Source organism: Culex quinquefasciatus, chromosome 2 (genome assembly GCF_015732765.1).
Source record: "Culex quinquefasciatus strain JHB chromosome 2, VPISU_Cqui_1.0_pri_paternal, whole genome shotgun sequence".
Lineage (NCBI taxonomy): Eukaryota > Metazoa > Arthropoda > Insecta > Diptera > Culicidae > Culex > Culex quinquefasciatus.
In genome coordinates, this window is record NC_051862.1 from 201,189,014 (window position 1) to 201,327,735 (window position 138,722).

Here is a 138,722-nt window from a genome sequence, read left to right on the forward strand (position 1 = left end):
TCTTGTAGCACGCGTGTTGACGACTAACCTCAGACTGCGATCAAAGTAAGCGAAGGTTGCAAAGATGATCAAGTTGGCAAGGATCTGGCTAGCTTTGATCCCGTCCCAGTAAGAAATGTCATCATTATGATTCATAGAGGATGTTAGTGTTAGGTGTGCAATTTTTCTTACCACTAAAATACTTCCGTTAAATTTAGCAACTCGCTTTGCCCTTTTTAAATTATGCCAACAGTTAAACATCCATCGCACAATTACAGAACTATTACGGCATGTCTGATCCCTTTTCCCCCTCGCATTGTTTTGCTGTAACGAGCTGTGACAAACTTGCAACTGAGGAAAAAAAAAGTCTCGCGATTTGCGCGAAAGTGTGACCTGTCTCAGTATTACGTCAATTGTGCCGTAATGTTTGGTTTACGTTTTGCCTTCCTCACGTTACTGAGGAAAGGCTATAAAATCACTCGAAAAATGAACTTCTCAATTAGACCTCCTAGACCCACCTTCATGTGTACCTATCGACTCAGAATCAAATTCTGAGCAAATGTCTGTGTGTGTGGTGGGATGTTGATCAAAAAATTGTCACTCGATTATCTCGACATTGGCTGAACCGATTTTATCCGTTGTGGCGTCATTCGATCCGTCTTGGAGTCCCATAAGTCGCTATTAAAAATCATGCAGTTTAGTTAAGTGCTTCAAAAGTTATGCTAAAAAAACGATTTTAGCAAAAGTCCGGAAGATTGTAAAAAGGGTGGTTTTTGTAAGAAAACCCGTCATGCTATACATTTTTAGAAAGGTATTTAAAAGACCTTTCGTCCAAGACATTGAAGATCTGATAAATCTATCAAAAGTTATAAGCACTTAAGTGTTATTTATACGCTTTTTGGAGGCCGGATCTCAGATATGTTGATGAAAGCGTTGTCCGGATCTCTCATGCGACATATCGTTGGATAGGTATTCAAAAGAGCTTTCCAATGCGTCTAAAACATTGAAGATCTGACATTCCTATTAAAAGTTATAAGCACTTAAGTGTTATTTACGCCCTTTTTCGAGGCTGGATCTCAGATATTTTGATGAAAATGCTTTCCGGATCTCTTAAGCGACCTATAGTTGGATAGGTATTCAAAAGACCTTTCCAACGCGTCCAAAACATTGAAGATCTGACAACCCTATCAAAAGTTATAAGCACTTAAGTGTTATTTACGCACTTTTTACATTTTGGATAGCATCCTTTAAATGTGAGGAAGGCACCAACCACCTAAGGGTGGATTAAGTAACGTTTTTTTAAATAAAGGCCTGATGGCATCACAAAGTCACTCGGATTATATCGCATGCCATGCCAATCATGAGGAAGAAGTCGTAACTGAAAAGTAACTGTTTCCAACGGCGATCGAAATATATTTCCAAATGTGTGGCTTGTTCACAACAAATGAATATCGCAAATGATGCGTAAAAGCATGGGAAGCCTTAATTTCTTGGCGTGAGACTGTAAGGTCATAGACAAACGAATAAAACATTTTCATTTTGAAAAAAAAAATGAAAAAATCCTTTGAAAAACATCTATTTGAAAGTTAAAATAAACTATTTAGCCAATTAATTGGCTGTGTTTTGTCTATGAGTAAATAAGTGTCATTATCGATCTCACTCGACTATTATGCCACAAGTCGGGCAGAAATAGAACCTGTTCATAACAGAGTGACGGACAGGCCGGCACGGAACAAACCACAAAGAAAACCCGTGGGCTGGCAACGGCCGGCACTAATTCTTGACACATTATCTCATTTTCCACGCGAGTTTTAGTGGCATTAGCATACTTTATGACACTGTGAGTATTTTTGTAATGCTCCAGGGGAGATCATGGTTAAAATAGTAAAAGGGATATGTTTCTCCAGGAAGTGATTTTTTATGTAATGTTACACAGTGTCTTTTAAATTATATTTCTTAAATCATACAAATTTAAAAAAATAAAAATAACTGTAATCGAATGTCAAAGTGCTGATATGGCAACATCAGAGGCACGCTGGAAAAAGATGCAGTTCCCCTATTTATTTGTGTTGATTTGTGAGAATTTGTATTTGGTTATTTGAGTAAATTTTCTATTAAATTTTCGTTGATGTTTCTGGAATATAAAAAAAGTAAAAGAAATCACAGCTGGGAAAATGTTAAACTTTTGCTTTTAATTCCTATTATTTTTTGATAGGCATAGGGGAAATTCTCGTATGTTTGGCAGGTTAAGCACTCGCTCCTAACTCCAATTTGCTGATTTTCACTACGCTTTTAATGAGCTGTAATTGAATGTCAAAGTGCTGATATGGCAACATTAGAGGCCCGCTGGAATTAGATGCTGTTCCCTTACAAATTCAACTGATTTTTAGAAATTAAAGAATATTGAAATGATTATTGTACATTTTGTTTGTCCCTTCGTCCCTTCCCCTTGGCTTGATATGAGCAATTCTCTACGAAATCGGTCTTTTTTTTTTAATTTTAATTTTTGTATTTTTTAAAACGACTGAAACTTTTTTGGTGCCTTCGGTATGCCCAAAGAAGCCATTTTGCATCATTAGTTTGTTCATATAATTTTCAATGTTAAAATATGAAACATTCTTGAAATTTTCTGAAAAAAATATTTTTCAAATTTTTAAATAAAGGCTGACATTTCAAGTTGGCCACACATTTAATATTACGCCCTTTTAAAATGTTGAACTTGGTTTAAATTTTTTTCAAATATTTTTTTCGAAGAGATCGGAAAATTTCACGTATGTTTCATATTTTAACATTGAAAATCGGATCATTAGTTGCTGAGATGGGGTGGGTTGTTTGGGTGAGACTAGGAAAACATCAATTTTCATGTTTTTAAACCTTTGCATGGCAATATCTCAGCAACTAAGTGTCGTATCAACAAAGTTCAAAAATGCCAAATATAGATAATTTTCTCATATTTTCAAAAATATTTTTGTCAAAGGTGGGCAAACATGTGCACTGATTTTAAAAAATGAAAAAACTGCGACTATTTTTAGTAAAGTCCCCTGAAGATAGATTTAACTTGAAAACGGGGCACTTTATAAAAATTTCACTAAAGTACACAGCCTTTGACAGCTTTTTAATTTGACTAATTTGAATATAGCCGGAACCCGTGGTGTAGGGGTAAGCGTGATTGCCTCTCACCCAGTCGGCCTGGGTTCGATCCCAGACGGTCACGGTGGCATTTTTCGAGACGAGATTTGTCTGATCATGCCTTCCGTCGGACGGGAAATAAATGTCAGCCCCGGACTAACCTAAAAAGGTTAGGTCGTTAGACTTTTATGTAAAATTGTCTGGGAAATCGATTCCCACTATCGGGGTTTGAAAATTTTGACGTTTTGACCACTTTTCAAAAAACAGTTTTAGTAAATGATGTTTGTAGTTTTTTAGGAGAGACATTTTTAATGCATTTTTAATGAGTCTTTTTGTCACATTTTAGGCTATTTTCACAAAAATTTTGAAAATCGTGATATCACCTTAAAATTTAACTTTTTAACTTAAAAATTGAAAAATCTCATAGAATTGGCGTACATTTTTCTTTCAATGTATTTTTTCAAAAATCTCGTTTAATTTCCTACAAGTTTGTCTTTGACCACTTTTTGATACGATGCAACGGTTTCGAGATACAGCAATATTTAAATTACAAAATACAAAAATATTGAAAACTCTTACGCCCTTCTCAAATGTCGTTATCGAGTGCAACTGGATCCATATAGACAAAAATGGCTTTTATAGGCCTAAGATAACATGTCTAAAAAGTTTCATTGAAATCGGAGAGGGTACCAGAAAAATTCCTGATTTAAGCTGGAATTGCTCGATTATTTTAGATGGAAAAAAATGTTTAAGCAGATTCCAAAATCATAGCATACGAATTGGAATTAATTGTTATTTTCATTTCTCGGGTTAGTTTGCAATACGTAGTAACATCCATTACGACCTCTGACACTTGTTTGATTTAAGAGCAACTTAAACATATTCAAATTCCCTCGTTTTTCACCACAAAATTAGAGAACGTGCAAAAAAAATTTTTTTCAGATAAACGATTTGAAGCATTTTTGAAGTTGGTAATTAATTGCTGCCAAAAAAATAAAAAAAAAAATTTTGTTCGTTTTTTAGAACTCGCTATGTTATGTGCATTCTTCCGTTTAAAACAGAAGCGTTTTCCAATGCTACTGCTATATAGACAAAAGTTCGATAACCATAAACAAAAGTTACTTAACTAGAATGCATTCCACACAGCCACTCTGTGTCAATAGTACTACATACCTACCTCCAATTAGTGGCCAGTTCTCTTTCATTGACTGGACGGGAAATTCAACAGGTGTGTGTCCTTACAATTTACCATCCCCGTATAAATACCCCCGTCCAGTCCGGGAAGACCTTCAGTAACTCACCACACACCTTCTCGAACTTAACTATGTTAGGACCAACTCCTAGCCGCGTGATAAAGATAGCCAAGGAAAAGAGCCAGAAGCTCTTCACCGCCGAGTCGGAAAGATTTTCCTTCAAAATCGATCGGTTTCTCACGGTTTACCACGGATACAACCAGATCAAGCCGAAGGTCTTCCCCAAGCGCCTCTCCACGATGTTTTCCGCGGATGTGGTGGTCCCCTCGGAGGACGACACGCGCCGGCCGGACTTTTTCCAGTCGTCCCCGCTGATGGCCACTTCTTCGCTGCGGCGGCACCAACGGGAGCGGGGACTCCGCGAGGGACAACTGGACACCAGCAGCAAGATCCGGATCGTCCTTCCGGCCAACGCCGCAGCAGCAGCAGCAGCACAAAATGCCGCGGTTCAGCCGCGGTCACTTGTCGGGACACCGCGGCGTACAAAGAAGGTCGTAGGAGGGCCTAAAACTCCAACCAAGGTGGTGTTGACCACGCCGAAGAGGATTCGGGCAGGAAACGAGGGAATCCTCTGCTCGAGTGTTATGCTGACCTACAAGGAGGGTTGTTCTTTCACGAGAAGGATATGGTGCGAAACGATAGTGATGTGAAGAGAATTTAATTTATTTGTGTTTTTAAGTGACGCGTTCTAGGATTAAGTGAAAAGGAGTGCTAATTTAGGAACATGTTCTTTGTATAACATGTGTTAGTATTACTAGTTCTGATAAAATAAAGTATTGAAAAAAAAATCATATTTTTTTGTTATCATATGCGGTCAATCAATTTAAATATTGCAATTCAAAAATTACAGACAGTGCGATTCTATTCATCAACTACGCACCGCTATGGTTTTTTCGCTAAATAACTTTCCATCCGATATAACTGTATCATTCATCATACCAGATTGAGGTTAATAAAGGTAAACTTGATCATACCATGCATCCATATTATACTTTAGTCTAAGTTTTCTGCTTTAATAAATGTTCACAAGAATACCTTCAAATTTTGTACAACTTCGAACCACCTTTTTGTGCTATTTCAGAAAAGCCAAAGCCCAGTACTTAGTCCTAGTAATCAGGAGAAAATACAGTTTTTTTCGCGAAAACCTAACACGTGCCTTATTTGTGGGAAAACTTCAAATGCGTTTTTCTCAGCTTGCTGTTTTTTGCATATGAGCAATTCTCCACGAAATCGGTCTTATTTTTAGAATTTTAATTTTTGTATTTTTTAATCCGATTGAAACCTTTTTGGTGCCTTCGGTATGCCCAGAAAAGCCATTTTGCATCATTAGTTTGTCCATATAATTTTCCATACAAATTTGACAGCTGGCCATACAAAAATGATGTATGAAAATTCAAAAATCTGTATCTTTTGACGGAATTTTTTGATCGATTTGGTGTCTTCGGCAAAGTTGCAGGTATGGATATGGACTACACTGGAAAAAAATGATACAAGGTACAAAAATTTTTGGTGATTTTTTATTTAACTTTTTGTCACTAAAACTTGATTTGCAAAAAAAACACTATTTTTATTTTTTGATATGTTTTAGAGGACATCAAATGCCAACTTTTCAGAAATTTCCAGGTTGTGCAAAAAATCTTTGAGCGAGTTATGAATTTTTGAATCAATACTGATTTTTTTTTTAAATTGAAAAATTGGTCGCAAAAATTTTTCAACTTCATTTTTCGCTGTAAAATCAAATTTGCAATCAAAAAGTACTTCAGTGAAATTATGATAAAGTGCACCGTTTGTGCAATGTTTCATAGTTTAACATTGAAAATCGGACCATTAGTTGCTGAGATATCTACATTGGAAATGATGTGTTGTTTGGGTGGAACTTAGAAAACATCAATTTTCCTGTTTTTAAACCTTTGCATGGCAATATCTCAGCAACTAAGGGTCGTATAAGTTCAAAAATGCAAAATATAGAGAATTTTCTCAGCTTTTCAAAAATATTTTTTTCAGATGTGGGCAAACATGTGCACTAATTTAAAAAAATTAAAAACTACGACTATTTTCAAAAAAGCCACTTAAAAATTGATTTAACTTGAAAACGGTGCACTTTATCAAAATTTCACTAAAGTACTTTTTGATTGCAAATTTGATTTTACATCGAAATATGAAGTTGAAAAAATTTGCGACTAATTTTTCGATTTTTTGAAAAAATCAGTATTTATTCAAAAATGCATAGCTCGCTTAAAGATTTTTTGCACAACCAGGATTTTCTGAAAAGTTGGCATTTGATGTCCTCTAAAACATATCAAAAAATAAAAAAAAAATAAAATATTTGTTTTTTTGGAAATCAAGTTTTAGTGACAAAACGTTAAATAAAAAATTACCAAAAAAATTTTTACCGTGTATCATTTTTTTCAGTATAGTCCATATTCATACCTACAACTTTGCCGAAGACACCAAATCGATCAAAAAATTCCTTCAAAAGATACAGATTTTTGAATTTTCATACATCATTTTTGTATGGCCAGCTGCCAAATTTGTATGGAAAATTATATGGACAAACTAATGATGCAAAATGGCTTTTTTGGGCATACCGAAGGCACCAAAAAAGTTTCAGTTTGATGAAAAAATACAAAAAATATAATTTAAGAAGAAAGACCGATTTCGTAGAGAACTGCTCATTTAAAAAAATGCAATTGTAAAATTTTCAAACGTTTAGATTTGTTTTAACTATATGACAGTTTGTTAAATGTTGGCTTTTTTCAATATTGTGATTTTAAAGGGAAACTTTTGATAAAACTTTTCAAGTACATTATTTTGGCTAAAATTGTTATTTCAAATCAAAATCTATCTGAAAAATGTTAAAATCTCAAAGTTGCCTTTTTTAAATTATTGATATTTCGCTGGATAAAAAAACAAACTATAAATAGATTTTTTTTTCATTATTTTTGCATTACTTGTTCCAAAATCAAATTTAACAACAAAATGCTATGATTTTCCTTTTTGCCTTTCTTACTAAAGAAAGGTATAGGATTAGCTTTTGACTCTGACTATAGATCAATCTTCGTAATCTGAGCATTTCTCGAGAAATATTGATTGGAAAAATCTGCTCAAAATCATGGACGATCTTAAATTAGTATTGATATGAATGGCTTCACGGAATCAAATTTATTCAACGAAAAGTATATGCAAAATGTTATTTAATAAGTGACCTAGGTACTGTACAACCAAAATGTTTCAGGATCAAAATGGTAAATTTGAAAATACGTCGCTTTTTGCTCAATAAAATGCTAATATCTCGGCTCGGAGACATAAATTGAACGTTAAAAAAGTAAAATGTTCTTCGAAAAATTTCCAACAATTTCTGGCTCATTTTGCGGAGTGATTTTTGATGTTTTTTTTTTTTTCACTCAAAAATATGTTTCATTTTATTACATTTTCCTTGAAACGCTCTGCCATGTGCAGAGCTATTACAGTACTTGTTCGGTAACTGAGCTACCGATGCATTATATTTTCTTGATGAAGTATAAAAATTACTCAAATTTAATAACAATGATTACCTTTCATATTCCTTTAATTGTGACTTGAAATTACATAAAAATTTGAAAAAGTTTTTTTTTATTAATTGAACATGATTTTTGCATCCATTTACCCCTCAGTTTGTTATGGTTTTTTGACGTTTGTCTACTTTTTAACTGGGCTATGGCCCAGCTATCGAGCGCCCAGTTAAAAAACATCACTGTTAAACAACGCCCAGTAACCCAACAACTACTGTATTTAAAAATAAAATATTTTACTTTCAAGACCAGCGCGCGAGTAGGAACCCCTGTTTTTGAATTTTTTGTTCCATGGAAACATTGTATATTTTTCTAGGGGGAGCACTGATGACTCTTATTTATTTATTTTTTTTTTGGACTATTACAGTTCTTGAGCTTTTTTTTAAGGTCCAATAAACTAAATGTCCAGTTTTTGTTTTTAAAACCGCCTTGAGTCAGGGGTATTAAAATACCCAAAAAGCAAAAACAAAAAGTTTGGTTTAATGGACCTTTTCAAAAAAAAAAAACTCCAGAGTTATCCAAACTCGCTCTCTCAACTATCCCAGATTACGGTAGGTTAGGAACAACTTTTTCAAAGCCAGCATTTCTCTTCATATTTATTTTTTTTAACTATGACTAAAATAGATTTTTTTGCATTCTAAAAATAGTTTGCAATCCGCTAGATAAAACTGAACCTTTAATCGAATCTCTAGACTTTCCCGGGCAAATTGCGTTGCACTGTTCAATTTTCACGAAAATCCATCTCCCGCCATCCCACACAGTTTAACCACAATTCCAACCACGTTTTCAACAACGGCCGCCGACACCCTACTTGTTGCGGGTGAAAAAAATAACCCGTCAAAATGTTGCAGAGCCTTAGCCTGACACTGATTCAATTTGTTCGTTCGCCTGAACAAACAAAATGTGCGACTGCTTCAAAAGGAGTGCATTTTTCCACGCATCTCGCGTTCGATTGATAAAATTATGATAATTCGATTCGCGGCATCTTTCGCAATTTTCTTATAAAAGGAAGCTGAAGTTGGGTTTCATCAACCAGTTTGAGCTTAGTGCTCCCGACGAAGCGAGAGGAGTTTTTCAGTTTAGTAAAGATGGCCCGACTGAGTGTGACAATTTTGGCCACCCTAATTCTTTACCTCGCCTACCAGACGCTGGCCAGTGAGGCCGTTCCGACCGGAAGTGGAAACTCGAAGCTCCTGAGCAGCAGTGTGGACACATCGGAAAATCTGCTAAGTGATGAAAACTTGAACAAACTTCAAACGGCGTGGTTCAAGAGCGCTTACAATCGAAGATCGTCCCCGGTGGGTGGGAGTGATGCACGCGCAGCAGTGGCCACGTATCCGGTGCTGAGGAGAACCGCACCGGCGGTTGCGGCGCCAAATCCTATGGGATACTTTGCCGACATTAGCCTGCTCGACGACGAAGACATCCTGAAGAGGTTCGACGATTACGGCCACATGCGGTTCGGCAAGCGGGGCGGCGAGGGTGACCAGTTTGACGATTACGGCCACATGCGCTTTGGGCGGCGGTAAGTTGGTGCAATTATTCGTGGCAGCGGCGGCGGCAGCTGGTGACTTCTCTTCGTTTGGTCCGCGGTAAAGTTTGTATTTGTAACATATTTGTGAATAAATTAGAGACAATGTGCTGAACCAGAATCACCTCAAAGTGTTGAATCGAAAGAAATGTCCTGCAAGGGAGCGTTCGGATCATAGAATTACTCGTGCTTTTGGATACAAATTGCTTTTCATTCGAAAAAATAGACCACGGTCTACACGGTTGTACACAATTCTCCACAAAATATTTGTTTCGATATGAAGAATCACTCTTGTTAAAAATTCGATTTACTCTAAACAACGACGTTGTGTGATGCAGATCAAGTTGATTCAAGTGGAGATATAAATATGATTCTTTGTTTTTCTCGCGATTCTTACGACAATGACTCCCTAACGGCTAACGCGTATCGACTAGAGTAATAACGAGACGATTTGTATTGGTGTGTGTGTGTTACTTTCTTCGAAATTTTGTTAACTACTTGGAAGGCGCGCGCGCTCAATCAAATGCGATTCAACGATTTTTGTTTTGTTATATTATATTCCATTCTAATTAATAAAGTTCATACAATTCCAAAGAGACAAAAATCGGTGCCGAAAGGAAAATTCGGCAACGCCTAACTTCGTGCCTTGCTTGCAATAAATAGTTTACTCTTACAAAGTAATATCACCTTTAGCGAAAAAGAAGAAAATTAAAGAAAAACAAGTAAATAACATATACAAAACCTCCCGCTCCTTAATCGTTCTTCTTGCGCGACTTGGAGCTCGTACTCATCGAGTCGCTCTCGTCGTCGCCGTCCTCGTTCTTCGGCCGCGTCCACTTGATCATCGTCTCCGGCGACCGGTACAGGAAAATCAACTTCGCAAACAGGTCCTCCTCGAGCGTAAACTCCAGCGACTCCCGCACCAGATAAATGTCCAAGCACAGCTGCAGCACCCGGTCCACGTACGGCAGATCCTCGAACATGATCTTCGAGCTCGCCCCCGAGAAGATGCTCGTCCGGAGCATGCGCGAAAACACGAGGATCAACGTGGAGTAGATCCCGATGATGCCCCCCGCGGCGATCGAGCTGATCGTGCTAGGGAAGATCTTGTCGTTGAACATGTACATCACCAGGTGGGACAGACAGTCCGCGTACGGCATGTTGACGAAGCTGTTGTCGGTGCAGTTCTCCTTGACCTCCCACCAGAACAGCGGGACCGAGTTGTTTTGGTGGGTTTGGAACAGGCGCAGCGTGATGTTCCGATAGTTGCGGAAGCTGTCGTCGGCTGGGGAGGGGAGACGAATGCATTTAGATATTAGAACGTTGGTTGAGCGTTGCAAAAGATCGAAAATATTGTTATGCTCATATTTTAAGACAACTTATCAGATTTTTTTCAATAATTTTTGGTGATAAATTTGATTTTGACGATTTTCCATTACATTATTTTCAAAATATCACTTTCTTTTTATTATATCTTTGATACCAGGTTTTGCACCATCATAAACTCTCCCTGTCATGACGTTCAAGCAGGATTCTAGCAGAACCAGCTCTGCTAGAATATTTCGTGACAAAAAATGCCCTTTTTAGTCCTCTGGAACATTTAAAAAAAATATAAAATTTTACAACAGATTTTACAACGTTGCTAAAATTTGTCGTCTGGCCCCTGAAAATCGGGCCAAAAAATCAAACAGATGAAATTAAAATGTAATGTGAATAGAAGTCTTATCAACTGAAGACAGTCAGAAGTGCGTTGATTATTATATTTAGCATATTTGGTTTCAATAAAACATATAATTTTTGGATAAAATTCCAATGTAAAACACAATTTTTCTTCAAAAATAAATTAATTTCTCCTCTTTTTACTGCAGATTTGAGGTGGCCAAAACCGCTCTTTATAAGGAGCCGCTCATTAAAATAAGCGACGTTTTTGAACGGCGCTCTTTTTTCAAAATTTGGTTGAAAAGCCTGTTTTAAAGAATTTTTTAAAGAATTGTTTTATTTTTATGTTTATTTTTATCAAGCTTTTATAAATTATTTGAAAAAAGCTAAAAACGAGAAGATTCGCTTGACTGTATGACAAAATTTTTACTCGAACCAAAACATTCGAATAATTAGATGGAGAAAGCACTCAAACTTAAATTATTTTCAGGGTTTGATCAGGGTCGATAAAATTATCGTCTGACGATAACGGTTAAGGTTATCGTCGGGACTATTACGATAATCTATCGTTATCGTTATTTAATCTTATCGCCGATAATGGACGATAACTCATTTTTGAAATTTTTCTGTAATCGAATAATTTAACCATATCATGTTACTTTTCCAATGCTTTTACCAAGTCTATATTTTTTGAAAATGTAGTAAGTTTCCAAGTATAAATATGTGCTTAAAATTGATCGCAAAATACCGTATTTTTTTCTCAAATACTTAAATTTGCATAATTTGCAATATGGGTATCAAACGAAGCGAAATTTTTTTGTTTTTTTCACTTTATTAAAGTATGTTTATAAAATACGAAATTCCGCATTAATTTTCAAAAATACTCGAATTTTCACAAAATACTGTATTTTTCAAAAATACTCAACTTTTCAAAATTTGCAAAATACTCTAAAATTTTCAATTTGCAATACGGGTATCAAAGGAAGAGAAATTTTGTTTCGGAAAATACAAATACTTTAAAAAAAAGTACCAGCCTAATACCAAACAAATAATTAAGGATAATTTTTTCTGAAAATATATTTTAAATAATAAATTTTTTGAATTCAAATAGAGTTTTTTTTTTCAGATAAATAGTTTATATGTTCTCTCAAATTTGAAAATAAAAAAGGAGGCAAAAGATATTTATACACAGGGTGGCAAGATAAATTTGAGAATGCCATATTTGCTTTAAATGTCAGCCATAATAAAAATAATTCATTCCCTGTGCCAAATTTTGACAGATTTGTCATTTTCTACAATTTTCGAGCAACTTTTTGATTAAGCCAGAAAAAAATAACAATAAATAATGCAATGCATTTATCTTGTTCAGATCATGTTTGTTTTACCACCTTCCAGCATTACCTTTTAGCTAACTAGTTTTTTCATGTTTTTACTATCACTTTATAAATTTTTGCTTGTTTTTCACATTTTTTTTAGTGAAGAGCAATTCCATGTCAAATAGGGAATCTGTTGTACCCGAACCTTTCCGATTTCAATGAAACTTAGTAGACATGTTGTCCTACGCTTATATAAGCCATTTTTGTGTATATGGAGCCAGTTTCGCTCGATAATGACATTTCAAAACGGCGTAAGTGTTTTAAATATGTTTCTATTTCATAATTCAAATATTGCTGTATCTCGAAGCCGTTGTATCGTATCAAAAAGTGGTCAAAGACAAACTTGTAGAAAATTAGACGGGCTTACTAAAAAAATACACTGAAAGAAAAAAACACGCCACTCCTATGAGATTTTTTGATTTTTAAGCCCATTTTTTTGTTCAATTTTTTTGTGAAAATTGATTTTTAAGTTCATTTTTTTGTGAAAATTGCCTTAGATGTAACAAAAAAAACTGATGAAAAATGCAGGATGGAGCAACTCATTTAAAAAATACAAAACTAATTTACTGAAACTGTTTTTTAAGACGTCAAAATGTTCAAAAACCGAATGCGGTAATCTATTCTACAGACAATTTTACAAAAGTCTCGATATTGACCACTGTCCTAGGTCTAATTCTTGTGAAGTTACAGCGGGTTGAAAAATAAAAATGTTGAAAAAATAGGTTTTTGGTGGTTTTTTGCCATTTCTATATGACAGACTTGATTTTTCTGCCTTTAAAATATTTTTACCGGAAAGCTCGTCCAATTTCCCAAAACAAATAATCAGTTAAACCGTAAAAATATGTGAATAAGCATAGTCTAACACATTAAAAAAATACTACATAAAAATTTTCCTATAAAATATAGGAAATGTTTGTAAAAAAACACAAACACAAAAAAATCTTAAATTTTAAAAGTTTTTCCTTCCTTGATGTTATGTTAAATTGGTATTGCTTCTATTAGAAAGTTCGATACCGCAAGATAAGTACTGAAACTGAAAAAGAAGATCCGGCAACTGGCGGAGCGATGTCTTCGAGATTACGGGTCCCGGTCACTGGCGGGAAACCAAAAAAACGAAACCCGGCCACTGTGCTCACGAGTCAATGTGTTTCGTGGAATTAGATAAATAGGTAACTATTTTAGTACCGAGCAAACGTTACGTTTACTGACAATCCGGCTCTACCACACTTATAAAATGCCATTCCAAAAATACAATGAGTTCAACACAAATTAAATAAAATAATAAAAAAAAAATACTCACAGTCAACCTTGTCCATCAGTTGGTGAATCGGCTTCACGTTCCCGCTGTTCTTGACCTTCAGGAACTTTGGCATCAGGTAGGGCAACGTGACCGATATGTTGGAATCGGTGGCCAGCATCTGCACCAGCGCCGGCCGCACCGGATCGTCTCCCCGCAGCTCGTACGGCTGCTCTTCCGAGACCGTGCCGGGGTTCTCTTTGGAATGTGACTTCCGGTTGATGGTGTACCGGAAGCGGCACGTAAGCGTCACGGTGCCGTTCAGGTCATTTAGGAGGCGTTCCTTGTCTGGGGGTGAGATGTTCCAGATGGAGGTTGAGTTGGCACCCAGCTTGACGGCGGCCACGTCTACGGATTCGTAGTTTGAAAGGAATGTGAGGGCGGTTTTGCTTTTGGAGTAGTTGTTCAGGAGTTGCTCCCACTGGTCTTCGTTGAGGCCGTGGATGTTGCTATCCTGGGCGGACATTACGTAGACGGGTTCGTAGGGACCGATGCGGAGCGTTACGGACACGTCGTACGGGAGGTTTGGTTCGCCGACGGCGTTGCTGAACGCGAACAGGGCGAGGGGGAACCAGATGAGGAGGATTATGCCGAGCATCATTCCGCCACCCATCAGGTACTTGACTAGGGATCCCTTCTTTGGCCACGGGGTGCGGGCAGGTCTTCTTCTAGTTGTCGCATACACTTCAGTTGGTACACGTTGCTGAAGATGTCCTCCATTTTGAGCCAATCGAAGAGGGTCATTGAGGTGTCCGTCCAGATCCAGTCCATCAGGGTGCGAAGCTCAAACAGGAATGGGATCGTCATGAACAGCTTAAAGCCGGTAAAGTTGATCATGGTGAAGCCTTTGGTAACGAAATTTCCTAATATTCGGGCTGGGTAGCCGCACCGGATTTGGTACGCTGAGAACAGTAAGTAGAAACACTTGATAAGGTAGTAATAAACCGGTGGGTTGGTCGCGTTGAAGCTTCGCTCCGTCGTCGCTGGCAGCACGAAGAACATCCAGATGTGGATGCCGATGATCAGGAAGAACTGGAACAGAATCTTTCCGACCATGTACTTTCGCAGGTAGAGCGCTCGATCAACCACGATCAGGAAGAACTGGATAATCAACATCAGCAGGAACGTCATTGGCACTTTGTTCTCCTCGAAGTAGGACAAGACTCCGCCGTCACCTTCCTGGGTCTAGAAGATGTCAATCGTTAGTCAATCGCAACTAAAGAATTTGCATAACCTTACCCCAAACGCCGAAAACCCGAACAGAATCACGAAAAAGTTGATGAAATCGCACAAAAACAGATACCCGTACACGTCGGCCGTTTTGCGCGACTGCCGGTCGAGCAGCTGGTTGAAGAACGCCTTCACGGAGTCGGTGTACTTGATGCACGAGTGTTTCACAATCTGGGGGAAGTAATCGCCCGCTTCCTCGGCGTGGTGCGTCACGCAAACGAGCGCCGCCGCTCCGTTGCCGTTCGGTTCCTGCTGGTCGAGCTGCTGCTGCTCGGTGCCCTCCTCGACCTTGACCATGCTCAGCTCGGTCGTCTCCTGGCGGATCACGAGGGATTCGCGGCTGGAAGGATGGGAAGAGCAAAAATGAGTTCGTTTCTTCTGGGTGCGTTGAAGTCTCCAGCTTGTGAAAGATTTGAATGGGCGCAAAAGCGCGAAAAGAATTACACAAACAAAAAGAGAAACCAAAACCGAAAATTACCCCTCCAAATCCACCGTCTTCAAAACGTTGGCCGCCGCGTACCGATGATTGAGGGGCAGTTTGTACGCCAACGGAACGTGCAACGAGTCACTTCTGCTGCCGAGGAAGCGAATCATCCGCTCACGCCGCTGGCGACGAACGTCACCCGGGGAAGTCTGGGGGAATTCGTGCTCTGGAAGATTCCTTTGATTAGTGAGTGCTGTGGGAGGAGTTAGGGATTGTTAGGGGAAGGAATGTTAGTTGCTATACCGTCGGAATCGTTCATATCGATGAGTGAACTTTCGAGGACATCCCCGAGTCGGGTTAGAAAGTCGAACCTGAAAAGTCTATCGAAGAATGGTTGCGGGATGGTTAATGGGAGGATGATCGTGCAGCTGAGGTAGGTTAGCGAACTTACTCTTTCTCAACTTCTTGAGCCGCATTGATGAGCGCCTTGGTCTTCTCGTCCGTCGTGTCCAACTTGTAGAATCCTTCCGAGACTTCCGACTCGTCGACAAAGTCCGACTTCCACAGTCCGAGCGACTTCAGGATGAACCGATGGCAAAACAGCACGAGGAGCAGGGCCAGATCGTACGTGGCGTAACCTTCCTTATGCTCGATTCCGATGATCCGGGCCGGGGCGAAGGGTTGATTTGGAGCAATTTCGCGCTGGTTCCACCACAGCATGTCGAACTGGCAGACGCACTTGAGGATGACGATCGTTTGGGTGTACGCAATGAGGGTGACCCAGAAGTTCTTCGATGGTCGCGGGAATGTCAGCGTGCCCCACAGGGTTACCATTAGGGGCAGGGGTAGCGATAGCAAGCTGGCCGATTTGACCTTCAAAATAATCTAAATTTAGCAATCTTCAATTTTGAAAGTTAACTCGAAATTACCTGATTCAGGAACACCAGAAAGTAGCAGATGAAATCCGTGTGAGAAAGAATCGCATACCAGGCCGCTTGCAGGAACTCGACTATGACGGAGTGCTCCTGACTGGCAAAGTCCTCCTCGGACACGTCGTCCTTCGGAGATTTATCGCCTTCTATCAGTTCCGTGGATTTGCTACTTGGAAAAAGTTTATAAATTAGTTTTTCAAAATTGACAAGAATATCAAGTAAATATCAAGAGTTTAAAGTGCGCAAAACATGTACAGTGCAGTGCAAATTCCAATAGAGTCGTGTAAAATTTGGGTAGAAAAAGAAACGTGTAAATTGATGAGCAAAATGAAATCCGAAATGAACAAAATGGTCTAGGTACCTGTCCAGCGTTTCACTGGAGACAAACTTGTACGGAACGGCCTCGTCCAGGCCTCGCTCGAGCGAGGGAGCCAAAATAAGTATTTCGGGCACAAAGCTTCTACTGCTACTAACGGGGGTGGTGGTGGTGGTGACGATGGTAGTATGTTTGATGGATGTGAAGCACGGGGGTCAGAAATGAAAGAAACAAAAAGGAGGAGGAAAAACACTACATTTTCAAACGTTCTACCATGCCAACGAAATGCGTTTGCAACGCTCTAAAATCAATCAACATCCTCGCTAATGGTCCTGGTTGGAGGACGCGTCTATACTCAAGCGGAACTCACTCTTCCTTTCCCTGGTGCTCCTTGCGGGCCATCATCGCTAGCGCTGCTCCGAGACCGCTCACTTGGTGGAGCCGACTGTGGCAGCGGCGGGAGAGGTAAGGCATGCAAATAAGTGGGTGGAAATGTTATCCCGTTATTTCTAAAACATCAAACGCTTCAGAAACACGTTTATTCAGCACAAAAAATACATTCTTCTTATCAAATGACTTTTAACCTGTACAAATCAAGCTTATAATGTCCAAATAAGGCAAACAACTTTGTAATATAACAAAATAACCTGAAATTGTTCGTATTTAAAAATAAATATTTGATTATTTTTGTTGAGAGTAATCGAAACCTTTTTTCAAAACAAAATCAAATCATAACACAATTTGTCCAAGGTTATTAACGATAAAATTATCGAGGCTCGATAACGATAGTTCTATCGTTATCGTCGGGAATGTTAAATTTTCAGTGCTTTCACTAAAAACATATTTTTTGAAAAGCTAGTAATTTTCAAAGTGAAATATTAACTCAAAATTGTTCACAAAATACCGTATTTTTTCGAAAGTACTCAAATTTTCCTAATTTGCAATATGGGTATCAAACGAAGCGAATTTTTGCCTGCTTTTACACCTTATTCGTATTATTTTTAAAATAGTTAGAATTTCACAAATAACTCAATTTTTTAAAATATTACCGAATGTTTTCGAAAATACTCAAATTTTAAAAATATGCAACATGGGTATTGGGTATCAAATGAATTGAAATTTTGTATGCTTTTTCACTTTATTAGAGTACTTTTTGGAAAATACTAAAGTTTTCACAAAATACCTTTTTTTTTCAAAAGAAGTTTTGCATGCTTTTTTACCTTATTAGTGTTTTTAAAATTGTTAGATTTTCACAAATTACCGTATTTTTTCGAAAACACTATTTTTTTTAAATAAATATAATAAATGTACTTTTGCTGCAGCGGTCGAGCTCGAAGTCTTCGGAGGTTGGCGGGACGCTGGCGCTTTCTTCTTCTTGTCCTGCTCCTCGATGTACCTTTTCCGCGCGGCACAGCCACGGAAATTCGCCGTGTGGTTTCCACCACAGTTCGCGCACTTGACGCGCGCTTTGTGCTGCTGGGCGTTTTCCCCCAGCTGGTCTTTCCGCGGAAGATTGCACCTTTCGGTGAAGTGGGTCTCACCGCACTTTACGCACCGGGGCGGAAGATTGCAGTTTCTTGAGCCGTGTCCGACAGCGGTGGCATTGTGCTGCGTCGGCCGGATTCTTCGTGTAGAATCGCCACGTCACAAAGAATACGTCCAGTGCTTTGATCCGCCGTAGGTCGTGGATTTTGACGGTCCTGCGATCGTAGCACCTTTATCTCTCGAGGCTTTATCTTGACGCTCGTCATGTGTTCTTAAAGGTCGGAGATCGGGCGGTCCGGATATCCCTGAAGGACGATCTTCACTGGAACCTTCTCTGCAGGGTCAAATGTAAAGAATTTGAAGTTTCGCAACTTCATCTTCTTCACCACCAAGTCGAAATTCAGCTTCTCGTGTGTAATCACTTGCACAGAAGTTTTGCTAATTTTGAGACAATATTGGAGTCCCTCAAGCAACTGACGTCACCGGGCACGCTCCCGTGCGCGATGGCGGTCGATGCGGCGTTGGTGTGTTTACCTTTCTGCACTCTACCGGTAGATGAACATCGCGGGTTTTCGAGGCCGCACTCGAACTGCCTCGGCCACGGCCGGCTCTTGGCATGCTGGAGGAGCAAACTCGCGGGTTATCACGGTTAATTACGGCGAAAAAATCGAAAAGTTTGAAGAGCTCCGAACACTTGACTGTTGTTGGCTGGTGTTGCCAGTCCCGATGCAAAAATAAAATATTCTAATAAAGTGAAAAAGCATAAAAAATTTCAATTAATTTGATACCCATGTTGCAATTTTTTCAAATTTGAGTATTTTCGAAAACATTCGGTATTTCGTGAAAATTTCAGAATTTTCAAAAAAAACTCTAATAAGGTGAAAAAGCATACAAAAATTGGCTTCGTTTAATACTTATATTGCAAATTATGAAAATTTGAATATTTTCGAAAAAAAAAATTATTTTGTGGAATTTTAGTATTGTGAGTAATTTATTTTGAAACATTGAAGCATTGAAAATTCAACATGATATGGTTGAATTAATCGATTATTATCGATGATAATATTATCGATTAACAACCTTGATTATTTTGTCCATTTGATGTTGTATTTTTTTTAAATCTAAAACAAAATCTTGGGAAGGTGGTTGAATTAAAAAATCAACTGATAAATTTCTATTTGGAGCTCGAATTGCTCAATGTTTTTCATTCTAAAAAAATAAAAGTGGTAAAATTATTGTATAATCCAGACTCGATTATCCGGAACCTTTGTAAAAAAAATTACTTCGGCAATGCAAGTCATTCAAGATTCAATATGGCAGTTGCTGAATACTGGGAAGATTCATTTAGTAATGTAACTGATCCAAGAGAATTTGTCAAATTTAAGGCCTTGAAATTAAATTTGCTACTAAGAATAATAAAATGAAAAATTTCGATTACCATATTTTTCTTTGAAAACTTTTAGATATTAGAGTTTTGAAAGAATTATATTTGTGTCCACAAATGTTTCTAAAGAGAAAATGCAATCCCATGCAGCATTCCCCACATTCTGCAAAACTGGTAAAACAACATTAACACGTAACACAAAACGACACAAGGTGCACTACTATCATGAAACTGGGGCGCGCTCAATGGGGGGGTGCAAAACATTCAACATTTACCCTTCATCCGGAAGCTCCGGTTCACCACCGTGATGATGGGCGACAACCGACGTCGGGGTCTGTTCGTGGTCGCTTTGACTGACTTTGGGTGAGCTTGGTGATGGGGATGATGATGGCTGTTGTTCTTGTGGAGATTGTTGTTGTTGTTGTTGAGTGGGTGTTGTTGGTGGTGCTTGTGGTTGTATTGGCGATTGTTCTGGCTGTTGTTGTTGTTGTGTTTGGTCCGAAGCAGCCGCCAACCGGGGCAACGATGAGCTACTGTTATGTACGGAACTACGGGACAGGGCTAATCTACCGGGAATGGGAGTTCCAGCGCGGGACTTTACACTACTGCTACTGGCGCCGGAATGGGCACTACGGTGGGGAAAACCATAAGATATTCAGTATTCACATTTTATGGAGGTGGGAGGAACCATTTGAAAGGGGAACATTTGGTTACTACAAGATGTTGTTATATACATGATTTTTATAATTAAAATGTAATTCTGGATCAGTACAAACCTTCCAGATCGTAGCGATCCTTGAATTGGTGTCCAAATCATGCTGGTTCCGGTTCTCATACCCGCTCCGAATCCGGGAGTTTCCTAAAAAAAACAACAATGATATAATTTTAAGGTTCCATAACTTAAAACATCCAACCAACCTTCAAAATCTTCTTCTCCTTGGCCAATACCTTCATCACGTACCGATAACTACGCGATACTCGATGCAACCTCAACGTCAACGAACCCAACGCGCCCGCCAGGAACGCCGTAACTAGCGTCAACCCGCTGAACGAAAATTTGGATCTCTTCCCGGCCTTACCCTTGGTAGCTTCCTCAACGTCAATCTCCTCATCACCCTCCTCGTCGTCGTCGCTAATCAACCGAGCCTCCTCGTCCGTACTGGACTGATGCCGTGGCGTTCCCTTGCTCGTACTCGGCTTCTGGCCATCCGGTTCGTCGTCGTCGTCGCTTTTCCGTTTGCCACTTCCCACGTCCTAAATCAACACATAAAATATTAAAGAATTAATTTCATAAATAACCATAAAACATTTGCGCGCATTTTGTTCAAAATAAGCAAACATAGAGACAAAGCCAAATCGAAATAATTTCGAATGATCCGAATGGTGGTGTGGTGTGCCGGGCAATGGACCGTATCCGGTGTGCTTGGAAACGTAGTTTTATTGTGAGATGGAAGTAGCGGCAGGAGTTACTCACAACCTAGCTGAGGTCTCTAACCTGTATGTACCAATCCAAACCTGAGCGACGGAGAGAGTTCAGCATTACACGGATAGCGTGGATGAATGAGGTATTTGTGGGTGGGTGCAACACTATTTACAAAGCGTGAATCCAACTGTGAAGAAGGAGTTATCAGAAAGTCGTCACTGTGGTCACATTTGACAGGATGACCTATTGAGAGAGCGAACTACGAAAACCATTCTAAACGCACACGGAAATTATAATCAGCACCAATGCATACTATTTTGGCCTTTCCTACAAAATAAAGATTTGCTTTTGGAAAATGCTTTACTCTGAAATCTTTGAAAATTGTACATGGATTAGGAATCGTGGTAGAATGTCCTAGAGATTTTTCGACTAAACTTTGATTTGAAACCCTAAACTCAAAGCCAGATTTTTTAAGCCTTTTTTTGAAAATCTTGAGCAATGTCTGATCCGTTTTTAAATGTTTTTTCAATCTTAAAATTATTTTAAGCGCAGAGAAATGCATTTTAAATTGATTTAAGCTGATTGCACTTAAATTTCCATTGAAATTTTGAAGTTCTTAGAAAAAAAATTGTTTGCCCCTGATCTTTCGGACCAACATTGAAAAAATATTAAGCAAAAATTTTACCAGCCGAATTGAATTTGAGAAAAAAAATAAAGCTAATTGATTTTGTACTTTTTTTAACTCTCTGATGCCCGTGGCAGCAAGTTTTTTATTTTTATGATGTAAAATTTCCTGATGTTTTTTTCAAAATGTTTAAAGTTGAGGTTGCAATAAAAAATCAATCTCTTTAAACATAATTGCAAAAAACAAACGAAAATCCTTATTTAATATTTACTTTGCGTTGTTTTAGCGCTTTTTAAAAAGAAATAATTTATCCATTTTCGCTTGTTTGCGTGATCTCTTTTACATAATAAGTTCTCAAAAAGGGTTTTCTTTAAAACAAATCTGTAACTTTGAACAACAAGGTCACATCATTTTACTGTAAATTTACATGAATGTATATCAGAATCTGCATAAAAACTAATGTAGTTTTTGCGATATACAGGGATAACAGCTTTGCCCTTTAGGCCGTTGCAAATATTTTTTAAAGTTTATGTGTAAAAGGGGCCAAAGACAAACTGTAGGAAATTGGACGGGCTTTCTGAAATAATACACTGAGACAAAAATACACGCCACTTCTATGGGATGTTCCAATTTTGAAGTCTAAAAGTTAAATTTAAAGGTGATGTCACGATTTTTATAAGTTCAAAATGTTTGAGGAAATAACCTAATATGTTACAAAAAGACTCACGAAAAATGCAGGGTGGTATGTCTCTCCTCAGACAATTTTACATAAAAGTCTTCATATTGATCATTGTCCTATGTCTAATCCTTGTGATGATACAGCGGTTTTAATAATAAAACGTTACTTAATCCACCGATGGTGGTTGGTGCCTTCTTCACAATTATGTACATATTTATTTCTGTAGTAAGAATGTCAAACCTACAAATTTTATCTAAATTTTACTTCTTACAGCATATCTACATGGAGTATGGGGTCTAGAATCCCAAAAATCATTGGACGTAATATTAGAACAACACCTACGGGGCTGTTTCATGAAAATTGTTCACTTTCAATAGTTAGATTACTTTAAAGTTTTGTAAACCTTAAGGCAGTAAAAAAAATATATCTGTTCATTTTTCCCGGGAGTTTCAAATCAACAAAATCCCGGGAGCCAGATCTCCGGATAGATCCGAACAACTTTTTCGTCAAAATATTTGAGATCCGGCCTCTGAAATGTGTACAAAAAAAACTTAGGTGTTCATAACTTTTGATAGGGTTCTCAGATCTTCAATCTTTTGGGCTTGTTGGAAAGATCTTTTGATTACCTATCCAACGATGGGTCGCATGATAGATCCGGACAACTTTTTCATCAACTTATTTGTTATCCGGCCTCTAAAATGTGTACAAATGACACTAAAGTGCTCATAACTTTTGATAGGGTTATCAGATCTTCAATCTTTTGGGCTTGTTGGAAAGGACTTTTGATTACCTATCCAACGATGGGTCGCATGATAGATCCGGACAACTTTTTCATCAACATATTTGAGATCCGGCCTCTGAAATGTGTACAAAAAAAAACTTAGGTGTTCATAACTTTTGATAGGGTTCTCAGATCTTCAATCTTTTGGGCTTGTTGGAAAGATCTTTTGATTACCTATCCAACGATGGGTCGCATGATAGATCCGGACAACTTTTTCATCAACTTATTTGTTATCCGGCCTCTAAAATGTGTACAAATGACACTAAAGTGCTCATAACTTTTGATAGGGTTATCAGATCTTCAATGTCTTTCAAATACCTTTCTACAAATGTATGATCAGACGGGTTTTCTTACAAAAACCACCCTTTTTACAATCTTTTAAACTTTAGCCAGAATCGTTTTTTTAGCATAACTTTTGAAATACTTAACAAAACTTCATAATAGTTAATAAAGGTCTTGTGGGACCCTAAGACGGATCGAATGAGACCAGAACGGCCCAAATCGGTTCAGCCAGTCCGGAGATAATCGAGTGCATTTTTTTCGGTGCACGGACTTACAGACATACACACGCACAGACATTTGCTCAGAATTTGATTCCAAGCCGATAGGTATACGTGAAGGTGGGTCTACGAGGTCGAATTAAGAAGTTCATTTTTCGAGTGATTTTATAGCCTTTCCTCAGTAAGGTGAGGAAGGCAAAAATGTTGAAAAATAGTTTTTTTTGTGGATTTTGACAGTTTATATATTCTACAACCAAACGTCTTCAAATTTGTTTTGTTAATAGATGAAAATTTATATTTTAATGCCCTGCTCAAACCAACATCTGCCATTTTTGCCGGTTTACATGTATGTTACCCCTTAACAACATTTCAATTGGATGTATGGGCTTACAGATATAAGCTTAATTGCATTGTTCATAACTAAAAAAGTATTTTGTTTGCGGTGTGGTAGAAACCTGGATAGTAAATAAGCTTACGTAAATTTTTCCCACAGTTTTAGCCATGTTTATAGAAATTAAAATACATATATATCAAATTGAGTTATGAATGCTTAGAAAATGTTCGTCACTTAAACTTTGAATAAATTACATATTATTGGGTCGATTTTTTAACCCTTAGAAGAAGTGAATTGAGAAAGCAAACGAAAATTTGTGCAGAAAAGAGCGACAGCGGTGACCTTTCAAGCATTTCTACGACAGATCATCTAGAGAGCAAAAATAAGAAGACTTCAGTAAGAAAAAAAACCAATAACACCACAAAAAGACACAATCCAGAAGAATCCATTCCGATTATTGAAAAAGGGAAAATGTTAAAACTCTAGGAAATGATAATGAATGACTTGAGGTGACTTTGAACTTTTTTCTTGTTTCCAAGTGCTAGCCGAGAAAAACAGAACAAAAAAAAAACTACCGTGAAAATTAAAAGCAAAAAACAAAACTCACAAAATGAGTATGGCGTGGAATTGGTTCGGAAATGGTTCCGGTCCGGTGGTCCGGGGGTCCGGCGGTCGTTTGTTCCGAGTCACGTCGGCCGAGTGCCGGCGACGAGCTGTGGCGTACGGGCCCTGCCGCTGAGGTACCTTCGGCCGGGTCAGCAGCCGCCGTCAGGGAGCTTTCCCCTTCGGCCAGGTGCAGGGCGGCGGCCTCCTGCTCGCTGTGCTCTTTGATTTTGGCGTACAACTACAAATGCACGATCGGGTGGGTCGAAATGGGGTGGGGGGTTCGTGGAAGGGGACGATTTTTTTTTTGTTTTGACACGTGGGATCGATTTGTAAAAGAAGGCGAAAACGTGCAAATGTGAGCCAGGTGATATTGTTTGATCAAATGATCGTGTTGATACGGGAAATTTTGGCGAGAATTTTGAGTTGGGAAATAAAACGAGAATAAAATAAATCAAAATTCAAAATAAACCTTGTGAAGACGAAAAAATCCAGCGAGAAGAACGCGAAATTCAAAACCTTGAAACAAAAATCGTAACTCCAAACTTGGCAACACTGCCGTCACCACCGCCCCAAATACCTTACCTTGCCCAGCGTGAGATGTCTCCGGCTCAGACGACGTTCCGCCGAGCCCTTCTTCTCGAACTCCTCGTCCGAGTCACGGGGCTGCATCAGGTCCAGCTCGAACTCGTGCTCGGTGTCCTCAAACATGTAGTAATCGCCGGAACGGATCGCTGGTTGGTAGAAATAAAGGGAGATTTATTCGTAACAGTTTAAAAAAAATGTCGAAAATTATTCTCTGGAAGTACAACAAAAGACAATTGGTAGACATCATATGAAACTTCTTTTTTTCTATTGGATATTAGTTTATTTTTGGTGTATTGGACAATTTTGCTACTTGTGCAGACACGACATCGACGACAAGTGTGCTGGACAAAAAAAAATCGTGATTTGAAAAAGTGGTTACTAAAAATTTATTAGGTAAGAGAAAAATTATTAAGTACCTTCCTCCTGAATGCATCGGGTAGATTTGACCACAAACCAAAATTACAATAAAAGTTCAAAGTACAAACTGATGTTGGTCAGTCCAAAATCATCAAGAAACCCAAGCACCAGTGAAACCAAAAACCATGAAAACCATCAGTGAAACTAAACACTTTGAAGTGATCAGTGATAATTTGTGCTTTTCCCCAAAAGATCGTTCAACCAAATTCACCATGGTGATCCGCTTCAAGGAAGAGAATCTTCCAGCTTGTGAAAAAGTCGAGGGCCCCTATCCACCGGTGATAGCTCTGGGGGAGATTCTGAACTACTTGGGCAACAGTAAGTCAGTATTAATATTTCACCCCACCTAAAATTAACCACTTTTCTATATTTTCAGAACTCTCCCTTAAAAGGTCAGATCAAGTGGAGATCAAAATGAAAAACAGCGAACTTGGACTTAGTGCCACCTCGTGTCGGAAGCAGTGGCAGCAGATTACCGAGTCCTGGATGGCGTATCGCATTGAGAAGGGCATGGGCCACTACATTGAACGGTGCTGGCGAACACGGGAGATTTTCGGGTGCCACTTTGAGCTGGAGTTAACACACGAGGAAACGGAAGAAACGACGTAAAAGAAGTGTTAAATAAACTTGAAATGAATTTGCTAAAAACTTAATCCAACATTGTTTTAATTACATAATTTTTATAACAATAATAGAAGTTGTTAAGTCAAATTTCATTTCAAAATTGAAATATAAAATTCATAAAATTTTGCAAACCAACAAACAATTGGATTGAAATGACTAATCTCAAACGTTAATCCAAATTTTACAAAAAATACCTCCTAGTTTTCCAGCTGATCATTTTATTGCCTAAATATTTGGATAAAATTAACCAATTTTCATTCATACTTGTTCGGTAACTGGGTGTTGTTTAACTGGGAGCTCGATAACTGGGCTGTAGTTCAGTTAAAAAGCAGACAAACGTCAATAAACAATAACAAAGCAAAATGATCGAGTGGTCAGTGGATGCAAAAATGAATGTCGAGAGATAAAAAAATAATTTGAAGTTTTCATAAAATTTCATATCACAATTAAAGGATATTTAAAGGGTATCTTACATATTTGAGCTATTTTTATTTTTATTTTTTATTAAGAAAATGTAATACATTAATGTTCCCCTCGTCATTTTTCGACCAGCCCAGTTACCGAATATATATTTTAATTTACATTAAACATTGTCTATCGATTTCTTAACTGCCCAAAAAACATATTTTTCCCAATTTATCTTCCAGCAATAAATAACTCATTTAAAATATCTTACTAAAATTAGGGGATATTCTCGTATGTTTGGCAGGTTAAGCACTCGCTCCTAACTCCAAGCAATTTGCTGATTTTCACTATTTAAACAACTAATTTTGCAAAACTTTTGATAGAAACTTGCTTGCTCACTTCTTTTTGAGCTATTTATCACTCGATTTAAATTGAAAACGCGTTTAATTAGCTTTAATTGAATGTCAAAGTTTTGACCAGCCAACATTAGAGGCACGCTGGAAATAGGTGCTGTTCCCCTATATTTTTAAAACCAAATCCTGATAAACTTTAAAAGCTTTCACTAAGACGCTATTTTTTTGATAATGTAGTAAGTTTCAAAGTACAAGTATTCAAAAATTCCAGATGATACCGTATTTTGTAAATATACTAAATTAAAAAAAAATCGCTATGATGTGTGTTAAATAAGATAAGGTAAAATTTTTATAATTTCCACTATGAGTATAACAAGAAGCGAAATTTTTGTAAGCATTTTACTTTTATAGAGTTTTATGTAAACAAAATACTAAAATTTTCACAATATGCCGCGTTTTATGATAAAAAAACTATGTGAAATTGTGTATCCATTTTCACTGTTTTGAGTTTTTCTTTTTTTAAACCCTAAAATTTTCACAAAATACCGTATTTAACGAAAATACTCAGATTTTCCTAAATTTCTAAATGCGTCTTTTCACTTATTAAGAGTTTTTTTTTGTAAAATACTAAAATTTTCATAAAATACCATGTTGTACAAAAAAACTTAAATTTTCGTAATGTTCGTAATGGCTGCGAAACGAGCACATTAATAAGTTTTTTTTTTGTAAAATACCAAGATTCTCAAAATGTTGTTTCTGAATCCACTGAAAACATAAGCGATTTTGTTTGGCTTTCTCGACAAGTTATAAAAAAACGAAGTTTGTTGACCCCAAACTAAAGGACAAAAAACAATTAAAAATCCTTTTAAGAAACACAGTTAAAAATCTTGGTACACCCAGAACTGGACATCGGCATACGAGAGGATAAAGAGCACGATTCGGTAGTAAAATGGTACTGTGTGCGGACTGAGAGGATAAATCCCGAAATTACCGAGAGTACTTTACTCATGGGTTCATCTTCAAAAAAGTTCATCTATCAAAAAAGTACCGGTACCGAGACTCGAACCCAACACCTTCGGGATATTGAACCGTGCCTTTGCCGTATGGACCACCATGGTTCGGTGACTAAGTGGCGGTCATTTGTCCATATAAGCCACTCAATAGGATGAACTGTTCCAATGAACACGCGTTCTTTAACTTTGGGTGTAATATTACATCTGGGAAAGGGTATATTTTTTATATCAGAAAAAATACGTAATTTTAGCTCTAAAAATGTGTAATTTCACCAATTTTCTGGTGTAATGTCACTTTTTCAGTCTAAATTGAAATAAAATTATATCATAAAAGAGATAATACTCAACCGGCCAAAATTACACCATCCAAATTTACACATTTTTTTACTGAGTACATATTTTCGATTAGGGGAAATACACCTATGCTGGTTACCTATCTTGGGCCTTTGAAGCTCCAACAGAGTTGCACGAAAAATGTTTTTTTTTAACATTGGAAATAGATGTAGGGATTATTGTGATAGAAGTTCTAGATTGTAGTCAAAGTTTTTCTTCATAAAAAAAATCAAAACCGCTGTTAACACTAATCTAAACAGACAAAGTCAGTTTTTACACAAATTGCAAAAGCGCCACTATTTTTCGACGACAGGGAGAGTCGGTTAGTAACATTGTGCACAGGGGGGCGAGAAGAAGCAACAAACAGGGGTTTTAAAATAAATAAAACCAACAGAACGAATCGATAAATCGTAACGAGCAAAGTGATCCCAGTTCCATCCCCGGCCAGGTGCTTTTGGCACTAAAACAGGAGCGGCAGCAACAGGTTGTGGTTTTAGTCACAGATGAGTTCCAATGAGAAGAACAGTCAGAGCCTCCTCCTGTGCGAAGGGGGAAGAGAAAGAGAAGTTTTTTGGAAGAGTTTTGGACCTTGCGAAGAATTTGTTATTTTAAGGCGTTACGAGGACTGCGATCGCGTACAGATCAGCAACCTCACCTTGACGGAGAAAAAGAGTGAAAGTCAGTGGAAGTCAATGTAAGTCTTTGGCATGAGATGATCGGATGAAGTACAGAAAAAGGAAGGATTTCGCAGCGCACCAAGGAGAGGGAGAGAGAGAGAGCATAGAAGAAAAGTGTGTTCGTTACCAGCTGATCTGTTCTCGGAAATTCGCCGCCATAGGCTCGGTCTTCGACGGGGATCTAGGTGGGGGTAAAATAAGGCAAACAGAAATTTGAAGTTTTTGAGAAACAAATAGGCTTGAACGCAAGGTTTTAAATTGGGTGACTTTATAAGCGAAAGCATTTGTGGGATTGTTCTGCAAACTGTACCTGTGAGTGTGGATATTTTTTGAGTTTGCGTGCAGCAGAGATGTTTCAGGTGCAAGGATTTTCGGAAACGTAGTTTTGTTTAAATTTAGAAAACAAATGTGTATCACTAATACCAATAACCAAAATGTTTGTTACAAAAACGATAAGTTTTGTTTGAGCTCAGGAACTTTTATTTCACCTTTTCTTGTTATTTACAGTTCTTACGCTAGCATACGTACCACTCCGCAAGGCGCAGTTTATGGAGGTGAGCAAGGTTGAAGATGAGGAGTGGGAACACCGCAGGGAATATTTACAAGAATCGACCAATTGATCGCTGTGACCAGCAGGGTATTTACAGTGATGCTGAGAGTGTACGGATATCCGGATTAAAAAACATAAAAAATAAGGAAATAGTCATGCATTCAAATATTTTTATCACCCTTAATCCATTCGAACGTTTGTTTTCTTTCGATTTTTTGACAATTTGGCCTTTTGAAAATTTGAACTACTCGTATTTTTTTTTTAATTTTCGAAAAAAAATAGGCATTTATGCAAAAAATATCATTGAACCGAAAATATTACCAAAAACTAACTTAATCCACCTATGTGGTTGGTGCCTTCCTCACTCTTTTCCAACAATGAGTGATATGTGATATAATGGGTTTGGACAAAAATTTCGTCTAATTTCGTTTAGTTCCGGAATACAAAAAACACACATATCACTCAAGTGCTCATAAGTGGTCATAGCTTGAGACAGGGTTACCAGATCTTCAATGTTTTAGACTCGTAGGAAAGGTCTTTCGATTACCTAACCAACGATGGGTCGGATGATGGATCCGGACATTGTTTACATACATTTAAGTGAGATCCGGCTACAAAAAAGTACATATATATATCACTTAAGTGGTTATAACTCGAGACAGGGTTGCCAGATTATCAATGTTTTGAACTCGTTGGAAAGGTCTTTTAATTACCTAACTAACAATGTATAGCATGATGATGTTTGGTTCAGTTTACTGCCATTTATTCAACTTCTGAAAATATGCGAGAACACATTTTTATACATAACTTTTGAACTACTTATCGAAACTTGAAACAATTCAATAGCACCGTATGGGACCCTAAACCAAGTCGAATGCGACTGGTTTAGTCAAAATCGGTTCAGCCAGTGCTGAGCAAACTGCAAACACATACACACATACACACAGACATTTGTTCATTCTGTGTCATATACATGACAGCTTTAATCAAAGTTCATTTGAGGGATTATAATATAAAACAATTAAAATTAAACAATTTCCGAATTTCGTTAGGGTGGTCCATACATTTTTCCCTTGAAAATTAAACATTTTCAAATTAAGATATCTCGAGTTTAAAGAAAAATGTTGGTGTCTTCGACAAAGCCCAAAAACTTTTAAGAAGACAAAAAAATCCCAAAAATATTCTTTAAAAGTTGGATTTTCGCAATCACCCTAATCGAGAACCACCCTAATCTTTGACCAAATCACAATTTGCCTTAACAGTTTGCAACATTTCTTCTGAAGACTTCAAAGCTCAAAAATTTCATTTTTTTTTTTGGAAATTTTACGATTTTTACGATCTGGAGGTGAAGTTTGTATGGAATTTGCAAAAGCTAAAAAGCGAAAAAAAAACATAATTTTGTAACGGCTTTATCTTCAAAATCAACATTTTTATAAATATTATTCGGAAGAAAATATTTAAATTTGGTGTACTATTTAATATTTGTTTAATTTTCTATGATAAACTGTATATTTAGAAAAATAATCGACTATGCCAAGAAATCTGTCAAAATCAATAAAAATTGTTGAATATACGTAAACACATTGTTATGAATAAAACTGTTTGTTTCACGATAAACAAACTACTTTTCTGTTCCAAAAATAAAGAATCAATGCGAACACATTTTTTAAAATAAATGCTGAAAAGTTCTACCTTGGCGGTAGTTGCCTTTTGTCAAAGCAGTACGGATCAAAATAATTCTTCCTAAGATACAGATTTTCGAATATCTGCATACAATTTTTGTATGGCTAGCTTCCAAAACTGTATGCAGACTTTAGGCAAATAAGCCCCATGTAAAAAATAAATCAAATAAAAAATACTAAAATTTCCGGTTTTCGAAAAGAAATGTTAATCAATGTTTCTGACTAAAACGGTATACGCACTTCGGAAGGAACCGGCCAAAAAATTCAAATGGGCAGCAGCGGCAGCGAAAGCAAGCCAGAGAGGGTGAAGAAAAGTCCCAAGAAATCGGCCGTCTCCTTTGTACTGATGTTCGTAAAGCCATTTCTTGACCCATCTTCTTGGGAGGTGCGTATTGGCCCTAAAGGATTCGGACTACCGGACATCCGCACCTCAAAGCCATGTATTACGAGGGAATGAGCATTTTGGACAAAGCAAGGGGGGCGGCAACCGAATAGTTCTGATCATAGTTACATTCGTGATGCGAAACCGGCGATCGGGAAACGGCGGAACGGATCGAGTCCCGCAGGCCGGACTCGCCGACCGGACCCCAGAACGAGCCGGGTCGCCGGCCGGACCGCTTCCGGGACACGCCCGTGGTCGTGACGTCATCGTACCGAGTGGTCATGTCGTCATCCACGAACAGTGACACCAGAAAGCTGGACCGTCGGCGGCTGGGATCGGCGGTCAGCTCGTCCGGCGCGTACACCGAGGTGCCCATGCTGGACTGGCGGCGGTGCGAGTGGCGCGTGACCGATCGCGGCGATCGGGGTGACCGCGGGGATGGTGCTTGGTCGGTGGTGTCCTGAAAGAGGCAGGGGGATCGAGGCGGTTTGTTATTGGGGGGATTGTGGGGTTTGGTTTTGTGGTTTTATCTACTTCCGCCGGGGTCAAGTTGTTCGACAGTCGGCGCTGCCGGGGACTGACGGTCAACTCGTTGGGATTGGGCCAGGACACGGTGTTCAAGCTGGACTGGCGCCGGTGCTGACGAGTTTGTATCGCCGTTTTGCTAGGAGGCATCAGCGTGTGCGGTGTCTGGATCGTCGGAGCGGGTTGTTGTTCCTTCTGCGCAGGGGGAAGTGATTTATGAACAGTGTTCGATGACTTGACTACAACTACTAGAAACAAACCTCGCACGGTGGTGGCGAAAACACCGGGAACGTATCATCTGGACTGCACACCCTGCCGAGCATTTCGTTTGGAGATTCAAACGACATCCTCTGCGGGTCCAGGTACGCGTCCAGTGAAACCGTCATCAGCGCAGAACTCGGAGAAGGTGCCTGAAACGGTAGATTCCGTATGCAATCTCTCGCGATAGCCCGTAAAGATCCCCACGAATTACCTGCGTATGGTACGATCCCCTACCAACGGTCAGCGCTCCGTTGTCGGACGGAATGTCCGACACGCCTTCACCCTCGATTATCATCGAACCGGCGGCGATCTCGTCCTCTATGGGTGTGTGATATCCTGCATATGACGACATACTGTGAGTGCGTGCCGTTCGGAGGCTGGCCTGATCTTGTTCTGATCAACACACGCGCGCGCGGAAAAGAAAATAGAACACGCTCGCTTCATTAGTGAAGTGCACGAAGCTTTTGTTCTCTACTCTACCGTGATCTGACTCTGACTCTACTGTGAAGTTGCTAGTTCTACGAGAAAATGTTTACTCGAAATAAGCCAACTGAAAACTTGTAAAACCTCGTACTTACGTCCCCTTTGAAAAACACAAGAAATACTTACGCACTCGATCAACCAAAATCAAACAACAAAAAACATAAACCTTCCGATATGAACGCCACACTTCGACACGACTTCGCGAAAATCAACCGAAAACAAACAGTCGCGACGCCCCCCACAAAATTACCTTTCGCGTGCGTGGTCGGATCGTGCACCGGTTCCAGGATCTTCTGCTGCGTCGCCTTGATGCGGTCCATCTTCATCTTGATCTTCTGCAGGATCTGACTCTCGCGCTCCGCCTCCTTCTTCACGTCCTTGATGCGGAGATCCTCGATCAACTCGGCACCTCTGCGTATAAAAGTTTGATTCAGTCACGTTCTTTAGAACAATCTAGTTCGGAACACAAACCTCGACGCCAGGATCGTGCTGGCCTTCGTTTCGTTGATGATGTGGCAGAAGTAGTGGCTGGAGAAGATCCGCCGCTGAACCAGGAGAAATGCAAAACAGAACCCGTCCCAAAAGAGGCCGCTGTCACTGTACGGAACTTTGCAGGTGGGAGCGAGCACCAGCGGATCGGTCGAGGCTTCCTCCACCGGTGGGTTCGAAAGACACGAAACTCCCAGCAGCTGAACCAGCCAGCAGTTTTTCTCGGTCAACGTGGTCAGGTACAGACATCCGATCATCTGGAGCAGTGTTTTGGTCGTAATGACAAACACGTTGTACGCGATCAACATGTTCCACGTTTTCAAGATCGCCCGGATCGGTCGCAGGTAAAAGTCCGTTCCCTGCCACAGGAAGGTGAACGAACCGATGAGGTAGCCGATCGAGAAGAGCGTGACGCGACTTGATCCCGTCAGGAACACGATGGCCAGCGTACACCAGAAGAATACCAGGAAGATCCCGCGCTTGCTGATATCCAACCAGTTGCGAACCTTTGCGATAAAGTCCGGTGTTGGGTTGATGAACGGAACCGTTCCCAGCTTGTCGATATCATCCAACACCGATTTGTTACTCCCGCCGCCAAAGTCATCCGGGCAGGAGTTGTACCGTGCCTCGATCCGGAAGACCAACGTCTGCCGGCAGAGGAACATGAGCAGCAGAAAGTCCGAAACCATTTTCGGGGCCTTCGATCGGAACTGCTCCGTATTCTCCGGTAGCATCGCCCATATCCGGAAGTGATCCAGGAATGGAATGTCCCACGGGTAGTCCACGCACAGCGCCGGTGGTAACCCAATAAAGATCACGTACTGCAGCGGGATCAAACTGACCGTAAACCATGTCAGAAACCGCCACATCTTCCTCAAACTATCCCGCGTCATGTGGAACATCACACAGACCCAGACCGCGTACAGACACGAGAAAACGTCCATCCGATACGCGATCAACGAAATCAACGAAACCAGCGAGATTTCCACTCCAAATTTGTAGAACCCATAGTTGAACAGGTACTTGATCATCCGAGGTATGTCCTTGTCGGCGTCCGACCGAGTCACGTTCGGGAACATCAAATGCGGCGTCCTCGGACTCTGCCCCAGCCGAATACGCCGGATCGTCTGCCGAAGCACGACCACGGCATGGATCGTCACCACAATAATGTAGATCAAGTACGGCCTCAACAAGTCCGCCAAGCTACTCAACGCGTCCGTCTTCTGGAACCCAAACCACTTCGCGTTGTTCATGTCCATATCCGTGCTGTTCGCCGCGATGTTCGGGCACTCACTCACAAAGTTCTCCTCCTTAATGTACTCCACCTGGTACATCATCGTCGTGATCAACAAAATGGACGAAATCAACGACATGATCCGCGTGATCAACACCAGCGAATTCGTGTGCGACTTGACGGCAAACACCGTCATAAACACGTACAACAAATGCAAAAAGCTAACCGTCTCCACGCCCAGCGAAAACGCCACAATCAAAATGATCTTCAGCAGATGAATCTCCGCAAACAACCAAACCAACTCCGTCAGCTGCATCACCCTGTTGACCAGCTTCTGCGCCACTCCTTTGATTTCCTGCTTGGAAAGCTTCCGGAAGCGCAAGTCGTCCAGAATCTCCGACGTGTTATCATCGTCGTCTTTGTCGTCGTCTTTTGGCGGAAGCCGGACTTTGCTCGTTGCTCCATTTGTCGCGTCATCACCGTGGTCCGACTCCGGATCCTTCTCGATGGGCGGCGCCTCGGTCGTGTTGCTCATCTTTTTCCGCTTGGAGAACGTGCCGTACGCGGAGCTCGTCTCCGAGATGGCGGGGATCTCGTTGTCTTGGCTGTTGAGTTGTTCAAATTATGAATTTAATAAATTTGTTTACATTTTAATATTTTAATATTTTAATATTTTAATATTTTAATATTTTAATATTTTAATATTTTAATATTTTAATATTTTAATATTTTAATATTTTAATATTTTAATATTTTAATATTTTAATATTTTAATATTTTAATATTTTAATATTTTAATATTTTAATATTTTAATATTTTAATATTTTAATATTTTAATATTTTAATATTTTAATATTTTAATATTTTAATATTTTAATATTTTAATATTTTAATATTTTAATATTTTAATATTTTAATATGTTAATATTTTAATATTTTAATATTTTAATATTTTAATATTTTAATATTTTAATATTTTAATATTTTAATATTTTAATATTTTAATATTTTAATATTTTAATATTTTAATATTTTAATATTTTAATATTTTAATATTTTAATATTTTAATATTTTAATATTTTAATATTTTAATATTTTAATATTTTAATATTTTAATATTTTAATATTTTAATATTTTAATATTTTAATATTTTAATATTTTAATATTTTAATATTTTAATATTTTAATATTTTAATATTTTAATATTTTAATATTTTAATATTTAATATTTTAATATTTTAATATTTTAATATTTTAATATTTTAATATTTTAATATTTTAATATTTTAAAATTTTAATATTTTAATAATTTAATATTTTAATATTTTAATATTTTAATATTTTAATATTTTAATATTTTAATATTTAATATTTTAATATTTTAATATTATAATATTTTAATATATTTTAATATTTAATATTTTAATATTTTAATATTTTAATATTTTAATATTTTAATATTTTAATATTTTAATATTTTCATATTTTAATATTTTAATATTTTAATATTTTCATATTTTAATATTTTAGTATTTTAATATTTTCATATTTTATTATTTTTACAATTTAACATTTTTTGGATAGTATAATCAAGTTTCATTTACTTACATGACCGGAATTTCCGATATTTCCAAAAACTTCTTATGGCAATAGTGGAGCTGAATAACCGTTATGATTACGATCATCGTGGGATTAACTAGATGCAAGAACAGCTGCTTGGTTTCGTAGATTTGTAGTCCGATATCCTTTTGTCTGAAAAAATCGTTGAATTAGCATTATGATCGATCTTGATCAACGATCGTTACTTACAGCGTATCGGAAATCTTGAGATATTCCTTCCAGTATAGTGGAAACTTGTCAAACTGGTAGGTGTACACTAAAACTAGAATCGCCATGGAGTACACGATGACAGTCAACCAAAATGCGTACATCATCTTGCGCCAGACTTTGAATGAGAACTGAAATTGATAAAAACTTTGTTATTACCTTGTTCCGCTTACCATCTCCAGCGACCATACTTGGAATGTAAGTACAAATATCAAAAACAGCGCCATGTATACGATCCGGAACCCGGTCATGCGCGTGCCCGTCATCCCGGACAGAAACAGCGTGATCGCCACCACCCAGATCCAGAACTTGATCAGGAACGAGTTGATGAGCGTGCCGGCGCGCGTAATGAACGCCGACGACTTCTTCTCCAGCGGCCGACCGGCGGCGGTCCCCGTCGTAGCGGCCCCGACCGTAACCTGCAGCGGCGCCGCCAGATCCGCGATCGCGGACGTCCTCCGTTCCATTTGCTTCTCCTGGATCATCTGACGGAGCGAGATCCAGAACATGGTGGTGAACAGCGACTTGATCAGCAGCGGCGAGCTCGGGTAGTCGCGGTACTTGATGAAGCCGATCTGGGCGAGGTTGATGCCGGTAATCTAGGGTGGGTGGGAGGTGAGTCGTTAGACGTGCGTTATTGATGGACCTGTTTGGGGTGTAACTCACGTTAACGGTGGACGGCAGCTCGTCGTCGGTGAGCTTCATGCCGTACAGGTACTGAGCCAGCAGTAGCAATTCGGCGTAGATCACCAGGAACGGGCTAGAGTTTAGCATGTTTTTGCGCTGGTTGGGCATGATCCAGATTAGGTTGGCCCAGATTAGCAGGACGAAGGTGAGCCAGCTGTGGTACATGATGCTCCAGGTCTACCGGGAAAATTTTGATCATTATCAACGGAGGCAAATTTCACAGCCTTACAAATTGAATGTCAAGTATGTTATTCACTGGATCGTACCCTCCATTGATTCAGTGAATATGGTAGACTACATGTTTGATATGTTAGGATATTTTGAAGATCTGTTTGTCTATCGTCATAACAAGCAAGAGGTCTTCGAATTTTGACAGCAGATCATACCCGCATAGCTTCAGTGAGAATGGTAGACTGGTTTTCTACTATGTTGGGTTGCCCTGGGTCATACAAGGACTCTCTGGAGTTAAGATCTGTTGGTCTACCGCCGCAACAAGCAAGAGGTCAGCGGTTTTTAACCACGGATCATACCCGCAAAGTTTCAGTGAGAATGGTAAACTGATTGACATAGAATTTAAAAATCTGTAGAGCTGTAATTACGACAAAGAGGACTCACCATCATGATAACGTTGGTAAAGATGTAACTGTTCTTATAGATAAAGCTGGCCACGTTGCCGGTGGCGAGCATGATCTGCTCGAAGAAACTTGTCGAATCGTCCTCTTCTGAAATGGGTTTACGACCTTCGATTAGATGGGTTGGTCCGAGGTAGTTGTGGGATTCGAAAATTCAAATATAATACACACGTGCACGGCATTGGAGGGAGTGTGGCCAATTGTGGTTCAGAGTAAGAAAACGGAGTTCGTAGCACACAGAGATGCAAATATTTACAACAAAATGTAAGAAGAGAGCGAGTTTGGGGGGGTCAAATGAAGTGTGGTGGGTGGTGTTGGGCGGTTTGTTTGTATTTGCGCACCGAAAACCAAAATGGAAAGAAAAGAAAAAGTGGAAAATAAATTTTACAATGATTATATACACCTGTTGATCTCGAGAAGCGAATAGTAGTACAAAAACGGGGAAACCTACCTATCGTGTGCATAGCTATGGTGTCGTTCTGTATCGTGGGTTGCGCGTCAGACGAGGAGGCATCTCGGACTCTTCGCGTTCCGCCGCGCATCAGCTGTGAGGAAGAAGCAAAACAGAATCGCATTAGAACGTCTCGCGCGGAGTCAGCCCGCTTACGCAGACGGCACAGGTAATCTAAGACCTTTACCCACATCAAACACACATCAGCTGGTGACACTTAAAGGTAAAGAATCTCGTTAATTACAGTCGATGAGCTCGACGTCGCATAAACACAGACATAAAACAGCATTTTATGAAGAAAGACACACACAATTTCAAAGAAGAAGAAGAAGAAACAAAAAGGTATACGTACAGGTGTCCTTTCGTCCGCCGGGTCGGACCTTCCGGCGGAACTCGACGACGGCAAGACGCGAGATTTGGCCGTCGCTGGTTGGTGGTGGTGCTGAAACCGCGGTCGCGCAAAGTCGTGCTAAATGCATCATGCCAAACCATACAGTTCCGGCAAATTTTGTCGTTGGTCCACACACACAAACACAGCAAATAAAAGCGCGCAAATCGTATGAAGCGAGCGGTCGATGGATGGTGATGGTGAATTTAAAAGAAGCGTTCAAAATAAGTTTGTTGTTGGATTTTTTTGAACGGAATAGTACAGAAAAGGCCAAAACGCCAAACCCCAAGAGATCAGACGAAATCGTTTGGTTGGTGGGTAACACACATGTATAGAAATAAAAGAAACAGAAATAAATCGAAACGAATGAATAATTTTAATAGAAATTAATATGAACTGCCAAAAGGATAATGTAAAATAAGTTAGCTACAAAAAAAATTAGATAATTAGTTGGGAGAATTAACGTGCAAAGATAATGCAAATACTTCGGCATAAGCTTCGTTAGTTTGCTGTGATACAGTTGTTAGTTTTTTAATTAGTCTGTCCAATCTTTTTGGCTCAATTTTCAGATTTTTGATTGTCAAAATAACAATTGTTTATTTTTTCATGATTTATTTGATGGAATCGATTTTCAGATGACCAATGAACATAATTTTGACAAAAGTTTAGAAAAAAATATGTTTGCAAGTCTTTTTTATCTAAGTTCAAAAAACAACTTGCATAAATATTTTTTTCAAATTTTGGCAAAATTATGTTCACTGGTCATTTAAGATCCGATTCCATCAAATAAATCGATCAAAAAACTGAAAATTGAACAAAAAGGTTGGGCAGGGTTGTTTAGAGCAAGACATCACAATATAATTATGCAACGTGATGCGCTAGCATGGTGTCAAATTAACCGTCAAATTAAAAATAATACATTCTTTTTTTGCCCATTTGTTTTAAAATCAAAAATATGTTTACAAACAAACCTCGTACAAAATACAGTCCAGACTCGATTATCCGAAAATTTTTGGATTGAATTTTGATTTTTAGTCACTTCTTCGGCATCAGGAATAATTGTCGCAATTTTTAGATTAAGTCGGAAAAATATTATTATTATTTTTTTTTTTTTGAAAAAAGTTTTATTTTTAACCACAACCACCCATAATTCTCTCGGCTCGATGCCGCCATCATGCAACCGCATGCACCGTTTGTTTGTCATTAAAGCTGCTGCTGGATGGTGAGACGAAGTGAGGAGGAGAGGTTTTGACATTGTTATGGCCGCATCTTACCCGCCACCTATTTCGACGACTTCGACGATCGTTGAGCCGACGGTCGTTTCCAACGACCGAGTCCAGTAAGGAACTGATCATACAATATTATCAATGATAAACAACAAAACAAAAAAAAATGGAGTGTTATCCAAATATTTTTCAGTCGTAAAATTTCTTCAAATAAATTTAACAAGGGAGCGTTCTTTTATTACGTAACGCCAAAATTGGGAGGTATCAAAACTATCATACATTTTTTTGTGATGGCCTATCTGCAATAACTTAACCTTGAAAGGGTTAGGCCTGGATTTTCAAAAAAAAAAATGATGGAATAATGATTTTACGATTTTTGAGTCATATGACCCAGCAGGCCTGGAAGGCGTATGAATTTGAAACCATGAAAAGTAATCTGATCTCCTAAAATGGAGAAGTACGACCAAGTACGACCAACATTTTGCTTTTTTAAACTTTGATATGGCCTTTGGTTGTTGATATGGCTAGCGATTTTTCGCGATTTCACGGAAGCCGCGTAATCCTTGAAATTCGCCCCTTGCCGTGAAATTTGGGAAATACCGTGAAATGCCGCGAAATTTTAATATTCAATTGATAAATCGCATTTAAGGTGAAATTTACCACGGGTCGGGCCGCCCGACTGGTGCGAAAAAAAAATTTGATTTTCCAAAGGTTGCTGCGCTGCGCGCGCGCCACGTGGTACCATGCTTCTTGCTGGCGCGATGTTTTTACTGTTCTTGCACACTGCTTGCAGTGGAAAGTATTGTAATCGGCATGAAAATAATTGAATTTTTTTTTCATTTCTGAATTTATTTATTTTATACAAAACATCGATGCATAGGGGGTTGTTTTTTGTTAGCAAAGTGTTAGTGATAAAAAAATCAAATTGTACGCTCTACTGCATAACCTTGGCGTTTTCTGTTGCGAGATAATCTGATGTATTGATGTCGATATTTTGCAAGTGTTTGTCGTCGGTGACATCATTCGTGTTTCCTCTTTCTTCATTTTAAAGAAATTGATTTTTAGTAATCAGGGATGCGATCTGTTCGAGACCAAAATTTGGAACATGCTAGCTCCTAGTTGTTGTAAATTCGTTTTCTTTTTTGGTGATATTCAATGTATTTTTAGAGTAAAAGATATCCGCAGCGACTCATTGGGTTCAATTATTTTGGGTTTGGCAAGCAGTCTGATCTAAAAAATGAAATTCCTTTCCAATACAAAATTTAAGATGGCTCGCGAATCAAGACAAAAATCCCATCTACTTGTTTGCGCTTCTGATTGGTTAGTATTCGAAATATTCTTAGAATTTGTATATCGCAGATTTACGGACTGTTGTATTCAGGGCTGCGGAGTATATTGCGGGTACCATTGGAAGCGATTCCGTCTTGAGCTCTCCAATGGACTCGACTCTAACTCCACAATTTTGGTCTTATTTATGTTTTTTTTAATAATGCTTTTTGGTTAGTAAAAATCAAATGTTGTGTAGCATAGTTAGCTTCACAACTAGGTCAAAAGAAAAAAAAACAAAAGAAACTCAAAGTGTAGTAACGTAATGTAACAGCTAACTATTTTTAAAGTTCAAATTGTTCTCCCCTTTACATTGATAAGGGATACAATGGATGTTCCAAACAAGCCATAAACTAACGTCTGCCTTGGACACGTGGCTTTCATAATTTTAACAATCTTTTCTTCTCAAGATCTGGGATTTTTTTTCCTTGAGACAACAAACATGTTTTTGTTTCAAGTGCAGTTATGTTTAGATTTGGGGTTGGTTCTAATGAACCAGCTTTTAATCTTATTTATGATTTTTTTATCCAGTATATATTGAAAATTAAAAGTCCACAAATTTTATATTTTTTACACAGAAATGCTCTGAAGATTGGCGCAGGATGGAAATGTTTATCAAGATGTAGGCACTTTATTATGTTTTTAATATGATTTTTCTAACAAGAGCATTATCAATAATAATTAAAATAATACCACAAGCAAAAAAAAACAAACTATCTGTACATTCTAAATTTATGGGATAGCTCGGCTCTTAGAAGGTCCCAGAATTACACGCAAAAATGCACTTTCTAATTTATTTCTTTTTTTTGGCAAAATGATATTTCTCCTTGTTTAGGATAGCAGCCCAAGAAATTTCCATTTCTTTAATAGAAAATTCAAATTGCACGTGACCATGAATTGACAAAGACCTGTAAATATTTTGGTAATATTTATGATGATCTGTAAATAGATAAAAAAGAAAAGCAAAATAACCTTAAAAAAGCATTGAGGCAAAAACGATATTTCCAAAAATAAAAATTTGATATTATGTACGAAGCATGTTGTGATACATTTATTAAAAAAATTTTATTTTTACTTTATACATTTTAACTGGTTTAAACATGCTTAAAAATGGTTATCAAAATATGTTAATTAATTTAAGTTGTGTTTAGTAGTTCTCCCTCTGAACTTCTGGATCATCAATGAAGGGGTGGCAACATAACTCCTTGAAATTTTTTTTGCAACGGCCAAAGTGAACTTTTTGTGAAACTGTTTATCATAATTTCACTACAATTCAAATTGTTTTCGAGTAAATTGTTTTTTATGATTGTTAGTTAATTCATTTTTATTTTTTCTTCTTCAATATAAATATTTTAAAAAAATTTGCATCTACCAAATCAAGATTTTACGGAGTCACTGCAGGAAATCAATACGTTTTTGTAAATTAAACCACTTATATATGCTTGCAACGAACGGTTTACATAATTATCTTAAATTGAAAAACAAACAAACACAAAAATACAATTTAAAAATATGCATGATCATATTTTGTATTCTTCAACGAAAAGTTCTTTAAACTTTTTTGACAGAGATCATTTGCCTTTCATTGTGATATATATATTTTTGCAGATCGCTGTACATTTGGGTGCATTAAAAAAACGCGATGTCACTGTTAAAAACAGGCATTTTTTGTAAATCGCGATAACAAAACGATTTTTGGGATTTTTTTAATGTATGACATCATTGTTTCTGACACAAAAGAAACATTCAAAATTCAAGTGAGCCCGAATGTTTACACGACATCGCGTTGTTTTCTTGAACATGTTAAATTTTTTTTCATTTATGTTTTTAAAGTAATTTTTTGCATGCATTGTTATGTTATCATATCAGATTTTTTGTATTATGAACAATAGAACTAGCATGTTGAGAAAATTGCTTGTAATGTTTTTAATTGCATAAAATGCATCAAAGTTTGATTCCAATAAAAAATCTGATGACGTCCAATTTCTTTAAAAAAACAGTCGGGTTTACTCTATCATTTTTTGTTTCATTTTTTAACAATTAGGAAACCGGAGTGTTATTTTTTGGATAATTGACAAAAATCGCAAAACTCTGGGGCGGTGCCAAAAAAGAAGGGATGGTCCAATTTAACAGAAATTCAAGTTTCTGGCATGTTTTGATAGTATAAAAAGCTCGGCCAAATTTGATTTTAGTCAGAAAAAGTCGATTTCAAATTTGTACCTTTGTGTGTGGGGAAATGTATTCGATGTGGCGAAGAATATCACTGAGGACAAATTGGTATCATCATTTGTCTAGATTTTTCTGAGACATAAGAAACTAAGAGGTTTCATTTCTTTTGTTTTGATTTTTCACAGTCACAGAAATTAACTACTGGACAAAGAAAAACAGCATGAAAATAGAAAATATAGGTATTACTGAAGCAATGTTCCAAAATCCATCAACCCCAACCTGGTGCTGAAACGGTTTAATTTTTTTTGAATTCTTTTGCTGTTGGAATAGCATGGTTTGGTATTACTGTTGTCATCAAACAAGTTTTGGTATGATTTCATATTTGCCCAAGTAATACCAAAATTAAGTATTCCTGTTTGTTTTGTCATGGTCAGGAAATATGTATATTTAAAAATATACATTCACAAAACATAGAAAAATAATCAATTGAATGACATCTAAACTTTGATAACTATCACACAAATGAATTAGCATAGATCACTGAGTTTACTTTGCTCCAAAATGGAGTAAAAAAGTACCTAATAGAATAATATTTAACAATAATATCTCTAACATAGCTTCACCTGACTGCTAAAATTCACTCGAACGTCGTCAAAAACTTGATCGTGAATTGGTTTAAAACTAAGTGAAATTGTATTAAACTAAACTTATAGAAAAATCTCAGTTTGGATTGTAATTTTATTTAATGAAGTTGAAAAAAAAAACCTGCAAAGTTGAAGATTATGTCTACAATTATGAATATGGTCATAAAGTAAATGGAAAAGTTTTGATTATGATGGTATTTAGATTTTATATAAGTGTAGTAACCCATATAGTTTGATAAACAAAATAATTTCTAAGGTCTATAAAAACCAAAACTAATTTGACATTAGGATCACCTTATAAAAATGGACAAATATGTTTTTTCTTAAACTACTCCCAAACGTTGGTCACATAATTTTGCTGTAAATCTGCATGAAACTATATCAGAATCTACATGAAAACTGTTATGATGCTTTTTTGCGATATAGATGTATGACAATTCTGCTCGTTACCGACAATTACTGACATTACCGACAAAGATTATACTGCAGAAAAAAATCTTAACAAAACGAGGATTGAACCATCAATTTATTGGTTGTTGAACCGACATGCTCCTAAGTGCTATGGGCACAGAGATACAGTTTTATTCTGTGGGTGTATAGAAAAAAATTGAATATATTTTTTTAATGTATTACATAAAAAAACTAAACTGAAAAAGTACTATAATAAACTACCGTTAACCGGGGTTGCATTGACTCTAATATTTGGGACTCTGAAATTTTATGAAGCGTCAAGTGGTCGATTTAAATGATTTTCAATATAACCCCGACGCATTTCACCAAATTGTTTGTTCATACAAATTTAGGAGTTACGTAATATCAAACTAATAATAGTCATCTTGAATTTATAACACCATGAGTCAAAAGTTTTGAAAATTACTAAAAATGGAAGGTCCATATTAGCTCACATCTTATCATTATAAAAACACCCATGTGATTAAAATCAGTTTTAGTGTTTTTTTTTTAATAAGAACTCAAAATTATTTTTTTTATTTTTTTTAATAATTGACACAATTTTTACAAAAAAAATATCGCTTTATGCAAATACCAGCGTTTTTTTGCAATGTCTGAATTATAACAAATCTTAAGCTGATTCACATTCTATTCTCTTTTTTTTAGTTCAAAAAATTGATCATAAAAATTTTTTTTTTGTTTAAAATCACCTCAAGGTTGTTCAAATAGATATTCAAGATTGATAGAAACATGCATGTAAGATTTTGTGAACCAAATGTTTTGTCACAGCCAAACTATTTATCACATTACTTTTTGTGTTAAATAGAATTTAAAAAAAACTAGATTCACAGTAAAACAGAATAATTAGACTACATATAACAGGGGTGACCAAAGTATGGCCCGCAGACCCATTTTAAATGATCATGTATAATGGCCCTTTGATCATTTGCAAAGCGATTATTATATTGTATTTTCAGTAAATTCTATAATGCAATTCTCGTTTTCAGAAACATAAAATCTCTAGATTCGCCACAATGCTAATTTATTAATGTAAAATACAAACATCTGTTACTATGCGAAAAAATGCAAAAACCTACCGATTTTTTAAAAAAGTCAAATATTTTTTGCCATGCCTTTTGTTTGTAAGATAGCGTTTTCAAAACAATTACTTTTATTTTTTTTTGTCAAAAAAAAATGTTGCCTGCATATACATTATCACTTATTTTGAAACATTTTTTTTCTAAAATTTTCTAAACTACCAAGTTATTAAGGTTCTTACAATATTTCCAACAAACAGAGATTTATCGAATTAAAAATACCTAAAATAGACATGTTTGTTTTTAACAAAGGATAAAAAGAGGCTAGTGGCTCATTTACACATATCGATAAGATTTATGAAAGTTGCAAAAAAATCAGTGCGTGCTACATGTGCTAAACTAAATATATTTCGTAAGTTTATTTATAAAAGTTTTGTGGATGACCCTAAATTTATTTACAATAAATGCGGCTCATGTCTAAAACTATTTGTAACTTTTTTGATTTTAATTATTCTCTCCTCATTATCAACTAGGTCTGGAATTTATTTTTCAAATATCTTTTGCAATCAGGCCGATGCAAATATTTTTCAATATTTATGTCCCTCGGCTCTAGCCGGTGTCGAGGGGGGAGCAGAAAAAATAATATTGAGATTACAAGCCAGAGTCTCAACATATGGTTGATAAAAGTGTTTTAAAATACATTCTGCACTAGTGAGCAATTCTCTGAGATTTCGGTAATTCGACTTTTTTTATTCTGGCTGAAACTTTTTTTGGTTCCTTCGGTATGCCCAAAGAAGCCATTTTGCATCATTAGTTTGTCCATATAATTTTCCATAAAAAATTGACAGCTGTCATTAGTTTGTCAATACAATTTTCCATACAAATTTGACAGCTGTCCATACAAAAATGAAATATGAAAATTCGATAATCTGTATCTTTTGAAGGAATGCAAAAAAAAAACGATGCACTTTATCAAAATTGCACTAAAGTACTTTTTGATTGCAAATTCGATTTTTCATAATAAGTTTTTTTTATTGTAAATCAAGTTTTTGTGACATAAAGTGAAATTAAAAAACACCAAAAAAATGTATAATTTTTTTTATCAGTGTAGTCCCTAGCCACACCGACAACTTAGCCGAAGACACCAAATCTATCAAAAAAATCCTTCAAAAGACACAGATTTTTGAATTTTCATATATCATTTTTGTATAGACAGCCACCAAATTTGTATGAAAAATTGTATTGACAAACTATTGTTGCAAATGGCTTCTTTAGGCATACCGAAGGCACCAAATACAAAAATTATAAATTGTAAAAAAAAAACCGATTTCTTAGATAATTACTCAGTTCAGTTGTTTTGCCATCATTAGTTTTTGCCTTTCTTACTAAAGAAAGGTATAGGGTTTGCTTTTGGCTCCGACGCCAATTCAAGCTTCGTTCCCAAATCATTTCTCGAGAAATATTCATTCGAAAAATGTGCCAAAAATCATGGACGATCGATTTTCGTCGCCTCGTCGCCTCGTCGACAAGTTGTCAAGTTGAGCTTCACATGCAGACGCGAGCAATGCTGGCGCGTGATGCTGGCGCGTATAGAGTTTTGATACTAGATTACCCCCTTTTAGTGCAAGTTGCTTTATCGATTGCTCGTTCATCACACATCGCCTATCATTATTTTCTATGCTAAGCTTCAGTGAACGCAAACTTGACGCAAGCAGCTATCTGTTCTGAAGCCTCATGCTCATTCTTTTGCCTTTCTTTTTTGTTTTGCTCATTCTCTGATCGAACTCTGAGCGAACGAATTTCTGGGAAACGTCTAAGCTTCCCATGTGCCAGTGACAACGCACATCGCGGGTTTGGTTTTCTAGCTTCGGTACTAGCCTTTTTGTGTATTAGTATTTTTGTTCATCGTACCAGCGTACCAAGGTGGTTTATTCGGTACGTTTGCGTTTGTCGTAGTGAAGTCCCACCGAGCGCTCAGTCGTTGTATGCTTCCCATTAGCATTAGCATTAGCATTTGGAGGACGCCCCACCACCGGAAGGCTCCACAACGCTTATCCTCTGTTTAGTCTGGTTGTGTTAGACCCTCATCCGGAACAATAATCCAACACGGGAGATACCATGTCTTCATCTTTTGATGAGTGTGTAATACAGCCCAGGGCATAAGGGGGTCCAGGCCGGGTCCAAGCTATCCTCAGGGATATGAAGGATCGTTAGTAAACACCTATCTAAAGTGCGCAAGGACCCCTACGTCACCTTAGTGGTATAGATGTTTGTAGGGAGGTTTTGGACTCAATGTTAGTAGGAGGGGTAGAACCCTAGGATACACCTCGAAAGGCGTTCCGGGTTGGTTGTAACAGTATTCCTAATTCCAGTCTATGCTCACCAAGTCGCCATGGCCTAGTGGTTAGCATTTTTGCTTACCAATCCAAAGGACGGGGGTTCGAACCCCGCCTTCGGCGACTTTGATTTTTCGTTTATATTCAGCATTTCAAGTATTTCTATGTCCTTAACTTTCTCGATGGGAGCAGATGGGAATCGAACCCAGAACCATTCGCTTACAAAGCAAACACTGTAACCATTCAGCCACAGCTGCTCCCTCTCAGTCGTTGTATGCTTCCCAATCCCAAAAACGCCTAAATGCTTGCTTATTGAAAGCTCACAATTTTGCCTAACGCCTAAATGACAGTTTAGTGAATTACAGTAGGCGTTTCAAAGCTTTCAAGAACATTTATGCGGCTTTACCGTTACATCGTTGTTTACAACACGGCAAATTCTCGGGTGTTGAAACACTTTCTGCCAGTCATTTTGTAACCACTTTAACGCATTGGAGCAAGACGGAATTATTTTGTTTTCTCGTTAATTTTAAATATTTTGAAAAGTGCAAAAAACACTCAGAGAATACGAACAATTTAGCGATATGCAGAAAACATTACGAACATCGCAAATTGTGAGCTAATTCTCTGCCTCAAAAATAATTTGTTCTGATTTTAAAATCGAAAATGCTTGTGTGCGAGCACAGCTTACAACCGGCCATGGCAAATGGGGCAAAAACAGCGCTTTATAAGTTATGTGAAAAATAAGGTTGAGTTTAGAATTGTATTATGAATGGACCATTCATTCTTTATTTTGCTATTTCTTTGAAAAAAATCAACTGCCGTTAACTTCCTTTTGTAAGAAAGGCTCTATCTCACCCCAGGTGGGATTAAATCGGGTTTTTTATGTAAGATTAGACGTAATTAAAAATTTGACCAAAAAAGAAACGTATTGCTATACTGTATATCGAAAATTTCCAAAACAAATAAAATTTTGAATAAACCCAAATATTATAAAAATAAATCTAAACGCAGGGGAATGCATTTTAAATTGATTTCAGCTTATTGCATTTGAATTTTCATTAAAATTTTGAAGTTATTTTTCAATATGTTTGTTTTGCCCCCTGATTTTTCTGGCCAATTTTGAAGCCTAAAACTAAATTTTAAAATAAAAAAAAACTTCTATTTAATTTGACTATTGAGCTCTTTTACCGTTTGATAAAACTTTGAAGACTTCGTAAGTGTTCTAGAATGTTTGCTTCATGGTAAAATCATTGATTTATTTGATGAAAATGTTTCCAATGATCTAAATTATAAGTTTCAAAATCATTCTGAGTGTGTTTCTTCTTGAATATTACAAAATTTTACCAAAGCTACGTAAAATACAGAAAATGTTATACTTTTCATTAGAACTTTATTTGTTTCATGGTAAAATCATTGATTTATATGATGAATTTTTTTCAAATGATCTTAATTATAAGTGTCAAAATCATTCTGAGTGTGTATCTTTAAGTATTTAGTAAGAATGTTGTTTCTAACTTTTAGTATTTAGTAAGAAAACGCACTCAGAATAGTTTTGAAACCTATAAGTAAAATAATTTTAAACATTTTCATTATAATAACCAACGATTTCACTTTGAAGCATATGTTACTCTGAAAGAAAGTTTAAAATAGTTGGTATTCTACGTAGTTTATTTTTAATTTGTAGTATTTTGAAAAAAACACTCTCAGAAGGTTTTTGAAAACACACTATTTAGATGATGTGGAACATTTTTATTAGAAACCATTGATTTTACTATGAAGCAGATGAAGTTTAGGAAGATAACTAACTTAGATTGTCTTTGAAAATTATTTCTTTATTTTTGAAATATTTTCATAAAAGAAATTAATGATTTTACCATGAAGAAAAAAATAAATAAAGGAAAGTATATTATTTTCTGTATTCTACGAAGTTAAAAAACACACTCAGAATGATTCTGAAACTAATAATTTAGATCATTTGAAACATTTTCATTAAATAAATCAATGATTTTACCATGAAGCAAATAAAGTTCAAAAGGAAATTATAAAATTTTCCGTATTTTACGTAGTTTTTGTTTTTTTTCGTAGTATTGAGGAAGATACACACTCAGAATGGTTTTGACACTTATAATTTAGATCATTTGAAAAAAAAAACATGATATAAATAAATAATTTTACCACGAAACAAATAAAGTTCTAAAGAAAAGTTTAAAATTTTCTGTATTTTACGTAGTTTTTGATTTTTTTGTAGTATTGAGGAAGATACACACTCAGAATGATTTTGAAACTTATAATTTAGATCATTTGAAACATTTTCATAAAATAACTCAATAATTTTACAATGAAGCAAATAAAGTTCTAAAGGAAAGTATAAAATTTTCTGTATTTTACGTAGTTTTTGAATTTTTTTGTAGTATTGAGGAAGATACACACTCAGAATGATTTTGACACTTATTAATTAGATCATTTGAAACATCTTCATAAAAAAAAATCAATGAATTTAACATGAAGCAAATAAAGTTCTAAAGAAATGTATAAAATTTTCTGTATTTTACGCAGTTTAGGATTTTTTTTGTAGTATTCAGGAAGAAACACACTCAGAATGATTTTGAAACTCAAAATTTAGATCATTTGAAACATTTTCATAAAATAAATCAGTGATTTTACCATAAAGTTCTAGTCATAAAATTAGGCATTTTTTCTGTAGTTATACGTAGTTTTGTGAATTTTCTTGAGAAAATAATTGAAATTTGAGAAGCTTATCATAATCCTGAGATCATAACGAAAATTTTGATGTATAATTTTGTGGGTTTTGCTAACGTTTTACCAAAGTTATTGTATTTTTGCTGCGTAGCAAAAATATTCCCGCTTGAGTCGCTTTTCGGAAATACACGCGGATAAAAAGTTGCTCCGACTAATTTAGTCGTAGTTATTAGAGGATTGATCTAATCGAGATCTGCAAAGTTATAGGCTCATCTGGAGATCCGTACAAATCTCTGAAAAAAAGAATCATCCAGATTGGTTGAATTTTGGCTGAGAACCAGCGAGTTGAAGATAGCGTTCCAACTTTTTTTCCACCTTGGACGGAGGAGTGTTAAAAAAATATATAGCGTTCTGTACGAATTTATTATTTTTAAAGAAAACAACAAAAAAAAAGACAAAATTATTTTTTCTCCGAAAGTTCATTTATCGCACACAAACAGAAAAGTAAAGTGTGGAAGTGTGGATTGATCACCACTCACCAAGATGCGCGGCGGGCGGAGGTGCTCGGGACGCGCGGCGAGAGCAGGCCATGACATGCGCGCACCCAAAAATAAACAAAACCAAAATTGGTGGAAAATTTCAAAAGTTTGCATTTGTCTAAGATAATTACTCAAAAACTATACGACCTAGAGATTTGCACCCAAAGAACGAAATGTAGAGGATAAGTTTCTCGAATTTCTTACGGAGCCAAAAGTGTACCTTTTCTAACAATATTTATGAGATTTTTAGCATCAAAGTTGTCAAACATATTTTCTATATGTAAACAATTTTTTGAAAAAATATTTTTTAGTGAAGAATGTTCAGAAAAAGCAGCTTGAATTTTGTGCGAAGAGAGATTTCGGCTAAGTCTTATCGTTTTCGAGATATTCAAGAAATCCCCCGTGGTAAATTTCACCTTAAGCTTTATTTTTGTGATTCAAACATTTTCAAAGATTTTTAAAGCATTTTAAAAGCAGTTTACAAATAAAAAAGTATTTCGTATCAGATCTACCACATTTTTTTGAAGCTATTTCTCATTAGAATATTCAACAAAATGCAGATAATTTCTTTACTCCACAAAATTCATAAAAAAAATTAAAGGACATTAATCAATACAAGTTTTTAAAATTTTTGTTAAATTTATTTTTAATAATCAACTATGTTAAACAACGTTGAACAATTTGCATTTAAATATTTTGAATAGGGTATTTCTCCACCAACTCACACAGCAGTTGCCCCGACCCCTCTTCGATTTGCGTGAAACTTTGTCCTAAGGGGTAACTTTTGTCCCTGATCACGAATCCGAGGTCCGTTTTTTGATATCTCGTGACGGAGGGGCGATACGACCCCTTCCATTTTTGAACATGCGAAAAAAGAGGTGTTTTTCAATAATTTGTAGCCTGAAACGGTGATGAGATAGAAATTTGGTGTCAAAGGGACTTTTATGTAAAATTAGACGCCCGATTTGATGGCGTACTCAGAATTCCAAAAAAAACCTAGTTTTATCGAAAAAAAAACACTAAAAAAGTTATAAAAATTCTCCCATTTTCCGTTACTCGACTGTAATTTTTTTTGGAAAATGTCATTTTATGGGAAATTTAATGTACTTTTCGTATCTACATTGACCCAGAAGGGTAATTTCTTTATTTAGAACAAAATTTTTCATTTGAAAATTTCGTGTTTTTTCTAACTTTGCAGGGTTATTTTTTAGAGTGTAATAATGTTCTACAAAGTTGTAGAGCAGACAATTACAAAAAATTTGATATATAGACATAAGGGGTTTGCTTATAAACACTACGAGTTATCGCGATTTTACGAAAAAAAGTTTTGAAAAAGTTGGTCGTCATAGATCATGGCCGTTCATGGTCACCCACTACAGACACGGACGACGAAACAAATAGAAACGCAAAAAGTAACTTTTTCAAAACTTTTTTTCGTAATATCGCGATAACTCGTGATGTTTATTTGCAAACCCCTTATGTCTATATATTAAAATTTTTGTAGTTGTCTGCTCTACAACTTTTTAGAACATTGTTACACTCTCAAAAATAACCCTGCAAAGTTAGAAAAAACACGAAATTTTAAAATGAAAAATTTTGTTCTAAATGAAAAAATGACCCTTCTGGGTCAATGTAGAATCGAAAAGTACATTAAATTTCCCTTAAAATGACATGTTCCAAAAAATTTTACAGTCAAGTTACGGAAAATGGTAGAATTTTCAAAACTTTTTTAGTGTTTTTTTCGATGAACAATACGTTTTTTCGGAATTCTGAGTACGCCATCAAATCGGACGTCTAATTTTACATAAAAGTCCATTTGACACCAAATTTCTATCTCATCACCGTTTCAGGCTGCAAATTATTGAAAAACTCCTCTTTTATCGCATGTTCAAAAATGGAAGGGGTCGTACCGCCCGACCGTCACGAGATATCAAAAAACGGACCTCGAAATCGTGATCAGGAACAAAAGTTACCCCTTAGGACAAAGTTTCACGCAAATCGAAAAGGGGTCGGGGCAACTTTTGCCGGTTTCGTGTGAGTTGGTAGAGAATTACCCAATATAAATTATGAGTTTTTTTCAATTCATAAAAAATAATACCAATTGAAAGCACATTTGTTAACCATTTTTCAATGTATTATATTTTTTCTTTAATTATCAATAAATGTAAAAACTGTCAATGTTCGTTGGAGTAAACGGGAAATACTCAATTTTTACATTTGTTTGTAAGACCTTATAAAAAATCTAGAATTCAACTGGCGGAAATTCTTTAACATTTTCCAAGAGTACCGTGAAATTTCAATGTTTTGTAAATGGCATGCCGCGTAATTTCGATTTGTTTTGCCGTGAAAAAATCACTAGCCCTAAATATGGCCAATGCAAAGATTAAAACACATGAAAAATGAGATTGTCTCAGTGTTGCTCAATTAGTCCTCGTTTTACAATCTTCGATATCTCGGCAACATGTAGTCCGATTTTTAATGTTTAAAATTAACAAATGTGTAAAATTTTCTTATCTTTCCATTAATTTTTAGGACGAGCCATCTTTGCGGTTAACTTTACGTAATTGGCCTGGCCGATTAGAAAAGAAGGATGATGGAAGTAATCACCGTGATATTCTCCAGGATGCTTCCGAAAGGTTGGCTGCGCTAGGGTTAGAATAGATTAGATAAGATTAGAAATATTATTTTCTAACAAATTTCAGAGTTATCGCCGTTTGAAAAAAGAAGTTTTTCACAAATGGTGTCAAACAGACGGGGGTGATACGATTTGGATGAAAATCACCATTCTTGCTAGTTTTGATTGTTTAAACAGCTCCACAAAATTTAGGCTTGATCAAAACAAGTCGACTTTGAGTGCTGATACGTTTGAGGTGGAATAACCCAAAGAAGTTTCAATTAGATGTTAGTAATATTTTTTTAATATTCTTTAGTTGACACCATGCCGGCTCATCACAACCTGTCACCATTGAAAGTGCAGTTGCGCTGGATTCCCAAACTACATTTCTTGCCACCAGTGTCCTTTGAGTACCGTCAAGAGCAAATTTGTGCCTGCACCAGAACCAACTATAACAACCTAATACACAGTGCAGCAGAAGCGTCATTTTGTCTTTCGTGTCTCGTCAATCATATCACGGCGTCAGTGTCCCGTTCCGTCACGGTCACCTGCAAGCCTTTAGTTTTCAGTACAGCAAAGGGTTAGCTACAATCCTACCTTTACGTTACGTTCACTCTTCCTAGCGGTGGGTGTTCGGAGGATTACGAGGGAGGTGCAAATTTTCCGTGCGAGAATCAATAAAAATTTGAATAACTTTCGTGTGGACTTCGGCATGCTTATGTTCTAACACCACAAAATTTCAACGGAAACGGAAACTAACCGAAAAGGAAGCAAAAAAGGGACACTCGTTCTACTATTTCTACATAGTGCTTCAAAGTAGTCGGTATACAAAAGAGAGCGGAAGTGGTCTTCTACACGTGTAACTAGAGAGGGGATTAGAAGGTGAGGGGCGGGGCTTACTTTAACCTTGCGGGCGGCTCCACGCCACCGATCGCTGGTCAGCGTCTTGCGTAAGATATTCTTTCTATTCATGCGGAACGAGATCTGGCGGTGGAGGCGGACGCCACTTTCGAGCTGGTAGAACAGCTCCTGCCGTTTGAGCTCCTTCTCCGTCAACTTGAGCGGGTTAAGCGGGTTAGTAGCGCAGCGCAGGCAGCAGCGGCAGTCAGCCAGCAACGACATTTTAGCACGCGGGAAATGTTAGTGTGGCCAATTGGTTTCAGGACAGGGAGGCATGGTTTGAATTTGAATTTGAGGTTAGAATTTTGAAGAGGGGAGAAATCGTTAGTTCCGATTGTTAGCAGCGGCTTATTCACTCTTTCTCTAGGTTAAGAGGATGGTGGTTAGATACTTTCTTGGCTCTAAAAGGTTAGGCACCTTTCTAGATCTAGTGTTTCAGTGTTAGCATACTGGTGCTCGTGTTAGTTTCGTGCAAATCTCGAATATCTTAAACGCGCGATACTCACTCTTGGTCTCAAAAGAAGCGATGAGGTGATGGAGATACAATAGTAACACAGCAACAGTACGACCGGGTTGAGGTAGTAATCGGAGCCGAGATCGCTCTCAAAGTTGACGTTCCGGATGTCCGTCAGGTTGTCACAGCTGGAGGACAGTATCGGCGTGAGGGAGAATATCCGCGCCAGCGTGCCGTTTGCTGGCAGTAGCTCCTGCGGCCATGGGTTCTGGTACGCAAGGAAGCCGGTGATGTGCACGACCAGAAACACTAGCGTTATCCTTAAAACTACGCCGAAGGCTCTGCGAGATAGGACAAAACATTTATTTGTGACATTAATCATTTGTTTCATCCATTACTCACCTATCCAACTCCTTGTAGCACGCCCACCAGGTGGCCGAACCCAAAAATATTACAAAATAGATCCCACTGGGGACGGACGGCTGCAGAACGGCGGCCAAGCAGAGCATCGCCACGCTCAGCACGACGCCCAGCTTCGTGAGGAACGCCAGCTTTTCCCGACTCACCGGATTCGGACCACCGACGCCACACCCCAGCGAGAGCACTTCAGGCGCCTCCAGCGAGGTTGGGCTGGTGGCCGTTCCCGGCCCGACTTCGTCACCGATGGCCCCGTTGGCGAGCTTCTTCAGGACGCCGTACACGATGCCGGAAGTCAGCGTCATGATGATCTCCGGCGCGATCCAGTACACCACCATGGACGCGTTCAGATCTTCGAATTTGACGAGTCCGACGTGCCGCAGCAAGATCTCCGTGAACTGGCATTGCTCGATCAGCTCGTAACCGAGCACTACGAATACTATCTGGAAGGCGATTTGACCCAGGAGCAGCAGAATGCTCACGGCGATGTAAATCTTGAAGTAGATCCCCGTGGAACCTTTGATACTCCGCGGCGTGGCCACTGGCACGAACGGTAGAGCGAGTAGGAAGATCAGATATGGAAGTGATAGTCCTACCGGTCTCAACAGGCAACCTGAAAAGAGAGAAAAAAAAGAAGAAAATTAATTACTCCTCGTGGCCGATAAAATTAGCATAAATGTGTGTGTTTGCGTCCTCCCGGCGGGCAGATCTAACTCGGTGACATTTATGTTAATCGTTGTAAATTCATCCCACTATCACCCATCCCAAGTTGGAACGTAGCAGCACGCACGGATAGAAATCCTGTCCGGGAAATCGACAACATTGTTCTCGATTCGTTCTGAAATTCGTTTCAGAATGTTGTCGACCAGTCGTCCGGTAACATTTGCATCAAAATCGAGAACAATGTTGTCGATTTTGAGGCGTCACGGTTGGTGACGTCTGGCAAAACAGAAAGCACGCAGCCATCCCGAACGGTTTAATCGGTTTTTGAATTGACCGTTGGTTTTGGTTTTTGAATTGACCGTTGAATATTTCTTTTGGTTCAGTAAAACAGTTGATTCGTTTTTTTTATTTATTGAGGCATAAAATACATCATTAATAAAAAACTAACTCTCTCTCTGTGTGTGTGTGTGTGTGTGTGTGTGTGTGTGTGTGTGTGTGTTTGTTTGTTTGGAATATAAGAATACAAGAAATTAGTGTTTTGCCAATCAGGAAATATGGGAATATGGGTATTAAAGAATGAGGAGTTTTTGAGAATTTGGGATTTTCTGAATCTGAGAATCCCGAATCAAAATTAAGGAATTTGTGATTTTAGGAACTTGATATTATGTTATTTTAGAAATTTGGGAATATCGGAATTAGAAAATTTAGGAATTCAAGAACCTGATAATGTGGGATTTTGAGATTTAAGAATTAAGGAATCAAGGAATTAAGGAATTTAGGAATTTGGGAATTTGGGAATTTAGGAATTTAGGAATTTAGGAATTTAAGAATTTAGGAATTTAGGAATTTAGGAATTTAGAAATTTGTGAATTTGTGAATTTGGGAATTTGAGAATTTGGGAATTTGGGACTATGGGAATTTGGGATTTGGGGATTTTGGGAATTTGAGAATTTGGGAATTAAGGAATTTGGGAATTGGGGAATTTGGGAATTTGTTTATTTGGGAATTTGGGAATTTAAGAATTTGGAAAGGGACCATCCATAAACCACGTGGACACTTTTTTGGAAATCTCAACCCCCCCCCCCTTCGTGGACAATTGTCCATACAAAAAAAATCTTTTTTGTATGGACCGTGGACAATTTCCCAAATTCACAACTTTGGGAAATTGGGAATTTAAGAATTTGAGAATTTAAGAATTTGGGAATTTGTGAATTTGGGAATTTGGGAATTAAAGAATTTGTGAATTTGGGAATTTGGGAATTTAGGAATTTAGGAATTTAGGAATTTAGGAATTTAGGAATTAAGGAATTAAGGAATCATGAACTTTAGAACCCAGGAACTAAGGAACTTTGGGAACCTGAGAACCTGGAACCCAGAACCTTGGGAACCTGGGGAATCAAAGAATCCGTGAATCTGAGAACTGGGAACCTGGAAATCCTAGGAATTAGGAACCTAGGAACTCAGGAACCTGGGAACCTGAGAACTGGGAACCTGGGAACCCAAGAACCTGGGGAACCTGGAAACCCAGGAATTAGGAAATAGAATCAGGAACCTAGGAACCTGGGAATTTGATGATCTAAGTAACCTGGGGACCCAAGAACTGGGAACCTGGGGAATTTAGGAACCTGAGAACTTAGAACCCAGAACCTGGGAACCTGGGATCTTAGAACCTGGGAACTCAAGAACCTGGGGAATCTAAGAATTTGGGAAATGAAGAACCTGGGGAACTCTGTAACCTTAAAATGTAATTTAAGAATTTGGGAATCCGAACCGGGAATTGGGGAACCAGAACCTGGGAATTTGTTTATCTTGGGAATTTGGGAACCTAAGAACCTGGGAAAGTTGTGAATTTGGGAAATGGGAATTTAAGAATTGGAGAATTATTAACCTTAAATGTAAATCTGGGAACCTGAGAACCTGGGGAACCTGGGGAACCTAGGAATTAAGAACCCAGGAACTCCAAGAATTCAGGAACTCAAGAACCTAGAACCCAGGAATCCAGAATTTAGGAATTTAGAATTTAGGAACCTTTAGGAGGCCCAGGAATTAAGGAACCTTTAGAATTTAGCAAATAACGAACTTAGGAATTCCAGAACCAGGACTCAAGAACCCAGGAACCTGGGAACCCAGGAACTCAAATGATTTAGGAACTTAGGAATCCAGGAACCCAAGAACTAAGAACCTGAGAACCTAGGAACCTGGGAACCTGAGAAACCTGGGAATTTCATGTGAACTTGGGGATCTGGGGGACTTTGGGAATCTGAACCTGGGAACTTGGAACTTAGGAATTTAGGAACTTAGAATTTAGGAATCCAGGAACCAAGGAATTTAGAATTTAGGAATCTAGGAGTTTGGACTTCAGGAATAAGGAATCATGAATTTAGGAATCCCAGAACCTGGGGAATTTGGGAATTTAGGAACTAGGAATTAGAATTTAGGAATTTGGGAACTTGAGAACCCAATTTGGAATTTGGGAATCTTAGAATTTAATAATTAGAATTTAGGAATTTGGGATTTGGAATCCAGGAACCTGAGAATCCAGGAACTGGGAAACTGGAAATTGGGGAACCTGAGAACTGGAAGTTAAAGAAACTGGGAATTTGGGAACCTGGTGAATTTGGGAATCAAAAGAACCTGAGAACCCAGAATCAAAGAATTTAGGAACTCCAAGAACCTGGGAACCTGAAAGAACCCAAATGGAATTTTGAACCTGGGGCACTGAGAACCTGGGAATTTGAGAACCTGGGAACCCAAGATCTTGGAAATTGGGAATTTGGGAACTGAGGAATTTAGGAATCAAAAAATCAGGAATTTAGGAATTTAGGAACCTTGGGAATTTAGAACTTTAGAACAGGAATTCAAGAATTTAGGAATTTGGGAATTTAGGAATTTAGGAACTTAGGAATTAGAAATCATTGGAACTTTAGGATTAGGAATTTAGGAATCCTTAGGAATCAAGAATCCTAGAACCTGAGAATTTAGGAATCAAAGAACCTTGGGAAACTGCAAATTGTGGGAATTAGGAGAATTAAGGTAGTCCAAGAAATGGGAATCTTGGGAATTTGGGAACTTAAAGAACTTGGAGAACTTAGAACCTTGGGAACTTAAGAATTTGGGAATCCAAGAATTTGGGAACTGGGAACTTAGAATCTTGGGAAACTGGAGAATTTGTTAATTTGAGAACTGGGAATTTAAGATCTTGGGAACATGAACTTTGAGACTACGGAACTTATATTTAAGAACCTTTAGAACTCAAGAATTTGGGAATTTCAGAACCTTTTAACCTTAGAATCTTTAGAATTTTAGAATTTTAGAACCTTAGAATCTTAGAATTTTAGAAAATTTAGAATTTTAACCTTAGAATTTTAGAACTTAAAAATTTTAGAACCTTTGAACCTTTAGAATTTAGAATTTAGAACTTTAGAATCCTCAGAACTCAGAACTCCAGAATTTAGAACTTTCAACCTTTTGAATCTTTGAACTTAGAATCTTTAACTCCTTAGAACCTTGTGAATCCCAGAATCTTAGAACTCCAGAATTTTAGAATTTTGAACCTTTTGAATCCTTAGAACCTTAGAATCTTAACCTTGTGAACTCCAGAACCTTTAACTCCAGAATCCCAGAATCTTGTGAACCTTGTGAACCTTAACCTTAGAATCTTTGTGAACCTTAGAACCTTAGAACTCAGAACTTTAGAACTCCAGAACTTTAACTCCTAGAACTCCAGAACCTTTAGAACCTTTAGAACCTTAGAATCTAGAACTTCAGAACTCCAGAACTCCTAGAATCTTTAGAACCTTAGAACCTTTAGAACCTTTAGAACTCAGAACTCCAGAACCTTAGAACCTTGTAACTAGAATTCTAGTATCTTAGAATCCAGAACTCCAGAATCTTTAGAATTTTAGAATTTTAGAATTCCAGAATTTTAGAATTTTAGAACCTTTAGAATCCTAGAACTTAGAACCTTGTGAACTTTAGAATCCTTTGAATTCTAGAATTTTAGAACTCTAGAATTGTAAATTTTAGAATTTTAGAATCTTTAGAATCCTAAAAATTTAGAATTCCTTTTAGAACCTTAGAATTTTAGAATCTTAGAACCTTAGAACTTAAGAATCAAGAACCCAAGAATTCAAGAACTTCAAGAATTTAAGAATTTAAGAATTTAAGAACTCAAGAATTTAAGAATTTAAGAACTCAAATCAAGAACTTTAATAATTTAAGAACTTAAGAACTCAAGAACTCAAGAATTAAGAATTAAAATCAAGAACTCAAGAATTTAAGAACCTATTAACCTAAGAACCTAAGAATCCAAGAATTAAGAACCTTAAGAACTTAAGAATCCAAGAATTTAAGAATCCTAAGAATCCCAAGAACTCAAGAATCCTTAAGAATCCTTAAGAATTAAGAATCCCAAGAATCTCAAGAATCAAGAATCCTAAGAATTTAAGAATTTAAGAAAATAAAATAATAAGAATTTAAGAATTTAAGAATTCAAGAATTCAAGAATTTAAGAATTAAAAATTTTAGAATCTGAAAACTTTAGAATTCTAAAATTTTAGCAATTTAGATTTTTAAGTTATGAAAATGGTAGTATTAAAGAATTTTAGAAATTTGGAATTTTAGAATTTTCTAAGTTCACAATTTTATGATTCAAGAATCATAGACAATTTAGATTTTTAGAAATTAGGAATTGAAGAATTAGAAGAAAGTTAGAATAGAGTTTTGTGGTGGTAAGGTGTAACAAAGTGTGTGTGTGTGTGTGTGTGTGTGTGTGTGTGTGTGTGTGTGTGTGTGTGTGTGTCCCCGTTTGAGTGGATTTTCAGCGCCTTTCGCACGACCGATGGGCTTGACCGAGATCGCCTCCAGGATGCCGACGGAGCTCGAGTTCGATAGATGCGTCTCGTCATGGAACAACCCAGACTGGCACGTGGATGATGTTGACCTCTTTGCCGTGGTCCGGAATGAAGAAGTTGGCGTCGCTGCCTGTTGCGGAATGAAGGTCGATAAGATCAGTCTATTACGAATGTTGGGAGATTTTTTTCATTATAATTTTATCAAGCTTTCGAGGGACGCACCTGCACGGAGGAGGAGGAGGAGGAGGAGGAGGAGGAGGAGGAGGAGGAGGAGGAGGAGGAGGAGGAGGAGGAGGAGGAGGAGGAGGGAGGAGGAGGAGGAGGAGGAGGAGGAGGAGGAGGAGGAGGAGGAGGAGGAGGAGGGAGGAGGAGGAGGAGAGGAGGGAGGAGGAGGAGGAGGAGGAGGAGGAGGAGGAGGAGGAGGAGGAGGAGGAGGGAGGAGGAGGAGGAGGAGGAGGAGGAGGAGGAGGAGGAGGAGGAGGAGGAGGAGGAGGAGGAGGAGGAGGAGGAGGAGGAGGAGGAGGAGGAGAGGAGGAGGAGGAGGAGGAGGAGGAGGAGGAGGAGGAGGAGGAGGAGGAGGAGGAGGAGGAGGAGGAGGAGGAGGAGGAGGAGGAGGAGGAGGAGGAGGAGGAGGAGGAGGAGGAGGAGGAGGAGGAGAGGAGGAGGAGGAGAGGAGGAGGAGGAGAGGAGGAGGAGGAGGAGGAGGAGGAGGAGAGGAGGAGGAGGAGGAGGCTGCCCAAGTGTCCAGCTGCAAACACCACCAACAAAGTCGTTTCGGTACCTGGTTAAAAGTGCTTCCGGAACTGTCGAAATCACCTGTCCGGGAGAAGTGTCAAAGGCCGCATCGCCAGCGTCGGTTCTTGAAAGAAATGATCGAAAGGACCAGTACAGGTTCAGTTCTGAATGAAAGACGAAACCGTTGCCAACGGACACCCTCGACAAGGCAGACAGCGCAGTGATTGCATTACCAGAACCTACCCTCCTCTGTTAGAAGACATGAGGACAACGGAAGCACGGCAACGGCTCGTTGATGATTTCCTCCCGATGGACAACATTTTCTTTCTCGGCGGCCGTGGAGCAGGAGGATGAGGAGATTCCGGCGATGCAATCATTATCGCTCTCCGTCTCCGAGGGTGGTTGTTGGCAACTGCACTTTGGATCACTTTTGCCAGAATCGACGCGGGCGGAGCGGATCGACATTTGATTTTCCCGGTCAGGTGATTTCACCACTTCGGAGAGCACTTTACCCGAAACGCCTTACCGGAACGCCTTTGCTGGCGGTGTTTACAGCTGAACACTTGGGCAGCAACACTCCATTTGGCCAACACCCTCCAAACGGAACCTGTTGTCGGGACACCGGCAAGGATTTTCTTCGACCGAAAACAAAAAAACTTAGCACAAACGGCACAAACAAACTGTCATGTTTTGGTTGACGTTTTGTTTTAGGCTGCGTTTTGACAGATGTTACGCTCCCCAAAAAGGGTGACGGAAAAAGTTTAGCTTTCGAAAACAAAAGTTCCGCATTCGAAAACAAAAGTTTTCGAAATCGAAGAAAATGTTTTCATATTTGAAAACATTGTAAACGAAATCGAAAACAATCGATGTTGTCGATTTTAAAACAATTAGTTTACGGTTTTTCGGACAGGATTTCTATCCGTGCGTGCCCCCACGAACGTGTAGATTAATTACCTTGTCGTGGCCCGACAGCCGACATGCAACAACCAGAAACTGATTTGATTGATTATCGATTTCATGAACCGCCCAGTTAGCACACGAACCTGTGATTTAATTTTCATTCATAAAGTTGGTTGGGCGTGAGACATTCACCACAAGCCAAATAGTGTTGAGGTGTCGCACCTTAAAGAGGGGCAAAGGAGTGAACGAAAATAGAATAGAAGAAGGAATAGGAAGTCTCTCGGTAGTAGGTGTATATTTCGAACGTATAAAGAACCTAAACATTATTGGCGGCAGGTCACGCTCACACCGGAAACGGGGACGCGTTGCCTCGCCGGACGGACGTACTATGTTGGCAAATATTGAATTTTTCTATTCTTTGGGGTAGAGAAACAGAAGGTCAACCCGAGTCCAAGTCATCAAAACACAGCTTACTGGTTACAGTATTAAGCTCTGTATAAAAAAAAACTTGCAAAATAATGCAAATTAATAATTAAACATTTTCAAATGTTTCAAAGAAAAGAAAAATATTTTGCAGAGCAATTCCAACTCAAATCAAATTTTCTGATACTTTTGTTCCAGACCCATTGAAATCTGACAATGAAACTTAGTAGACATGTTATCCTAAGCTTATATAAGCCATGTTTGTGTAAATGATGTCGGTTTCACTCGAAAATGACATGTGAGAAGGGCGTAGGTAGACTATTTAAATATTTTTGTATTTCGTAATTTAAAAATAACTGTATCTCGAAGCCATTGCATCGTATAAAGAAGTGGTCAAAGACAAACTCGTAGGAAATTGGAGGGCTTTTTGAAAAAATACACTGAAAGAAAAATACATGCCACTTTTATGAGATTTTTCGATTTTAATGTTTAAAAACTAAATTTTAAGATGCTGCCACGATTTTTTTTGGTTCAAAATGTTTGAAGAAATAGCCTGTAACAAAAAGGCTCACGAAAAATAAAAGATGTTATGTCTCTCCTAAAAAATACACAGATTATTTACCAAAACTGTTTTTTTTATTGGTCTAAGCGTCAAAATTTTCAAAAACCGATAGTCTGAATCGATTCTCCAGAAAATTTTACATTATGCGTCCAATCCAATTGTGAAGATAAAGCGGTTTAAAAAAAACAACGACAGGGATTTTGACCATTTTTTTTGCCATTTCTAGACAAAAATTAAGAAAATGATAATAAACAGCATTATTTTCATATTCTAAAAGTGTCATAATTTTCTCAATTACCGTGATTTGGAATGCATTTTCGGATTCTTCGGGCAATTTTCCAGTGAGTTTTTAGATAATAAATATAAAAAAAAAATCTCCAAATTTATAGGCATTTTCAGTAGAACAAATTTCATATAAAACGTGAAAACTTATGATTCGTGCTTCGACTTCATTTTAAAATGCAATATGAACCAAAATTTGATAAACAGACTAGTTTTGACGAATTTTAAGCAAAATTCTGACTTTTCAAAATTTTACCTAAAATTAGTATGTATTTTATTAAAAAACTTATAAACTAAGTTAACTAAATATAAACATTGTTTTTTCCTTAAAAACTATATCAGCAACCTAAGTGATGGTATTGTCCGTTTCTCTCAAAGGTACACGCCGCGCGGCATTTCAGAATGTGCCGCAGACATTGTTGCCAGCGATTTTCTGACCTTTGGTGCAGTAAAAGACATATCCGGCAACAATGCCATGCGATTCGAAGAAGAAGATCAACAAAAACGCACAGTGTGGAATTTGACAAAAGTGCGGCGCGTCGTTTCAAGGCTGATTTGCCGCGTGTCTTTTTCGGGAATACGCGCAATATATTTGACGTATAAATTAAATTTGACGCTTCAAATCTGATTATAGCATTAAAAAATATATGACTTCGAAACCCCGAAATTCAAAACAGTAATTTTCAACGCAATTATTTTTTAAAACACTATTGAAAAAAATAAAAAAAATGTGTTTGGACCTTGTGTGGCCTACCCCAGTACAGGTTTAAAAAATATTAAGCTTGATACAAACCTTACCAAATCGAAAATGTTTCAAAAATAAATTGAAATTTACCACTTATTTTTTGAAGTCCTACCTAATTCGAAGAAATAGCCTACATACCAACACTAAAAATTACAGTGCTGAAAAGTTCAACTTGTCAGCACTTGTCAACGACACTGACTCTCAGACACTTAATTGAAGCGGAAAACCAAAAATTTCTCTTAAAAAAAAAAAACAATTAAAAAGTTTTTATGGGATTGCAAAAAATGTTGCATCTTATTTTTTTGCAAAACTTGATTTTTCAGCTCTCGTAGTATTTATAAAGCTTCGCAGAGCCGACTAGTGCTGAAAAAATCATCATTTTCCAACTTGTTGTGTAAACTACTATTAAGTATGGCGTAAGCTTTGTTAAATATTTGCATCAGTCTAATTTTTTTTTAAATCTACAATTTTGTACAAGTCAACTAATATGTTCCAACATTTTATCATCATTTCTTTTATCATTTTGGAAAATGTTCGTAATGTTTCAGATGATTGTCATTTGAATTAAAATATGTTTTTTTTTATGTTTAGTACCGTACAATTTTTGAGACATTTCTTACGAGGTGAGTTCCCTGGTTTTCTGAGAAAATAGCATGGTCATTTTAAATTACGAATTTTTCACAAAGTGTATTCTACAAAGTGGATCTAGAAAGCCAATTTTAGCAATATTTCCACAAATTCTACTTTAGTCTCGTTATCTTAAGCCAGTGTATCTAGACCAACCTTGATGACTTATTGGTCTTAACAAAATTTCGCTAAAGATTCAATTTTTAATATCGAAAATCGAACCAATAGTTTCCGCGATCCAACCGACAATGGAAATCACAGGTTTATTAGGCTGATGCAAATATTTATAAAAGTTTTTTCCACTCCTCATACTAATATTTTGTTTTTCAAAAGTTACAAAATTTCAACGAAATTGAAGTGCATCAATTTAAAATGCATTCCCTTGCGCTTAGAATCATGTTTAGCATGTTTGGGTTTATTCCAATTTCTGTAAACTTCAAATATAACATTGATTAAAAATTGCAAAAACTGCAAAACAACTGAACTGATCTAAAATGCTTTTTTTTCTCACTCAAATGTTGAAACTATGGCTTGTATTTTCAGTACACATATGTTTAACCCACACGATTTATTCAAAAATCCTTCTTTCCTAAACCAGATTTTGCACTATGGCTCAAAAGGTATCTTTTTTAAAACCAACTTTTATTGAAAACTTTAGTAAGAAAGGTAAACAAATAAATAAAAAAAAGTTTTTTTTGTGTACCTAGTTTTCCGAAAAGTCCTAATAATAACCTAAAACTTTGCTGAAGACACCGAATGGATCAGAAACCCCTTCTTAAGATACCGAATTTCATAATTTACAAATCCATTTGGTATGACCAGTCCCCAAATTGAATGGACATTTCTGCTGACATGGGAAATGCTAGAACAAAGTTTCATCCAGATAAAAAAAATTAAATTTTTTAAATTGCGAAACGGCATAACAAGTTAACAAATGATCAGCACCTTCAACCCCTCGGGAACCACTATTATGTTTTCCCTGCACTGATTCCCCCTCCCCCACGGTCAGGTGAAAGGACACCATGATCAGGAAGTGAAAATCACTGCACGACGAGCCACCAACATAGCCAGCTGAAGCAGAAAAAAGGACAACAAAGCAAACAAACAAACCACGTGGAAAAGCTCCTTATGTAAGGCAAAAGGATAGAAAGTCCGTGGTTTTGTCAGGTGATATAGCCCATAAAGACACTTCCCCCCAACGACCCGCTCCGGTTGGCGTTTGTGTTTATCCGTCCGTTTTACGATCTTTTCCTTTTGGTGCGTTGTTTTTCTTTTGTTTGTTGACGGTCAGAGCTAAAGGTGAAAATTGTTGTAACCAGCGCGCGGTTGACTGACGGCCCACAGCATAACGGCGCTCATAATTGGGCCGGGCAGCATAACACAGTTCTGGCGAAATTATGACAAAGGTGGCATTTTGAAACCATTTCCCAAATGAGTTTTTGATTGGTCGTAAGAATCCCAGTCCCAGGATGACCTAGTTTCGTTTTTTTGGACAGGACCATAAATCATCAAAATTCTATGACGAAACCCGTTTTTTTTTCGGGAGCAGGGAGTGGTACTTTGTTACATCATACGAATTTACTTACATATTGCCAGGATGAGCGGTAGTATCAATCGCTGAACCACCAAACAGATAAAGTAGTTGGCCATCGTTCCAGTGCCGTGTGCGTGATGCTGAAATTTGAACAAACAAAAAAAATTGCTTTAATTAATTTGTACATGAGCTTCGGAGACACAAAGAGAGCGGGAAACGCGATTTCAGAATATGAATTAGGGCTAATTACTCCCCAGGTGAATCCGTTCACACGGGGTTTGCTACTCGTGTAGGATAGGTCCTGTTGTCTGTGTAACCTCGGACACTGACCACGGATGTACGCAAACTCGTTGGAAAAACCACTCCGTCAAACACCTCTAATCCTAGACCTAGCCTCACTAGATTTTAATTAATTAATGCATATCAACTCTTGAGCATCACTATACGTTCGTGCTATTAGGCCGGCGCGGCTTTTGCGGGACAAGAAAGTATCCATCACATGTGGAGTTCGTCACCATCAGGTTCCTCGTTAGCAGGTTTGATGCATGCATCAGACATCAAAAGGGTATTAGCGTACACATTACCAAGTAATTACCACCGACGACACACACGTGGTGACAGGAGAAGAGTGGATTTCGTGGAAATGAAAGCAAAACGGTTGTGGCAACCTCAACATAAATCAGCTTAGGTAATGGATGGACGCGACATTCATATGAACACGTGTGTGACATTTATTAGCTTCTGGGTTGGAAAATGAAACCAACTACTTAATGGGTTGGGGAAAATGACCTGATTTTTGACAATTAAATGAAGAAAAGTGTGGGCTAAGCAATTTCCCAAAAAAAGTTAAGAAAAACCTTATACAGGCAGTATGCTAATGACAATCAAAAACGAGCACCTCAAAAAAAAATTAAAAAATAGAAATTTCCAATAAATTTGCTAAACTCTTTGAAGATTTAAGGTTTTTTTACCAATCTATGATACAAAATATCAAAATTTATAAAATTAAAGACTTTATTTTATAAAACAAAAAAAATGTGTAATTTTCCATCTAATTTACACTTTTTTAGATGGAAAATTATACATTTTTTTACCGATCCCAGAAGGTCCCGGTGGCAAACCTAAAAAGGTTAGGTCGTTAGCTCAGTCCAGGTGTAGGAGTCGTCTCCCTGGGTCCTGTCCTGGTGGAGTCGCTGGTAGGCAGTTGGACTCACAATCCAAAGGTCGTCAGTTCGAATCCCGGGGTGGATGGAAGCTTAGGTGTAAAAAGAGGTTTGCAATTGCCTCAACAATCAAGCATTCGGACACCTAGTTTCGAGTAGGAATCTCGCAATCGAGTACGCCAAGGCAATGCTGTGGAGCGAATAATTTCATTTGGTTTGATTTGATTTACATCATAAAAGAGGTCATATTTACACAATTTTTACTGTGAATATATTCTAAATATAATACAATCAATTTTACACGGGTTTTCAATGACAATTTCGGGTACACAGCAACCAAGGAAGTTGTTGTCTTCTTATTCCGAAAATGACAAATTGACAAACTTGCCCAATCCTGCAAAAGTCTGATTATCAAAATAGTCTAACCTTAAAATTATTATGTATGCACTACTTTAGAGCATGAATAAAAAATAATAGCGATAGTTCCCGTAGTTATGAAGATACTAAAAAGTGTGTAATATATTTCTTGGTGCAAAAGCTCTGGTTGTTTTTTTTATGCCAATGGAATTTAAAAAAAATGAAGGGGAAGGGGGAACAAAATCTTAAAGTAGAACTTGAAATGGCAATAAAAGCTTTTAGTAAAAAGTATTCCAAAACCTTAAAATTAATCAATTGGTTCATCAGACCTTTGAACAACAAAAAAACTCCAAGTATGTTTAAGGGGTTACATACATGTATATCAGCAGAGCACACACTTCAACTTTTTTTTAAATTCTTCTTTCAAGGCATTAAAAATACATTTTCACCTACTAACAAAAAGAATTTAAAGATATTTCGTTGCATCATTGCCGAGATATAGCAATTTCAAATTAGTAGTTTCAAAAAACGGGTGCCACGATATCTCAACACTGTCTTGACCAAATCGGCTCAAAATTTTGGTGAAGACTCGTTAAACCGATTCCGTGTGCATGACGAAGGCCGATTTTCAGTAAGTTTATTTTAAAAAGAGATTTTATTTATTTTATTTATTTGCGTTTAAGGACCACTTAACTCAAGAGTCATTCGGGTCTGAAATTAAAAAGAGATAAAAATATTTCTGTGTTTTTTATACAAAAAAAAAAAACCGGTAGTTTTCGAATTTTGTAAAGCAAATTTTTAAAATTGGGCTTCGTCATGCACACGCGATACATCTTGAGAGGCTTCACCTCAAATTTCAGCCAATTTGGTCCATACTATCTCGAGATATCGTGGCACCCGTAAATCAACTCGGGGTTTAGAGAAAAACGCCAACAAAGTTTGACAGCCCGCTTTGCGCATGGCAAAATTTAGAGCTTAAATCGTCTCTTACTCAGTTTAATCACGAAATATCTTCATGAAACTTCCAGGAGTGATTAATAAGTATCTTTTGAATAAATTTAACAAATATTCTGTAAATTGAAATTTTGTGATTTTCTACATGTATGTAACCCCTTAACAGCTGAAGAAAAAAAATTAATAAAGATTCACGTTCCAATGGTTAGCCCAATACATTTCCTAATCATTAATCAGTAATAATACATCTGAGACGGGTACATTTTTTTATGTCAGAAAAAAATTGTAATTTTACCACTGTTCTGGTGTAATGCCACTTTTTCTGTCTAAATTGAGGTAAAATTACAACATTAAAGAAGTAATATTCAACCTTCCAAAATTACACCTTCCAAATTTATACTATTTTTTACTGTGTATTTTTTTATTGTGGCTTTGTGGACTGTTAATTTCAATTTCTATATGCAACTAATAAAATTGTAAATGATCCATGATCGGAAACGATGGGAATCGGGCAAATGATTTACAAAAAAAAACTATATTTCTTTGCCTCTCCCTCAACGCCGACCAGATCCGAAGGATAAAATCTTTAATTATGATCTGTACCTTTATGATTATGCTTTATGATTTTTTTTTTTTGAAAAAATAGTGATTTACGAGAAATATCCAACATTTTATCAAGCAATCCTAAACGGATGTAAAATTTGAAAAAAATGTCAATTTGAGTTAAAAAGAACATTAGTGACATGTTTGATAAAATGCATGTTTGCGAGTTAAAGCCATTTTTGAGTTAAAACTAAAAAAAAACTCTGAAAATGTGTAATTATACAACTTTCTGGTGTAATGCCACTTTTTCAGTCTAAATTACGTCATAAAAAGGGTGATATTCAACCTTCCAAAATTACACCTTCCAATTTTACAAAAAAAAAATTACTGTGTACGAAAATCGACTAACCGTTTGAAATGTAAGTTCAAACGGTTGAGAAAATTTAACACGAGTTTATTTTTTTGGCATTAAAAATCAGATCAATAATTTTCGATATATCATCGCTTGAAAATTGAAGGCCGAATCAGCATTCAAAATCGGAACATTTAATCAAAAAATCACAAAAGTAAATCTCAAATTCAACTGAATTTCCAAAAATTATATTTGGATTTTTTTTCAGCAGATTTCCGAAACTTTCCGAAAATTACTTTTTTTGTTCAAATAATCATGATTTTGCGAAAGAGTGCATAATTAGCAAAGGGAGCGCGCGGTCTTAAAAAATCGGAATGAAAAGTGATTTTTTGTGTGATTTTTTTGCGTGAATTGTGTGTGTCGCTTGCGGGCGGTGGCACGCACTTGCTTCACAGGATCGATCGTGTTTTTATGTGTCCTATTTCTTGCTAGCAATGATAATATCAGTCCGTCCTTTATCATCGTTGATCGGAGGGCACGCCGCCGGTTGAGTTTGTCGTAGTAATTGTGTTCCAAAGTAACAAGGTGTTAATTGTGTTTCCTGCTTCAGTTGATTGCGGGCGGCGATGCCACGCGCTTGTCTTACTGAATAACTTTTGTCTTGAGCGTCATTTTTGTTGAGTGATTGGTGTTTTTTGTGCTTTTGTAATCGTAATTATTTGTTTTGTGATTTTCAAAACCCTTCGTATATCATCGTTGATCGGAAGGCACGGCGTCGGGTAGTAAATTGTGTATAAATTTTTCGAATAACAGGGTTGTTACGGAGGAGTCGAAAAAAAATCCGCGCCAGATCCGCGCCGACCTCAAAACCCAATCCGCGCGAAATCCGCGCCATATAAAAAAATCGCGACAAACATAAAAGAGAGTAACATAATGAATAAAATTTTAAACGAAAAAAGAATAATACTGAAAGCATTACTGATCCGTTGATCAGTTGTGGATTCATATCCCACCTGCGCCAAGTGGAACCTTTTCTGCCATTTCTGAAACAATATTAACATTTTTTGTAACACTTTAAATATCGTTGCTTTAAAAACAAATTCAGGAAAAAAAAATTAAATTCAAAACTAATTTAAAACCCTAAAATAAACAACCAAATAATAAAATCTAGGGATTTTGTACTTGATAATTCCCACCAAAATTTTACGCTGGAAAATCGAAACACGAAATTTATTTTATTTTCTTCTCTAAATTTTTCTAAACTAAAATACGACTCCAAAAATTTAATAATTTAATAATTTAATAATTTCATAATTTAATAATTTAATAATTTATTAATTTAATAATTTAATAATTTAATAATTAATTAATTCAATTATTTAATAATTTAATAATTTAATTATTGATTAATTTAAAAATTCAATAATTTAAAAATTTAATAACTTAATAAATAAATAATTGAATAACTAAAGAACTTTCATAAAACAATAAGAATTTAAGAATTAGAAAAAAATCCATGTTATTTTTTTTAAATTTTTCAATGTGAGAATTTAGGATCGTTTTTGAGTCTGCATGTTTTGGCAATTTAAATTTATGAATTCTATTTTTTTTGTTTAATTGAATATGTAAATTCTGAAATTTTCAATTTTAGACGGAGATTTTAGCAGATTGCTAAGTGGATTTCGTCATGTTTTGATAATTGAGAGTAGGACCAATTCCACCTAAATCAGAGTGGCAACAGAATCTTTAATTTTTTTTTAATAAACCGCAAATTTCAAAATTTAAATATAAGATTGAAAAAACTTAAAAAATCTAAAAAGAAGTAAAGCTTTTTGAAATTCTGAAATTTTTCGAATTTTGAAATTGTAATAAATATGATCGCTCAATATTTATTGTTTGCTATAAATGAATAAGAAATCTCAATACATTTTTAAAAATAAATGCTCCTTAAGATTATTTTTAAAGATTCGTATTGAGAAAAAAACAATGAATAGTTTTCAGAAAAAAAAATTCTTCATTAACAACTTTTTAGAAATTGATGTTTTTGCACTCAAAGAAAAAGATTGAATTTATTTAATTGCTTATAATATTTTCCTTTGTACCTAGAAAGAAATTCTAGCGTTCTCAATTATTTTATTTATGAAAATTGCTATCCGCGCGAAATCCGCGCATGAACAAATTTAGCCAGCAAATCCGCGCCAGATCCGCGCGATACGCGCCATCCGCGCCATCCGCGCGATCCGCGCCGTCCGTAACAACCCTGGAATAAAGATCTATTTTTTACGGTGAATAAGCCATTTCTATATAATGATCGAAAGACGCACTGACATTTTGGATCGTCAAGTTAATAGTGGAGCAGAATAACTGGGTGTGAGTGATTTTGTGTGTTAACCAGAAAGACCTTCCCATTTCGTCGTTGCTCGGAAGGCTCGCCATTTTATATGTTGCGTAAAACGTTCTGAGGAATTTTTTCAGGACTTGATTCCGAGACCTTCAACACCTAAGGAACTGGTGTGTAAATTTCCCCTTTTTCGCGAGTTTGGAGAATTAGGTTTTAAAACAGATTGAGTTTTTGTTATGACCGATTCGAGATAGCGTCTTTAAATAGATGGCAAGAAAAGGTTTATTTTTTTGAATGACAGTGAAAACAACAGAATTCAATAAACAAGCTCTTATAATGCTTGTTTATTGAATTCAAATAAAATCAGCAAAAAAATAATAATGAGGTACAATGATAAATTCAATCTTTTTTATAAATAAGTGTCATAGTATCACTGATATCTGATAACTATTTTCTACTACCACTCGACTGATAACTTAGTAATATGAAGTAGACAGTAGTTATCAGTGAAATGATCAAATCACAACTCTATTTTATTGCACGATGACGAAGCTTTGCCTCGTAATCCGCGCCAGCCAAGGGAATACAAAATGACAAACATTCACACGGACCACTCTTCGTGTATGCGTAAAGCGTCTGTGGATTTCCACTGACTGACTGCATATAAAACAAATTTAAAAATACTATTCTGATGACTATCGTCCAAAAGCCGTCGTGATGGTTGCCCGATTCGCAACAATTGGCGTCCATCAGGTAGTCGCCGGTCGCCGGCTTGGCGGTTATACAATAATTAAATAAATAAATATACCCTTCAATTACGGTGCAAACAGCCCAGAGTCTGGCCCGGGCGGCTTGTGCACTTTAATTGCTCAACGACAACAAAAAAAAAAGAGAGAAATTCCACCCACAACAAACACACTAACACGAGTACAACAATGTTGATAACACGATATGGACAAATAGTAGCACTAGGTATTGCATCGTTCGTGTGATTTACCCCCCCATGCCCAACTCTAAACTATAGAGGGCAAAGTAAATCGACAGACCGGCAATTTCACGGCCGAAAGAAAGCAACAAAGACAGCCAGCTTGGTGCAACAAATCCATGTCCATGTGTCCAAAGTGAAAAGTGACAGAACTTTTGCAATCGATAGTATTGATTGCCAAGGGTTGTGAATCTTGCAGCACGTGAAACCTTGCTTTACATTTGCGATGGGGAGGTCGGGCATCGATGGGTTAAGGACATGGGAATTTTAAACTACCATGGATAATGAAACGTTGTAAAGTTTTTAGTTTTTAGTTTTTAGTTTTTAGTTTTTAGTTTTTAGTTTTTAGTTTTTAGTTTTTAGTTTTTAGTTTTTAGTTTTTAGTTTTTAGTTTTTAGTTTTTAGTTTTTAGAGTTCGACTTGCGATGCCTTTTCGTCGGGTCGGTAAATTTTTCGCGTCCGTTGTCGATGTGCAACAACAACAAAACCCTATCATACCATTTCATCTCGATACATCGTAACTCGTCGTTCGCAAAGTTAATCAGTACCTCACTAAACATCAATCATTCAAAACTCGTGAAATCATCTCAAGTTAAAAATTACACTGTTTAACCCTTCAGTTTTAATTACAAATGATTTTGGTTCTATCTTTCCACAGCCGGCTGTCTAAGACTAGACCATTTCATTTAAAATTTAACAACAGATAAACGGAAATGTCTCATCCGCAGCCTCCGATTGCTTGCCTTGAGAATAATACAAAATACCGTTCAACAAACACTATGATTTTGGGTCGCATCATCATCTTCTATGATGAATCCTGACCAAACACCCTATCCTACTAACAAGTTTTCAGGTTCCTGGCGCTCGTGGGGTGTAAGCACAGAGTAAATCAGCTGCCCTAGTAGCAACCTGCGCTAACTAACATTCCCGTCCCTTAAAATCGAGGTCTACAAACTGACATGGCGGGCGCCGTTGGTGGCCAATGACTGTTACCTATTCGCAACTGATCTAGCTTTAGCAATCATGGTGTTTTATCTTTTCAGCGCATTCATACATGCTGTTGATAAGGGAAACACCACTAGATCATCGAAGCCTATAATCAGTAGTGCTGAAAGGATATTACGGTTCTGTTCAGCAACGGAGGGGCAACCATGGGTGATCTCTCATGCTCATGCTCATGCTCATGCTTTAGTTTTTAGTTTTTAGTTTTTAGTTTTTAGTTTTTAGTTTTTAGTTTTTAGTTTTTAGTTTTTAGTTTTTAGTTTTTAGTTTTTAGTTTTTAGTTTTTAGTTTTTAGTTTTTAGTTTTTAGTTTTTAGTTTTTAGTTTTTAGTTTTTAGTTTTTAGTTTTTAGTTTTTAGTTTTTAGTTTTTAGTTTTTAGTTTTTAGTTTTTAGTTTTTAGTTTTTAGTTTTTAGTTTTTAGTTTTTAGTTTTTAGTTTTTAGTTTTTAGTTTTTAGTTTTTAGTTTTTAGTTTTTAGTTTTTAGTTTTTAGTTTTTAGTTTTTAGTTTTTAGTTTTTAGTTTTTAGTTTTTAGTTTTAGTTTTTAGTTTTAGTTTTTAGTTTTTAGTTTTTAGTTTTAGTTTTAGTTTTTAGTTTTTAGTTTTAGTTTTTAGTTTTAGTTTTTAGTTTTTAGTTTTAGTTTTTAGTTTTTAGTTTTTAGTTTTTAGTTTTTAGTTTTTAGTTTTAGTTTTTAGTTTTTAGTTTTTAGTTTTTAGTTTTTAGTTTTAGTTTTTAGTTTTTAGTTTTTAGTTTTTAGTTTTTAGTTTTTAGTTTTTAGTTTTTAGTTTTTAGTTTTTAGTTTTAGTTTTTAGTTTTTAGTTTTTAGTTTTTAGTTTTTAGTTTTTAGTTTTTAGTTTTTAGTTTTTAGTTTTTAGTTTTTAGTTTTTAGTTTTTAGTTTTTAGTTTTTAGTTTTTAGTTTTTAGTTTTTAGTTTTATTTCTTATTTATTTCAACTTTCGCTGGTGGTCACACAGATTCTTGCCCGTTCACCACTACGAGGTGATGATGTCATGTTCTAACTAACAAAAAATACAAGACTATCACAAACTCGGGGAACGAACCGAAGCTGCCCGCGTACCGATTATGAAATTTGAATGAATGAAAAGCCCCTCTGTCACAACGCGTGTGTGTGTTCTGTTGTTGCGTGTCACACTAATAAAAGTAGGGGAGGAGGGAGCGGGATTCACACAAATACTGAAATTTTGATGAAACTTCAAAGCCGTGGGCTTGCTATAATAGGTGTGTCTCAAGCTGTACAAACACGCACGTTTCGATGATACTTTTTAGAGCAAACTTGAGCCGACGATGTGGGGCCCTTCGGAAAAGTTTAGGAACGTCGAGTGTGGCAGGTTCTGTAATCTATTTGGGGTGGTGGTTCTTTCCTACCTCAAGCGGGTAGCTGGAAGAGATCGACGAACTATAACTGGGTGATTGGACGAGCTAGACACTGAGGAGTAGAATCATTATCATGCCGGTTTGACCTCCTGACACTGACATAATCGTTTTCGCGCAAGAGTGATATTATAGAATGTTCTAAGAAGAACAGTCATGTGATTCAAACTTCAAATAGCGATGCAGTTTTCAAGGAATGCAAAGTATTCACCTGTGATTTATTGAACCAACAAGCTTCCTGTGTTGATGGATGATTCACACAAGATAATAGCGATAATCTTTTCAATTAACATTAAACAGACAATTGTGAGGACTGTTGACTGTCCAGAGTAACAAATGTAACTCATTACTCACTTGACCACTTCCAGTCAATTTCCCAGAATGAACACTTTTTCTTCTGGCATTCATCATCGGAGGTCGTTACGAATCTGACAAAACTCGAATGGTGTTAACGAAGTTGCGAAAATAATATTTATAGAACATGTACCCCCCCGTTGGACGACCGGACTCTACACTCTGTTGGAAGCTGATGTCATCCGCCACGCTGCGCCGGCGATGTCTGTTATTGTATACACAGTTCTGGGTCGCACATAGATTAACACCGCACTGGACTGGACTGTGCTGCAAGTGTTTGGAGATTCGCCGAGTTAAGAATGCACGCAGGTCGCACGCGGAATGATAATGACGAACGGACTCTCCGCCCTTTATGCAGGGAGGAATCGTAAACTTTGATACGAAATTGTTGAGTCTCATTTGCATGTACACGAGCCCGCGCTGGGAATGGGTTTCACAGCACTTGATAGTGTCAACACGAGACGGATTGATTGATTGTGCTTGAGTGAATGTTTGGTTTACATTTGGCGAAACAAACACACAAGAAGTGATTTGACAAAGTGGAATGTGTGAGCTTCTTACCGACCGGCTTTCCTGAACAATGTTGGACATTTCGAGAGCAAACATGTCAATTAACGTGGAGAAGGGAACTGTTCGAACATGGTTAACTATCAATTAACACATTTTATGCAGCAACACGATATAATATTTAGATTTGGCGAAAAATGACCCTTACAGATTGCATACTTTAAAGTGATTTATATTTTATCTGAATTTAAGTTTTTTTATGCAATGTTAATACAAATTAGTTTTTTGAAACGACTGTTGATTGCAAATAAATCAACAAATTAAAAAAAATCATCTATTGAAAATGAATGGTATTGATGTATTCACTAAAACTTATTGTCAAAGTTAGAATAAAAAAATGTGAAAAAGCCAAAATTCGCTAATATTTCGTTTCAAAAATCGCTCCTTCTAATCTAATCTAATCTAATCAGACCCTAGCGCAGCCAATCTTTCGAAGGGATCCTGGAGAGTGCCTTAGGTTAGATGACGCCTAGCACTCTTCTTGTCATTTATTAACATTTGTAGTGCGCCATTGCATTAGAATGCATTGAAATATCACAAGCGTTAAAGCGGCCAGGCCTACTGCGTAAAGCCGTATCGCAGAGATGACTCGTAATTGGGTTGAGTTTGAGCACTGATTGTTCGAACAACAACACAATTCTGAATCGACAGGGGAGGAAGAAGCGTGGGGACACACCACCATACGCTCCGTGATTTTGGTTGTATTCGTTGGGAGCACCATGCTAAGAAGGTTTGGTACTCCGGGACCCTCTGGGACGGGACATTGTATTTCCACGAATGCCCTGGACACTATTTGCCGTGGTTATAGCGCCACAACTCGCTCAATGATCGGGAAAGGCTTTTCGAAAAAAAACAGCTTCAAACATTGTATGGATACTTGATGACTGAACCAACGATGTCAAATGGCTGCCCTCACACAGTAAAAACCGGGTTTCGTGTAGAATTCTAGAGTTTTTTTTTCTTTAGCCTTTCTCAATAAAGAAAAGTATAGGTTTTACTTTAAGGCTGGACTTCATTTACATCTTCGTAAATAAGACGAAACAGCATGAATATTAACCGGAAAAATCGCCAAAAAATCACACTGCATCGATTTTCGACGCTCTATCGATTCACCTTGACAGAACTCGCCTATCTACAACCCTCGAATTTTGAGAAAATAAATTCCGTGGAGGTCGAGTGATGTTCGTATGTGGTAAAATTTTGCAAAATTTTGTGTCGCGCCGTTCCAGCTCCCATATATCCGATTTCGATTCTTCTGAATGCAGATGAAAGCTAGTGTGCTGAACCTGGGCGATTTGCCACGCAAATTTCAAAATATCCATCTGTTTTTGGATGCGGCCAGACTTTTCAACAAAATACACAGTTTTCAAATGAAAATATGGTCAAAAATTTTCATTTTCATATCTTTTATTAATCTCAAAAATTGCATTTTTCCAGCTCTACAATCTCCCAAATTTTCATCCAGATTCATAATATGGTTCTGGAGTTAGAGCCGTTTGATTAACCTACCATAAGAAAAAAAAATCCCTTAAAAAAGGTAAAAGCCTACATGGTAACCTTCGCCAGTTTTTTCATTTCTGATTTTATTCGAAATTTCTTACTACATTCATAGCACAGACCATGAGTGAGAATCTGAAACAAATTCGACATCTATCGGCAATCCCTATCAATTTTTAGAACGATTTACTTTTTGCCTTTCTTACTAAAGAAAGGTATAGGTTTTACTTTAAGGCTGGACGTCATTTTCATCTTCGTAAATAAGACGATACAGCATGAATATTAATCGGAAAAATCGCCAAAAAATCACACTGCATTGATTTTTGACGCTTCGTCGCCAAGTCGACAAGTTGTCAAGTTGAGCTTCGAATACTGGCGCGAGAATGCTGGCGCATTTATGTCTACCGATGTTTCCTTCAACATGTAATATATCGTAGCTTTTCGGTTTCTTTTGCTCTGTCCGTTTTTGCATAACTGTCCAATGTTTATGCAAAAACTTTTTTGACATAGGACATTCATCCGGGTACAAACAATTTGTCTTCCGTGTGCTCCTAAAATCGCCTTTTAGTAGGCTTCATTTTGTCGTGATTTCATAAGTTTATTTAACAGAGTTCATCGGATTCCAATAGGAGCTTTCGAAGCTTCTAAGCTTTATATCGTTTTCAATGCTCGCGACGCCAATGGCTATCTACCTAAGGTATTGCGATTGAGTGTGTAGTGGTGCGGTTGTAAAAATAGCTACACCCTTACCAAAAATCATGATTTTTTGAGTTCCAAATCCCACTTTTCATACGATTTTTTGAGTTCAGGTACTACAACCATAAAAATGGTTATATGGGTTGAACTGAAAAATTCGTATGAAAAGTGGGATTTGGAACTAAAAAAATCATGATTTTTGGTAAGGGTGTATCTCTGACTCTCTCACTTTCGTAGATGCTGAATGGCAAGCTTCCCACTGTGCGGTTAACTCGGGTTTGCTTTGCGCCTGCTTTGTTCGGTTTTTGGGCTCGTACCAAAACTAGAAAACCAAAACCGCGGTGTGCGTCGTCACTGGCGCATGGGAAGCTTGCCATGCTTGCGTTTGTCATAAACGCTTGTTTGATTAAGAATTTGTACAATTAAAATTAAAAAAAAATCAAAAAAATTATCAACTATTCAAAATTATTCGCTTGAGATTTGAAAAAAATCGCCTGGAATTATGCCGAAACAAATAATAATTTATGGAATGCATCCAGCCATAAAAAGAAGAATGAGCAAAAATTTTGACAGTAAGTTCAAACTATTTTTTTATTGAAATAAAAAAAATGACAATAGCTTTTTTGTTCATATGCTTAACCTTTCTATTTTTTTTTAACGTTATTTAGAACTTCCGAACCCTTGTCAAATGGACAAGGGCCCAGCGCGTATACACAGAAAAAATATGTAAATTTACACAGCACGTAATTACTGTTTCTTATGTAAACTCACTCAATGTAATGTTGAAATATGATGTAAAGAGTAAAAAGTCATGGAAATTACTCCAATGTAAATCTAAATCTAATGTAAATCATGAATCTAATGGAAACGTTGAGCATGGAAACTCAAATCTGATGAATTTCTACCCGTGTCCGGCTTCCTGTAAATTCCTATTTAATGTAAATCATATATCCAATGTATTTCTGCCAAACGTTGACTTCAAAACTACCCGAACTAAAAATAGTTATATTTGGTTCTCTTTCTATCGCTCTCATATTTCGCTTGCCCACTGCCTGAGCCTCGACCTGAACAAGTTGATGCTTTAGCCGCTCGTTTATAAAATGCGAAGATGGCTCAGTCGGCAGCGGGTAGCAGCAGTAACACCGAACATCCTACCCGTCGTCCGTTCGATTCCAGTCCAGCGTTATTCCACTTGGCCGTCGACGAGAAAGCGTCCCTACCTGTGAAACAACTTTTTAAAATCCGAATTTCCTTTTGCTGCCCGCTTCAATAATTTTAAAATAGAACATAGGCCACACCCTTTTCCTACTGCATTCCAAGTCGAGCTTCTCATTCCCATTGGCCAATCCGAATTAGTTGATTTGAACTAATGTAAATTCCAAAAGTAATGTAAATTCCAAAACTAATGTAAATTTTCAAAACTAATGTAAATTTCCAATGAATCTAATGTAAATTTCCAATGAACCTAATGTAAATATACATCATTTATCATGATACCTTTTGGTACATGATAAATAATGTAAATTTACAGGAATATTTTTTTCTGTGTATAGTTGATAGCAAAAGTGTTCCTAATTCCAGTCATAGCTCAACCAAGCCGTGATGGCCTAGTGGTTAGCATTTTTGCTTACTAATCCAAAGGACGGGGGATCGAACCCCACCTCGAACGATTTAAACTTTCTCGTTGGGAGCAGATGGGCATCGAACCCAGAACCATTCGCTTACAAAGCGAACACCGTAACCAGTCAGCCACGGCCGCTCCAGCTATAACCTTTTTCAACAAGTTATCACCCTGAAAAAAAGAGTGCAAGTTGTGAATTCTCATTTTTTTCTTTCCATTGACTTAATCTGCGACAATTTTCTTCGCTTCAGCAGCTACTTCTCTTACACTCAAAATAAAAACTAAAAAAAAACGCCTTTGATTTGTTATACTTCACAGTCTACCTTGCAATTTACCAGATTACCCGGTTCCAATTAGGGACGGCGGCGACGGTGGCTACCGGTGACGACTGTCGACCACCACCAATTTGTGACATTGTGACACACATTCACGAAAGTTGGGTGGATAAATATTTCGAAATAAGTTTGTACAAAGGAAATAATTTCCCGCAGTTATTTGAGCCGTCGTAGTCGTATCAAACGACACGTATGACGCAACGAGTTGCATTGTTCTGCGACGACGACCCTCGGACTTGGTTTGCTTCCTTCCTACGATTTAAGCACATCGACTTTGGCGACACACCTCGAATTTGCTTATGTACTTCTCGTCATGTGAGTTTGCTTAACCCTCTTTTGCCTTTTTTGTGTGTTTTCACGTGCAGATTTTCTACACTTTTGATTTTAATTTTTGTTTAAACTTATTTTCTATTCTACACCATTGCACATTTTTACCAGTCTTGATGACATAGTTTCGTTTCTTGTTTTACTCTGTACAGTTCTTCATTTTCGGCGATATTAAGCACTTCGTCGGAGGGACACTGCTAGGTCTTCCCCATTCAGGGTGTAGGACGATTGCCGCCAGTCAGGTCACTTTCGAAAACCAGTTGTTCAAGCTCATCAACTCCTCGCTGAACGAGGTGTGGATCACCGACAAAGTAGCTTCTCTTGATGGTGATTCGAGGATTACGGTAAGATATCTTCGTTGACCCACAGATTGTCAGAAGTTTTCGCATTTCGTGCCGCAACCCAATACCGCACACTGCTGTCGTCGTCCATAATTAAGATATCGACAATGCACTTTACCTAATGCGCCTTCAACTCGTACGAGGAATGCATTCTAGCCGAACCGTCTGGAGATCGAGTAATGTGATACCAAAGGGGGACGTCGTCGTCACGGCCAGGGTCTTCGAGACCTTGGTCAGGACAGTCGAACAGTGTGTCGTGTATGTTTAGTCGAGTTGTAATTGAATAGAATGCACACGATGACATGGGAGTGTGTTCTGCTACTCGAAATGATGCACCCATATCGTCATGACTTTGTAATTGTGGTAGTTGTTTTTAATTTGCACTTGTCGGTAGTGACAAAGTGGCAGGGAAATGGTAATTTTACAACTGCATGGTAATCTTCGTTGTCATTGGAGAAGTTTATCTCTTCTAATTGATTAAAACGACAGGTGTAGAACATCAGATACAACATACTACATGTATTTTTTACAGACATTCAACCTTGTCACTTAATATTACCAAAAGCATCTAACTGATTCTTCAGCCATCGAGAATAAACAACCAAATCAAAAACCACGGTGGCAAAGATCTGCACAAAAAGTGGTTCTTGTTTTCTCCTTTTGAAGCTCTTTCAATTAGTGAGCGGTTTCTGTGGCATATATCGTAAAGAGGCTTGTCCAGCTGCAGCCTTGTAACATACCTACCCTAATTGTGACACACGGATTCAGTGTAAATCTCGTCGAGAAACGATTTCGCACTTACTGTTTGCTGCTTCGTGATTTTTCAATTCAATTTAAAATTTTACATACAGTCCAGACTCGATTATCCGAAGGCCTTAGCAAAATCTCACTTCGGCTAATCGAATCACGAAAAAAATGTTTTTTGATTGTTTAGCTTTAGTATGAGTGTGAGTGTGTTTTTCGAAAATAAAAAAAAACATTCCGAAAAAAATATTTTCAAAAGCAAACGATTGAGTTTTATCATTACTTTTTCAAAAAACTTTTTTGTAAAATTCTGATAACTCGTGAAGAATACATGCAAACCCATTATGTTTTTTTTTTGTTTTTGCCTGCTTTACAACTTTGTAGAACATTGTTAAACTCTAAAATTTAACCCTGCAAAGTTAGAAAAAAACACGTTATTTTAAAATGAAAAATTTTGGTCTAAATGAAAAATGAGCCTTCTGGGTTATTTCAGATTCGAAAATTACATTAAATTTCCCATAAAATGACATGTTTCACGATTTTTGACAGTTGAGTAACGGGAAATGGCAGCGATTTTTAAACTATTTTTTATTTTGTTTTTATTGAGAATAGGTTTTTTTCGGAATTTTGAGTACGCCATCAAATCGGGCGTCTAATTTTACACAAAAGTCCCTTCGACACCAAATTTCTATCTCTTCACGGTTGTGAGCTACAAATCACTGAAAAACGTGTCTTAGTCAAAAAACCAGAAAAATGAAAGGGGTCGTACCGCCCCACCGTCACGAGATATCGAAAAATGGGCCTCGGATTCATGATCAGGGACCGAAATTACCCCTCAGAGCAAAGTTTAACGAAAATCGAAGAGGGATCGGGGCAACTTTTTCCGATTTCGTGTGAGTTGGTGGAGAATTACCCAAGTCCCATACAAACCTTCGGATAATCGAACTTCGGATAATCGAGTCTGGACTGTATCATAAAAAAATAATTTTGCACTTGACAGCATGGATCAGCATATTTTTAATGCAAAAGATATTTCTGGACAAAAAAAACTATGCGACATTGTTCAACATAGAATAACATCAAATAAATAAATAATGAACATTATTATACAATTATTATAAGTAGGGGAAGGTGGGGCAAGACGACCATATGGGGACCAATCGCTCGTAAGGCCGTAATTTTTACAATTTTGATTATTTCCAGTATGAGGAATTGTTGCTAGCAATGTAATTAGCTGATTGTACTACCACATAACCGCCAAAACGACGTAAACGCCACGGGGCATAAGATTTAGTGAAGTTTTTGTCAAAACCTTTGTTTCCTTATAATATTTGGAAAGTACAAAATAAGGCTTAGGGTTCGTTTCAAGGCTCATTTTATCAAAATTCTATTTTTCCTAGATCAGTAGTGTCCCTACCAATGACTTGCACGTATTATAAAATATGATTTATGTTTTGGTTATTTTTGTAGAGAGCTTTTAAAAAACTTTGTTTTGGTGAGGTAAGTGTACCATATGGATTTTTAGTATGGAAAAAATACGAATAGCTGCAGCAACATATTTTATTGTGAAAAAAATACATAAAAGTTCTTAAAAACTGATAAACAATTGTTTAAAAAATTGTCCATACACGATATAATATCATGAAAATTTACTATTTATCATCTAAGTAATATTTTTTTTCGTAAAAACGGTCAAATTTTTAGTAAGGTATTATTTTTTAATCTAAAAATGAAAGAAACGTTTTAAATACATCCTAATCTGATGTATCAAAGTGATAATAGTTCAATTGTTAGTAAATTAGCATGTTTTTTCATGCATTGTTCTTCTTGCCCCACTAGTTTAGTAGACCGTACGAAAAATCAAAAATTTTAAAATCATTTTTTATATAAAAAAAACAGAATTTTTTAAAAACTTGCTCTATCAAAGTCTCAGTCGAGACCTGGAATAAGATGACTCTAAAAAAATCGACAGATTTTTTAACGTTTTTAATGAGTTATAACGAGCAGTTCCTTAGCTTGTTACACTTGCCCCACTTTCCCCTACACCATAATGCCAACATCTGTCCATTCATTCCATCGACTTTCCAGTTGACATTAAAATTGCATTCTAGGTCTCTTTGGTGGCACACATTTCTAGGGCATGTCGCGTCGTTTTTCGCATAAAACTCGACGTGCAACCCATTTCTTCAAGAACGAGAGACAATATAAACATAATGCCATCCACATGTGCAGTGTGCCCTTCTTTTCGGTCTCCTTGTGCGAAACATGCCTTTTAGCATTTCACCCCGAGTGGAAAATTTCAATAAATATTTATTCGCGTGTGCGCGCCATTATTTTTAGTCAAACTTTTAGTCTGCACTCGGCAAACCCCCGATGTCAATAACATTCTTGCAATGCTCATCACCGACACACGTGTGAAACCAGCCAGCCGCCACCGGCATCATATCTGATTATTATTGCGCCAACAAAAAACGTCAAAAAAAATGGCTGCACACAAGTTCTATTTTTACAAAAGAGGCGCACAGCGGAGAAAGTCATCCCTACAAACTGTTGCAAACAAACGCATTGGCGGCAATGTTTTGACACTTTGGGGGTAGTTTGCCAATTGTTGATTTTAAAACGAGATATTTGGTATCCAACAGTTTGACCGAAATCGGTAAACTTTAACGAGTTTGGTAAACTGGAAATTACTAAATTTAGTAAAAACTCACTCGACATGTTTGCAGTTGATGTCAGTAAACGCTTCAGTTTTGTCAAGGTACGATAAATTTGGGCTCCCTGAACACGCACCAATCAACAGAATTGAATTTTAGTCAAGTCACTGCTAATAAATAAAATTTAAAATTTGGGTACAAATGCTATGGAATTATGCGCCACTCATATAAACAACCTAGGCAGCGAATGACAAATATTGTTAAAGCTGCCTGAAATAAATTAACCACCACCACCCATATAAACAACCAACGCGCACCCCCTTATTGTTGCTGACCCCATAGATAAACGTGGTTACGCATGGTAGCTTGTTGAAAACTGCCTATCGAGGTACTTTGAACACTTCTCTATCGAGCCAAGACCACACCATTCCTTTTTATTTTATATTGTTCATTTTTCAGGCAAAGGCTGTCTTGTTTTTGCATGCTCATTTTCATTTCTTTTGTGTCGCTGTGATTCGTATGGAGTGAGTGATTGTGGTAATCGAATAATAGCATCATTGGTGCGCTGGAAGTGGGGACGCGAAATCGTGATTATGCAGGTTAATTTTTTTGTGTGCCTTTGTGTCGCTGTTCGTTAGGGGTGAGTGATTGTGGTGATCGAATAATAGCATGACTTACTGAATTATTTGTGTCTTGAGCGTAATCTTCGTTGAGTAATTGGTGTTTTTTGTGATTTTTTTTTGTGATTTTTTTTGAGATCTTTGTTAATTGTTTTGTGATTTTCGAAGCCCTTCCTATATCATCGTTGATCGGAAGGCACGGCGTCGGGTAAATTGTGTATGTTTTGAATAAGGTTTTATTTTTATGGTGAAAAAGCCATTTCTATATAATGATCGAAAGACGCACTGACATTTTGGATTAATTAATAGTGGAGTGAAATAATTGTGTGTGAGTGACTTTGTGTGTTAACCAAAAAGACCTTCCCATAGCATCGTTGCTCGGAAGGCTCGCCGACGGGTCTGTTATGAAAGTCCTCCCCATAGCATCGTAGCTCGGGAGGCATCGAAAAGCCAATACCTTATCCTACTAACCCAAAAAAATAATAATCACGTGATGCTTGAAGGAGATGCTGTGGATTCAACGGTCTCAAGCGGTATCAACAAGTATATAGCGAAAAACTGTGTGCTTGATGAGTCTGCAACTTCAACTATCGGACTAACATTCCTCCCTTTCGTTGAACTGCAGGCTTCTTGGGAGGGCGCCGGTATTGACTAATAAAGTAGGGATCTTCAGAGGTTAAACAGTGAACGGATGGTTGGCTCCCACTGATCATTTTTGATTCATTGTTTAACTTCAGCTGATCTGTCAATAACGGAGTAGCAGCTCATTGGCAGTCAACCATGCTCATGCTATTGTTCATTTTTCAGGCAAAAAATCTTCATCCTGCCAATGTCACCTTAGTTTACGGAGATAATAAAAAACAATTCACAAACAAAATGACCTTATATTCTTACTAAACTCTCTAAAACTAAACAAATTTTATGCAAGATAAAATAAAATAAAATCACAAAAACCCATTTTCAACTAATGTTCCATCTTATCTTAATCTTCATCAAAAACAGCGGAAAAAATACGGGTCATTCCATCTGAAGCGGAACAGCATTTGAAAATTACCATCTCCGATTCTGCTCAAATTTGCCAGAGCTATTGAGACTATCAAAACATGCAAAAATCCCGAATGTCATCCAAATCGGATCACCCCTTCCATTTTTGTACCCACCCAAAAATCGACTTTTGGCGATTTTTGAGCGAAACTTCTATCTTCAAACGACGATAACTCAATTTTGAAGGAAATCGAACGTAGCATCCATTTCCGTTATCAAAATTTAGATTAAAATATGTTTTCTACCTGTATTGCGCTATTGAAAACTTTAAATGGCCGTATCTCAAAACAGCCCTATTTATTTTTTAAATTTGTCCTCACCATCGTATTCCCCGTCCAATTTTACATAAGAATCACTTATCGGCAGAAAGGAATATGTTTCGTTCCAGAGATATCGAATTTTAAAGTTTTGAGTACTTGAGATTACCTAAATTAGCTACACTTGCCGCATATGCTAGAAGCACTCAGTCGTGCTGATAATTCGGGATTTTTGCATGTTTTCATAGTCTCAACAGCTCTGCCAAATTTGAGCAGAATCGGAGATGGTAATTTTCAAATTTGCATTTTTTCTTATTTGACTTATTTCATATGTGCAATTCTCTACCAAACCCGGAAATGGTTTTTATTTGCGTTTTTTTATTTGTTTCAAACTTTGTGGGGGCCTTCCCTATGACCAAAGAAGCTTTTTTTGTGTCATTGGTTCACCCATACAAGTCTCCATACAATTTTGGCTGCTGTCCATACAAAAATGCTACGTAAATATTCAAACAGCCGTAACTTTTCAGTGAATTTTCTGATCAATTTGGTGTCTTCGGCAAAGTTGTAGGTATTGTTGAGGACTATCGAGAAAAAAATAGGTACACGGAAAAAAATGCATTTTTTTTTATTAACTTTCTTTTCACAAAAACTCAATTTCCCAAAATACGTATTTTTTTATTTTCGGGATATAAAAAATTCAATATTACATGTAAAATATAAAAAATATAAAACATATAGATATAAAAAATTAAATATAACATTCAATATTACGCCCTTTTAAAATTTTAGTCTTGGCTAAAAATTTAGAAAATATTTTTTTCGAAGAGATCAGAAAATTTCACGAATGTTTCATATTTTCAGGGTTGTTACGAAAAGGTCGAGAAAAAATCCGCGCCAGATCCGCGCCGACCCCAAAACCCAATCCGCGCGAAATCCGCGCCATATAAAAAAAAATCGCGACAAACAAAGAAGAGAGTAACATAATGCATGAAATTTTAAACGAAAAAAGAATAATACAGAAGGCATTTGGATCAGTACCGTTGATCAGTGGAATCAGTGGAAATGGAACCATTTTTGCAATTTCTGAAACAATATTAGCATTTTTTGCAACACTTTTAATATCGTTGCTTTAAAAACAAATTCAGGAAAAAAATTAGATTCGAAAATTTGAAAAAATTAAAACCATAAAATAAATCACCAATTCATAAAATCTAGGGATTTTCTACTTTCTCGCCAAAACTTTACTCTGGAAAATCGAAACACGAGATTTCTATTATTTTCTTCTCTAAATTTTTCTAATCAAAAATATGACTCCGAAAATGAACCGAACTAAAAAAACGGCATTTTTTAATAATTTAATAATTTAATAATTTAATAATTTAATAATTTAATAATTTAATAATTTAATAATTTAATAATTTAATAATTTAATAATTTAATAATTTAATAATTTAATAATTTAATAATTTAATAATTTAATAATTTAATAATTTAATAATTTAATAATTTAATAATTTAATAATTTAATAATTTAATAATTTAATAATTTAATAATTTAACAATTTAATAATTTAATAATTTAATAATTTAATAATTTAATAATTTAATAATTTAATAATTTAATAATTTAATAATTTAATAATTTAATAATTTAATAATTTAATAATTTAATAATTTAATAATTTAATAATTTAATAATTTAATAATTTAATAATTTAATAATTTAATAATTTAATAATTTAATAATTTAATAATTTAATAATTTAATAATTTAATAATTTAATAATTTAATAATTTAATAATTTAATAATTTAATAATTTAATAATTTAATAATTTAATAATTTAATAATTTAATAATTTAATAATTTAATAATTTATTAATTTATTAATTTAATAATTTTATAATTTAATAATTTTATAATTTTATAATTTTATAATTTTATAATTTTATAATTTTATAATTTTATAATTTTATAATTTTATAATTTTATAATTTTATAATTTTATAATTTTATAATTTTATAATTTTATAATTTTATAATTTTATAATTTTATAATTTTATAATTTTATAATTTTATAATTTAATAATTTTATAATTTAATAATTTTATAATTTTATAATTTTATAATTTTATAATTTTATAATTTTATAATTTTATAATTTTATAATTTTATAATTTTATAATTTTATAATTTTATAATTTTATAATTTTATAATTTTATAATTTTATAATTTTATAATTTTATAATTTTATAATTTTATAATTTTATAATTTTATAATTTTATAATTTTATAATTTTATAATTTTATAATTTTATAATTTTATAATTTTATAATTTTATAATTTTATAATTTTATAATTTTATAATTTTATAATTTTATAATTTTATAATTTTATAATTTTATAATTTTATAATTTTATAATTTTATAATTTTATAATTTTATAATTTTATAATTTTATAATTTTATAATTTTATAATTTTATAATTTTATAATTTTATAATTTTATAATTTTATAATTTTATAATTTTATAATTTTATAATTTTATAATTTTATAATTTTATAATTTTATAATTTTAAAATTTTATAATTTTATAATTTTATAATTTTATAATTTTATAATTTTATAATTTTATAATTTTATAATTTTATAATTTTATAATTTTATAATTTTATAATTTTATAATTTTATAATTTTATAATTTTATAATTTTATAATTTTATAATTTTATAATTTTATAATTTTATAATTTTATAATTTTATAATTTTATAATTTTATAATTTTATAATTTTATAATTTTATAATTTTATAATTTTATAATTTTATAATTTTATAATTTTATAATTTTATAATTTTATAATTTTATAATTTTATAATTTTATAATTTTATAATTTTATAATTTTATAATTTTATAATTTTATAATTTTATAATTTTATAATTTTATAATTTTATAATTTTATAATTTTATAATTTTATAATTTTATAATTTTATAATTTTATAATTTTATAATTTTATAATTTTATAATTTTATAATTTTATAATTTTATAATTTTATAATTTTATAATTTTATAATTTTATAATTTTATAATTTTATAATTTTATAATTTTATAATTTTATAATTTTATAATTTTATAATTTTATAATTTTATAATTTTATAATTTTATAATTTTATAATTTTATAATTTTATAATTTTATAATTTTATAATTTTATAATTTTATAATTTTATAATTTTATAATTTTATAATTTTATAATTTTATAATTTTATAATTTTATAATTTTATAATTTTATAATTTTATAATTTTATAATTTTATAATTTTATAATTTTATAATTTTATAATTTTATAATTTTATAATTTAATAATTTAATAATTTAATAATTTAATAATTTAATAATTCAATAATTTAATAAATTAATAATTTAATAATTTAATAATTTAATAATTTAATAATTTAATAATTTAATAATTTAATAATTTAATAATTTAATAATTTAATAATTTAATAATTCAATAATTTAATTAGTTAATAATTAAATTATTTATTTATTTAAAAATTAAATTATTTATTTATTTAAAAATTAAATTATTTATTTATTGAAAAATTTAATTATTTAATAATTTAATAATTAATTAATTTAATAATTCATTAATTTAATAATTAATTAATTTAATAATTTAATAATTTGATAACTTAAAAACTTTCTTAAAAGAAATAAAAATTAACAAAAAAATCAATTGCAATGCTTTCGTAATTTTTCAATTTAATAATACGTACTTTTTCAGAATTTTTGAGTCTGTAAGTTTTGATAATTTCAAATTATGAATGTTTCTTTTTTATTTCAAATTGTTGAATTCCAGATTTCTTATTTTTTAATTTTAACATTACATTTCGCTTTTAGACGGAGATTTTAGCAGATTTCTAAGTGGATTTCGTCATGTTGTGTTAATTGGGAGTATAATCAATTCTACCTGATTCAGAGTGGCAACAGAATTTTTATTTTTTTCAATAAACCAAAAATTTAAAAATTTAAATTTTTATATTGAAAAAACATAAAAAATCTTAAAAGTTTCATAGCTTCAATTTTTAAAATTCTGTATTTTTTTAATTTTGTTAATTTGATTTTAATAAAATTGGTATTTTTTTTAATTGTTAAGTAGATGTTTTAAAAATAATGAGTTGTAATGTTATGTTAAATTAATATAAAAAATCTCAATACATTAAAAAAAATCGCTCCTTGAAGATTATTTCAAAGTTTCGTATAAAAAAATCAATAATTTTAGAAGAAAATTTTCTTTATTAACAACTTCTTAGAAATTGATGTTTTCGCACTCAACGAAAAGATTGAATTTATTTAATTCCTAATAATATTTTCCTTTTTAATTTGAAAGAAATTCTATCGTTCTCAATTATTTTGTTTATCAAAATTGCTATCCGCGCGAAATCCGCGCCTGAGCAAAATTAGCCAGCAAATCCGCGCCAGATCCGCGCGATACGCGCCATCCGCGCCATCCGCGCGATCCGCGCCGTCCGTAACAACCCTGTATTTTAACACTGAAAATCGAACCATTAGTTGCTGAGATATCGACATTAGAAAATGGTGTGTTGTTTTGGTGAGACTTAGCAAACATCAATTTTCCTGTTTTTGAACCTTTGCATGGCAATATCTCAGCAGCTAAGGATCGTATCAACAAAGTTCAAAAAAGCAAAATATAGAGAATTTTCTCAGCTTTTCAAAAAAATTTTTTTTTCAAAAGTAGGCAAACATGTCCCCTAATTAAAAAAAATGAAAAACTGCGACCATTTTCAAAAAAGTCACCTTAAAATGGATTTAACTTGAAAACGGTGCACTTTATTAAAATTTCACTAAAGTACTTTTTGATTGAAAATTTGATTTAACATCGAAAAATTAAGTTGAAATATTTTTGCGACCAATTTTTCGATTTAAAAAAAAATCAATATTGATTCAAAAATTCATAACTCGCTCAAAGATTTTTTGCACAACCTAGAAATTTCTGAAAAGTTGGCATTTGATGTCTTCTAAAACATATCAAAAAAAAATTAAAAATAGTGTTTTTTTGCAAATCAAGTTTAGTGACAAAAAGTTAAATAAAAAATCACCAAAAAATTTTTTACCGTGTATCATTTTTTTTCAGTGTAGTCCATATCCATACCTACAACTTTGCCGAAGACACCAAATCTATCAAAAAATTCCTTCAAAAGATACAGATTTTTGAATTTTCATGCATCATTTTTGTATGGCCAGCTGCCAAATTTGTATGGAAAATTATAGGGTCAAACTAATTATGCCAAATGAGTTCTTTAGGCATACCGAAGGCATCAAAAAAGTTTCAGTCGGATTAAAAAATACAAAAAAAAATCGAATGACCGAAATCTGAGAGAACTGCTCTTAAGGATCTGAAAGGCATTATTTCCGATTGGCCATTTGGCGGCAATGTTTGTTTAAAAAAAATATGTAATTCTTAATTCAGAAAGTATCATTTAAAAAATGATTTTCTATGTGTTGTTTGTGGAAGCATTTTACATATCGTGATTAAGTTTTTATTTAAATTTACTATTTCTTGACCCTGAATTCGGAACCATCATTGGCGAACGACGACTTTAAATTGCCATATTTCATTAAAAACACAAAAAATAAATTTAAAAAATTTATTATGTGTACAAAGTTTATACTGTCAATTTCATTTTTTTTTTTCAATAAAAACTTCAATTTTCATCTACATTTTCTGTCCCTTATTTTTTTAAAAGGAATTTTTGAAGAATGCAAATTCGAGATAATTCAATCGCTGGTTACATTGTTCGGATATTTCAAGCTCATGCTCGTCTCGTCGTTCCGAAACGCCGCGGCGGATGTTTACTTGTAGTTTCCCACGACGAGTGGTTTCAAAATTTATTATTTATACTCCACTAATAATCCTCCACATCGCGTGCGTGTGTGTGCACAATTGGCCTCTCCAAATCGAATCGTTTGTCTCTGATCCATATAGAATTGCTACACGTGTTGTATAAAGCAATGTGGCCACCCACGGCAATCCATCATAGACATTTGTTGTTATTTGAAGAGTATCTCTTTCGTGGCTAATTGGGTCAACCTCGTTTGTATTGAGGGTGAGGGTTGGATATCATTATTCCACACAGTCAATCGTATCAAAGATCATCACCGATTTCGGCGAATAAATCGCTTCCAACTATCGAACCACAGACAACACCAAAATAAACATTGCGGAAATGGCAGTGTGTTTGTGAGTGTTTGCTCGCAACACAACCGAAAGGTTAATTTAATTATCGATATAAACATTTGAAAAAAAGGTTCAACCTCGGAGTTCATGGAATTTTTAAATTTATTGCCCACACACGAGAAGCGCACAACACATCAATCCGTCAAGACTTGGCCGGTTCCGTTCTAGAGCCAGAGCCAGCAGATAACGTGGCAGCTATCAATCCACCCAGAATATTTCTTTCTTTTTTTCTTCACCAAACAGCAGCAGTCTGGCTAGTGTTAGGTCACTTACCGAAAAACAACAACAACAACGGCACGTTGAAATCGCGTTTGGCTTCTTCGTTGCTGGGTTAATCCATTTGGCGTTCGTTGTTTACTTTGGCTGCAGCTTCGAGCATTTCCCCGAAGGAGGTTTTCGTCTTCTACGAGCTAAAGGTGATGCGTGTGATTTGCTAAAGGGCACTTTTAATCTAAAGCTGATTTATGCTAAAGGACACTTTCTGTTTGGCGATCGATCACAATTACTCGATATTTTTTCCTTCTTCGCCACAATTTTCTACACTCTAAACACGATTAATTTGACCGGCAAACACTTCCAAAATTATTATTTATGCGGCACGATGAATGCTGAAAAATTGGATAAGATTTTTTCTTCTTTGAGAACACACACACTTTTCCGAAGGCAAACTACACAGATGGTCATTGGACAAGAGATCTGAAAAGAAAAGAAGGAAGCAAAAAGGAAAATATTAATGTCCCGAAGATGATTCAATGCTATTTTTACAATATCCTGAGTTTTTTTTCTTTATGAGAGATTAAACATTGAATAAGAAATCATTTTTATATTTTTTATACAGGAAAGTGATGTGGTTTCTAGGTTAAACCATAAATACTTAATTGGTGGTACAATTCTCGTTCAATTTATGAATAATAAACTTTAAAAATGCTTTAGATTGTTCATCTGCATGTCCTTCAACTGCTCTTTACTGATAAATAGTGCAAATTCACTTTGTTTTCAAATAAGTGCCGGAGGTCGTGATGGCTGTTACAACACATTGCAAACTGACTAGCGAAAATTCTGAATAATTTACAATCGATTTGAAAGTGACCTAACTATCCTAAATTTGAGAACCATATCTCTAACCCTTTCAAAACAAGAAAATCAACATAAACGGATGAATGAAAATCATTAAACTTTAAAATATTTAGATTTATTTTATTTATTTATTTAGTATGATTTTTGCATTCAGCCACCCCTCGGTCAATATGGTTTGTTATTGTTTTTTGACGTTTATCCGTAGTTGACTAGAGTCCAGATATCGAGCGTCCAATTTAAAAAGTAGCCCAATTTAGCATTTCTTACAAATCAAATAAGGATAAATAAGGAAACCCCGTTTTAAAATTAAGAGACTACATCTTCTGCTTCTATGGTGTCGATCCAAATCCCAAAATAAAATTCCCTGACTTTTCCCTGACCTCTTTAGACCACCATTTTTTCTTTATTTTCTATTTTTTACTAACATATTGTTTGGAGCGTTTTTATGGTTTCATGCATTTTCCTTTTTGAATATTGGAAATTTAAGATATTGAAAAACCTCAATGACCGTTTTATTTTATTTTTTTAACGATGGATTCTGCAAAAACTTAAAAACTTCTTTTTTATTTTGTCAATCTTTTTTTCTTATCGAACATCCAAAATGAGCAACCATAAAAATGTTCTATGTTTTTTTTTATCTGGTCATTTTTAATGTTGCCCTTTACCAAAAAATCTACAGTTTTTTTTGAATAGGTCCTATAAACATATGAAACACAACAGCTTATAGGACTGTTTCAAAAAAAAAAACTCTAGAAATAATTAATAATTAAAATTGCTGCAAATTTTAAATTGCAATTAGTTAATTTCACTTCATTTCCTAAAGAAAATTTTAAGTTCAAAGTTTTCGAAAAAAAAATTCAATTGAAAATTTGAATTAAAGTAAGAAGTCATGTTTAATTTTAAAATTGTTGCCTTTTGTCGAATTTTCAAACGAATTAAGCCGATGCCATTTTTGATTGTGTTTTTATAAAAAAAAACTAAAGGTTTTGGAGTCAAAAACTTGAAAACTATGTAATTTTGCAGAACCTTGAGAAAGATTTAAAAACTGAAAAACTAAGAAAATATACAATTAAATGTGATTTTTCAAGTACATGTTTACGGTTTTAAAAAGATCTAGGTCTTTTCAACAATGTTTGTATTTAAAGTAAACGGTTTTCTGGATATTTGAAGAAAAAATCTTCTTAAATAATATCACAAAAAAAATTTGCTATAAAATTTAAAAAAAAATTACCTTGACTATCTACGGAGAAATCGAAAAAAATTAGCTCCATCCCAAAACCCAATTCACGCAAAATCCGCGTCATTTTAAGAAAAAATAATTTTGCGACAAACATACAAAAGAGTTTCATAATAAATTCATTTTTTGTTAATCTCAGAACGTAGAATCTTGAAACGCTGAAAATGTATATTTGCTAGGATTAGGTAAACTAGAGAGAAAAGTCAAAACAAAAATTTTGGCAAAAAAAATCAAAAATTTTAACATTTAGAAATTTAGATCTAAAAACTGAATCAAATCTAAAATAAAGGAAAAAATATTTAAAATTGAAATAAATCCTCGATCTTGAGATTTTAAATTTAAGATACAGTTCATACTCGATGATCTAACCAGAGCGTCACTCAGAAGAATCGAAGCAAGTTTTCCTATATCTTCTTCTCAAAATTTCTTTAGCCGAACAAAATAACTCAAAAAAATTTACCAGGTTTTCTGTAATCTAAGATGGTAACAAAAATGGCAGCAATCAAAAACCTGGGAATTAAGGAATTTATGTATTTTAGAATTTAAAAATTTAAGAATTTAAGAATTTAAGAATTTAAGAATTTAAGAATTTAAGAATTTAAGAATTTAAGAATTTAAGAATTTAAGAATTTAAGAATTTAAGAATTTAAGAATTTAAGAATTGAAGAATTGAAGAATTGAAGAATTGAAGAATTGAAGAATTGAAGAATTTAAGAATTGAAGAATTGAAGAATTGAAGAATTGAAGAATTGAAAAATTGAAGAATTTAAGAATTTAAGAATTTAAGAATTTAAGAATTTAAGAATTTAAGAATTTAAGAATTTAAGACTTTTAGAATTTAAGATTTTTTTTTTACTTGATTGTTTTTTAATTTTTTTTATTTTTGAATGTTGATATTTTGAAAAAAATCAGATTTAATACATTTTTAATTTAAAAACTTCGATTTTTTTAATATGATTTTTTTTTTGGTTTTAAAATACTTTTTTTCCTAATTTTATTTCCTAATTTCAGAATAATTCAATTTTAAATGCTGAAGCTGTAATTTTTAATGCTTTGATTTTTTTATATTTTTCTTCAAGAATATATAAATTTAAAAAAAAAATATTTCTACTGGTTGAATCCCATCTAAAATCCAAAGGCATTGGCCAGCTTCTGTTACGTCCAATCAAGCTCATATTTGGGATATAAGCACAGTACGCCCACTGGAACATGCCCCAATAATAATTTTTGTTGCATCCTAATGTTTGTATCTTCAGGAAAAGTTTAAAATATGATTAAGATTCACAAGATTAAAATTGAATGTATCCAGTATAAAAGAACACTAAATAAGGGTAAAAAACATTACTCAAAACTTAAAAAAAATTAAATATTCAGAGTCAGTATGTTTAAAAATGAGTTGAGTTGAGTGAGTGTATATTTAGGAAATCCTCAACAACACATTTAAAAAAAATATCTCTTCATAATCTTCATCTTCATCTTTCGACGTTTCTTATTAAGAAAATACAAACAAAAATTTTCGGAAGAAAATTAAATAAATAAGAAATCGAAGTTTTTGCACTCAACGAAAAAAACAAATTATCCTGATTCTTGATAATATTTTTGTTTTTGTGTATAAGTTGAAAGTAATTTTATCTCTCTCAATAATTTTTTTAATCAAAATTGCTACCGCGTGAAATTCGCGCCGTCCATAACAACCCTGTTAAATCCATAAATTTTTGTTTTATTTCTTCAATTCTTGAATTTAATTCTTTAATTTTTAATTCCATGTCACCATCACTATTTTGCTTACATTTTAGATTACACAAAATTAAATTACTTTGGATCATTTTGAAATCATAGTTCAGTTTAATTTTGAGAAACATAAAAATTCAAATAACGAATACTAAAGTGAAATTTTGGAAAATTTTCTAACCTTACAATTTTTTTAGAATTTTAGAATAAGAATTTAAAAAAAATTAGTACCGGCAATTCCAAAATACCAGAATTGAATTTGAATTTTTTAATCATTCAATTTTTCTGACAAAATTTCCTCTATGGTCCCTATATGTTGAGCAAACGACCAATTTTAGAACATGATGATGGTGGGACAACTGCCTCATATTGTCCCACCCTGAGTGCGCTAGTAATTTGTAATTTTCAGTTGAACGCAAATCCAAAGCAAATCCAGATTATTTGACTTTGACAAGCAACGCGCGAAGAAATGCCAAATGCAACTTTTCGTTGCTGTTCCTTTTCTTCGTGACCCTTTTCTTAAGCATTTTATATGGAGTTTTGCGTTCCTTCCGGACTGACCTATATAAAAATTAAATATTATCAATGTTGCTAAGTTTGGCCTGGAAGACATTCAAATACATCATCAAGGGCGAATTTTCAAAAGAAATGAAATTTTGTAGTAATATTTTTAAGATCATCGAAATTCCCTGACTCGGCTTAAAATTCCCTGACTTTCCCTGACTTTTCCAGGTCAAATAAAATTCCCTGACAATTCCAGGTTTTCCCTGACTTTTCCAGAAATCGACACCATGATTCTTTATATATATAAAAAAATATTTAAGATCTATTACTCATTACTCAATAGGGTTGTAAAATATTTAACCTTATAGACTCGTTGGATAGGTAGTTAGGTTACGTATCCAACTATCGGACGCATGATTAATCCGGACATCGTTTCCAGCGATAGATCCAGACAACGTTTTCATCAAAATATCTGTGACCCGGCCTCTAAAAAGTGTATAAATAACACTTAAGTGCTAATAACTTTTTAAGTGGTTGTCAGATTTTCAATCTTATGAACTCGTTGGAAAGTTCTTTTGAATACCTTTCTAAAAATGTGTAACAATCTTCCGGACTATTGATAAAATCGTTTTTTTAGCATAACTTTTGAAGTACTTTTCTAAACTTCATAATATAATAACTAGGGTCTTGTGGGACCCCAAGACGGATCGAATGAGACCAAAACAGTCCAAATCGGTTCAGCCAGTCCGGAGATAATCGAGTGCATTTTTTGGGTGCACGGACTCACATCCAGACACACGCACAGACATTTGTTCAGAATTTGATTCTGAGTCGATAGGTATACATGAGAGTGGGTCTACGAAGTCGAATAAGGAAGTTCATTTTTCGAGTGATTTTATAGCCTTTCCTCAGTAAGGTGAGGAAGGCAAAAAGTGACAAACTGTCACTTTTTACACGGCGCTCACGTACACTATCATAACAAACGTTTGGTAGTGTGTGTGTGAACTCCGTGTAAAAGGGGTGTCAAACTAAAAAGTGATCCCGTTCGTTTGCCAACAGTTGGTGTCAAACCATCGGGGTTTGAGTGTATTAACATGGATCATATGAAAAAAAAAAAAATAGAAAAAATCATCAATCAATTATTTTAGTTCAAAGCGGAAAAAATATGTGTTTGCCCGAAACCCACATTCTCGAAACAAAGGTTTCAAAAACACCCAAAAAGCAAAAATTGGGAATTTGATTTATTGGACCTATTCAAAAAAACTCCACAGTTGAACTAGGCGCCGGCTGAAAATCTATATAAATAAAGAATAAAATAAAATTTCCAGAATATTTACCATAATTAAATATTATTTCCATTTTCCCGATGATATTAATAAAGGGAAATAAAGGACAATGAAATTCGGGGAAATAACCATTCGGAAATTGACAATTCAGAAAAATGACAGTTCGGTAAAATGGTTTTTGGGGAAATGATTTTTTAAAATATGAAATTCGAGGAGAGAGATAATTTTATATTTTGTTGAATGTTTTGTATTCGGAGACTGATACAACTGTCAACATTTTGAAAAAAGTTAAGAATTTTTAAAAGCTACCATATTTGTACAAAAAACTTTTGATGAAAATGACCACATTAGACGCATTGCATTGCAAACGATTTCTCTATTTTTCAACTGTCACAAACGGAAAAAATATTATCCCGTTTTACCGTAAATATTCCGGATTGTGTTGGGGTATAATGGGGTACTTGGTCAATATGATCAGATTTTTCAACAGAACAATGCCAGAAATGATAGAAAACTACTGAGCATAAAAAAAAAAAACAAATTTTTTACAAACCCGGGATCAATAAAAAATCAGCAAAAAAATTTACTTGCAGTTGGAACTAGAACTAGAGGGTTACAAAATTCCCGGGAAACGGTAAATGTTCAACAAATTTCTCAGGAAATGCCGGGAATTCCCGGGAAATTTAAAATTTATCGAAAACTATTCTGATCCTGTTTCTGATTAATATTTCGCAACAGAAATGTATAAAACAGCAACTTTAATGGTCAAAATGAGTGTGAGGATCAATTAGTGGCTTGACTGCTTTAAAAAAATGCAACTTTGAGAAAATATATAAATTTTCTAATTTTATATGCTGTCTTTTAAATTGTACCAAATCAAAAAAGAAATGTTAGTATTTTTTTGTTGAGAAGTATTTTTTGAATCAAATTGAAATCTCAGTCGCCTCAGTGACCGTAAAGTTGAAATGGAAAAAAAATATATGCAAAAATAATGTTTTTCATGGCAAATAACTTATTCCAGAACAAGTATTTTCAACTTGTGAATAAATAGATAATCATTGAATTTGCCTTAAAAATCTAATTTCTAATGCTATTTAACATGAAACACTATTTCATGAAATCACAACTCAAAATTTTGAAATATTTGAAGCGAGTTTTTGAAATATGGTTGCATTCTTTGAGTGAATTTCATATCTTACGAAGTTATTTTTTAACGATTATTCATGGTTCGATTTGTGGATTTTTTTTTTGAAAAATCGAATAAACCAAATTTCCAGTTTTTACTTTTTGGTATTCTTGAAACCGCCTTGAGTCTGGAGTATTAAAAAACACCCATAAAGCAAAAACTGAACATTTGTTTTATTGGGCCTTTTAAAAAAAAACTCCAGATTTATGGTATGATTTTAGTTGTATGGTTATAAAGCAGAGATTTCCAGAAGAGTGTCCAGGTGGTTTGTGGATGGTCCCTTATCCATGCATGTGCAGTACAAAAAAAAAAATTGGTTGAATTTTGAACTGTTGGGCTAACAAAAATGAAAATTGTCGTTTTCTCCATATACTTGGGTTCAAATTTTCGCAATTCGCAATTTCGCAATTTTCAGTGTAAGAACGGGCCTTGACCGATCTTATGCACTAGGTTCCCGACGAACACACACTGCACTTACACCTACATCTCACCCTTGCTCTGAGTCAGTACGAGCAGCACGCTAGAACACGCTTTGAGTGTTCGTTCCAGGCATGCACACCTTCTTTTCCGGTTACGCATTTTAACTCGGCCGGGGTGGTCACATGTAGGGTTTGATGTAAGTATAAGCGCCTAACCATTTAAAGTGTGCCTAACAACTTTCATTAAAGCAAAACTGTTTTATTTTTAGTTTGAATTCAAAACTAGTTGTTATTTTACTGTGTTTTGTTTTCCCTGAAATCTTTCCTAGTGTTGAGTCGTGTTTTTATGTTGCTATTTCTTGTCGCGATGTTTTGTTACAATTTTTGGTCCTAAGCATTTTATAAAAGTTTTTCAAAAGTACAATAGTAATATTTGTGTTAATTCTTTTGATCACTCTAAAATTGAGTAAGGGCTCGAACCTCATTTGTTTGAAGAAAAGGGTGAAGATTGAAAACAATGGACAGTGAATGAAATATACTATTTGAAGAATCAATAGTAAAAGAAAGGTAGTAATTTATGAAGTAGATAAAGAAATTAACAATAATTAATAAATAGAGAAACAAACAAGCTTAGATTGTATTGAGGGCAATTTATAGGGCAGATGAAAAATTATTCAAATAGATAAATTAAGAAAAGGCACATGATAAACAAAATTGACATCGCTGCCAAATTAAGGGAAAAGCAGAAAAAGAGTTGAGAAATAAGAGAATCAAATGAGTAGAATCGAAATCAAATGGAGGATAGCAAACAGAAACCGCGTTAGAAAATCAGTGAAACAAAATAGCCAGAAGATAGGTGGTAGCTGAGAATGAAGAGAAGAGAAACCCCGTTGTGCGATGTTTCAGGTACATCCACAGCAGTTGACTCAACATACTGCGAATCAAAACAATACCGTCTACAATCACAAATTACTTCCTTTCCACATTGTCGCGCCCTTTCTTTTAGCTGTCTCGACTTTGACCCGCGGTGGTCAAAGGTTTACGATCCGTTTCACAGGCCACCAGCTAGGTCATCATGAAAACCAAGCCAACGTGGAGGTAAGAAAATAGGACACTTGCAAGGAACCAGAGCTATACTGTCTTGATCAAGTATGATCTAACAGGACTACGGACGTAGTCAGTGACGCTCCTTCCAGGATGTTCCTCGCCTGAGCGTCAACTGAAGAGGTATCATCAGCATCATTCGCACTTGGCCTTGGGTTCAAATTTGAATACAAATTTCAAATCGACTGGTTTTCTGCCCGCCTATCCGGAATAGTTCAACTTTTGTCATTTTGACGCACCCTAATCCGGAGTTTCTATGAAACCTTTGAAAAATTCAATTTGGATAATAGAAAGTTGTGATAATCGAGTCTGGACTGTTTATTTTTTAAATATAATTTTAATTAAATGGTCATCATTTTAGTTTGTTGTTCATATTTCTATTAAGAGTTCACACAAAATTACAATTTTATTTAAATTTAATTTTGAGTTCATTATGCATCTAATAATGATTTAAAAGATGCTATTTTTAAAATTTAAATCCCCTTCCTAATGAAATTGCTGACACTCCTAATTACAAAAAAAATATTGGTATCGTCAAAAAATTTCAATAACGCTAAACACTATTTCTACAAATCTCCTAAGAGTAAGGCAGCCCCGCCTAACCGTTTGCACGCAAAACATAAACAGAAAACCAACGCAAACACCCCAAGTCAGATTACCCTTGTGCCACAATTCCACTGCCAAGGCCGCGCTCACTGAGCTTGCTCATCAATTCAGCGGGCATCAGAATGACTTAATCAACCCCTTCACATATGCGGTACGGGGCGCGGAACTTAAAACAATGCTCAATTTAAGAGAAGATATTAGCCAGAGGGGTGAAACGTGAGTGAATTTAACGTGAGGTTCACAAGATGAATCACGGCTCACAAACAAGTTTGTCCAAAAACGGTTCAAGCTTAAGATACCGGTTGCTTTTGATTTGGTTTGCCAATTAAAACTTGTTACAAGGACGGGGCAGGTTTGCTGTTAGAATCGTTTTTGGCGCAATATAAAAATAATGACGATAGTAAAAATACCACTCCCAGCCCGGTCTGTCTACAAGAATGTGTGTTTACAAGCTAAACTCACTGTTTGTCGTTCTGTGCTGAGCCAAAAATAAAAAGATTCTCAAACGATCTCAGCTGTCGGTGACCCGTGACACGAGCCGGAACATAAATCATCTGTGCTGGTTCTACTGGTGCTGCGGGTCGAATTCCAACCCAACCCCAGACCGTTTCTTTTTACCCCGGTCAATCAAAGCAATCTAGCGACAAAGAACTTGCTGATAACGAACGTTATCAGCTTACAATATTCTCAAACACTAAATAATTCTAAATCAAAACTCTTCCTCCGTCATCCAACCCGGTGACACAGATTCTTCCACATTCGGCAGACCCACTGCCGACAACAACTTTAATCCTCCGGCAGTGCCTCCTTCCCACCAGCAGCAAACTATTTATTTCACCTCGATTTGATTGAGTGATTTTTACGACCCAACGCCAACCGACCATCCAACACACTATCCTTTTCCCCTTTTTTTCGCCACCACGGAGGACGACGACGAATTTCTTATCACACCTGCTGCAGCTCCACCGGCGGCGGATCAGATTGGCACTTTTCACTGCTGCTTCCACTCCGGTCGCCGTTGGTTGGTCGCGGTCGGTTATTTATTTACCCACAAAGGGAGCAGGCAGGTTGGTATATAAAAACACACCACAAAAGAGGCCCACTGAGGAGGGACCGCGAAAACACGTCCACCACGGCCAAAAGACAACTCGCGAATGTGGTGCGATTGACAGCTGAGTTCAAGAGCTCGCCGCGGCCAGCTGTTGTTTTGGTTTTGCGGGGGAAGAGCTCTGAGCCGATGGGGTGGGAGGCCCTGTGACTGAGAGTGTTTTTGGAATGTTGGATTGAGGGAGGTACTAGATTATTGAGATTTTATTTTTTTTCTATTAATTTATTTATTATTATTTTTTTATTTATTTGCTTGTTTTTTTTTTTGTTTTTTTTTCTTGATAGGTACTTTCTATATATCTTTTTTTTTTGTCTTGCAGCGTTTTTTTATTCAAACCAAAATGCTAAAGGATCTGAGCAATTCTCTACAAAATCGGTCTTTTTTTCTTAAATTTTAATTTTTGAATTTTTTAATCCGACTGAAACTTTTTTGGTGCCTTCGGTATGCCCAAAGAAGCCATTTTGCATCATTAGTTTGTCCATATAATTTTCCATACAAATTTGGCAGCTGGCCATACAAAAATGATGTATGAAAATTCAAAAATCTGTATCTTTTGAAGGAATTTTTTGGTCGATTTTGGTGTCTTCGGGAAAGGGAGCGTTCTTTTAATGCGTAACGCAGTAGGGGGAGAGGGGGGGGGGGTCGGAGGCCGTGTTACGCTCTATACAAAATTTTTAAAATTTGTATGGAAATTTTGGTACGAGGGGGGGGGTCTAAAAGTCCGATTTTTCGCGTTACGTAATAAAAGAACGCTCCCTAAAGTTTTAGGTATGGATTTGGACTACACAGAAAAAATTTTTTTTGGTGATTTTTAATTTCACTTTTTGTCACTGGGCAAAAAATCTTTGACCGAGTTATGATTTTTTGAATCAATACTGATTTTTTTTAAAAAATTGAAAAATTGGTCGCAAAAATTTTTCAACTTGATTTTTTGATATAAAACTGAATTTGCAATCAAAAAGTACTTTAGTGAAATTTTAATAAGGTGCACCGTTTTCAAGTTAATTCAATTTTTAGGTGACTGTTTTCAAAATAGTCGCAGTTTTTCATTTTTTAAATTAGTGCACATGTTTGCCCACTTTTGAAAAAAATATTTTTGAAAAGCTGAGAAAATTCTCTATATTGTGAAAGCAGACAAAAATCGAAACACGAGCGCAACCTGTCAAAGCTTGTTGCGCCACAGGCTGGTGTACACGCTTACGATAAACCGCTCCATTTTTGTATGGCGCAACAGATTGTTTTGCGCAACAGAAGAGATGCGCACTTCGGTTTGGTGGAAGCTGCATAATATTTTGCTTTTTTGAACATTGTTGATACGACCCTCAGTTGCTGAGATTGATGTTTTCTAAGTCTCACCCGAACAACACACCATTTTCTAATGTCGATATCTCAGCAACTAATTGTCCGATTTTCAATGTTAAATATGAAACATTCGTGAAATTTTTTGATCTATTCGAAAAAAATACTTTCAAATTTTTTAAACCGGGACTAACATTTTTGAAGGGCGTAATATTAAATGTTTCTTCCTTATATAACTGCATTTAAATTTTCGCATTATTTACCAACGCCCACTACTTCATTCGTCGGTCAAGTATCCCATCGAAACCTTTCCCGTTCCAAATCCGGATATCTTGGAGGTCGTCTAAGTTCTTAGACATCTCTATAGGATATCCAATCATCAAATCCCTCCCCATCTCCTTCGTTGATCGTGAGGAGTCGACCAAAAGAACAAATGAATGGTGATGTCATTCGGCACATTCCTGACGCATTTATTTTCCTTATCGGCGCCAACCTAGCTATTGCGAGCTTTATGCTCGGCTAGAGTACGGTTAACCAAGCTAGGCTAAGCTAAGCTAAACTAATGATGCAAAATGGCTTCTTTGGGCATTCCGAAGGCAACAAAAAAGTTTCAGTCAGATTAAAAAAAGAAAAAAACAAAAAAATCGAGTGAATGAAATCTGAGAGAACTGCTCGGGTGGAGAAATTGGTGCAAAGTGTGCAATATTGAAAAAACAAAATTTATAAATTCAAAAATCTTATTTTTAAAGTTCCGAACCTTTATTCACAAAAAAAATCCAGATTAAATTTTTTTGGATTAAGAAATTCAAAAATTAGATATTAAAAATTCAGAAAACAAGAATAAAAAATAACTAAAGTCTGAAAATTAAGATTCAATAACACAAAATATCAAAAATTAAATACAATTCAAATTTATCAATTTTAAATCATAAAATTAAGAAATTGTATAGTTAAAACTAGAGTTTAAATAAACAAACAAGAAAATAAAAATTTTAAATCATTAATTACAAATTGAAGATTTCATAATAACAACAATAATCTGGAATTGAAATTTAAGCATTCTAGCAGGCGTTTTAAATTTAAATATTCCTATAATTTAAGAACTAGGAAATCAAAAGAAAACATACTTTCAAAATTATCTTCCAAAAATTAATATTTAAAATAAAAAAAAACTTAATATAATTTTTCAAAGTTGAAAATGATAATACAGGTCGTACTTGATTTTCCTTTGTCCTCATCTAATTTTCAATTTGGATTATCAAACCACGAATAAAGTTTTTTCTCAAATTTTGGGTCTATAACTTTAAATCTGTCTGGTCTGATCCCGCCCGTGTGGATCAATCGGACCGCGCACTGGACTCACAATCCAGAGGTCGCCGGTTCGAATCCCGCGGCGGGCGCTCTAAAATTCTTTGTGTAAATATGGGTATTCGGCGCCGTCGCTCCATGCCATACTCTCATACACTTAGGAGCCCAGGGCGGTGAAGTCCTTGTAGATAAAAGGAAGACACTAGTGGTTGGTGCTAGCAATGGTGGCCGACAGCTATAAAGTCAACTTCGTTTTTTTTACTTTAAATCTGTCTTCAAAAATTCTCCAAAGTTATTGAATTTCATTAGACTGCGTACCTCTTAACAGGGCGTAATCTTGTCTAATTTTGGTTTAAGCAAGGGGCTGGAAACTCTAATATTACTTAGGAATACTGAGTATACTAATGATATTTCAGCATACTTGTTAGTATACTAACCGAAAAGCAATAAACTGTTAGTATATCAAGATACTCTCAGTATATTGGTAAGTATATCGGTATGTAAAGGAAATAATTAGTATACTAACATATATTTTGATATACTGGTTAACATAATAAGTATAGCTCTAAGAGTTTCCAACCCCTTGGGTTTAAGTCCCATCTACAATCAAACTTGCACAAACTCTTGCGAAAACAATCGACAAGTCAATCCAGGTGTCAGTCGAATATCGACCATCGGTTGCTGCGATCCCTGTCTGACATCGAAGTGACAAAGTAAACAGAAGCAAAAGTGTTAGATTTGCCATTGTTGATTAGGTTTTAGGTTACGCCTTGAACGTCAGTTCGCCTACTATAAGCAAAATTTTGCTGAAGGGGCGATGTACCGCGATGTACCGCGTAACGCAACCATAAATTAAATGCCAGTGCTCCCTCTGGGTTACTCTGTGGTTACGCCCAATTCAAAAATTGTGATCAATTTTGTATTTATTAATTTTTTGTCATTTTTGATTTAAATTTCATATTCTAGTACTACACTTCATCCACGCACCCCTCGTCCAAAACTGGCCTTCTTCGTTTACTTCCCCCTCTTCTTCGCATAAATCCGCACCAAAACAAAGCCCACTCTCCGCCAGGCCGCCTTGTTTACCTTGCCAGTTCGGCCCGTTTTCCACCAGTTGGCAGCACAACGCCTGTGCGCTGCCGTGACATTGAAACGTCAACGGTGTCATTGGCTGAGGTATTTTTTCCTGTTTCGCGAGCCGCGGTCGGTCTGTTCCGCAGTTGCACCCGGAATCCAGTATTTAACCCGGAAAATTCGCCTCCCAGGGAGCGTACTTGCCGGACACTTGCCATGGCCAGCCTGGAGCGTCACACGCCGTAAGTTGCGGGGGGAAGTTCGTGAATTTAGGGTTGGTTTTGATGGATTTTCGTTTTTGCCTCCGGCAGCAAAACGGTTACACCCGTGGCGCGGCAGCCCAGCCTGGACGACATGAATCTGGACCAGTTCCTGAAGATCTCGAACTACGAGGACACCGTCAAGCAGCTGGACATTTACTACGGAATCGGTAAGTTTTGCTCTTTTTGCTGGAACCCTTCCAAAATTTCACTTTCATTTCGCACCACTTTTGATTGATTCGTCCTTGGTCAAATCATAATTGATCAACGCTGCGGGTTTGTTGTGTTGCTCTACATTTGCAGTCAAGCGGCAACTGTTGCAGTTCCAGAGTCCAATTACGGGCCTTTTCCCGGTACTGAGCACGGACAAGGAGGTCGGAAGCATCCGGGACAGTGTTTACTGTGCAGCCTCGATTTGGAGCTTGTACCAGGCTTACAGGTGAGTTTGGGTAATGCTTTTTCGATTTTTAGGTATATTTTGCAAGTTAATAAGATTATTTTTGGCAACACTCATCAAAAACTTTTTTGACCGAATATTAATGTTGATTTTGTTAGCCTAAGTTTAGAGTGCACGACGCACTGTCAAAACAAATACTTGACTCCCAGTCACGAAAAATTGGCAGTAATCAGACAGAATAAAGTTTTGGCTGGCTCGTGTTGGAATTCTGACCGAATTCTGCTGGAAGCCTAAACGAATGGATTAACTAGGCAAATTCAACCGGTTATGCTAGAATTTCACTGGAATTTTAATTTTTAGCAGGTTTCTGGTGACTGATGAAGGTCATTTTGAGATTTTCGATCCTAATGCCGGGACTCGTGGTGTAGGGGTAAGCGTGGTTGCCTCTCATCCAGTCGGCCTGGGTTCGATCCTAGAAGGCATTTTTCGAGACGAAATTTGTCTGATCACGCCTTCCGTCGGACGGGGAAGTAAATGTTGGCCCAGGTTGACTTCATTTTGCTGGGCGAGATAGGATGCCTTCTATTTTTTATACGATGACTCAGCACGTTTCCACTCTTGCAATTAAAAAAACCAGATGGCAGCACGATGTAACGCCACGTCCCTATTGCCTCAACAACAGCCCTCGGAAACCTAGTTTCGAGTAGGAATATCGCTATCGAGAACGCCTAGACAATGCTGTAGAGCGATTAATTTAGATTTTTTAGATCCTAATTCTTGCTGTTTGCTCATTAATAAAGATAAATAATAATAATACTCCTAATTTATAAATTCTTCAATTCTTAAACTCTTAAATTCTAAAATTTCTCAAATTCTTAAATTTTTAAATTCTTTAATTCTTAAATTTTTAAATTAAGAAATTCTTAATTTATTAAACTCTTAAATTCTTTTTTAAATTCTTAATTATTTTTAGATTTTAAATTGTTACATATGCAATTCAGAGATTTGGAGAACTTTTCAACTCTAGATTAAATTTTCAAATAGGTAGCTGCATGCTCTGAAAATAAATGAGAAACCCCTAGAAATTCTTTTCAATAATTATAATTGTCAATTTTAACGGTAAAAACAATTAAAACCATTTCTGATCACTTTTTTCATTTTAATGCAAACATTTTTCAAAGTTTAGATTATTGTTAGCTGCATGCTTTTCAAGAAGGAAAATTTTTCAAAATTGATTTAAAAAATTTTAAATTCAAATATTTCTAAGTTCTTAAATTCAGCAATCTAAGCTTCATTTTAGGACCCAATTGAAGAATTTTTCTTCAATTTTTAAATTCTTGAATTCTTAAAATCTGTTATGCCTAAATTCTTCAATTTCGTAATTTGTGTATTTATTTTGTTGTGATTTTTTAATTTTTGCCTCGATTTAAGATTAGAAAAAAATAAACATTTTTGGAGTCATATTTTTGGTTGGGAACATACATTGAGAGAATTTAGTGATTGGATTGACGGGATTCATCGGGGAATGAAGTAGGTACGAACTGTTTTAAAAAAATTCTAATTCCAAGATTTTCGTTTTATATATTTCTAAACATAACATTTTTTATTTAGAAAATTGTCAAATTTTAATAGTTTTTGAAATTATATATTTTTTGATGTTTTTTAATTGTTTGAAAAAAATATTCGTTAGTAAGTTGGATTTTTTTAAACCTAGAATTTTTGAACAAGTTTTTTTTTTATTTTTGAATAAGGTCGCTGCAAATATTTTTAAAGTTTATGTAATTCCAATTTTTAACTTTTTTTTTTTTTGAGTATTGCGTTCTTCCCGAGCTCCGTACCAGCTTTTTAAGAGGACAAGGGAAATTCTCCATGGGGTTCCAAAAACCAGCTTCGATTGGAATTTTGTTAGTTTTTTTGATGATAGAAGGTCTAAGATACGCTCTAAGTGTATTGGTTATTTTTGTTTTTAATAGATAAATAAACTGTGTTTTTTTTAAATCACAGACGCATTGACGATGACCGCGGCAAGTCGTACGAGCTGGGCCAGTCCGCCGTCAAATGTATGCGCGGAATTCTCGAGTGCTGGATCAAACAGGCGTAAGATTGTGGAAAATATCTTTCATTTCTCCTACTGATTAAGTGTGTTATTTTAGCCACCGCGTCGAAAAGTTTAAGTCGCGCCAGTGCGCCGTCAACGCGCTGCACTGCAAGTTCCACCTGCACACGGGCGAGGAAATCTACGCGGACGAAAAGTACAACCACCTGCAGATCGACGTGGTGTCCATCTACCTCATCTTTCTGGTGCAGATGATTTCCTCGGGGCTGCAGATCATCTACACCCAGGACGAGGTCGCGTTCGTGCAGAACCTGGTGTACTACGTGGAGCGTGCCTACCGAACGCCCGATTACGGGATGTGGGAGCGCGGTTCGAAGTACAACGACGGCACGCCGGAGATTCACGCCTCGTCGATTGGGATGGCCAAGTCGGCGCTTGAGGCGATCAACGGGTGTAATTTGTTTGGGGAGAAGGGCGCTTCGTGGAGTGTGGTGTACGTGGATATTGACGCGCACAACCGCAATCGAAGCATCTTTGAAACCATGCTACCTCGTGAGTCTAGCTCAAAGGGAGTGGATAGTTCGTTGATTCCGACGCTGTCGTTTCCGGCTTTTGCCTCGCACGAGGAGCGGCTGGTTGATTTGAGCAAGAACAATGTGGTGATGAGGTTGAAGGGGAAGAAGGGCTTCAAGCGATTCAGCCGGGATGGGTATTTGTCGCGGCTGGAGGACAAGACTCGCCGGTACTACCACAAAGGTGAGATAAAGGACTTTGAGGGGTACGAGTGCGAGTGGCCAATGTTCTACACGTACATGATCATCGACGGGGTGTTCAAGAACAACCTGGAGCAGATCGAGGAGTACCAGATGGAGCTGAGAAAGTGCATGTACTCGGACAATAATGGAGGTAAGAGATGCCGTTGCAGCGCATAGATGTGATCTGTCGTTTTAGAGTGTTGTTATGTTGAACATTCGTTGTTCGTGAATCAATGTAAATCGAACCGGTTCTCAATCGGTTCATTCCCGATTCGATCGGTTCGAACGCGGAACCAGTTGTTGCTTTTGAAACGGAATTCGTATACGATTAGAACTAACTGGCATCCCAATTTCCAGACCCAGTGGTCTCGATGTGCTACGCCCCGGACAGTGACGGCATGTACACCCGGGCGCCCTCCCAATCGTTGTTCCTGTGGGGCCAGTCCGTTTTCATCATTGCCCAGCTCCTGACGGCCGGTCTGCTGCACATCAACGAGCTGGACCCGATCCGGCGCTATCTTCCGTCCTACAACCGGCCCCGCAAGGGTGGCCGCTACTCGGCGTTCCAGGTATGTTCAGCACCCCTTGCCAAACGGTGTACTAAACAGTGCCGAAGGACTGTTGTAGAAAGTGTAGACCATAGCCGGTAACTCCGCCGCTGTAGTTATAAAGCCTAGCTTCTCCCCCACCCCACAAACCAGGTGGAACCGCAAGGTGGTAGAAATTAACGATGGTTTTTTCTTGCTCTTTTTTTTCTTCACCTTGACATCCAACATGCTGCCCCCTTGCCCCTTCGAATAACTCACACGGTGGGGTTTGTTGTTGCGCGCTCGCGAAAAACTTAACCACTTTTTTGTAAATCGCAAAAAAAAAATCACACAAAACTGCACAAAACAAACAGGCTAAGCCGGGAATAGTAAGTAAAAAATGTCTTCGGAGCGATTCGCTGCCAAGAACTGTGTTTTTCATTCTTACCATTATTTTTTATTTGTAGAATAGAATTAACGCTCTGACTTGCGGAGATTTTCTATTCGTATTTTTTGGGTTTTACTTATCCTTTTTGCTAGTTTCATACCAGTGTCCTCCTCTTAATCTGGATATTTTTTCTTGTTTTGTGTGAATTAACAACCTTTCTAAATTCGCGTAGATTCATTGACGTTTTAGTTTGTAGTTTCAAACCTTTAGTAGCTTAGTTCATTCTTGTTTCAAAATTAAACCAATTGGACTTATTTAAAATTTACAATTGGGGTTCCGTACATTTGCTAAATTAATGTACATTGGGGAAGCTTATAACTTTTATCCCGCAAATCACGTTCCAGGTCGCCGTTCAGGGTTTCCCAAATAAATATCGCTTACAATAGTACTGTCCATTAAAGCTAAATTTTCTTCTCTTTCTATTTATAAAAAAAAAAATCCCAAAAACAATCGCTTTACGCAACGCGCTTTCAGCGTACAAAAATTGGAAGTGTAAGTATCGAGTCTTGGTTTCTGCCAGATTTTCGCAATCCTACCAACTCTCCACTCTCTATTTATGATTGTTCCGTTGATTATGTTGCCTTAGCACCTTTCTTTTCTCTTAAGTTCAAACTCCGATTCCCGGACCCCTTTCCTTTCCAACCCGATGTTTAGTTTGTCTCAAGTGCTTCAAGATGCTTCTCTGTTCGTGAAAGTCGTGAAAATAACGTTGCTCTTCTTCTTTCCCACCAAACAACGCTGCTCGCTGTAAATATGAATCTGACCCGAAAAAAATCTGGTAAATCTAAATTAAAACTCGAAAAAACAAAAATTTTCACACCCTCATTAACTCATAAAATCGGAACCTACGGGTAAGGCCCTAGCCGTAATGCATCACCAGCTGTTGCCAGCGTCACCCGCCAAGGTTCCCGTCGCGGACAGCAACGGGAACGCGGGCGGCGATGGCGACGACAGCAAGGACACGGACCAGGACCAGCGGTCCGAAGCGTCGGAACCGCCGCCGGAGAAGACTGTAAATAGGGGTTGCGACATTTTCTAAACTGGGGCGATTGACGTTTCTTTGGATGTTGTTGTTGTTGTTTTTGAATCGGTTCAGTAGTTTGGAACTTCCCAGTCACGGCGTTCTGGCAGGAACCTGGCAGAATCGGGTCTGCTTGATATTTGCGTGACTGGGTTTGTCTGAATTTTTTTGTAGATGGTCTTTTTCTGAATAAGTTTAGATTCTGTTTTACCGGATTCAAATCCGACCACAATTTATTATTTTAAAATGAATAAAATCACTTTAATTTTATTTTTACAATGTTTTTATGTGTCATCATAAGTTACTCACCTTCACTCGTGCTCACCAGTTGTTCATTGTGATTACCATTGCACTTCAATTAGAAAAAAAAAAAATTTGATTGACTAACAAATTTCATCGAAATTAATCCGCCTGCAATGTATTGGAGTATTCCAGAATGTGAATAACACCCGACTCTGTGATAGAGAATGTATTTCTATTTCTATTATTTGTAAAAAAAAAAAACAAATTTCTTCCTGTAAAGCTGTTTCGTCGAAATTTTCTTCGCACTCGATGTGACCGCAATTATATCTTCAAATTTAGGGCACAGCAACCGACCTGGTCGTCCAGATTGTGCTGATCGCAGAATCGATGCGTCTGCAGGCTATGATGGCCACCTACGGCATCCAGACGCAAACACCGCACGAGGTGGGTGAGATTTCGCAGGTCTGGGAAGACTCTCACTAACGGTTCTGTCAATTTCCTAGGTTGAACCGGTTCAGATTTGGTCCTCGACGCAGCTGATCAACGTGTACCAGCAGCTGGGAGTGAACGACAAGATCGGGCTGACCGGCCGGCCGCCGCGTCCCGTCGGTTCGCTGGGCACCAGTAAGGTATGGTTTGGCGGAATAGAACTGGTCTTCAGTAAGGCTAGTACGGAGCTCGGAAAGAACGCAAAACTCTATACAAAAAAAACACCAAAAAAGCATTGAAGAATTTTAGAACTCTAGGATTTTAGAATTTTAGAACTTTAAGATTTTAGAATTTTAAAATTTTATAATTTTATGATTTTCAAATTTTAGAATTTAAAATTTTTAGAATTTTAGAATTTTAGAATAAATGAAGTAGGGGGCGCGGCTTGACCGCGTTTCTTCCGTTCTCCGTACTCGGCTGTTGGAACAATCTATAAGTAATGGTAACTTCATAATTGTAGGTTTATCGTATTTGCGGCATGACGGTGCTCTGCTATCCGCTGATCTTCGAAGTGTCCGATTTCTACCTCTACCGCGATATGGCCTTGCTGGTAATGTTAACCTGACTCTCCTGAACCTTGTTCGGTTTCACATTAAAACTGTTTGTACTTAGATCGACGACATCAAGACGGAGCTGCAGTTTGTGGGCAAATATTGGCGCCTGTCGGGACGTCCGACGGTTTGTCTGCTGATCCGCGAGGAGCACATGCGTGATCCTCAGTTCAAGGAGATGATCGACCTGTTGGCCATGCTCAAGAAGGGCTACTGCGATGGAATGAAGGTCCGCATCGGCCGGCTGCAGAATCTGATTTCGAGCTCTTGCATTGAACATCTGGACTTTATGTCCCAGTCGGACCTGCCCGATACGAACGAATCTTCGTTCGCGCAGATCCACCACGATTATATCGGCTATCAGAGCTTGACGGATGTTCCGAGGGCGCAGTCGTACCGCGAGAAGAAGATCACGGCTGCTGAGTATCAGAACATGCCAACTATTGACATTATCGACGGTCTGCGCAACACGGAATCGATCTTCTTGAAGTGTCAACTGCTCGGATTCATTCTTCATCGCGAGGGAGCAAACTACGAAATCAACGGCGATTCAGTGCACACTCTCCTGACCGATCTGTACTATCGTGCCGGAACGTTGCGCTACTGGCGAGCGGTCCGCTACTGCAGCTCTCTTCTCCGACACATTGTCGACTCGATCTCACCGTTCATCACAACGGTGCTGGTCAACGGCAAACAAATCACGGTTGGTGTCATCGGGCAGCGCGAAACTGTCTTTGACAAGCCGATGACTCCGTCCGAGATCCAGAACGTAATGTATTCAACTGTACAACCGTACGACGTGATCTACGCCGTACTGCAGCAAGAAGTGGTGCTCTACTGCGGCCGACTGATCGCTACCAACCCGGACATTTTCAAGGGTATCCTCAAGATCCGTGTCGGCTGGGTGCTAGAAGCTATGCGGCTGTACCTCAACATGACCGGCGATGAAGGCGCCGACATCGAGAACCTCTCGCCGTTCCAAATCCGCAAGCTGCTCCAGCGGGTCGTCACCGTTAGCCAGTGGGCCCAAGAAGATCAGTAAGTCAAGTCAAACCCCAACAAAATAACCCACTTCTAACTCTCCCTCCAACCAGTTTCAGCGCCCTGCAGCGTCGCCAGCTCGAGGGTTGCCTGTTCCGAGTTCCTCCCACCTTCTACAACCACGTCTGGGACGTCCTGGAGCGAACCCCGCTCGGCATAACCGTCCAGGGCCACAACCTACCAGCGACGACCACGCTCACCAACAAAAGCCGCAGTGAGTTCTCGTTCGCGCTCCAAGTCGAAGAGATGCTGAACAAGATCGTCCAACCCGAACGCCGCCAGATCGCCGTCGAGCTGCTCTGCATCGTGGCGACCATCCTTAGGCGCAACCCGGAACTGCGCTTCAATCAGATCCTTGATCTGGACCTGCTCCTCGAGGACTCCTTCTCGATGTACTGCAAGGACAACAACCTGCAGCCGACGAAGGACATTGCACCGCTGTTTTCGCTGTCGCAAACGACGACCACCGGCTACCTGGCCCGGGCCGCGGTCAACAGCGTGCTGCAGCGGTGCGCCCTGTCTACCGAGGACTTTGCCGAGGACGTGGAGGACCATTGCCGGGTGCAGTGAGGAGGAGTTTTTTCGTTCTTTCTTGGTGCTTAGGATAGTTAATGTTTTTTTCAGTAAGATAAAAAATTAGATTTTATATTACAGCTTTTTTTTACATCAGTTGCGCGCAGCTCGAAAGTTCAGTTTTACTGGTTTCGCTAAAAATATTACGTTTCCAAAGATTTGCTAGCAGATGCTTTTTAAACATGTTTTGGCCATTGAAAAATTTAACAATTTGAGCTTCGAAAGCTTTTTTTATATATCAAACAAACAAAAACTTACTACAGCATTAGGATCCTGACATAGAATAGTTTATGTGTAGTTGTTTGTAGGTTTACAAAATAAAATAAAACAATTAACAAGTTATGCATTGAACAAATGTCCTTTTCTTTTTATTCGAAAAACAAACTTTGAAAAATATTTGCAACGGCGTAGCTGCAAAATATTTTGTTTTTATAAATAATATTTTGCAAATTTTCATTCTTAATTTGAAAATGTCCGAATTCAACATTTTGATTACTTTTAAATTTACGAACTCTTTGGTTTATCAAAAATACAAAAAAAAAATCATTAAATTCAATTATTCTTCAATCATATGATTTCCTCAATTATAAAATAAGATCAGCTGAAAAATCTAAAATTCTAAAAATAAAAATGATTTTAGTAGTTTAGTATTGTAATTTTTATTGCGTTCATACATTTTCAATTTTTTTAAGCTCTAAAATTTGAAATTTGTTTTGATTCTATAGTTTAAAAAAATAATAAAAAAAAATCTATGAATTAAAATTACAGGCCACGGTGTCAACATTTGAATGAAAAAAGTGTTTTAAAATGCATCATACACCTGTCCAGTTGTTTTGCAATCATTGATTTCCAAAATTTCTAAATACTGATGAAAATTCCATTTTTGCGAGAAAAAAAAGTTTTTGCGGTGCTGTAATTTAATAAAAGTTCAAAATATTTTTAAACAAGTCCAAACATGTTAAATATGATTATCAATGCAGAAAAAGGAATTTAAGATTGTTCTCAGTTGATAAGACTTCAATTTCCATTGACATTTTGATATTTTTTTGAAAAAATATTTTTTTGCTCCCTGATTTTCAGACCAATTTTGAAGGGGGCGGAGGGGGGGGGGGAGGGTGCTTTCATTTCGATTTTATTGGAATAATCAAGATACAATTAGTTCTTTTGCTGTACCTCACAGAGTTTTGGAGATCATTTTAGATGTGTGTTACATCATAATCCATCTTGGAACCATTATTGCTTGTAACTAAGGAATTACCAAGAAAAGAAAAAATAATTAAAACATGCTTAAATATTCTTCAATTCTATCATTCTGTAAATCTTTAGATTTATTTTTCAGTTTTTCATTTTTTTTTTTTTTGTATTCGGCGATTTGGCTCAAATCTGGTCTGCGAGTCAATTCCGACATGAAAAGACTGATTCTAGAAAATGGCATTTTTTGATGACATTCTCAAAATTAATTAATTTTCAAAAAACATAATTCTGGAACGGCAGGACCAATTTTAGCTCGCCACGTTGCGAAAGGTGACTGTGGTACTTAAGTTCAATTAATATACATATATATAACTGATTAAACATATATAAGGGTGGTTTTATAAAAAAAAGTATGTATTCTAGTTATCAGGAGTTTTGTTTTAAAAAAGGTAAAAAAACTAAATTATCATTTTTTTGATATTTGGGTGTTACCGATTTCAAATACGCCCAGAAAGCTAGAAAATAAAATAGTTTATAAGAGTTAAAAAATACTTGAAATGCACTCAACCCCCGGTGGTTGGTCACTTTTTCGTTTGAAACTTTTTTTTAGTTTTTTCCCCGTTGGTTGGTCAAAGCGACAAACTGTAACTTTTTACACGGGACTCACACATACTATCAAACCAAACGTTTGGTAAGAAGTGTGAGCTCTGTGTAAAGAGGGTATCAAGGGTCAAGAGGGTGCTCCTACGGCCTTTCTTCCCATTTTAACGCGTGCAATGAAAGGCCGTAAGAGCAAGGTCGTACCGCCCCTTTCAAATCTGGAGTTTTTTTTTAAAGGACTTATAAGCTATTGTCTTTCATATGTTTATATGACCTGTTAAAAAAACTCTAGAAATGTTGCTCCAGATTTTATACTTCACAATGGTTGGAACAGAATGGAAAATGTTCCTGAAACCGGTTTACTTTCCCAATGCGGGATCATCAAAACAACAGCGTGTTATTCGTGGCTCGACTTGTAACGGAATCCTTCATAGCATTTCTGACTGGGTTCAAAAATCAAAACAAAAAATCTAGTACTACTTTTCCCCTGTGACTGAACTTTTTCGTTGCTCAGCAGTGCCTCTAGCGGATTTCCCCCCAAACCATCAGCCAAAACAAATCAACCGTGCTGTCAAAATAAAGTTCCAAAACAATCAAGATTTTCGCGTTCCAAACCCGGTTCTTTCCCCGTAAATGTCCCCAAGTTAATCACTGAAAAACAATGGATCCCGCCGAGTACAAAACGTTGCACGAGACCTCCATGCAGAACAACAACGGAACCACCCCGCTGGACGTGTTCCTCCACATAGCGCCGTCATTCTTCACAACCTTTCACACGGTCCAGCTCGTCTCCGCCGCGACAATCGTCCACGTCCCAACGCGGTTCCTGCTCGAGTTCAGCCTGATCGTGGTTCCATTCGTGCTCTTTGTAACCGTGCTGCATCCCATGGTGCTGAACATAACCATTACGATGGCGCTGGTTACGGCGGTTTCCGTCGTGCACCAGATGCGGCTCAAGACGCACTTTGCGCCGTTTGTGCAGATTCCGGGCCGGAAGCCGCAGTTTATGAGTGCGGCGAGGGCGCTGATTAACCTGATGACGGCGGTTTGCATTTTGGCCGTTGACTTTCGGATATTCCCGCGGGAATTGGCGAAAACGGAAACTTTTGGGTTCGGGTTGATGGACGTGGGCGTTGGGTTGTACGTGTTTAGCAACGGGATTGTGTACCGGGTTAGTCCGGAGCAGCGGTTGAGCTGGAAGCGGATGGGGGAGGTGCTGCTGGGGAGCTGTCCGCTGGTGGTGCTGGGTGCGGCGCGGTTTTTTGTGACGCAGGAGATTGACTATCAGCAGCACGTGTCCGAGTACGGAGTGCACTGGAACTTTTTCGTCACGTTGGCGTTCGTTAAGGTGAGAAGTGATGACACTTGCCAGATAAAATTAAAAATAATCATGCTTTAAATTTTCTCAGATTCTCGGCACGCTCATCATGGACGCCATCAAGGATCCGGAGATCGCCAAATTCATTGCCATCACGGTGCTGTGCTGCCACGAGATGTTGCTCCATCTGGGCGTGTCCCGTTACGTGCTGAGCGACCAAACCGGCCGCGCCAACTTCTGGGACGCCAACCGCGAGGGAATTTCCTCAATCCCCGGCTACGTGGCGCTGTACCTGGCCTCAACCTACCTCGGCGCCGTGATGCGACCCTCCGTCGAAATCCAACCCTCCAAAAAGTTCTTCCGCAGCGCCATCAAACTCACCGTCGTGGCCGGCGTCTGCTGGAAGATGATTTACGTGTGCGAGGACATGTTCGGGGTGTCACGCCGACTCGCCAACATGGGCTACGTGTTCTGGATCCTGGCGATCGGGGCCACCATGTGCACCCTGTTTATGTTCTTCGAGCTGTTCATCTACTTTGTGCGCTTCGAAGAGCCCAAAACCCCGGACCAGATCATGAAGGGACACGACTTTTGCATCCCGTATCTGCCCCTGATTCTGGAAGCGATCAACGAAAACGGGCTGGCGTTCTTTCTGGCGGCGAATCTGCTCACCGGACTGGTCAACATCATCTTTCAGACGCTGCTCATGGAACGGGCCGCGTCGCTGGTCATCATCTCGTACTACAGCTTCATGCTCTGCGTTGTGGCCGTCTTTATGATGGTGAACAAAATTAAGCTTAAAATATGGTAAGGCGCTCGTAAAAAGTAAGTCAAACAAATTGTTACTTTAAAATAATCTAGTCAGTCGTAACAAAATGAATGTGTTCGTCACGCGCGTGTTAATTCGGTATTATTTACGTTAGAAGCAAAGAAAAATTACCCATTCCTGTCCAGCAAATAAAGACATTTCGCACTAAAAAATAATTACAATTTCATAGGTGTGCTTTTACAAACGGCGAAACAATATGAACATGAAAAATAATTGATTTTGTGGCATTATTTATTCAGATGACAATCCAGTCAAAAAATACATGTAGGTATATTACGTGCATTACCTACGTGGATTTCAAATTTTAAATTTTCAATGATTTAAAAAACCAAAATAAAAATAAAGCTCAAAAATTAAAACATTCAAAAATACTAAAATTAAACAAATAAAAATAGAAAAATTAAAGAAATTTTAAAAATTTAAGATTCAGATAACAGATAACAAATAACAAAAGAAAATTAAACGTAATAATTTTATAATCCAAAATATAAAAATATCAATAAAAACTAAAATTTGGAAGCTTTTATTTTTTATTTTTTGAGTTTATTGTTTTATTTTCAGATTTAATCTGAAAATAAAACAATAAACTCAAAAAATAAAAATTTCTGCAATTTAAAAACATACACTCAGAAAAAAGTACTGGCAAAATCCATAAGAACGTCTTATGACCTTTCGACATCAGGATTTTATTCGGATGTCATAAGATTTTCTTATGGCTGGGAGGGGAAATTTGACAAAGCCGTCAATTAAGATTTCCATTGAGTTATCTTATGACATTCATAGATGGAATTGTGTACAGAATATATGGCAATGTTCATGGAGATTATATTAATAAACATTGTTTTTTATACCCATTTTTTTATTTTTAATTGAATGAAAACAAAAATTTATTTAAATTTTAAACGTATGTATTTTTAAATTATCGTAATATAACCAAAACTTAATTTCATTTTTCGTTCTTATTCGTGGTCGCCCCACTGTTCCTCCGCTGCTCGTCGTCCCGTTGGTTTCCGCTGCCTCCGGTTTAATCGTCTTTTGCTGGTGATTCGGCATATTCTACCGGAACTGTCCTCACCGATGCTATTCTCCGGATCCTTCTGGAGGATGCTGGGGAGGGCCGCCGGCGGAACCAACGGCCATTGATATTACCTGAAATACCAAAACAAAATATTCAACTTCGAACCAAAACCCACGAAGCACCCGCCACAGAACTTACCTGTGTCTTGGAGGTCGCGGTAAAACTCATAGCGGTGGCGCTTTGTGAAGTAGTTACCCGTAGGGCGATTTGGAGTAGTGAGCGTTTAAAATTGTCTGCTCGATCCGTCCTTTCGCCATCTTGAAATGTCAAAAATTTTCACACTAGCATCATACGCGAAAACCATTGAAAAATTACAGATGAATTCCATAAGAATTTCTTATGAAGTCCATAGTCTATCAACAGTGGACCAAATACATAAGTAAAGTTTAGTTATAACCATATGAATTTATAGTGACGGTCATAAGATTGTCTATGAAAATCGCGAGAGCCTAGTGGATACTCAAATCAGGCAGCACATAAGATGTAGTCTTATGAAAATCTTACATTCTTTTTCCTCAGTGTACTAACTAAAAAAAAATTCAAATTCAAAAATGTTTCAAGAACAAGCTTCAAAATTTTAAGTATTGAACAGAATAAAAATCAAAAATTTCTAAGTTCCAAAATAATATAAATAAATGTCAAACATAGAATAAATTAAGCGTCCAAAAATTACAGAGTTCAAAATAATTTAAATACTAAGCTAAGAAATATATAAAACTAAAATTTTAAACATTCAAGAATTGCTGAAATAAAAAAAATACTTTAATATATAAAATATCCTTAAATTAAAAAAATTAAAAGTCAAAGATTTAAAATTTAAAAGAATGAAAAAATAATAATTCAAATATTTTTTTTTAATAATAAACAGCATATATTTTCTTTTCTGAAAATTTTCAAGGATTTTTTCACCGATGTTTTTGTAAAAGTATAGAAGGTTTTAAAAAATCGACACTGTCGTACCAAGAAAACGCGTTTTAATGTTTAATTGTTTAATGAAACTAAGCAACCGAAAAATAATTTGTTAATAATTTCATAATATCAAAATATGAAAAATCTGAAATTTTGAAACAATAAAATTCATTAATTTAAATTTTTACTTATTCAAAAATTTCTTAAATTAAAAAAATCTATAAATGTCTTAAAAACTTGAAATTTGCTCTAAATTAAAAATAAAAAAATCCGTGATTCAAAAATTAAAATATTGAAATAATATAAAATTCAAAATTACAAAACACCAAAAAATATTCAAGCATTAAAAAATTAAGCATTCATAAATTTCAAAACTAAAAAACCAAAATCTTGAAACTTAAAATTAACTAATCATAAAGTGTTTTTATTTAATATTTGAAAAATCTTTTACTTAAAAAAAAATTCCTCAAGTTTAAAATCCCCAAATTTTTTTTTAAAAACATCAATAAGCAAAAAAAAAAATAAATTAAAGTTTCTATAATTAAAAAAACCTAAATTCAATAATTCAGATTTTTGTTATACTTAAATATCTCAAATCAATAAATAAAAAGTAAACATAAATTTTTAAAAAAAATATGATCTTCCAAATTGCAGAGATTTTAAAATTAATCAATTCATAAATATTAAGAAATGAAAATTCTTATATTTTAAAATCAGCAATAACAAAAAATAAAGAAAAATATCCAAGATACAAAAATTTTAAAATTTTTAAATCAAATTTAAATTCTTCGAAAATCCAAGATTAAAAAATTTCAATTTAATAAAAAAATCAGACATTTCTATTCTTCAAAAAACAAAACATTTTTTTTTATTTGAAACACAAAATTCAAAAATTTGTTTTTCAATATTTAAACAAAATTCTCAAGTAAAAAAATCAGTATATGAAAATTAAAAATCCAAAATTTAAAAAAATATACAAAATTTAAAAACTTTTTTTAAATTGCAGAGATTCAAAACTAGAACGATTCAAAAGTATTTAGATATTAAATTTTAATAATTTTAAAACAGCAATAATAAAAAAATGTAAAAAATACAAGATTCAAAAATTTTAAAATTTATCAAATTTAAAATCTTCTAAAATCCAAGATTCAAAAATTTCATTTAAAAAAATCTAACATTTCTATACTTCAAAACAAAATTAAAATTTCTAAAATTTGAAAAATAAAATTCAAAAATTTGATTTTCAATGTTTAAACATTTAAAAATTGAAAAAAAGTATAGTCAATATATAAAAATTTAGTTATAAAATTAAACAAATATTAAGATATGACAATTGGGTACTAAAGCCCTATGTCAATTTTTATGTACAACGGTAAAAAACACGATTAAAAACCATTTCTGATCCCTTTTATCATTTTAAGGGTACACAGCAACGAAGGAAGTTGTTGTCTTCGTATTCCAAAATTGTCAAACTTACGAACCCAATCCTGCAATAATGGGATTGTAAAATTAATCAAACTTTGTTGTAAATTGCTTTGTGGACAGTACTTTAGGGGATGAATAAAAAAATATTTCGATAGTACCCGTAGTTTTGAAGATACTAAAATGTCTGTAACAAAAATCTGGGTGCAAAAGCTCTGGTTGATGTGCACCGTTAATGCAATTTTTTTTTTGACAAGACAACATTTTTTTCGATGGAACAACTATGGTCCCCTTGGAACGAGCTGTCAAGAAGGACCGCGAGGTTAATTTTTTAAAATTGATTTAAAAATCCATTTTAAACTCTTTGTGGTCGTACAAAGGGTCATTGTACTCAGAAAAATAAGCTTTACCGCTGTAAACAATAATATCAGCAATCTAAGCTTCATTTTAGGACCCAATTCGAAAACATTAAGATAATATGATAATTCTTAAATTCTAAAATCAGCAATATAAAAATAATGTCAAAATCCAAGACTCCAATATTTTAAAATGTATAACTTTAAAAATAAAAAAATTCAATTGCTTTAGAATTTAGGCTTACAAATTTAAAATTTAAACCTTATTTTTTTATATTCTGATATTTTAAAAATCTAATTTAAAATATATTTCTTTTAAATTAACAAAAAAAAAAAATAAATCCAAATTCAAATGCTTCAAAAGCCAAAAATATCAATTCTATTATTTGAAGTTCGTTTAGGGGTCGTACTTATGTTCGACATAAACAAATAAGTCACAAAAAAATATATTTCGTGATTCGATTATCCGAAGTGATTTTTTTCCCAGGCCTTCGGATAATCGAGTCTGGACTGTAAATGGAAATTTCTAAAAATCAAAATTATACAAATCTGAATCTCAAAAACTGTAAAATTGAAAAACTCGAGGGGTTGTTTGACAGTCCGCTTCATAAAAAATGCATAGTACCATTTGAAAAATCAAAAATTCGAAAATTGCACAAATTCTGAATTTCTAAGATTAAAAATTCCAACATTGAGCTTTTCCGAAATTGGGTACTAAAGCCCCATGTCAATTTTTATGTACAACGATAAAAAACATGATTAAAAACCATATCTGATCACTTTTTTTTAATTTTAATGCAAAAAAAATATTGACAAGACAACATTTTTTCGATGGATCAACTATGGTCCCCTTGGAACGAGCTGTCAAGTAGGACCTTTTCTGTCAAGAAGGACCGTGAGGTTAATTTTTCAAAATTGATTTAAAAATCCATTTTAAAATCTTTGTGGTCGTACAAAGGGTCATTGTACTCACAAAAATAAGCTTTACCGCTGTAAACAATAATATCAGCAATCTAAGCTTCATTTTAGGACCCAATTACCGAATTACCGAATTAAAAATTCCAACATTGAGCTTGTTTGAAAATATTTGAAGATTGTGTAATGTTGATTTCAAGTGTGCAAATATTTGGTGTGCAGTTATGATTTGCAAGGGTGGAGAATTTGGTGCAAAGTGTGCAATATTGTTCACAACGATACAGATTATTTTTCTCACCAAAATTTCCCTATGTTTGATCACAAAGGATTTTCAATGGATTGTTAAACCAATTTAAAAAAAATAACTTCGCGGCCTTTCTTGACAGAAAAGCGAGCAGAAAAGGTCCTACTTGACAGCTCGTTCCAAGGGGATCATAGTTGATCCATCGAAAATATGTTGTCTTGTCAATATATTTTTTTTGCATAACAATGAAAAAAAAAATGTAATTAGAAATGGTTTTTAGTCGTGTTTTTTTTTGTATTTGTACATAAAAATTCACATATGGCCTTAGGACCCTATTGAGTAGAACTTTTTTGTACCATGTAACATATATTTTCATCTGAAACGTCCTAATCATAAACTACAACTTTTCCAAAGACACCAAATCGATCAGAATTTTTTTTCTCAGGATAGACGTCAGTCAGTGATATCATGTGCACAACGTGAATTTTATAAACATAAAAAAGGCAGCACTGCCGGCTCGGCTCCGTTCCCACCCACATTGACTGGACAGCCCGCCGGCGGTTCGCTGGCGGACCGCCAAACCGCTCTGGCGATCCGCCAGCGTTTGATTTGGCGGACCACGGGCGACCCGCTGGCGGATTAAATTTGCAACACTTTGGCGCACGATCAGTTTTTTTTATCGTGACGTTGGTCCGCCAGCGACTCGCCCCGGGGTCGCCTAGGTTTGCCTTGAAATGTTTCACCCGCCGTTCATCCGCCCCACATACGCCGTTTTGTATGGTTCAACCGCCCCATAGGATGGTCCGCCAGCGGGTCGCCCTCGATACGCCTCCTATAGAAAGTTCATCCGCCTAAAAAGCCCCAACCGCCGTGGCTCGCCCTCGACCCGCCTTTCATATACGGTTCGTCCGCCCCTGAAAGATGGTCCGCCAGCGGCTCGCCCCCGATCCACCCCCCATATAAAGTTCATCCGCCCAAAAAGCCCCAACCGCCTTGGCTCGCCCTTGATGCGCCTCTCATATACGGTACAGCCGCCCCTGAAAGATGGTCCGCCAGCGGGTCGCCCCCGATCCGCCCCCTATATAAAGTTCATCCGCCCAAAAAGCCCCAACCGCCTTGGCTCGCCCTTGATGCGCCTTTCATATACGGTACCGCCGCCCCTGTAGGTTGGTTCGCCAGCGGGTCACCCTTGATACGCCCCCCATATAAAATGCATCCGCCCAAAAAGCCCCAACCGCCCTGGCTCGCCCTTGATGCGCCTTTCATATACGGTTCGTCCGCCCCTGAAAGATGGTCCGCCAGCGGCTCGCCCCCGATCCGCCGCCCATATAAAGTTCATCCGCCCAAAATGCCCCAACCGACTTGGCCCGCCCTCTATTCACCATTCATACATATTTCATCCGCCCAAGCAGAATACCCGTTCAGGTTCCTTCAGGATTCTGATAGTGTTTTTTCAAGTTCATCTAAAACTGAAAAAAAACACAAAGTGCCTTATATAGAAATGCAGATCTTTGTAGATTCTTGTGTGCTGAAATTTAGAAATAAAACAAAAATATGAAAAAAAAAACATAATGTTCAAAAAAAATTTGTTCTCAATACATCTGTTTGCGCACATACTAGCGTCAGATTCCCGGTGCCGTGCAAAATCGTATCTTTCTTGTAAATCAGAACTCGCGGGTTAAACAGAAAACATTTATTTTCAAAGTCGTTAAGTTATATTTCGCGGTCAGTAATTGGACGGACTAAAAGTGGACTGTAAACACTTAATCTTAGCTAAACTGCGTCTGAAATGGTCTGAACTGGTCAGTAGTACGGTTCGCAGAGCAATGACCAACCGCAGTCATTTCCTGCTGGCCAAAGCTACTTAATTTGAATCTCAGAACTCCAGGCACTCACTGGATGTTCTGTTTTTGGTTGTATTTGTGTTATGCTCTCTGTTTTGTGCTGTTGTACTAGAGCATAATCTGCACTGGCTCCAGTGTTGCGATTTTGAGCGCTCATCCGCTCATGAGCGAGCATTTTTCGCTCATTCGTGAGGAGGAGCGCGACGCGAGCTAGCTCACGTTTGCTCGTGCTCGTGTTTGCTCATTTATTTTATGAGCGAAAATGCTCATTGCTCGCGCTCGCGCTCATTTTTGCTCATTGAGCAAAATGAGCGGTATTTTTTACCTGTAACGGGTAAACGATAATAACTTTTTTTTCAGCAGAGCTTCGAGGTTGTTTTTTTTTAAATGGAGGCTTGAATAGGCTAATCTTAATAATATTGGATGAAGTTATTTGTCATATTTTCTGTTTTGAAACTTGTTTTGGAGTCAGAGTTAAGGGGTTAAGGTGTTACATTAAGATCTGTACACAGTAAAAAACCATAGAATTGTTACATCTGGGAAGTACGTCTTTTATGTTAGAAAAATACGTAATTTTACTTCTGAAAATATGTAATTTTTCCACTTTTCTGGTGTAATGCAACTTTTTCAGTCTAAATCGAGGTAAAATTATAACATTCAAGAGGTAATATTCAACCTTACAAAATTACACCATCCAAATGTACACTTGTTTTTACTGTGTAGAAAAAAATCGATTAATAAAAAAAGTTGATAATAGAGTGACACGTTAAAGTGAACTATTTAGTAATGCTGAAAAGTATCTTTTAAGGAACACAAATATGTTTTTTTTTCTTGGTAATACGTTTAGTCATGTTTTAATTCCTGGGCACCTCATCTTGTTCAGTCAATTATATGTAAATAATTTTGCATGCAATAAATGTCTAATCTGTGTTTTAGATAATTTTCACATCAATTATCTTATTTATATGCTGGAGTCGATCCAAATAAATAAATGAGAAATGAGCGTGCTCACAAGTAAAAACATGTTTTAATATAAAAAAATCGATTACCATCCTATTTACAGTTTTTAAAGACCTAAAAATTCCGTTTCTTGACAGTTTACTCTAAATTTGAAAGTGAAATAGCTAAAAAGAGTGGTTGGGATTCATAGTAAATTAAGACACCTTAATTGCGAGTCAACCCTTTTTCATTTATCAGGAATTTAAATAAAACTAGTTCTCAATTATCAAACTCTGAAAAAAAATATAGGCTGACAACATTAAAGTTTCATTGTTAATTTGTTTTTGGTTAACCGCGGTAAATTTTCTTGAAATATTTCGAATTAACAAAAATCCACCAAAGCATTTACCATTACCACATTGATCACACAAAAACCTGTGGTAGAAAAGTATCCCCCGCAATCCACCGCGATCAATGTTTGATAGTTCGACTCCAACGAATGATTTCATGAAAATTTACCGAGGTTAACCAAAATTAAATTACCAATGCAACTTTGATGAGTTCATGTCCCTTTTTCGCGATGAAATTATCTTCAAAAGTGGCAATCCAATTGGCCTGTGCCAGATTCATCAACAATACTAAAAATCTACCTGATTTGCTGATGAGCGCTCATTGAGCGCGAGCGCATGCGATGAGCATGAGCGAGCACGAGCTACCTGTTAAGTCCTCATGCTCATGAATGAGCGAGCGCGGCTTCTGGCTCGCTCGCTCATTCGCAACCCTGACTGGCTCACAAAATCTGTTCTGACCTGATCTGGGCGCGATCAACATCTTACGTGCGTTGTTAGTTCACTGAGGTAAATAAAGAAACAAAATAATATATTGATAAGCAAACTTGTTGCGAAGATTTTCCATTTCCTGCAAATAAAAATAATTCTTAAACTAATTCTTAAAAACTAAATTATTTAAAATGTTCATGTATTATTGGTACTAACATATAAACAGGCAACGTATTGAATGTTAACAATTCATACTCTAATCTAATCAAACACAAGCGCAGCTAATCCGAAGAAAGTATCCTAGTAGATTACACCCCATGCTAGACCCCATGTTCTTTCTTGTCATTCAATTTGATCATATATTGTATGGGGGAATGGTAGATATGAATATAAAAATAAATCTTACAGTGAAAAGATAAATACAAATAAGCAGTAATTTTGAAGATGATTCCGGGAAGCTGCAAAACAAACAACTATAATTAAAAAGACAAATGCTCCAGATGGTTCCATTGCTGAAAGAAAAGGAATAGGATAAGGAAGGATATAAACATTTAAATAAATCATCTAGTGAATAGATAAATGCAGGCATTAAAATTGAAGAAGATTCCCGGAAGCTGGAAGAAAGATAATTATATTTTAAAGACAAATTCTTCAGATGGTTCCATTGCTATTTCAGTAACTGTTGTTAGTTCATGAAATTTGATCATATATGGTATGGAGGAATGGTAGAAAAAAGGACAAGGAATAGGAATGATATAAACATTCAAATAAATCAAATGAAGAATAGATAAATACATATAAGCAGTTCATTTATAAATGATCCAGGAAGCTGTAAAAAAAATTAAACACAATTTTAAATGATATTGTTGCCGCTGAACTGATAATTAAAAATAATTGAAATTACTTCCTACCCACGTCCTGCATCATGCACACCTGAAAAACGTCAAACAAAAGAAAGACAAAAATCGCTGCTGCACCACTAATTGCCTCCACTGCTGGCACTGAACCCGCAACTTTTAAAGTGTTAACATTCACACAAAAAAACATTTAATTGAGTAGACATTGGCACAAAATCCGCTTTGTAAATGTCACCTCGATACTCTTCAAGAGGTTTCCTGGGAAAGATATACTTTTACCAAAATGTACACCAAATTTCCATACAAACATACAAAAAAGAACAAATCAAATCATAACAACAATGAAACATATCAAATTCTAAGTATTCCAAATGTTTGCACATCTGCCAACAATATTTATAAGGGGTGTCACATAAATTACACCAACAATAACTATTATTCTTGCAAAACAACCTTTAATCACTATTTCAAACGCACTTTCAACTGTTTGTTTACATAAGTAAACAATCTAAACAATACAACACTTCTCCCAACACAAACTTAACAACGAAAATCAGCAGCCGCCGATTAAATAACAACACCCACCGAAGCTCGTTGGAAACTGACTGAAATGTCAAATTCGAAATAAATTCCTTCAGATGCAAACCGCCACGGCAATCAGCCTTTGGCTCGCCGCGGCGATTGAGGGGAACGATATTGAAACATTTCAGCGATCAGTTTGAACCGCCCAGGCGATGCGCCATGGGACGCCAAGGCGGATGGAGGGCGGACGAAATTGAAAAATTTCAAATGTCAAATTTCAACCGCCCAGGCGGCCCGCCCTCGGTCCGCCAGGGCGGTTCTAGGGCGGACCACACGATCAGTAACGGCCGCCGATGCGTAACGTCCGCACTGAGTTAATGTGGGCAGTCTCTACACGCAAAACGGACATTAGGTATAAATTCCTAATTTTTAGGTATAATCGAACCTGACTGCAATAAGTTATTTTATTACTAATCGGCTATTAGTAATAAAATTACTAATAGCGTTTTAGTACGAGAATTCCTATATTTTAGGTATAATTGTAGAACCAAAATACCTTAATTTTAGGTATTTTCTGGAAAAGTTTGGGATCCAAAATAACTAATATTTAGGTAGAATCCAAGATGGCGGACCACAATTATTCCTGATTTCTAGGCATAAATACCTAAATTTGAGGTATTTTCTGGAAAAGTGAGGGGACCAAAATTACTTATATTTAGGTATAATCCAAGATGGCGGACCAAGGTTATTCCTTATTTCTAGGTATAAATACCTAAATTTAAGGTATTTTCTGGAAAAGTGAGGGATCCAAAATTACTGATATTCAGGTATAATCCAAGATGGCGGACCATTATTATTCCTAATTTTCAGGAATAAATACCTAAATTTGAGGTATTTTCAGAAAAAGTGAGGGATCCAAAATTACTAATATTTAGGTATAATCCAAGATGGCGGACCATGATTATTCCTTATTTCTAGGTATAAATACCTAAATTTGAGGTATTTTCTGGAAAAGTGAGAAATCCAAAATTACTGACATTCAGGTATAATCCAAGATGGCGGACCATTATTATTCCTAATTTTTAGGAATAAATACCTAAATTTAAGGTATTTTCAGAAAAAGTGAGGGATCCAAAATTACTAATATTTAGGTATAATCCAAGATGGCGGACCATGGTTAGTCCTTATTGCTAGGTATAAATACCTAAATTTGAGGTATTTTATGGAAAAGTGAGGGATCCAAAATTACTGATATTCAGGTATAATCCAAGATGGCGGACCATTATTATTCCTAATTTTCAGGAATAAATACCTAAATTTGAGTTATTTTCTGGAAAAGTGAGGGAACCAAAATTACTGATATTTAGGTATAATCCAAGATGGCGGACCATGATTATTCCTTATTTCTAGGTATAAATACCTAAATTTGAGGTATTTTCTGGAAAAGTGAGAAATCCAAAATTACTGATATTCAGGTATAATCCAAGATGGCGGACCATTATTATTCCTAATTTTTAGGAATAAATACCTAAATTTAAGGTATTTTCAGAAAAAGTGAGGGATCCAAAATTACTAATATTTAGGTATAATCCAAGATGGCGGACCATGGTTAGTCCTTATTGCTAGGTATAAATACCTAAATTTGAGGTATTTTATGGAAAAGTGAGGGATCCAAAATTACTGATATTCAGGTATAATCCAAGATGGCGGACCATTATTATTCCTAATTTTAGGAATAAATACCTAAATTTGAGGTATTTTCAGAAAAGTGAGGGATCCAAAATTACTAATATTTAGGTATAATCCAAGATGGCGGACCATGGTTAGTCCTAATTTTTAGGTATAAAAATCTAAATTTGAGGTATTTTCTGGAAAAGTGAGGATCCAAAATTACTGATAATCAGGTATAATCAAAGATGGCGGACCATTTATTCCTTATTTCTAGGCATAAATACCTAAATTTGAGGTTTTTTCTATAAACGTGAGAGATCGAAAATTACTTATACTTAAGAATAATCAAAGATCAAATTAGGTATTATCCGAGAGATATGCAGGCAGAAGAAAACAATGGTTTATATGATATTAATATTTTTATTTATATCAAACACAACTCTTTCATAAATGTTCTCACCTAAAAATAAATATTAAAATTTAAATTATATTTTAATTTTTTAATGTATCTATATTTTTAATATTAAATTTATCTGTCTATTAAAATTTTGTTTTTTTTTCATGTTTTAATTTTGTAATAGTTAAATATTTTAGTATTTTAATATTTTAATATTTTAATATTTTAATATTTTAATATTTTAATATTTTAATATTTTAATATTTTAATATTTTAATATTTTAATATTTTAATATTTTAATATTTTAATATTTTAATATTTTAATATTTTAATATTTTAATATTTTAATATTTTAATATTTTAATATTTGAATATTTGAATATTTTAATATTTTAATATTTTAATATTTTAATATTTTAATATTTTAATATTTTAATATTTTAATATTTTAATATTTGAATATTTGAATATTTGAATATTTGAATATTTTAATATTTTAATATTGTAATATTTTAATATTTTAATATTTTAATATTTTAATATTTTAATATTTTAATATTTTAATATTTTAATATTTTAATATTTTAATATTTTAATATTTTAATATTTTAATATTTGAATATTTGAATATTTGAATATTTGAATATTTGAATATTTTAATATTTTAATATTTTAATATTTTAATATTTTAATATTTTAATATTTTAATATTTTAATATTTTAATATTTTAATATTTTAATATTTTAATATTTTAATATTTTAATATTTTAATATTTTAATATTTTAATATTTTAATATTTTAATATTTTAATATTTTAATATTTTAATATTTTAATATTTTAATATTTTAATATTTTAATATTTTAATATTTTAATATTTTAATATTTTAATATTTTAATATTTTAATATTTTTAATATTTTAATATTTTAATATTTTAATATTTTAATATTTTAATATTTTAATATTTTAATATTTTAATATTTTAATATTTTAATATTTTAATATTTTAATATTTTAATATTTTAATATTTCAATATTTTAATATTTTTATATTTCAATATTTTAATTTTTAAATTAGGTATTTTCCAAGAGTTATGCAGGCAGAAGAAAAACAAAATTTTAAAATGATATTAATATTTTTATTTACATAAAATACATATAATATATTTTATATAATATTTATTTATTTTAAATATTTATTAAATATTTTAATATTTTTAATATTTTAATCTTTATATATTTGGAATTGGGTCCTAAATGAAGCTTAGATTGCTGATATCATTGTTTACAGCGATAAAGCTTATTTTTCTGAGTACAATGACCCTTTGTACGACTACAAAGAGTTTAAAATGGATTTTTAAATCAATTTTGAAAATTTAACCTCGCGGTCCTTCTTGACGGCAAAGCTCCTACTTGACAGCTCGTTCCAAGGGGACCATAGTTGATCCATCGAAAAGATGTTGTCTTGTCAAAAAAAAAATTTGCACTACTTGACACCTCGTTCCAAGGGGACCATAGTTGATCCATCGAAAAGATGTTGTCTTGTCAAAAAAAAAATTTGCACTAAAATGAAAAAAAGTGATCAGAAATGGTTTTTAATCGTGTTTTTTACCATTGTACATAAAAATTGACATAGGGCTTTAGTACCCAATTGTAGAATATAAGATTTTTTGGAGTTTTAAAATGCTTGGAATTAGAGATTTTAAAATTTTCTCTCTCTCCCCTCTCTTTCTATTTTCTCGCTCTTCCTGTTCCCTGCTATCTCTCTCTTCCCTTCCTCTCAATTCAACTTTTTCTCTTTCTCTCCTACCATCTCTCCCTTTCTTTCTCTCCCATATTTTCTCACTTCTCTCTTTCCCACCTTCTCTCTACCTCTCCTACTCTCTCTCCTTCTCCTACTATCTCTCTCCCTCTCCTACTATCTCTCCCTCTCCTACTATCTCTCCCTCTCCTACTATCTCTCCATCTCCTACTCTCTCTCCAACTATATCTCTTATCCCTCTCTTTCTTCATCTTTGCCCCTCTCACTCCCATTTTCTCTCTCTCTTACTTTCTATCTCTCTCTTCCTCTACCCTCACCCTATCTCTTTCCCATTTCTTTCGCTCTTCCCCTCAGCCTTCTCTCACAAACTCCCCTTTCTCTCCCTTTTCTTTCTCTCTCCCTTTCCCATTTTCGCTCTCTTTCATTCCCTCTTCTCTCCCACTTTTTCTCTCCCTCTCCTCTTCTCTCTCCCACTTTCTCTTTCTTTCTCTCTTTCTCTTCGTCTACCCCCACCCATTCACTTTCAGTCTCTCATACACACACGAGCACACACACACACACACACACACACACACACACACACACACACACACACACACACACACACACACGCGAACACTACAAACGCATACATATACACACCGCAACGTCCAACCAAATCACAAAAAGATAAAAATTGGTTCGTCAAACTCAAACTCGATACAACTTTTCATTCACACAATCGCCACGGTCGCACAATTCCACGGTTGGGGTCCGTTTATACTTCCCTTTCCAGCTCTTCCGCAAATATCCGTCCCGAGATCCGTCCTCCAGAGCACGAGAGGGAAGTGGCGGCTTTTTTAATTCCGCCGGGAGTTGAAGGTTCCGTCCTCCTCCTCCTCCTCTTCCACAAGTACGCGAGCCACACTTCCTCTAACAAGGATGCTCCGGGTTCCGTTCTCCGTGCAGAACCGAGAGCCACTTTTCTTCCTGCACAAAACTTACCTTGCCAAAGTTCCTTAGTTTTCAGCAGCACTGCGGAACACCAACTCACAGCCACGAAATTATTTTGTTTTGACTTGTCAAAACGTGAATCGCAATTTTAGAACTAAAAAAAATACTAAAATTTAGGAATTTTTAAGAAGTACTTCAGTGTTCTAAAAAAATCCTAAATTTTAGGAAGAAAAAAATACTAATTTTTAGGTATAATTTGACAAGCTAGAACATAAGTTCAAAAAATACTAAAAATTAGGAATTTATACCTAATGTCCGTTTTGCGTGAACTTAACAACGAAAATCAGCAGCCGCCGATTAAATAACAACACCCACCGAAGCTCGTTGGAAACTGACTGAAATGTCAAATTCGAAATAAATTCCTTCAGATGCAAACCGCCACGGCAATCAGCCTTTGGCTCGCCGCGGCGATTGAGGGGCGAACGATATTGAAACATTTCAGCGATCAGTTTGAACCGCCCAGGCGATGCGCCCATGGGACGCCAAGGCGGATGGAGGGCGGACGAAATTGAAAAATTTCAAATGTCAAATTTCAACCGCCCAGGCGGCCCGCCCTCGGTCCGCCAGGGCGGTTCTAGGGCGGACCACACGATCAGTAACGGCCGCCGATGCGTAACGTCCGCACTGAGTTAATGTGGGCAGTCTCTACACGCAAAACGGACATTAGGTATAAATTCCTAATTTTTAGGTATAATCGAACCTGACTGCAATAAGTTATTTTATTATAATCGGCTATTAGTAATAAAATTACTAATAACGTTTTAGTACGAGAATTCCTATATTTTAGGTATAATTGTAGAACCAAAATACCTTAATTTTAGGTATTTTCTGGAAAAGTTTGGGATCCAAAATAACTAATATTTAGGTAGAATCCAAGATGGCGGACCACAATTATTCCTGATTTCTAGGCATAAATACCTAAATTTGAGGTATTTTCTGGAAAAGTGAGGGGACCAAAATTACTTATATTTAGGTATAATCCAAGATGGCGGACCAAGGTTATTCCTTATTTCTAGGTATAAATACCTAAATTTAAGGTATTTTCTGGAAAAGTGAGGGATCCAAAATTACTGATATTCAGGTATAATCCAAGATGGCGGACCATTATTATTCCTAATTTTCAGGAATAAATACCTAAATTTGAGGTATTTTCAGAAAAGTGAGGATCCAAAATTACTAATATTTAGGTATAATCCAAGATGGCGGACCATGATTATTCCTTATTTCTAGGTATAAATACCTAAATTTGAGGTATTTTCTGGAAAAGTGAGAAATCCAAAATTACTGACATTCAGGTATAATCCAAGATGGCGGACCATTATTATTCCTAATTTTTAGGAATAAATACCTAAATTTAAGGTATTTTCAGAAAAAGTGAGGGATCCAAAATTACTAATATTTAGGTATAATCCAAGATGGCGGACCATGGTTAGTCCTTATTGCTAGGTATAAATACCTAAATTTGAGGTATTTATGGAAAAGTGAGGATCCAAAATTACTGATATTCAGGTATAATCCAAGATGGCGGACCATTATTATTCCTAATTTTCAGGAATAAATACCTAAATTTGAGTTATTTTCTGGAAAAGTGAGGGAACCAAAATTACTGATATTTAGGTATAATCCAAGATGGCGGACCATGATTATTCCTTATTTCTAGGTATAAATACCTAAATTTGAGGTATTTTCTGGAAAAGTGAGAAATCCAAAATTACTGATATTCAGGTATAATCCAAGATGGCGGACCATTATTATTCCTAATTTTTAGGAATAAATACCTAAATTTAAGGTATTTTCAGAAAAAGTGAGGGATCCAAAATTACTAATATTTAGGTATAATCCAAGATGGCGGACCATGGTTAGTCCTTATTGCTAGGTATAAATACCTAAATTTGAGGTATTTTATGGAAAAGTGAGGGATCCAAAATTACTGATATTCAGGTATAATCCAAGATGGCGGACCATTATTATTCCTAATTTTTAGGAATAAATACCTAAATTTGAGGTATTTTCAGAAAAAGTGAGGGATCCAAAATTACTAATATTTAGGTATAATCCAAGATGGCGGACCATGGTTAGTCCTAATTTTTAGGTATAAAAATCTAAATTTGAGGTATTTTCTGGAAAAGTGAGGGATCCAAAATTACTGATAATCAGGTATAATCAAAGATGGCGGACCATTTATTCCTTATTTCTAGGCATAAATACCTAAATTTGAGGTTTTTTCTATAAACGTGAGAGATCGAAAATTACTTATACTTAAGAATAATCAAAGATCAAATTAGGTATTATCCGAGAGATATGCAGGCAGAAGAAAACAATGGTTTATATGATATTAATATTTTTATTTATATCAAACACAACTCTTTCATAAATGTTCTCACCTAAAAATAAATATTAAAATTTAAATTATATTTTAATTTTTAATGTATCTATATTTTTAATATTAAATTTATCTGTCTATTAAAATTTTGTTTTTTTTTCATGTTTTAATTTTGTAATAGTTAAATATTTTAGTATTTTAATATTTTAATATTTTAATATTTTAATATTTTAATATTTTAATATTTTAATATTTTAATATTTTAATATTTTAATATTTTAATATTTTAATATTTTAATATTTTAATATTTTAATATTTTAATATTTTAATATTTTAATATTTTAATATTTTAATATTTTAATATTTTAATATTTGAATATTTGAATATTTTAATATTTTAATATTTTAATATTTTAATATTTTAATATTTTAATATTTTAATATTTTAATATTTGAATATTTGAATATTTGAATATTTGAATATTTTAATATTTTAATATTGTAATATTTTAATATTTTAATATTTTAATATTTTAATATTTTAATATTTTAATATTTTAATATTTTAATATTTTAATATTTTAATATTTTAATATTTTAATATTTTAATATTTGAATATTTGAATATTTGAATATTTGAATATTTGAATATTTGAATATTTTAATATTTTAATATTTTAATATTTTAATATTTTAATATTTTAATATTTTAATATTTTAATATTTTAATATTTTAATATTTTAATATTTTAATATTTTAATATTTTAATATTTTAATATTTTAATATTTTAATATTTTAATATTTTAATATTTTAATATTTTAATATTTTAATATTTTAATATTTTAATATTTTAATATTTTAATATTTTAATATTTTAATATTTTAATATTTTAATATTTTAATATTTTAATATTTTAATATTTTAATATTTTAATATTTTAATATTTTAATATTTTAATATTTTAATATTTTAATATTTTAATATTTTAATATTTTAATATTTTAATATTTTAATATTTTAATATTTTAATATTTCAATATTTTAATATTTTTATATTTCAATATTTTAATTTTTAAATTAGGTATTTTCAAGAGTTATGCAGGCAGAAGAAAAACAAAATTTTAAATGATATTAATATTTTTATTTACATAAAACACAACTTTTGCATAAATGTACGTACCTAAAATAAATATTTAATGATTTGAATATTTTAACATTATAATTTTGTATAATATTATATAATATATCTTTAATATTTCAATATTTATTTATTTTAAATATCTTTTATTATTTTAATATTTTAATATTTTTACAACTTCAACATTTTAATCTTTATATATTTGGAATTGGGTCCTAAAATGAAGCTTAGATTGCTGATATCATTGTTTACAGCGATAAAGCTTATTTTTCTGAGTACAATGACCCTTTGTACGACTACAAAGAGTTTAAAATGGATTTTTAAATCAATTTTGAAAATTTAACCTCGCGGTCCTTCTTGACGGCAAAGCTCCTACTTGACAGCTCGTTCCAAGGGGACCATAGTTGATCCATCGAAAAGATGTTGTCTTGTCAAAAAAAAAATTTGCACTACTTGACACCTCGTTCCAAGGGGACCATAGTTGATCCATCGAAAAGATGTTGTCTTGTCAAAAAAAAAATTTGCACTAAAATGAAAAAAAGTGATCAGAAATGGTTTTTAATCGTGTTTTTTACCATTGTACATAAAAATTGACATAGGGCTTTAGTACCCAATTGTAGAATATAAGATTTTTTGGAGTTTTAAAATGCTTGGAATTAGAGATTTTTAAAATTTTCTCTCTCTCCCCTCTCTTTCTATTTTCTCGCTCTTCCTGTTCCCTGCTATCTCTCTCTTCCCTTCCTCTCAATTCAACTTTTTCTCTTTCTCTCCTACCATCTCTCCCTTTCTTTCTCTCCCATATTTTCTCACTTCTCTCTTTCCCACCTTCTCTCTACCTCTCTACTCTCTCTCTCCTACTATCTCTCTCCCTCTCCTACTATCTCTCCCTCTCCTACTATCTCTCCCTCTCCTACTATCTCTCCATCTCCTACTCTCTCTCCAACTATATCTCTTATCCCTCTCTTTCTTCATCTTTGCCCCTCTCCCATTTTCTCTCTCTCTTACTTTCTATCTCTCTCTTCCTCTACCCTCACCCTATCTCTTTCCCACATTTTCTTTCGCTCTTCCCCTCCAGCCTTCTCTCACAAACTCCCCCTTTCTCTCCCTTTTCTACTTTCTCTCTCCCTTTCCCATTTTCGCTCTCTTTCATTCCCTCTTCTCTCCCACTTTTTCTCTCCCTCTCCTCTTCTCTCTCCACTTTCTCTTTCTTTCTCTCTTTCTCTTCGTCTACCCCCACCCATTCACTTTCAGTCTCTCATACACACACGAGCACA

General features: G+C 35.5%; 5 protein-coding genes across 8 annotated transcripts in view; 3 read left to right on the forward strand and 2 right to left on the reverse strand.

Moving 5' to 3' along the window:
- Positions 1 to 61, reverse strand: part of LOC119768030 (TRAF3-interacting JNK-activating modulator-like) — a 3,989-nt gene extending 3,928 nt beyond the window's left edge. Inside the window, exon 1 of the mRNA XM_038258317.1 lies at positions 1 to 61. This exon is cut by the window's left edge and continues 103 nt beyond it. The gene's annotated coding sequence lies outside the window, so the exon portion shown is untranslated.
- An 8,870-nt stretch (positions 62 to 8,931) lies between these two features.
- LOC6036128 (drosulfakinins) lies at positions 8,932 to 9,564 on the forward strand. The gene has a single exon (XM_038255459.1). The coding sequence runs from the start codon at positions 9,001 to 9,003 to the stop codon at positions 9,439 to 9,441; it is 441 nt and encodes a 146-aa protein (XP_038111387.1). The 5' UTR covers positions 8,932 to 9,000; the 3' UTR covers positions 9,442 to 9,564.
- A 69-nt stretch (positions 9,565 to 9,633) lies between these two features.
- LOC6036130 (piezo-type mechanosensitive ion channel component) lies at positions 9,634 to 103,348 on the reverse strand. The gene is given in 34 exon segments (XM_038257031.1): positions 9,634 to 10,728; positions 13,779 to 14,417; positions 14,420 to 14,960; positions 15,015 to 15,345; positions 15,881 to 16,302; positions 16,359 to 16,527; positions 16,723 to 16,830; positions 17,048 to 17,122; positions 19,822 to 20,175; positions 20,323 to 20,405; positions 20,465 to 20,800; positions 24,496 to 24,732; positions 25,077 to 25,225; positions 29,029 to 29,082; positions 31,645 to 31,975; positions 32,050 to 32,235; positions 32,301 to 32,450; positions 32,513 to 32,694; positions 33,035 to 33,195; positions 33,256 to 35,112; positions 36,119 to 36,262; positions 36,320 to 36,468; positions 36,529 to 36,936; positions 37,004 to 37,201; positions 37,640 to 37,764; positions 38,108 to 38,201; positions 38,460 to 38,549; positions 40,464 to 40,496; positions 54,437 to 54,592; positions 54,943 to 55,231; positions 55,293 to 55,920; positions 66,684 to 66,771; positions 93,323 to 93,745; positions 102,662 to 103,348. Coding segments are annotated over 32 exon segments (9,276 nt in total). The 5' UTR covers positions 66,748 to 66,771; positions 93,323 to 93,745; positions 102,662 to 103,348; the 3' UTR covers positions 9,634 to 10,195.
- Positions 103,349 to 107,068: 3,720 nt separating this feature from the next.
- LOC6036132 (probable phosphorylase b kinase regulatory subunit beta) lies at positions 107,069 to 115,700 on the forward strand. Of its 4 annotated transcripts, XM_038253601.1 has the most exons (14): positions 107,069 to 107,230; positions 107,300 to 107,418; positions 107,552 to 107,687; positions 109,650 to 109,742; positions 109,799 to 110,607; positions 110,814 to 111,025; positions 111,358 to 111,372; positions 111,906 to 111,923; positions 112,288 to 112,443; positions 113,035 to 113,139; positions 113,199 to 113,324; positions 113,645 to 113,734; positions 113,797 to 114,773; positions 114,830 to 115,700. In XM_038253601.1, the coding sequence occupies exons 1-14, from the start codon at positions 107,205 to 107,207 to the stop codon at positions 115,344 to 115,346; spliced, it is 3,399 nt and encodes a 1,132-aa protein (XP_038109529.1). In that variant the 5' UTR covers positions 107,069 to 107,204; the 3' UTR covers positions 115,347 to 115,700. The 4 variants fall into 4 exon arrangements, with proteins under 4 accessions (XP_038109529.1, XP_038109530.1, XP_038109531.1 ...); XM_038253602.1 differs by lacking the exon at positions 112,288 to 112,443 and having other exon boundaries at positions 107,070 to 107,230; XM_038253603.1 differs by lacking the exons at positions 111,906 to 111,923; positions 112,288 to 112,443 and having other exon boundaries at positions 107,071 to 107,230.
- A 1,975-nt stretch (positions 115,701 to 117,675) lies between these two features.
- On the forward strand, positions 117,676 to 119,503 carry LOC6036133 (uncharacterized protein At4g17910). Its single transcript, XM_001846174.2, has 2 exons — positions 117,676 to 118,491; positions 118,553 to 119,503. The coding sequence occupies exons 1-2, from the start codon at positions 117,805 to 117,807 to the stop codon at positions 119,270 to 119,272; spliced, it is 1,407 nt and encodes a 468-aa protein (XP_001846226.2). The 5' UTR covers positions 117,676 to 117,804; the 3' UTR covers positions 119,273 to 119,503.
- Positions 119,504 to 138,722: the final 19,219 nt, after the last annotated feature.

Excerpts from the sequence above, each read along its gene's own strand:
- LOC6036132 (XM_038253601.1), top strand. The coding sequence starts at position 107,205 with ATGGCCAGCCTGGAGCGTCACACGCC. Across the intron at positions 112,444-113,034 it reads AACCGCCGCCGGAGAAGACT|GGCACAGCAACCGACCTGGT; the intron begins GTAAATAGGGGT and ends CTTCAAATTTAG. Across the intron at positions 113,735-113,796 it reads ACCGCGATATGGCCTTGCTG|ATCGACGACATCAAGACGGA; the intron begins GTAATGTTAACC and ends GTTTGTACTTAG.
- LOC6036133 (XM_001846174.2), top strand. The coding sequence starts at position 117,805 with ATGGATCCCGCCGAGTACAAAACGTTGCACGAGACCTCCATGCAGAAC. Across the intron at positions 118,492-118,552 it reads TCACGTTGGCGTTCGTTAAG|ATTCTCGGCACGCTCATCAT; the intron begins GTGAGAAGTGAT and ends AAATTTTCTCAG.
- LOC6036128 (XM_038255459.1), top strand. The coding sequence starts at position 9,001 with ATGGCCCGACTGAGTGTGACAATTTTGGCCACCCTAATTCTTTACCTC.